Source organism: Hypomesus nipponensis, chromosome 2 (assembly GCF_054491055.1).
Source record: "Hypomesus nipponensis isolate SF chromosome 2, ASM5449105v1, whole genome shotgun sequence".
NCBI classification, from domain to species: domain Eukaryota; kingdom Metazoa; phylum Chordata; class Actinopteri; order Osmeriformes; family Osmeridae; genus Hypomesus; species Hypomesus nipponensis.
The window spans coordinates 11845080-11988127 of NC_140362.1; the positions used below are offsets into that span (position 1 = coordinate 11845080).

Below are 143048 nucleotides of genomic sequence, written 5' to 3' on the forward strand. Positions count from 1 at the left end.
AGACTGCTAAATTAAGATCGGGTAATTGATGATACCAGTACAATAGCTGGGTAAGATGCTACTAAATTCTCACTATTTATTTAATTTCACATCATACTAAATGACCCTCCATAGACATAAGTCATTTGCTAAGCATGCTAGGACAATCTTGATGAGAGGGATTCCAATGACTGTCCAATGGTGTCTGTCCACCAGGCTAGATAGCTTACCACACTAGTGAGACTTACAGTAACACCCACCAATGACATCAGAATAGGATGCTTTATTTGATTAAAAACAAAATCTACGTTTGGAGAAATTACTTATGATTTGTGAATGCCTGGAAATTCAAATCACCGCTACAACCCTAACTCTACTTATACACAAAAAATGTACAACCAGTATACATTTACTACACCTTTACACTTTTCACAAACCCTAAATTGCAGCATTAAATATATTATAATAAATTATAATGTGTATTGGTGCATTGTATTTTGGTGGAGGTTGACAGTCTGTAGTTCAGTGCCAGATGTGACCTAGGCAGGGGCATCCAGGTAGCTGATTATCCTGATTAAAACCAAACAGATGCTGTGTGTGTGTGTGTGAGAGAGAGAGAGAGAGAGAGAGAGAGAGAGAGAGAGAGAGAGAGAGAGAGAGAGAGAGAGAGAGAGAGAGAGAGAGAGAGAGAGAGAGAGAGAGAGAGAGAGAGAGAGAGAGAGAGGACCTCTCGTCACTGTAGTCTCAAGGACAATTCAATTTTCACAATCTGTTCCCACATCACTTCTCTCCACCTCACTCAAACACACATTTGTTGACTTGCCTTTTCTGCTGTTGTGGATTGGTAAACAGGGAACAAGGAAACTCCTAAAGAAAAAACTAAGACAGTAACACATGTTTCACATGTCATGTACGTGACTCAGAAGATAAAGAAATACATGAATAAGACTGCATAACAAGGTTCTTTAGCTACGTCATGTGGTCACTTGATAGCAAGTGAACCTTGAAAGTTTGTTCATAAACATAAGCTGGCAGCTCCCTTTAGCACACTTAGATTGCCAAAATAGAGGAATTGTGTCATACGAATCTCAGCAATTTAGTGCAATTTAGTCACCAATATAAGTTACTCTTAATCAACTTCTTGTATCAGCTAGGTCATCCAGAAGGGTTGTAAAAAGACAATGAATATGGGATAACAGGTGTGATTCCTAATGGCTCTATATCTGGAACACTAAGGGCATAACGTTACACAAGACCTGTTTGATCAGAACACGTTCTCGCGCCGTCGCCTATGTAAAGAATACATTTTAGCTGGATGCCAAACGTCTGAATGAATCATAGAGTAAGAGGAGACATTTATTTACCAAGACAGGGTCATTCCACTGACTGCAAAATACACGTACACATAAAACATACACACACAGTTATCAGTACGCCCTGGATGACATTTCCCAATAGCAAATAGTGCGAAATAGTCTAACAAAATAATCTTACATAACTTATAAAGTGCAAGCTCATGTCTTGCATTGATTTAAAGCACAGACTTGTGAATTGTGTATGTTTTATATTTGGCTTTAGCACTATTACAACTCAATATTAGAAACTACTCAACCTAAACTCAATTAGGACATAATGGAAAAACACAAAGGTAATGTACAAGAAAGCTTATATTCCGGGGCACTAACTTCACAGACTTCTATCAGGACAAAACAGTGTGCAACTGGGGATGTTAGTGGGGGTTCCAGAATGACACAAAGACAGCCTATGGTGGGGATTTGGGCAAGAAGGCCACCCCCCTCCAATTAGCCTTCATTACCCATGGGCAGAGGTAGGGGCATGCATTTCAAATGATGCGCCCGATGTCTTCCCAGCAACCTCTGGGGGTCGGTGACTGATGTTTGGAGCCAAAGGTCTTCTTCTTCCTCCTGTGGAGGACAAGGTAAAATAGCCCTGAGCGCCATCACACCATTCTGAGGACATGTTTACACAGTTTATAGTGGCCTAAATACCTTTTTGTATTAATTTCTCGCCCACATTGACAGATTTAAGATAAATTAAAGAAGTAAACGTATTTGTACTTAGTAGTTATTTGTACTGTCATGGAATATTGAATGTCTGCAGAACTCTGGGCCCCTGGTTTTAGGAATGTATCTCAGGCTTTCACAATCTGATATAATTTAATCTTGCTACTTCCAGTGACTCGTTATCTTATCCTGTATTCTGTTTTATGGTTTTAGTAGAACCATGGGCATCCATTTCTTAGGATGAAAAAGCCTTTGTAGGTGACTATTTTGCTTTGTGTACTTTGAACTACAAAATGTACATTTTACCTCAACATTATAAACCTCCCATTGTAAACCTCAGGTCAACTAACAACTTTTGGAAATGATCTGAGGTTTAGACTTCCAGCAGAAATAATGGCAATTTTTACTTACAAGTATTTTTATAGTGAACAGTTTTTTGTACTGCATGATTTATCTCCATCATTGATATAGATATGAGAAACAATCAACGTGGAGAGGTAAATAATTGTGTCGACAGTAGGTACACAGTGCTCACAGTGTCAGGTGCTCAGAATGATTATTTGCCGTCTCACCTAAATATGGTGGCACTCAAGGCCCAATTGGCTTTACCCTTTTTCTTCACCATGGTAACATCCAAACAGTGGAAAAGTGCTCTGTTAAGCTAATTAGACAAAGTCCTATTGATTCTCAGCAGCACGACATGGCACAGCAACCATAATTACTCTGTTGACCTATACTTTTATGGAAAGGTCAAAGGTTAACGATGCGTTAAAAAGTGGACAACCCAGTGAAGCCTCCATACACTAAATGAAAGGCCATACCTGTCGCCAAGAGGGGTGGCTTGTCAAGGACTCTGCTGTGGAAAATGTCAATGGTGGACTACTTCCACCAACTAATGACACAGGTAAACATAGTGGCAGTTTTGTCACATGTCCCGGAGATTGATATATAATCACGATTGCAAAAGCACGAATGGCCCCTTTAGTAGTACACATGCAGCCTACTGTACGATCAACTGATGAGGTAAACCTTGTTGACTTAAATAGCCTTACCATGTGTATCTTACAGAAGACGAAACACTAGAATCAGAATGAGTTTCAAAGGTTGCAGATCTGTACATTTTTTGCAGTTGTTTAATGTCATAGTAAGAATGACTTTTTGTCATATCATTAACCTATAAGGAAATGGAAAGGTATGGAGGAATGGAGCAGCCAGTACATCTTTCATTTAATTGTATTTGTTTTATTGAACCTGTATTTATTTATTCAGGCAAAATCAATTCATAACAACATTTTATTACAGTAATGTCTTGAATACAAAACCATGTAAAACAAAGAGTAAATTGGAAACAATACAAATAAAGGCGTCAACAATAGGATTTCTTCGTTTTTTTTCCTTCCTAAAAGGAAGGATACTAATTACTGGAGGATGGATTGGGAGGATGTATAGATACAAATTATTGTAAATAGAAACAATAATTGTTATTTCAACGTTGTTTGTTTGTGACTAGCTAGCTATGACATTTTGTAAACATTGCCATAGACAGTTGCCTTGTTACTGTAGAACATCAAAGAGTCTGAGTGCAAAGCTATGGCTCTCATTCACTTTTGATAAGCACAGCCTAAGAATCTTTGCCCTGATGAAAGAATCTTTGCCCGTGACCCCAAAGAAAGATCCCAGAGAACCTTTTGCAACCTTTGGATGGCCTACGGTGTCACCTGTTCAAATGATGTGAAACCACCCAATCAACACAAGCTGATTAGATGGCAGAAGGCAATTAACCTGGGCCACTTACGCACAGGGAAGAAATGTGCTCTGATGTCACTTATGTGATTGGTGACACAAAGATGGCGCTCAGCTTGAAAAGTGAAATACACAAAGAGGAAGCTTGAAGTACCCATTAGAGGTGGTTGCATCTCAAGTGAACTCAAAGTTAAGTGGGCCATTTGACTCTTCTAAAGCTCTCCAAGCCAGCTGTATAACTGGCCATTCAGTATAAACTTGTGTAAATGTATAACTTAACAATTAGTCATTAGTAGTGTAGAACTGCATAGATTTTCCAAATCTAAAGCAGCCTTCACTTTGCAAAATGTTAGTAAGATATTTATTGTTCTTTGGAATCAAATATGTCCTTGATTAAAAGGTCTGTCATGGCATGTCACTTTGCCTTTGTTTGCAGATTGCTTGGTTTCAAAGAAGCACATCTGATGAATGGGGGAGTGGATTCAATCCTTCTCTGTCCTGTAGGTTAACACAGGCAAGAAGCACATGTTACATCATTTTGACCAAACTTGTCCAATTAAATTGCTCCTTTACAGCTGTCCATTTCATTCCAGGTCAGGTCATTTATTATCCCTAGGAACCAATGAGTTAAAAAATGGATGACTGAAACTTACCATTTGTCGTGTCCTGTGGATGACAGCTAAAGTATATTGGCAGTATATAGGCAATATGTACCATACAGTGTTGCACTTAGGAAGGGTGTCTGCTCTTTTTCACTTCTTAGTAAAGCATGTTATTCTGGTGCAGAGTTCAGGACAAGGTTAGAAGCTAATTGTCCAAGCCGATTTGTTATGGTGGAGGCAGGTATTTATGTATATGGTAATGGTGGCAGGTAAAATTAACTATTGGATGGGCTCTACCATAAATCATTGTCATTGCTTACTATAGGTTTTTAGAGAGTACATTAACTAATATAACAGATGTATCCTTGATAAGACCGCTAGACACAAACGTGTGACCTGGCACAAGCTACAATCAATGGAGACAGTTCAACAACACATACTACATACAGTCCTAAGTGTTCTTCATCATCATCAGTACAAGGAATTATATGCGATATGACCACTTAACACCACTAAATATGGTCACATTAATTTAAGGCAGAACAGATATTTTCTCTCAGAACAACAGTAATTTGACTGACAGTTCATTAATCTGACACTCCTGAGTGACTGATTTTGCAATCTGAAGTGCATACTGTGCAGTCTGAAGAAGAAAGCAGCCCTAGCTGTCGGTGTCAATTTACTATTATTTGGGGAAGCACTTCAATTATGCTTTTAAAAGCAAATAATTGCTCAAGTGCCTTTTAAATGAGTAGCAAGTATCCTTTCACATGTTATTCCTTCAGAGGCATGATTGGCAAGGACAAGGTCAACAAAAATCAAAATGTAAAATGAAACACTTCATTTGAGGGTCTCCCTATAGATTTAAGTGATTTTTAAATCATCTTAAATCACACACGGTAAGTAGATGGCTAGTAATGAATGACATTTTGCAATTCGGTCATTTCACATGGTATTCCCTTGTAGGCTTGAAATATCCTACTGAAAGGGTCCTGGGACTCTTAAAATGAAGAGTTACCCGAAATCCTTAAACAACAAAACAAAATCTTTCCAATGTCATGTGTGCCCCATCTCGATAAGGTTTGTATTTTCTAATTATTGCTCACTTCATGGACGACTACTTTCTTACACACAAATATTAACAGTGGGTTGATAAATACCTCTTATTCCAATATCTCTCCCTTAATGGAAATCTGGCAGAAGTGTTTTGTACTCCGGAAGCTCGTTATTAAATATGTCAACGCATGAGAGCTTCTCTCTAATGAGCAATGTGTGCCCGTGGATCAGAGCTTGCACAAAGTTGAACACTTGCCATTTTCAATTGCAAAACTGTCAATATCTCCAGTTGTGTGTGATGTTGACAATAATGAATCAGTTCTACTGACCATGTTGCAAAGCATGCAACAATACCATAAGTCTGTTCCTCAGGAGTACATTATTTTACAGTTAGTCCACCATGTGGTGAATGGATAAACACATTACAACCCTGTTAAATCTAAAAGCACACCATGACATGTATCGCTCCAAGGACACCCAACCCTTCTTCACAAGTTATTTCAAGTTAGCATATTGTGTCACAGCCTTTGTCTCTTGTTATCACTTTGTTTTTCAGACAGGCTTTGGAGAAGGGAAATTGTGGTAAGAAAGAGTGGGCCAAGTAATGACAGACCCTAAATGATGGCGTGTTTCATAATCATTCATCAGGTGTTTCACAGATTCTCACCTCCAATCTCTCAACACAATTCACAGACCTGCTTAGTTTTCATTGGCTTGTATCATATCATATTCTGATGAGATTGGGCCTGTTTGCAGTCATACATGAAAAGATTAATCATCTTTGATTTTTGGAGCTTCGTGGGTAGATAAGGAACCCTGTAACCTATTTTCAATGGCTAGTCCTTATTAAAGAGGCGTATGCACTTGAGAGGTAGAATTCACTATCGACGAGCAGCATTACTTTATCTAATTAATATAATCAATGATTGCTTGGCCAGTCCAATGCATCAACTAGTCACTTCTAATGAGTTTCACAAGTAATTAGAGGTATTACTACCTTCACTTATGTTAACAGCACACTATCTGGAATCAACAATAAGATCAGACCTATTGATATGACTTCTATTTTTGGAGTAAATAAATATATTATCTAATTGGTCAGTAAATAGTATATAAATACTGTTCCAAAGTTGATCACTAAAGAACTGTATATCAATATGTGTTCTGTACCTAGTTGAGCTATTCTTTTTTTTGTTTTATGTGCCACATAAGTTTTGAAATAGTTAAGCTACCTGTTGGGAATACACTCCAATAGATAGCTAACCTTTGTTCTACATACTAGGTTAGGAACGGGTGTCACTAATAGTGTTTTCTTGCTAGTTTACAGTCTTTGTTGGAGGTATTAGGCTGTTTTATGTATTTTGTTTGGTGCCTTTCCTTTGTCTTCTGTGGAGTGAATGGTTGGCTTGATGCTGTTATTTTTAAATAATTCATTAATTCTATTATCTATGTATTGCTACCTCTGCTTCTTCCAAGTACGCTTGTATACCGAAACTTACTTGGATTTTAATGTAAAGTGCCATTCCAATGTTGTCTCATAGAGTTCCTGCTGTACATTGAACAATGTTTTTATAATTTTGTTTTTCTGAAACTTTTGTAGCTTACTGTTCTTCCCCAACAAATGCTCTTGCCAAAGTGCCAAACTTGTATCTAGCTTTGTTTTAAGTTCTGGACTGCTGTAAGTAGACAGGTAAAGTAGAAACACCTTTTGGTCTTTCAGATTCGTTTTTTCCATTTGCATATACTGTAGAAGTCATGTTGCATTTTTTTCATAAAGTATTCTGGAAGCTCATTACTTAGCTAAGTAAATCTGTCTCAGATTTAGATTAATTCTGCTGACACAAAAAGTGCCTTTTGCTCTTTTTTTTTTATCTGGTGTATTTTCTGAAAGTAACTCTGACTTCTAGATACCTTCCTCTTGGTTCACACCAAAATCAAATTAGTGAACAAAATGGGAGATGAACAAATTTAGGAACGTATTCGTTCTGTGGCATTTCACAAGCAGGTAAAAGTTCGTATTAATGTGTGTTGCCACTGGACTTTTACCCTTACCTAAATTGGAGTCTACCATATATTTGCATATCTTTGGAATTAATTACAGGCCCATTAGTGGGGTGACTCTTTTGGGAGAAGGTACGACAGGTATGGCCGCTTTTTGTCCTCCAAATGCCAAGTGAAATGTTTAAACCAAAGAGCTGTCGGCACTACTGCCTCTTTTCACAGGGGGATGGGCGGAGGTCAGTAGATAAATTCAAAATCAGGGGGACAGGAGGCACACAAGATCACACAGCAAGTGTGGACTCTCAGGGACTCTCAGGCTATCTTTGGCAGGAGGAGAAAATAGAGGAATATATTTACTTCCACCTCTTCCTTCCAGCTTCATCCTGCCTACTCCTTCCCAGACCCTTTGCTAGCACTATGTGACAGAATGTGTTTCATTTTGCACATAGAACGTTACAAGCTTTGACTTAGTTATCTAGTCACTGTTTATCATGCAACCGAGCTTTAACTGCGCGTGTTAAGATTAACTCGCCTAGCAAACTAAAGTTTAACGAACTATAATATTATTTTACAGTAGATAAATTAACAGCTGTTTCAGTGGAAGAAATACATTGTAGCATCGCCTCACAAATGTCCAAACATTATGTAAACATGTTAGAAACAAGAAACATTTTTTGGCCGCTTATTTTTTTGCCACAACATATCAAACATTAATACATAAATGCTTTGGATGTGATGCAGTATTCATACATCTGGTACCTGTGTTGCTCACCTCTGTCAGGCCCATGGCAGACACAGATGAATAATCAGAGGCATTGTCCTGACCATACGCTCAGAGGAATGGCTGTCAGCCACCAGTAAACAGGATGATACTTTCACACTCAAATCCAAGAAAGCTCTGTCGCTTTCAACGCAACGTGAATAATAACTGATTGCGCTGTCTTTTTCAATCAAAAAATGAATTATTTCCAAAGGGTAAAAGCTATGTTCCATATGTATATTAATGCATGGAGATATGATGTTTATGAATGCTTGATGTTGATGGTTTAGCAGATACTGCTTTGTTTTCCCCTCAAGCGCTGATTTACATGAGGCATGTATAATATCATGACTGTGTGTGTGTGTGTGTGTGTGTTGATGTGTGTGTGATTGCGTGTGCATTTTTGTGTTTGTGTGTGTGAGTGTGTTTGAGAGAGAGCGGGATATGATCAATGGCCACAACATTATTGTGACAAAAATATATTTCATTTGTTTCATGTGCTCTGTGAGAAGCTTGGTGAGATGTAGAAGGTGTCTTGTTTCACATTGGAATTCAATCCTGCCACTGACATTTTGGGTCAGACAATCTGACATCTCAACGCAATCTTTCAGATAAGAAGGGTCACACTATACAGTATGTCACAGAATTCAGTTCTTATGTTTGGTTGAAATACCTGAGGAGTGATGTACTTTATGTTGTTTATTGTGTTGGAATTCAAATAATATAATTTAGGATTACACCATGACAGTATCCAACATGTAGCTTACTTATATTAGAACATTCTGAAAAATTACTTTACAGGTGGTGATGCAGATACATAATCCATTTGATACCTTTTGACAGAGTGGGTCTGTTGTGTCAAATTTGTGGGTGCTAAACAGTTGTGCTATTCAAGTCTGATGACGAATCCTGGTTGTGACCTGCAAACTAAGAGAAGTTTCAGATCTCGGTTGGACCCTGCTGGTTTCACATGAAGTCAGCAGGCAGTCAGATAAATGAAAACCATCCTAATTAACTTTTATATTCTGAGTAATAGCATGTCTATCCTCCATCAGAACATCAAATGACAGCACACCTATTAGACTAGTCCCATTGAAAGTGGACACACCTTCCTATCCACATTCTCATTCCTCACCGGAATTACAAGAAGGCCTTCCATAGACTCGACAGTAAATGAGTGTCAACTGGGCATGTGTAAATCCCGTTATATAGCGTGTTAACGCCGCATACTGCGTCATGAGACCACGTCCAGAGCACTGGCTCCTATCAGACAGGTGGAAAGCCCGGGGTTCGGCATCGCTGGTTCCATTTCTTCCATTCTCCAGCGTTTTATAGGCCACTACATGAATGTGCGCCGTAAATCTTTAGAGATGGTAAAAACTGATAATCACTCACTGCTTTCCATCATGCTTGCCTCTCACACTCTCCCTTACCTCTCCCCCACTCTTTCTCTACCTTCTTCCCTTTGTCCCTCTCACCCTCACATCTTTAGTTTGACATTTACTCACATCGGGGAGGAAAGGAAAAACTGCAATGGGGGGAGTGACAGCAGGGTTAAACGACTTGGTAATTACCTTCTCTGTTCATTGGAAACTCACTAGAGAGAGATGAATTATTCCATATGGTTTCATTCACCAGCTTGCCTACTGTAGTGTGAATAGGAGGAAAAATTACAGATAGCTGTATATGTCTTTGACAACAGACTGACCATAATCACACAATTTTATCGCTGGCACTGGAAGTCCTGATCTCAGTATTATTTTAGGTTTTATTATGCAAATAGTGAACTTGTTTTGGTAGATTGAGTAAAAGATTATATTTTAAATTACAGTGTGTTAATGTCTCCAAACTTAGAAGCATAGCTACCACCGAAATACAATAAAAGAGCCAAAGAGACACAAAGAAAGTAAGAAAGTGGATTTTAAAATAAATAAATGGGAACTTTCTTTTCATGCCTAGTCAACTTCTGAAGCAGATTCTGCTTTAGATTCAACTTCTGTGCTCCCTCAGAGTAGTTGCATGACCACACTCCTAGAAGTAATCTGGGAGCCATCTTGGATGAGTGATCAGAGCAAGGAGCACCAACACAGGCTGTGATGTCAGTAATGGAATTGAAGTGAACCTGCACGGGAAGTTCATGTTGGGAGAGCCCCCTGACCGCTAGATTAAAGGCATCTCCCCCTAGCCTGCATCTCAGGGTGTCATGTACCAACCATTCAGTCTACATCTAAAACGCTTTTCTGGACACTCATATCACAACATTTGGTTTGCAAACCACATAAGCATAACCAAGAACAAAGTGTCACTGTATAGCATAACAGTGCAAAGTAAGCGCTACATTTGGAGCCTTGGGAAGATCTTCCTTATGTATTGACCAACCAAGGCCATAGAGTCCAATGACTAGGTCAGTCTAAGGGGATCTTAAACTCATTGCTCTTTTTAGTCAATACTGTACGGAGTCACCGCCTGGCTTGCCAACCCTGCTAGCAGGTACTTTCTAATCTTGTCTTGTCACCTGTCAAAGACAAGCCTTATCTTTTCAGTGTGGCATATTTTTGGTTGCTAAGGGAGAGTTTTCAATAAAGGTATTTGTCAAAAGGTGTCCAGATAACTTGAATCGAATACAAACACACACACACACACACACACACTCGCGCACACACACACACATACAGTAATTATACACTGTGAAATCATAGCAAGCAGCTCAAAAATAAATAAGGATACAATAGGTTTTGGTAGAACATCTGTTGTCGACCCTTGTAATTGTTAGACATTCATCATTATGTCATAATTTTAAGACAATATGTATATTTCACTTTGTTCTAATTTTGCTAGAAGGGAATGGCTTATGTGGATTTAGCATGAGAGTGGCTTGAATCCGCAACATCTGTTTGCTAGGCAGATTACTGGCATCTGTCTTTATAATTAGGTACAGCTAGATGTTGAATCTGTGACTTAAAAAAAAAAACATATTACTGTAACCTTAGATTATTATTATTTCGGTGTCTCCATCTAACTTTATAAATTAATATAGGGGAAGCAGGATATGTGCAAACATGACTACCCATCTTCATGTCAAAACAGCCATTTTCAGAACAGAATTAGTGATACCCAAAAACCTGACCGTTTAATTATCTGAACCAGATGGAGCCCTCATATACAGTAATAGGTTCATTACACTTTTAGTCTGACCAAACCAAAATGAGTCTGACATTTGAACTTGACAAAACATACATTTACAGTATATTCACAAAATAATTGAATGCACCATTTACTGTAATTGTTAGCGTACATATTTTGCATAATGACTCACAACAAAGATGGTCACAATTCCAATATCTACAGTACTCTGAGGACGTTTTTAGGGTATATTTAATCCACCTCCGAATTGGATTTGAGCTAATCCATTTTGGCCATGCAGTTGCATTAGAGAGTACACCGTCGTAGTAGGCTGGGATTATGATTTCTCTAGATTAGCACCATATTACATAATTGTATTCTGAGATAGCAATATCCTGATGATTTGTGAGATATTATGATGCTTCTATGAATGTTGCAACACGACTGAATCCTACAGAAAGGATGAATCCTCATTTCAACCCTTCAACAGAAAAAACTAAAAACTTAACCGAAGAGAAAACCCAAAATACTTTTGGGGAGTATTTTTTATGAAATTCTCATTTAGTCATGGGTTCAGGATTCTGACTTTGGTCTTTTGGACATAATCAGAGCCAAACTGAAAAGAAGATAGAGAGAGAGAGAGAGAGAGAGAGAGAGAGAGAGAGAGAGAGAGAGAGAGAGAGAGAGAGAGAGATTGGGTAAACAAGGAGGGAAAAGAGTGAGAGAATGAGAGAGAAGGTGAAATGAATGCCGATTAGAGAGCTGAGGAAGGAAAGAGAGAAGGTGTGGGAACAGAAGAGGAGGGAAACAGGGAGAGAAGAAACATCGGTTTGTACATGTCCTCTGTCCTTGAGTGGACCTTCCATTAAATCCTGAACTAATGATGACAGAGGGAACAGCTGTCTTATTGTCTGACCTCACACATTTGATTAATTTGATTTTACAGCTGGCCAAATAGAGATGTAGGACTTACTCACATACAGTCCATAGAAACCATTATTATTTCATGAGTTCAAAATGCATCGGTGTTGGAGGTAGGGGTTAGAGGTACGGGTCGAAATATTTTAAGAGCACTTCCCTACAAATTTTTATTTATAAGAATATTTATTTATTCTTATTTATTCTGTGTTGGTGTTTTTCTGTTTTGAATCTCTTCTTTCATGGAATTGCTTTCAATGTATCTACACCAGCTGATTGCTTCATTGAGCTAAGAGTTTTGTCAATGGAAAAAACGATCAATAGTGACCTGGCAACGTGACTTTTACACCTGTCCATCTCTCTGAGATTCTTCAGAAGCAAAGAGCATGGCTGGTGAGACTATCCCACCCTTTCTTTCTCTTTTCTTTTTTGTGGTCTTCCCTTCCTCCCTCTTAGTCTATAATTTTGATCTCAGATTTTCCGATGACAGCCCACTTCATTCACTAGTCCCTGTAGTCTCAAACTCTTTAAGGCCCAAGCCCTACAAGGTTATTTGAAGATCAAAAAGGCATATATAAGTTAATATATCTTGAGGCTACAATTTACCATTGTCAAGTCTAGAAATCTCTGTGTCAGCAAATTAGCTGAAGTGTACCTTGAATGCCCAAGGTTATGCCATCATACCATAATGTTTACTACTGTGACTACACAGGTAAGGAACATACATCTTATATCTTTACGAAGTGTGTTCATCATTCAAATTCTTACATTCATTTAAAACATTTAGCCAGTCATTCAACCTCAAGGCATGGTCTCCTCAGATATATTTTGCGACAGCACCCCAACATTGCTTTCAATGTAGGTGACGTGCGATGATCTGAGGTTAGATAATCAGTGAGGTATGAGCCAAGTGATTGAATAGGAGTTTGTCAGCCAGGTCATTTGCTGAGCCCAGACAAAGATGACATAAATCCAAACAGCCGATGCATCATCAGCCACTGACTCTCGTAAATCTCACCGACGTCAGATTAGCGACACTAACAATGCGAGGTGTATACCCCAACATCTTTCATCATGTCCGTTTCCATGACTTCTTAGGCAGAAACATGTCTATCCCTTATGACAGGATCGGGATGCTTCTGAAGGTGGGAGTTTGATGTCAGGTTAATCCGGGGTCACACTGATACTAGTGGGAAATTGGTTTCTCTGAGATCGGAGACACCTTTCAGGCATCACGCTGCCAAGTTTACAGTAGGCCAGTGTTACACTGTTACAGTCCGTAAACTATTATATAAACAATTTCAGATTAGGTAGCATTGTTAAACCTCAGTAAGCAGGTGAACCATTTTCTTATGAAAGTGCTATTGAAAAATTATTTGTAACTTTTTTTTTACATTTAAGACTTTTTGTCTTAAGTGGTTCATTTTCAATCCTTTGATATGAACAATTAGGTAAATTGTTGCAGGATTGTTACCTCTTTAGTTGTAAGGTATCCCTCGGCTCTCTCTCTCTCTGTCTCTCTCTCTCTCTCTCTCTCTCTCTCTCTCTCTCTCTCTCTCTCTCTCTTCCTCCCCCTCTCTCTCGACTTCTGCCACAGGCTTCTCAGGTTTCTTACTGGGGTGCCGTTACAGTGAACACCACCTCTGTGGGCTCTGGCCTTGCTTGGTGCCCACCTGGCATTTCCAGCTGCCAACACCAATGTCTGTGACGCTCACCAGATGCCCGTGTGGAGGCGATTGTCTAGCTGGAAGGCGTCTGTGATAGCACCCCCACCAATGCTCTCTGGATTAAAATAAGTGGACAACATCAAAAGATACCAATCCAGGATAAATCTTTTAATTTATCCTCACACTACATCTACAACCCCACGTAATGCATGTCTCCTTTTTTCTAATAGCTTTCACCGACGGACACATTGCCAAAGGTGATTCATCAGACGTCACACATTTGTTTTTATACTGACAGTAGCTGTTAATCTATTTGGTCTCCCACACCTGATGAAGAACTGTATGCAGTAAGTTTTTAAAATATATGTTCTCTAAGATCCACATCATCCTCCCAAGTTCCCCTGAGGGGTTAATAGCCTGGGTAAATGACTTCCCTACTGATAAATTGTTTGGTAACCCCCCGCCCCCTACTCCAAACACACACACACACGTCTAGGACAGCTTTCTGAACAGGCAGCCCAAGAACACTAGAATAGAAGATGTATCTAGTTATTTCCATCATTATGATCATTATCACAGGCTGCAATCTTCTACCTTCTAGCGCCAGGGCAAAATGGCAGCATCTCCGCGTGAGACTGTTATTACAGCCACGACGGGGACCGAACACTGATTTGATTATTTGGCTCCAGGAGGGAGACTACATGCTGTTTACCGTATACACCGTTCGCCGTTTTGCCACCCGACAAATTGCTGCCGTTTAGATTTCACCTGTTATTCAACATGACCTTTGTGCACATACTGACAACTGCACTGAAATCTCACAAAGCCTTGCTTCCTTTACAACCTTGGAAGAGTGCTGTATTCCATAATGTTTTTAGGTGCACTTTGGTAAACAAAGGGACAGAGTGACGTTTTGAACGCTTTCAACTCACACACAGACTGTGAAGGAAGCCCACAATTGCATTTTTTATGTCAACAAAAAACAAAAGCTTCATTGTAGACTGACGGTAGCTCTTTGAGGGGCGCCTGATTTCCCGCCCTTTTCTTTCCCACTTTGACCCAAAGCTGTTTTCCAGAAGGAACCTCAAAGCTCGCTTCTATGGTGCAGTCCTTCCTTTTGGTTCCTTCTGGTTGTTTCCTTCTCATCCACATTCCCCCGTACTGTCTTGTGTTGAGAATGAATGTCCCGCAGTCCCACTCATCCATCTCCCCTCCTGTATCAGAGCATCGGATCAGGTGGCGAGTGTGGAGGATAAAAGCACAATGCAAACAACGGCCCTCGCTTCGATGAATCAATGCCTTCCCTCCCTCTCCCTCTCCTGCCCCCCTTTCCCCCCACTCCCCCAAGGCAAGAAACCAATTCCGACGAGCCTTGTTGCTAAGATTTAAACAGCGCTGTGCTTTGTGTGTAAACTATTGTGTTTGTGCATGCGGGTGTGTGTGCTTATCTGTTTATGTACGTGCTAGTATACATACAGTGGGGATACAACCAGAGGGTTGTCCCTAACACAACGTGCAAATCAATCAGTGTGTAGAAATACAGAAGTGGTACCTGTGTTTGTGTGTGTGTGTATGTGTGTGTATGCTACATGTAGTTTCACGTGCCAGCTCATGTCAGTCTCCATCCCAACCCCCTTCAGACAGTGATTATAGTCCAGTCCCATCATTGATTCTCCGTCCCTGTCTCTGAAGACCAACACAAGCCAGTAGATCGACCTGTCAGTGGTCAAGAACCTGCCCCGTCTCTGCCTCTTTCTGTATGTCTCTCCGTCACACTCTCACACCCTGTCTGTCTCCCTTTCTCTCTCTCTGTTTCCTTCGCAAACAGAGTCAGATGGGTCGATACACAAGGACGGGTGGCGAGGGTGCTCATGATCATGTGAGGTGGATTAGACGCAGCGTCACAAAAGGTGTGATGTGTTGTGCTGACTGCTGACTGCGGCGTTGTACAATGAGTGTCCATGCTTGCAACTCAACGTCCATCTTGAAATATGAAGCACACTTCATGCAGATAAACAGATGACATAGTACAAGTCAGACAGATGTTACTGTAATTCTCTTCTCTGGCTCTCCCACACACACAGCCACTCAGATGAAAAGTCACTGACAAGTCATATATGCAGTATTTTATAATGGTCGAAGCCCACTGAATCAGTAAGTCAGTTTTACTGGCTCAGTATCTATTTCCGTAGTGATATATGTGATCAGTTTCCCTGTGCTTCACTTAGTGCTGTTTTATACCGGCTGTCTGCACGACTGGATAGCTCTCTCTTTATTCTCGATGGTGTTTCCCTTTCCTTCCACACACGCATACACACATAGAAAGGAGAAACTCCCCACCCAATCTGTCTTTAACACACTCCCACACACATTCTTTTGTTTTCTTATTTCCAAAGTTAGTATTTCCATATTGCTATGTCCTGCCCTTTGGCCCTGATTTCTTCCAAAAATTCATTTCCCAAAATAAACTGAGAGAAAGTGGAGAAACAGAGAAGGATTCTAGAGAGAAGGAGAGGGGGTGACAGATTCAGGGTTAGAAAGAGGGTGACAGAGGCAGGATGAGAGCGATAGAGAGGGAGAGAGAAGGGGTTGGAGAGAAAGGAAGAGAGAGAAAGAGAGAGGAAAGCAGTGGGGGGGGGGGGGGCAGTATAAGCGAGAATGAGAGAGGAATAGGTTTCTCCCAGCAAGCAAGCCTCAGTGACATGAGTTGCCTGAGGGAGAGACAGCTTGCTATGGTGAAATGGATACAGAATCGAAAAGCTACAATAACTACATTGTGGGGTTCAAAAGAACTCTGTTTTAATCACAGAGTTTCTGGGGCAGAAACAGTGATGGATATTTTTCAATTTCAACCAAAACCGCTGACCTGGGAATTCTCAAATGGAGTATTTATGCAGAAATGACACCGTTTTAAATGTGAAAGAATGAAGACTGATGGTTTCCCAGGGGTCCTATCCACAAATCTCAAACAGAGAAAACAAACAACATAGCTCAATGCAATGAGAGCACTAATACAACATAAAAGTGATCGACAGATTGCAGTGTCATTTTGATTGGGGGTGACATATATGGCCTTTGCATGTTTTATTATGCATGTGTCTGAGTCTGAATAATCAGCTTTACTTTTACATGTGTTACATGACTATATAATATCATAATATAATTACATTATTCCCAAATGTCCATATTACCAACATTTTTCTCAAATATTTAGCCTTTTCTGCCCACCTGTATGTCCAACAATTCCTTGGAAAACCAAACCACACCTACATGTGCCTGAATTTACACAGTTTCTCAAAGTCTTGTGAGTTCTCACAACATTGCACTTTTGATCAGTATATAAATATTTAACTTTGCTTTAGACGTGGTAAAAGTCAAGCAGTGTAATCCGTCCTGTTGAGTCAGATGGTGAACCAATTGTAGCGCGTCTCTAAAAGGTCAACAGACTGCAGTTGTCTGCAATGTTCCTGGCTCTAAAGACAGAACAACAGAAAACATTCAGCAAGAATCAAACCAAACACAAAAAATGTGATTAAAAAGTACCTCATCTCTAAGGTCAAGCTCCAACATTGAAAGAAATATTGTCACGTGTTACCAGACCAACACAGTAGTCCAACATCATGGGATGTTTGGGTACTAGGCCTTTTGGGTACTATGTCCAACTCTGCTTCATGTTTGCATCAGCCACATATTGTATGAAGGGTAAAGAGACACTGTTTCATATCCTAATTGTGAGGTAGCTGATAGATATCTTTTACCTTAAGTCATATTATTGGATTACTGTAATGCATTCCACATAAAAAAAACATTGATTCACTTCTGATGGGAGAACAGGAAATGCTTATGTAGGTGTTTCCTGTTTCCCTTCCTGTGAGCTTTCTGGCAGCTGCCACCAGAAGCAGAGTTTGGGTCAGAGGGTCAACCAAACTGCTGCTGATACAGACATTTTAAAAATAAAACAAAGTTTGATGCGATCGGTGAAAGGACAACAAGAAGAAGGGGCCATTTTGAATGTGCGGTGACTAAACACAAAAAAAGGAACAGAGGCAGAGGGGGATTGATTATGTAAATAAGGCAGAGCGAGGGAGGAATGATGGTGTGAAAAGGAAAAAGGAGGAGGCTACAGACATCCATTGAAGGACGAACTGGTGGCGACAGAGACATATTAGAGTAATTTGTTTCTTCATTAAGGTGCTGTCTTAGTTTACAGCACTGGTGAGGCACTGGAGCAAAGTTTTCACCATTGACATTGACCGAGAGACACAATGTACAAGTTCATTGTGAGACCTTGAAAACACTGCTCTCTGGGCGAAGTGTTGCAATGTTTTTTTAGGCAACCAAGGATTATTATTATTAATGATCCATGAATGAACAACTTGAAATTCCGTTTAGAATCAATAAAGTAAATTGAATTGAAAGTACAAACCACATTGATAAACCTAGTACAGAAGTAGGAGGTAAAGAATAGATTTGTCTGGCGAGTGTATATGGCATACATGGCATCTGTAGGTTTCAATGTACTGTACTCTTGCATGTTTCTATCTGTCAATATGAAAGCGATAAGGGAATAACTGAATGTCTTGGGCACCACTCACATATGGATCATTATCACTTGTTGATATATCATGTCTTGTTGATAATGATGTGTGCTTCGTCGGGGATTCACCCTTGAAAATAAAAGATGTAATAATTGCCATAACCAGGTTGTATTTTAATGTCTTGTGACACACCATCATTATCTGTGTGCGTCTGCATTACGGGCATGTGCTCACATACACTTCTTGATGCGTGATCACAGATGTCACCTTACATTGTCACCTGGCCTTCAAATCCCAGAACACACCTGACATTGACTGACTGGTGGGATTCTGTGTAAAACCTCTGCCTGGGAACCCAACAGTATTTTTCACACACGAACATCCCTTTTCTGTGACCACACAAGTGACAAATCATTCCTCATGTTGACAGACTGCCATCTTCCCTAATTTCCGGTTGACTGTGTCAACATATTTCGATTCGGCTTGGATTAAACAGACGAATAAAATGAGCTCCCTATCAATTTTCCAAATGAAAACGCAGGGCGGTTTTTCCCCCACCTCTCTCTGAAAGGAGATATTTCCATGTATCAAATGCAGACAGTAGTGTTATTGACAGTGTTGTTATGGAACATAACTCAAGGTACCTGACAACAATGCTTTACACACATGCCAATTGTGTTATACAACATAAACGCTCACACCCTATCCTCACACACACACAGAAAAAGACCCACAGGTTGTCTTTATTGCATCGTTGTGTCCTTACAATAACCATATCTGTTATTCAAATGATGACCAATTGATGGTTCAAACTTTGTTTTAAGGAAAAGCTCCCAAAAATATATAGTCAGCACAGGCAATCTATACCTGGTTCAAACAGATCCTCCTCCTCGTACAGTTTCCCTTCCTAAAAAACACTCACGTCAGCTGCATCGTCTGCTTGGCCGTTGATGCACATTATTGACAGCAAAGTGTTCAATGCATTTCAATGAGGAAGCATTAAAAATCTTGGGGATTATCTGTAAGAGAGAACTCCAAGACACAAGAAAAAACTGTTAAAGGAAAAGTCCAAAACATATACTTTAGGTCGCCCGTTTAATGACAATAAGATACAACTTGGCTGCGGATAGGTGGGCCTATTTGGACTCCCAACATTTGGATGCATGGCAGAGTCACATCTAATAGAATCCATGTTTGGAACTTTTATGGTGAGACTGTAAGTTGAATGCCTTCATTTCGCTAGCCGCGTGCAACCCTCTTACCATGTCACAACAACAGAATGTATGGTATTGAAGTTACTGTGGTCGAGGCAACATCCCCACACAACATCACCACCACTGTGCAAGAACTATTAGCGTTTGCAAAGCATGATGGGGAAATAAATAAACACATACGTCTTTTGCATTGTAACTGTTTATGTATAATGCTATTAAAGAACAGTGTGCAGTGTACTGTGTGCAGGATGTTTGCTTCTAACAGAATAAATGAGTTTCATTCTTCTCCAGTGGCTTCACCAGTGGGACAAGGAAAGGGTAGCCCCTAGTGGATAAATATATTATTACATTTACATTTAGTCATTTAGCAGACGCTCTTATCCAGAGCGACTTACAGTAAGTACAGGGACATTCCCCCCGAGGCAAGTAGGGTGAAGTGCCTTGCCCAAGGACACAACGTCATTTTTGGTGTGGCGGGGAATCGAACTGGCGACCTTCAGATTACTATCCCGATTCCCTAACCGCTCAGCCACCTGACTCATATTATAAAAGAGTGTCTTTGGGTTCATTTTGAGAAAAGGATGAAGATTGCCAAGAGGATTGTCTTTGGAGCTACTATTGATAAAGTTTATCCGGATAGATTTTATAGTCTATAATTGGAGACTTGCAATGTAGATCAATGATATGCAATTTGCGTCAATAACTATTTCAAACATGACGGCTTTGGATCCATTGCTTACTGATTTCTGAATATTTATCGCCATCAAGGGTAAAGGAGTTGCCACAGCACAGTGAAAACATCCCAGGATGAGGTGTAGCTCAGTGGCAGATCATTTAACAACATTAAGCCTTTAAATCCCCCCTGTACATCGCTTTGGATAAATGCACCTGCTAAAATGAAAATGAATACTGTCCTTCATCCACCACCACTGTCTTCAAAAGCAATGAAAGTTCATAGGTTTATGTTTCCCTCTGGTGGAAAGAACTGGAAATTGCCACCTTACTGTAAACCAAGAGTCCTTTGTTAAAAAGACGCACACAGCTGAACGTGCTGACTTCATTTTCTGATATAAATAAAACAGCAAACAATCTGGACAGATCACTGTCCGTGCCATTCTCCGACATGCACTCTAACAATCACGGCAGATAGACGGCATAACATTTTGTCCAGCCCTATTTCTGATTCAGTGGCGGCAGAAATGTTGCTGTGGCGGGCCGTAAAATCAACATAGCGGAAACACTGCTTTTTTAGCGTTCCTCGGCTGTTGGTGGACTGGGAGGGTTCATGGTGAAGGTGCACAGGATGCCCCAGTGGTCACTGATGAACCGGCTGCACTCCAGCCTCTCCATGCCGACCAGGACCATGTCCTCGGCCGTAGCCCTCCACCCCTTGACGGCCTGCCGCAAAAACAGGCGGTCGAAGCGGAGGCGGGCTGGGAAGGGGAGCTCCTTGTTGTTGTTGGTGAGCATGTCCCAGGTGAAGGAGCAGTCTTTCGGGCAGCCCAGGGACTCCCACACATCCCTGATACCCCAAGGTAGGCCGCCAAGCTCACTGACCTATAAACACCCAAACATAACTCAATTTCACATTTGCTACGTGCCTCCAAATACTGTAGTCTTTTGACACCAACAGTGTTCCTTTGGGCACTGGAACATGTACTGTACACCCACGTTTGAGAGTCCTAGCTGGTCTCTCGTGCTCTCTCTTCTCCTTCACTGGCATGTCTCCCTCGTGCTCTCACCTCACGGTCTCTGAGGTTGGTATCTCCTCCGAAGATGACGGTGAGGTCGCTCGGCTGCTCTTCCATGCTCCTCCACACCTGCCTCAGCTGAGAGACGCGCTCCTTGGAGTTGCCCTTCATGCTCTCCATGTGAGAGGTCATCAGACACAGGGGGCGACCAAAGAAGCTCACCTTGACACACACAAGTAAGCCAGTAGAACTATCACCACTGTGGCTTAATATACAGAACAATACATCGGTCTTTCCAGAATCCAGAAACATTCCATAGTAATGTGAAACCCTAATTATAAGTTAACTCCACCAGATAAAAACTGTATTCAAGTCTTCTATAAAAGTATGACATAGGTGCGTGTGTGTACAACGTGACAATTGCATCTGTACACATGTAGAATTGTCAATTTGAGTGTTTACATGGGCCATTAGCAAATTCCTCTGCATTTTTGTGTTGGGGTACTTGACAATGCTGGAATCCAAGAGCTGGAGTCTGGACTTCCTCAGCAGAATGGCCGTGAAGTAACCTCTGTCATCACCTGGGAGCAGGTACACAAACACAACACAGGAGAGGCACAATCATTCGCAATCACGTTGAAGTTACATAGATGGTGGAGTACAGTAGGCTACTTAACACAAAACTAGGTACTGTTTTATCCAGTTGTTTTCAAAGAACGGGATGGGATGTTATTGGTCAAGAATAATAATGGAAAGTGGACTAATGTGCACATGAAATAAAAAATGTAAGTTATGTAACATCAAACCTGGCAAAACATGATAGGGCTTCAGAACCACCTTTAAGGCCTTTACGAGGGGCGGGACCACCTCCTGCAGCAGCACCACATCTGGGTGGTATCTATAACAGTGGACAAAAAGACCAAACATCTTCCTTTTTACTCCATTTGATTTTGGACTGACTAATGGCCTGACTAAATGTAGCTTATTTACAAGAATAGACAGGTTGCTCTTCAGGTACGAACCCTGTGAATCTTCAGTAAGAGAGCCGTAACACATTCTGGTGTTACACCAATTTAACCCTTAGTGGAAAGGTAATCTGAGGACATGGCGCAGTTCCTACTTTCACCCATGCCGTTATAAAATAAGCAAATATAGACTTAGTAGAGGCAGTCTTCAGTTAATGGCGTTGTGTACTATACCACCGAAGTACTATACCACTGAAGTCATGTAATGGTGAGGATTTTGCATACGTGCAAAGAAATTACTCATTTTTGTATGAGGAAAAAAAGAAACGTCACCCCATTAGACCAGGATAGTATAAGTTGGGATTCAGTTACAATGCAACAGTGATAGTTTATGTCATGTGACTCACTCGATCAGGTGGTCTATGAGGTTGTAGAAGCGCTCTTTAATGTTCTCCAAGTCCAGGCCATCTATGTTCCAGGTCAACAGGCTCAGCTTGTTTGGATCAGCCTTTTTCTTAGGCTCCTCTTCATGAACCGGGTCACTGGATGACTGGTCTGATTGGTCAGGAGATGACTGTGGCAGATGTGACCAGTCTGGTTGGTCAGGAGATGACTGCAGATGGGGTGATTGTCTGGACAGAACCTGTTCCTGTTTTGGCTTCTTTGTTGAGGTCAGAGGAGAATTAACTGAGGTTAAACTTGTAAACTCATGTCGCTGTAGTTTAATATTATTTTGATTTGGATGAAGTTCCTTTGCGGTTGACTTCCCTGCTTGGATTTCTTTTGAGTTTCGGTGTTGGACAGGGTCAGTAGATGCTGAGGCAGATTCATTTGTTTCTCCCTCCTTTTTGTCTCTATTCTCTCCATTTCCTTCTTTCTTTCCCCTTTTCTTCTTTCTCCTTGAGGTCTGTTTTAGACAGTCACCCATCTTCTGGTCACCATTACCTGGCCTTGTCGAATTGCTGTGATTCCAGCCAATCAGAGCACACAGTCATTAACCTCCCCAAAAACATTGTCAGCTAAAATTAAGAACATTTTTTAGTATAATTTAATCTCAGCTAAACATGGATCATCTATTTTCTGTTTAATATCACTCAGTAGGCTAGAACAGTATATTAGTAGCTAAATACCATGGACAATTCAACTGTATGGTTAGATAGTAACTAAAACACCATGTAATGATGACAATTTGTAGGTACAGTGCAATATCTAAACTTGCTCAACTACGTTAAAGTAGAGGTAAACACAAAGTCACTTTCACGTGCCACACCTTTTCTCTGATACTTGCTTGTCCCCCATTTCAAAGTTTCTACCACGGCACAAAGGATATATATCAATATTATACAATATTATCCGTATTCAAACACAGATCAACGACAACAAGGCTTTAAATAAAAGAAAAGGAGCTGATTTGACAGCAGACTGCCCTACATTCTGACTTCCTGGGTTGGGTTGACACTTTTGAGCCACCAGACACACGCACGCATGTAGCCTACATAAACTTTAGCCTGCGTATAGGTTTGCTAAATAAAAACACATTTCTAGGCTTGCCATGAAGAACGCCATTATTGTCTTACAGTTAGATATTCAGACCGGTTATACCAGCTTCGTATAGTTCTGTTGTCTGCAGCTCTTGAAACTTGGTTGAAACGCTACTCCGTTCTACGTAAACCCCGCCCACTCGTCCTCAGAGGGGAAATCGAAACTGAATTTCCCGTCATCTAATATCAGATTTAATTTCATGGTAAATATTTAGTAAGTAAATTGAAAGGTGTAAGCCTACTGTCTCCTACGTTGCCCTATCTTGACCTGTGGTCTGACACTAGATTCAGGCTACATTTGAACATAATTTTTTTGCAGTTTTTACCAGAAACTATTTTTAAAATATGTAGGACGCTTGCCCACACCACAGATTAGCCTACTGCTGCACGTTACACGTATTAATGAATCCCACTTGAACGCGCATAGTGCTCGGAGACACAGCCCTAGAGATGCGCCACAAATGTACCAACGCCCAACAAGCTATAGCTACCGGTTGAAAACAGGCGACAAACGATCATGTAACCGAAACATGCAGGAGTCGACAATTCCGAAGATGCTTCGTACTAGTAGTTTGTTCTTGCAGCATGGATTGCAATAAACGTGGTTACGCGGGGATACTGTAGCCTATTGAATGATGTAGGTCTCTTGAGCATCATGAGACGCACCGTTGTATTACATGGATGTCTAGCCATTAACTGCTAATAAGATACAATTTGGACATATACCCATCAACTCATCACTGGTGAGTTGCCCACGTCAGCCGCCTTAGTGCAAGAGCAAGTAATTTTAGATGTTTTGGCTTGATAGTTTATTCTTATTTATGTTCACATCCATCAAGAACCTAACAAAATGGTAAATGGAAAAATGTCATTATTTTGTCTGCCAGTATTTGCATGCTTTCTTCCTGTTTACGACTTGTGTATGCTACTATTGATATAGGCTAGCTTTGTCAGATTTTAGGGAATAGAATACACAACTAGAATTGTGTAATTTATGTAATTGTCAACGCTTTTCGTAATTCCCACTCACACATCTTTGTCGCTGTCCCTCAAGGGTTGGGTGCTGAAATCTCCTAGCACGGAACATGCCCATGGGGCTGACATTGTTCAAAATAAGGCACTACCTTAGTCTCAAGACATCTAACTTGTAATGCCTTGAAATAGATGGTGTTAACTTTTAATGCTTTGAAATAAATGACGTTAAAATATTGACGTATTTCTCCATGCATCTAGAACTGAAAAATAATACACCGATACAATGAACACATTGCAGTAGTTTGCTAGAGCCAAACACACACACACACAAAACCGTATTTATTGGCTTGGGTATTCATCTATTTCCAGTTGCTGAAATAGAGTACTGTGTAATTCAAACAAACCAATAGCTGAAACACTGTAGATATTCAAATTGATTATAGTATTTTGCAACTGCCCAGTAGGTCTATACAGGCTGAACAGAACATAAACAACAATATCGAAGCAGTAACAAGCCCCCTCCAGCAGAGTCCTCAATGGACAGTGAGAAAGATGTGCTATGTCATCACTGCCAAGGTGGCAGTAAACTGAGTCACACACACACACATGCACGGGTGGGTGCGCACAAACCCCATGAGTCAGGGCTTGTCCTACAGAGATAGTACATGTTGCTATGGTGAGACGTATGATTTTAGACTGTTTACAAAGGGAACTGCAAGTCAATGGTGATGTTAGTGGTACACATTAAGTTCTACTTCCAATGTCTGTAAGAGAACAGATATCCACATTAGTGTTATTTTATAGTTTTGCATCAGTTTCTGGTTAGAGTTGTGTTTCTGGAGTTTTTGATCAACCTGTTTGACTGCAATATGTCTTCTGTTTCAGGTGAAGAGGGTGTCTGCTTTGAACACACAGCAGTCAGGAGCGCAATGTGGAGAAGAACTGCCCTACATCTCTGTCTCTTTCTGTGGTGTCTAGAAGGTCGGTGTGTGTGTGTGTGTGTGTGTATGTCTGTGTTTCTACTCTGTTCAGGGACACAAAAGAGAGCATCTGATCCCTATTGTCTCCCAGGTGCCGATTGACATCATTGTAATGCAGACTATAACTATATGTGAAGTGGGATTTGCATAATTCATTGCTGTTTTGCTGTGTGGAGGCTCTGGTCACCATCTCTCTCTGGTTCACGGAACCTGTAGGAATAAGCTAAAAAACACACTGTCAATTCAGGAAGTAAAGAGACACAACCACTTCAGAATAAAAGTAAATGAATGATACGGACATTTTTGAAACGTTGTATTTTGTTATCCTTTCGGACAGGTGTAGTGGCGACTCAGTGCTGGAAGGGGGAGACCTTTTCGGAGGCTGTAGTGTCCCCGGCTCTGAGGAGCAGCAGCATCCTGCGGGTGCCCAATGTGGACACCTTGGCCCATTGTGTTGGGGCCTGCTGTGACCTGCCTGGCTGTGACCTGGCCTGGCTGTTCGAGCAACGCTGCTACATCCTCAGCTGCCAGAAATGGGCCAACTGCCAGCCCAGACAGAGGCCTGGGGCAGATTCCCACCTGACATTCCTCCAGCGTGGGGAGCCCCAGACCCTGGTGCTGAAGTCGCTGGTGCGAGGTGAGCCCTACCCCAGCCGCTGGAGGCTGCCTACCAGGCCGTCTGGGGACGTGGAGGCCCTGAAGGACCTGGCCCTGTTCGACGAGGCTTCTCGCAGTTTCGGCGATCCTGGCATGATGGCGTTGGAGTATTCGGACGGGGAACTCAGTCCTGAGGATAACGGCGCTGAGCCGGATGTCACAGGAGGCGCAGGGGCAGAGGAAGTGTTTCCGGATTGGCCTGCAGAGTTGGAGGAGAGAGATGGTTTCAACCAATCAGAGATGGAGAATGGGCCAGGGGGGTGGCCGGCTGAGGCCAGCATGCCCAAATATAGTCACTCCACTGAGGCAACAGTCAATCACGCACCACCCCCTAGTGACCAGAGTCCTACATTTAGCCCCACCCCTGCAGAGAGAGTAAGTGTCAGCTGAGGTCATTTGAATAGATCAGGGCTGTCTAATCTTGTACCTGGAAAGCTAAAGTCTTGTAAGGTTTTCACCCCAAACCCTAAATTAGCACAGCTGATCCTAATTATTAGCTGGTTGACATGCGGGACTGGGTATTTTACAACTTGGGTTGGAAGGAAAGAATACAGGTTTAGAATAGATTAGATTTAAAATACAGAGCTTTTAAATACAAATTAACAGTTGGTCTGAGATTACCGTAAGAAAACGTTTAACCTCATGAAAGGGCTGTGTGTGTGCTACTTTTTGTGAAGTTGATGTCAAGACAAAGACAATTTAATATCTCTAGTTTATTTGTGTATGTGCGTTTGATTACAATCTATGAAATTGTCTGTCGCTCTACTGAAGGATAGGATGTAATCAATGTCCCTGGAATCTGCATCTTGCAGCAGGTTTCTTTAAGGTGTTTATTTGGGATCAGGACAGCCTATGCAGTTTAAATACTAATGTAACTGTATTTTGTTCATCTTTGATTTAGAATAGTGACCTACAGAATGCACCTTTAAACAACTCAGAGTCTCCAGCCCTCATGCCCTCATCACAGAACTCCACCCAACATAACCAAACAAGGCCTTCCGAAGCCACTCCCCTCATCTCCATCACAACGCCTTCCTCCCTGCCCACTCAACCAGGTAATGGATTAGGTTACATTAGATCCCACATATTTAATTAATGGACCTTTCTTCGGCTCAAGCACTATTTGTACCTCAGAAAGCAAAATGTAATGCTTATTTCTTTTTTATAACAATCTCCTGGTCACTGGAGGTATATACATGTATGGTTATGTTTTCATGGTCTTGAATGAGCTCGTGGTTTACTTTACTAATGTCAATAGTCCCCTGTCATCTCTCCTCAGTCAAAGCCCTGCTGGTGTCACTGGGAGACCCTGTAGAGGTGCTGTTTCCCATGGATACTGTTGAGCTTGTGGCCTCGGTCAGCCCAGAGCCACAAATAGGTAATGTACACACACACTCACTCATATTTATGCATGTTTTTCATGGCATGTGTGCATGACATTCTCATCCTTGATTTGTCCCTGCCTCTACATAGGATCATTCCTCAGGTACAACTGGGTTCTGGTTCATTCCACTGATGGCCACAAGGAAGTGATAGAGGGCGAACACAGCAGGGCAGTTCGACTCAGCAATGTGAGTGCTTGTCAAAATGACCTCTTGACTGTGAAACGCGACAGTGTGATTCAGTTCAACACTGAATATATACAAAACTATTGGCGTAATTGGAGTGATAATTGACCGTTTTGAGTTCTGTTAGAAAGACTGCATGTCTGCGTCTGCTCTTTTGCATCAGCTGTCGGTCGGGCGTTACGTCGTGTCAGTGGTTGTATCTGGAGAAGACGTATATGGAGAGTGTGAAGTTAACCTCACTGTGAACCAAGGTTTGTGAAAATCCAACTTGGATATAAAACACAAGGCCAATTCTAGCAGACAATGAATGGTAATTCAACAGTAATATTGACTACCGACTGAAAATGTCTTCCTCACAGCAGTGAAGTTGAGTCAGCCCCCCACGGCTATCGTCGTCCCGACGACACAAACCGTGTCGCTTCTCGCCAGCGACACCATCATCAACGGTAGCAGTAAGTACGAGCATGAGCCTCCCACTGGCCGTTGTTTAACTCTCCTTGGAAGGGTTAGATGGCTGAGCGGTTAGGAAATTGGGCTACTATTCAGAAGGTTTGATTCCTGGGCCGTGCCAAGATGTGATATTGTGTCCGTGGGCAAGGCACTTCACCCTACTTGCCCCTGTACTTACTGTAAGTCGCTCTGGATACGAGCGTCTGCTAAACGTAAGCGTTTGCACCATTTCTCTCCCGCCCCAGAAAGTCAAGACGATGGAGGGATTGTCAGCTACCGCTGGGACCAGGTGGCAGGTGCACCTGTGGAACTTGGGCCCTATTTGGACTCACAGATCCTTAGTCTTCCCACTCTGACGCCTGGAGAGTACACGTTCAAGTAAGGCTAGCAAATCAGTTACTCTGGAACAGGAAACATAGTCTATATTAATAGATGTGTCTGTTAACTATCTAACCATCGAGATTTAGCAGTTTATTCAATGTCTTTTTTGTCATGTAAGCAGTGTCAATGGTTGATAGGCAGTTGTTAAAAGTAGAGGTGGGAATGTCAATGAAATTATTCACAAATAGAGAACCATTCAGCTCTGTTCCGGTTTGTTCTGTGCTATTCTTTCATGGACAGAGCAATACAGTTATGGTTTGGTTTGCACTTGATTGCTAAGATTTCTGAGTACCAATTCAAACTAAAACAATATATTTAATCATAGCAGATTGACAAGCTGTGTACATTAAGAGTGTAGCTGTGTAAATTCCCAGATTGTTAACATCCCAGTGTGAAACAAAATGTTGTCATCTGGAGGTAGGATCCTGATTTTAGCCAATACAACCCTCTTTTGGGGAATACATTCTTTGCAAGATTTTAATAAACAAGCCTACTGTAAAAAACATCCTGAATATAAATCTACTTTTTATGTTTGTTTAAGTTATGGTTTGTAAAAAGCCTCAATTACAGTTGCACAAGGAAGGTTAATTCCAGTTCACAGCCATTAAACCAAACAGCACTGTAGCCATTATACAACACATTTCTTTACCAAAGCTAGGGTTTTGGTGTTTTTTGGGGGGGATTTTCACAAACTTACTGTGTAAAACATCGTTTTTTGTTTTTAATTGTATTCTTTATGCCCTACCTAGTCTTGTCATAGCAATTGTTTTGTTTAGTCTGGTACAATTACCAACTTTGCTACCTCTACAGTATGTGTTTCCATTGATTTGATCTGTCGTTGCCAGTCTGACGGTGACTGACTCAGACGGCTTAACAGACTCCGCCACAGCTTCAGTGAAGGTCGTCCAGCCTGAGAGGGATGACCTCTCCTTCCCCCACAGCCCTCCTGCCGTCACAACCATGAGCCCCAGCCCTGTCCTCAGCTCAACCCTCAGGGAGGGAGACACCACCCCAGCCAGATTACCTGGCCTCCCCCCTGGCACCACTACTGTCAAACCAGGTAACGTTTCTGTCTGGTTATCATGTATCGTTTGATCATTACAAACGATTGAAATGTTGATTACAGGTGTGGTCATGTACATTCTGCAGAATTGTAACATCCTTAGTTGTGTATAAGCTTTGATTCTATATACAGAATTGTGTTCTCACTGTTCAATCCCTGAGTGGACTTTTTTTCCACAAAAAAAAATGTATTCACTGTCACTAACCAAAGGAAAGGACACCTGAGTCACAATGGCGGTTCTGCTGTTCTCCTCAGAGACAGGTGACGTCCCCATAGCCGAGGTTAAGCCAGAGGCAAACCTGACCCCTAAGGCCCTAGTGGGGCCGGACAGACAGCTGACCCTCCCGGTAACCAGCATTATGCTGGACGGCAGCGGCTCCACAGATGACCATGGCATTGTCAGCTACCACTGGGACACCATCAGGTAGGCATTGCACCAGGGTCAAAGGTCATGTAGGATTATAATGGGTAGGGGTTAAAGTCTCTTAATCCTAAACTTGGGAAATCATTATCTGTAGTTATGTTAGTGACTGTAACAAGTTTTTGGTTAAGGGTGATCTATTTTTAAATGTTGGGGTTTCGTGATTCAATAAAAATATTACGGCAAATGTCGAGAAGAAAATGTATTTATTCCTATTGGATAAATGTAAAAAAAAATACCATGTGCACTATTGGATTACAGTTGTGAAATACATGTTTTGATTTGCAGCGGCCCACCTGGATTGAAAATAGAAGGTGTGGATAAAGCTGTTGCCACAGCGACGGGCCTCCGCGCAGGTCGCTACACATTCAGGCTGATCGTGAGTGACCAAGAGGGAGCCACAGACAGCGCCTCACTGACCATAAGGATCCAGGAGGGTAAGAGACTGTCGAATACTTCAATCTCGATGTATATGACGTGTCATGGGTATAGTACTTGCTCAACCTCAACCTCAAACTATCCATCTTCCCTCAGCTAGAAACGTTCCACCTGTAGCCCATGCCAGTGGCAGCCACACGCTCACTATGCCCAACAACTCCCTGGTTCTCAGGGGCTCCGTGACGAATGGTAACCCAGCTGAGGTGCGCTTCCTCTGGGTGCGGGACAGCCAGAGTCCTGCTGCTGGAGTAAGTACAAATGCGAATCGTTTTGATTTCTTGTCACACATGTAGAACTGTGATAAATTGCGTTTTTTCTCTTTCTCTGTCTACTCTCTCATCTCCTGTCTTATCTGATCATGCTTTCTCCTCTCTCCCAGGATGTTCTGTATGGGTCGGTAAACCAGGCCTCACTCTACCTCGCCAACCTTGTAGAGGGGACCTATCTGTTCCAGCTCCGTGTGACTGACTCCCAGGGACGCACCAGCACTGCCACAGCCACCGTGGAAGTGCGCCCAGGTAGGTGTGTGCGTGTGTGAGTCCATAACCCAACGCTAGCCTGCGGTGTCTTATTGTATGTGCCCTCAGTGCGCTCCATTGACCTGTTGTGCACCCCTGCTTCCCCCTCCAGACCCCGGGGGGAGTGAGGAGGTGGAGGTGGAGATGCTGGTGGCTGTGGCCCAGGTGAGCGTGGCTCAGAAGGACACGGTGCTCAGGCAGCTGGCCGCGCTGCTCCACGTGCTGGACACCGACATCCACCTCAGAGGGCTGAGAGGGCACTCTGACCTCAGGTAGCAGCCACACACACATATACAGAAATGCACACACACACACACACAGCATACACACATTCAGACACAAACGCATATAGACATGCAGGCATGTAGACGTACACGTATTCAGAAATACACACAAACACACAGACACACGCACATTCAGGCAGACAGACGGATGTGCACACAGACAGACAAACTCACAGACAGGCAGACACACATACAGACATGCATGTACACACTGATTGACACATTAGAGAACATACTGTGCAAGGTCATCTGGGACACACTTTCTGCTCAATCATGCACACACCTTTCACCGTTTGGGACTGATTTGTTTTCTGTGTGTGTGTGTATTTACAGCACAGTGTTAAGGTTCTCGGTGCAGGGCCCAGAGGGACCGGTTCCTGGTACCAAACTGGCCAGTTTGCTGCGGACTCAGCTGCTGAGAGAGAAGACTGACTATCTCCTCTTCAGAGTCCTCCGCGTGGACACAGTCTGTGAGTGGAGCAACACTGGATCTAGCATGAGACATAAGAAGACAATTGATATCTCTTAATTGATTGTTGTAATATACATTATTGTGCCAGTGTTGTTAGATTTGGTGAGGAAACTTCTTATTTTGGGGGAAATCCGATTCAAGAGAGACACGTTACTGTATCTGATTTAATTTCTTCGTTTACCGAAGACACCGATTTCTCTCCTCTTCTTCTGTCCTCCATCTCATCCTGTTCTGAGAATGTTTGCCGTGGTCTTTTGGTCCTAAACGTTCTGCTCTGGTGTGACTGCAGTGTGCTTGCTTCGTTGTTCCGGGCACGGGCAGTGTGACCCGGTCACCAAGGAGTGTGTCTGCGACCCCTTCTGGACAGAGAATCTCATTCGTCTCTTCCTCGGCGACGGAGAGAGCAATTGTGGTGAGAACTAAAATGACGTTCAGGATCACACTTGAACCTATAGGCTCCTTGATCTTTTCCTAAGTTAGCATTAGGGTAACACCCTCATGTACTTGCGTGTTTACACATTTAATGCGAATGTAAATACTAACATGGAGTAAATCATGGTACTTTTTTCTGTTGGGCAGAATGGAGAGTGCTGTATGTGGTCATCTCCTGCTTCATGGTAGTAGTTTTCATCATGTCCTTCACCTGGGCTTTCATCTGCTGCTGCAAGAGGTGACCTCTGACCTTTCACCCTCTGTACTTTACATGCAAGCAGGACATTTACTTTGTATTAAATGAATGAGCTTCACTGAAGTTCACCAACTCATTAAGCATATACTATGTGGAGTAGGACCTACATTTCTGAGTACAAAAGTACATGGCTTTCAGACAGAATTACTAGAACTAGTCGGAATTGAAGTAAAAGGGTTTGTGTCAGGAAGGTAATTATGCAATTCAGACAGATTTGTTATTTGAATGCAAAGTTTTGTATCAAAAGAGCAGTGGTTTCTTGAATATTTAGAAGAAGGCGAACCAAGATCAGAAAGAAAACCAAGTACACCATCCTTGACAACATGGATGAACAGGAGAGGATGGAGCTGCGACCCAAATACAGTGAGAAAAGTCTATTTTCATTGGCTGTGTGTCACATGAGGATACTTTTACGGGAGTCTTTCCATGAAATAAGGTGGAGTGTTAGCTAGTTATTGGCAGCTCCTTCCCAACTATGGTGCCCCCTGACATTTCATCTGACCATTTCATGTCAATCCAGACATCAAACACAGGAGCACGGAGCACAACTCCAGCTTGATGATGTCAGAGTCGGAGCTGGACAGCGACCAGGACACCATCTTCAGCCGCGACCGGCCCGTCAGGAGCAGGAATCGAGCCAGCGTTCAAGCTTCCCGAAACGGAAACGCTTTTGGGTGATCGGGAAAATAGAGGCAGACCGACAATCGTTTTTGTGAGCCCCCATTGAGACCATAGTTGGGACAAAGGATCAACTGGATTTTGTACTTGTCTTTTTCTGTGTTGGCTCACCTGGACTGGCCATGTATTTGTACTATGATATACAGTCAGTGAAGGGCCAGACCGGGGTGTAGGCCTGCAGACTTTAGGACCCTGAATCTTGACTATTGAAATGGATGAATTTACAGTCATAGAGAAGTGGTTATTTGATACAGCACTTTAAGGACCACGGTGCACTTTGCCCAGCAGCCTCATGTACTCCTACGGATATCAACCTAGCCTGTGAATGTAGATTTGTCCTGCACACTCACTACTAGCCTGTTACTGACATGTACCTTCCCTCCTCAACAATAAAGCTACTTCAAAATTTGACCAGTCTTCTATGTACATGGCTGAACTTCTCATTAAGGTACTCGATGCATTCTGTTGACATTTTGGGTTTATCTTTACACATACAAATAGTTAAATGCTGTGTCAGGTTTTTGACTGAATTGTAATTTAGATTTGTTTTCAGTGAGTATGATTTATTTCATTTATATCCTCTGTAAGACTTTTTTACCTTTTTTAAAGACACTTGGAAAATATTTATACTCCATCAAACAGAACAGTTTGTTGGATGTTGTATTCTCCTGTCAAAGCAAGAGGGATATAGGTTTGTGATCATACAACACAAAATGTTTTACAGTAATTGCTTTTTTTAATTATTTCCACAAGTAATCCATATCATATTTACAGTAGTTAGAAATATATGTTATGAAACTATGATACTATAAAACTGAATTGACAAAAAAACATTTGAATGGCACTTATGGGACAACATTTCACAGGAGACAAGATTTTTCATTGCAGGCATGTAATTAACAGTATTTAATTCAGTTTGTCTATTTCATGTATTTAAATGTTAGAGACACTCTTAAAAATGACCATGTAACATCCCAACATAATCAAGAACAATCCTAATCCAATTCGTAGGATAGGACAATTTGTTCAAAAGAAAGTGTCAATACAACAATGTTACTGTAGTATTACGCAGCACATCTGAAACATCTATATTCAAAATATATAAGTATCATGAAATTGTAATTAAATTAGATTTAGCAGATACAATTTCTAATATCACTATACCCCAGACATCAAAATACATCACAGTTATTTATAAAGATTTTTTTAAATTATAATTAAATTGAATTATTGTGCATTGGTATGAATCTCACTATCAGTGCAGTTGTGCTTATTTTCATGCTCATCTTGCTACACTTCATATTATTTGAAGGTGAAATGAACATTGATGGTATTTGCACAAATAAAGTTGCAGAACAAATAAGCAGCAAAGATCCAGTACTATCAAGGGCCAGATCCAAGAAGCACCCTCTTATGAACCCAGAATTTCTCCCTTCTGTCTATATGCTGTCCATCAACTTGGCAGTATAAGAATGTCGATACCATATTTTAATGTAGTCTAGGAGTCTTATTTTAACGTAGTCTAGGAGGATTTTCCTACTTCTTCACTTGTAATCCAAGCAATTAAGGCTCTTGTTAGGTTTCTTCCTTTATTTGCAGAGACGGGAAATTACAAAATAATACCAGTCTTGTTATACTTCTACAAGGAATCATATGTGATGATTGTCATCTACTGTTTTGGCTGTGTGAATGATTTACCTATGACATGGACCCTCAAAGAATCTCCCTTTGACCAGCACTCAACCCCACCTTGTATCAGATGGGGGTCAAAAAGCCCTTAACTACAGATTCTGGATCAGATGTTTCTCTTCCAGATTCATACTGCAGTTATTGAACCCTAAAATCCCAGATTTGTAGTTGAGGGCAACCTCTTAAGCAATCACCTTCAAAACTAGCCCATGAAGACAACTGAATCAAAGGTACTGGGAGGTCAACCGACCTCCACCTTTCAGGGGCTCAGGCCTCCGAAGCACATGTACTTGACGTCCAGATACTCCTCGATACCGTACTTGGAGCCCTCGCGGCCCAGACCCGACTGTTTGACCCCGCCGAAGGAGGCCTCCGCGGTGGAGACGAGGCCCTCGTTGACCCCCACCATGCCCACCTCCAGGTTCTCCGCCATTCGCCAGATCTGACTGACGTCCTGTGAGTAGAAATACCCTGTGGGAGAAGGGGGAGGCGGTTAGCAAACGGCAATACAAGTGAGGTGCACTGAAACCCAAGAGGGTTGGACACTGTTTGCTTTTCAATTACATTCAAATGATCCCAGAGGCCTGTCTGAATCAAAATGCTGTGAACTGTGTTAGCTTACCTGCCAACCCCACTTGAGAAGCGTTCGCGATGGCAAGTGCCTCCTCCTCTGAATCGAACCTGGGGTGGAAAAACATAAAGGATACATCCCACATCCAACACCTGAGACGAAACAGAGCAACATTTTCTAAGGATTGAGCAGGCTCTCTGGCTGACCTGATGACTGGTATGAGGGGGCCAAAGGTCTCCTCCTTGGTGCACAGCATGTCCGTGGTGACGTCAGCCAGCAGGGTGGGCTGCATGAAGGAGCCGTCCAGACGTTTGCCCCCCCTCAGCACCTTGGCCCCCAGCGACACCGCGTCAGTCACCTGGTGCTCCACCTGAGAGAAACCCATCGTTAACGGTGGCCATGACAGTTAACAACCCAAAGCCTAGGCCTGCTTTGAACTAAAAAATACATCTTCTCTCTTCCTTGTGGCAATCTAGAATCAGACAGGTCCAAGTGGGCATTTGACTACACAACGGTAATCAATGAAATCTAAACCAACTGGATCACATATCAAATATTCTTAAGTCTCAGGTTGTTGGAGACCTGACAGAAAGGATGGCCCGTTACCTTCTCAGCAGCTCGGACGTTAATGAGGGGCCCCTGGGTGGTGGTGGGGTCAGAGCCGTGGCCAGTCCTAAGCTCTGCGTCCATGGCCAGGCCTAGCTTCTCCATGAAGCGATCGTGGATGCCAGTCTGAACCAGAAAGCGGTTGGAGCACACGCACGTCTGAAGAGCGGGGAGTGTAAAGTGTATTTATTTTATTCATCTTGTGTTAAGTCTAAAACTTTATTTACGCAAATGCCTTACCGACAATTGTTAACTTTCTACCTCAGAACATGCCAAATTCTGTTAAAACAACAATCCTTTTGTTGCAGCAATAAAAATACAGGCATACACTATCCTTGCTGTGCTGTGAGTATACAACTTAATTGTAAGACCTCAGAGGGAAAAAAGCTCTCTGTACCTGTCCTGAGTTCCTGAACTTGGAGGCCATGGCTCCTGCTACAGCCTTGTCCACGTCTGCACTGTCAAACACAATGAAAGGAGCATGGCCACCCAGCTCCATGGAAACCCTTTTGACGGTGTCAGCAGCGTGTTTCAAGAGGATCTGGGGTAAAAGGTGACATTACAGAAAAAACACTACCAATTAGGTGTGTTACATTTACATGTATATGTAGCATTACACTTGTTTAGGGGTGTATTCAGAGCTGTATTAGAAGGGTGGGAGCATAGTTCATATACAGTGCAGTGCCTCCTTAGCATCCTAACATCCTATTAGCATTATTAGCTTAGCTCCAACACGATTAGCATTTCAATTCTACTCATGGCATTCAATGGCATCCACCATTAGTCTCCATCCTTGGAGGTGTTCTTGGCCTAACCATGGACAATACACTGACAATAGCTCTTCTAAGTTATAGTCTTTTGTTTGATATCAGTTTGTTAGTGGTGTGAAGAGTGACTGCACGGCCCTACCTTGCCTGTGGCCGTAGAGCCAGTAAAGGAGACCTTCCCCACCAGGGGGTCTGTGCACAAGACCTCCCCCACAGAGGGGGTCTTCTCCCTGGAGCAGGGCACCACATTGAACACCCCAGCTGGGATCCCCGCCTGGCTTGCCAGCTGCGCACACACACAGAGGATGGAATGACAGTGCATTTGCGGCAGGACGTTCTGATTGGCAGGAGGACGTTAGGTACTGACCTCGGCGAGCGCCAGGGCAGAGAGGGGCGTGTCCTCGGCAGGCTTCACCACCACCGTGCAGCCGGCCGCCAGGGCAGCGCCCACTTTCCTGGTGATCATGGCGCTGGGGAAGTTCCACTATGCAGGGGAACAACAAATTATTGTTTATTGTTGCAGGTATTGTTGCTGAGGTGACAGTTACCATCTAATATTGGGGTAAGAGGGTGACAAGTGTTCAGGAGGTGCGGTGCATCAATCAAATGTTTTTTTTAAACACATTCTACTCATCCCGTGTAGCAGTGGTTCCATGTATAGGTGGTGCATCATAGCCCACACAAAGGCCCCTTCTAGTTCTGCTCACCGGGGTGATGATGGAAGCCACACCCACTGGTTGTTTGAGCAGCAGGATCTTGCGTTCCTTGAAAGCCGAGGGGACCACGTCTCCGTAGACGCGGCGTGCCTCCTCGGAGAACCATTCCAGGAAGGCGGCAGCGTAGGCGATCTCACCCAGAGACTCCTTCATAGGCTTGCCCTGAAAGACAGACATGGGACCAACACCACATGGTGAGAGACCCACACCCATGCCCAGTTACAAAACATGCTGTTTGATACACACACTGACAGTTTTCTCTTTCAGCACAGCTGTATTCACTTACATACTGTATGTTGCCAACTAATAATACAAAAATAATAATATATTCTCTCATTTGGTGATGGATACCAAGTTAACAGATGGTACCAAGGCTGCCACATACAAATGCCTGGACTTTGACATCTCCCTCAGTCGATGATTTCTTATCATGCACCCTCGAAGGACCCAGGAAGGAGTACTCACACATTCAAACGTGATCAGCTTAGCCAGGTCCTCCTTGTGCAGTGTCATCAGGTCGTACCATTTCCGCAGGAGCACGCTTCTCTCCTGGGGACCCAACAGACCGCAGAGGGAGTTCAGTGAGGTGAAAGATCTGGGAATCTCTGGGAAAAATATTTCTATTGCCGGCCGTTCGGCTCTAGCCCTGGGTTGCATACCACTTGTCAGGACATCAACAAAGGACTGAGCAAAGAGAGCCCGCACTTGCAGATCTTCATAATAAAATTGATGTAGGTCATTTGATATAGTAGTCTATGCGTTAAACTTGTTAATGTCAAGGGGGTATTTATTGAATAGTTCTAGCTTTTACAGTCATACAAGCAGATTGTTTTGTATAAAAGGTATTGGTACAGTGAAAATAGAGAAGAGACACGAAGATAGAGACATACTGAGGAAGAAACATGATATGGATAGACCAATGAGTGAGAACTATGGGAGGGGATTGTTGTTACATTGCTGTCACTGGAGTGGAAAATAAAGCTGGCACCGCAACTATCTTGGAAGAAGACACAACTGGAAAAAACAGGATCCTCTCAAAAACACAAGATGGACCTGCATGTTCGGTCAAATTGTTGAGTGATTTATTAAATGAGAGTGTGAGCTCAAGTCCCCTAACTCCACAATCAATCTTAACCAACACACTTGTGTGATCATGCACTTCCCTGGTAAGCTGATTGCGAGATCAGTACGACTCAGGAAATGTAGTTTCATTGTACTTCTGAATACATATTGATCCTTGACTCTCCGAATTATACTAGTGTAAACAGCATGACATAGCTGCATGAGCGCAAGTATGGTAAGCCATGCCTATGCCTATGCATGCACCATGCTGACATTATACTTGTAAAGAACATTTGCTGATGGAAACGTTATTTTTTTGGTTTGACAGTGACCTCCACAAAGTCCAGCAGAATTTCAGAAAAGGTTACAGTGCGTACGTACATGGTTGGGAAGCCAAACAGTGAGACACATGGATGTAAGATGTAGTTCCTTTTGAAGCAGAGTTTTGGTGGTCATGGTTGTAAATAATGACATGAAATGACAATGCATTGTAGACAAGATAATGCAATAATGCATGTCAATGCAGACAGGGGTGATCCTGTGACAAAATAAATAGTATCGATAGCAACCGGATTGCAGTAAATAATGTTAATACCTTGGCTGTGTATTGCTTCCATGAATAGAATGCCTTGTACGCTGCATCGACCGCAGTTTTAGCTTCGGATGGACCGCAGTCTGCTACTTTTGCTATCTCTTCTCCTGTCGCTGGGTCCAACACTGAGAAGGACGAGGCAGCAGATATCCAACGCCCGTCTACATAGCCCTGACTGCGTAGCAGTTGTGCAGAAATATCGAGGCTATACTGCCGATGCATGACAGCGGGTAGGCCTGTCAAAACCTGGCGGAGAAAACAGCGAGTCTGTATTAAACAGAAGCTACCCATTGCAGTTAATGTACTTTGTCCACGAGGGTATGCAAATGGATGCTCGCGTTTTGTTTGTGGAAATCTTCTGCCGTCAGTGCTGAATTTTTATAAGAGCTATAGGCTATCCACGATTAAGTCAGTTTGAACCGGTCTCAAAGGCGGTCTTGCTAAACACGTGATCATGCACTAACACAATACTGGGCTTCTCGAGCAATTCTCATTCGGCTGTCTTCTCCCGACGATGCTAATGCTACATTATATAATATTATCAATACATTGCAACCCGTTTACAACTGGTCTTAGTTCCAACAACCGTAAGGCTGTAGATGAACAAGTCTACGCGAAGAAAATACACAAATGTCAGTATCAACTTAAATGTACATTGCAAATCATCTATTGGAAGACTCTACATCAGTCAGTTCCATCGATTGTTTCCAGCTTCTGCAGGAGCTACTTTCGCTTTAGCCTTGGACGCCATCAACAAAACAACGCCGCAATGCAACCCCGCCTCCTTGAAAACATGAACACATACCCGAAACGTGATTACATGTTTGTCCTATTCCATCATACACAATTGAATGAGAAATTCCCAATGCAATTTTTATTCAAAAAGCACGTTTAATCGGTATGCAAATCACCATGTCAATACCAAACTGTTAAATTGAAGTGCTACTTTAAAATTTACACCGACCAAAGAAACAGAACTAAACAAAGTAATAATACAAAATAAACAATTATTGTATATGGTACTTGATGAGCTAACTAATCAAAAACGTATGTACACATTTACATATAAAAACATTTAGTTCTACAAATGTTAAAGTAAACAAGTTGGCAACCCATGAACTCAACCACAACAATAAATACTCAAAACCTCTTTTCCAAATCTTGCCATTTTGACCTGCAAAACGTACTTAAAAAAATGTCATGGTATAGTCAGGTTGTTAATTCCATCTTGTTTGGAAAATGATCCCAGGATTCAATTGGCATTTGTTATCGCCAGTCTGTGCACACATTTTCCTGTGCACACAAGGAACGATGAGAAACATTCTCCTAAATAATCCATAAAATGTATTTTCTATGATTTATTGAGGTAATTCTCTAAAACAATGGTGGCCAACAAAGTAAAGATTCCGTAATAGCTGGTGAATTACATTGAAAACTGAAATAAAAGATCAGAGTCAGGAATGAAGATTACACAATGAAAACAAATGTATAAAAAAAGACAACAAAGTAAGCAGAGATAGACTGGTGGTTATACCATAGGTTCATACATTCTCTTGATATTCCATTTCCAGAACATTCATTTACACCATTGGTGCTAACTGCCCTCTGTCCAAGGTTCTTTTAAGAGATAAGCTGCAAAAAAACAAAACATAGAATATATTTGAGAGCATTTCTACTTCTATTTTATCTTGTATAACATATTTTGCTGGGATATCCATGGGTATATCAGCTGGTTTCGAAGCAGAGGCTGCTGTCATCCCTTAGATTCAATTTTGTACAATCCAAACTAAGCATTTTACATTTGCTATGTGGCATTGACTACTGATCTGAGAGCTATAACAGTTGGTCACTTATACATATGTTGCTAGGATTTAGTAAGTATGCATTTAACTAGGGCTGCACGATTAATCTAATTTTAATCACGATCACGGCTTCCCACTATCAAATTAGGAGTTATAAACGGCTCTGTAAAGTCAGATAATTTGTCATTTTATGTATTGGGCTATGATAAACTCTTTCTCCAATCTGTAGGCTGCAGCCGGCTGCGGCGCTGCATGGAGTTGAATACACCTAATGTCTGATCACGAGATGTTCCCTGCACCACACAGCTTAGTTTCTAGATGTAGACGGTAGATGACAGAGGCCCTGTCCACACTAGCCCGAGACGCGTGAAAACGCCGGGTTCGCGTAGTAGGACGGGGTCCACGGAGCTTTTCAGATACTATGTTCAGTTGCCATGGCATTGGGGGTAGCTTTCGCTCTATAGCTATAATGTCATGATGAACATGGAAGGTGAAAGAAATATGCTACTCCATCTCTATAATGTATTTACCAGTTTAGTTACTGTAGCCTACTTCAGGTACAAGTATTATCACTTAATAGAAACGCGTTTCTCCTACGCAGAAGGCGAGCGTTGTAGGCCTGCCCGGTGTGCCTGAACGATAGGGGGACAAGGCAGAGAAGACGGCGATTCTGGGTGAGACCTGGCTGAACAGCTAGCTGGTGGGACAATTTTAAAACACCACATAGTATTGCCAGAGGAGTATGTAAACAGAGCAGCGTGGCAGGAGGGAGGGACAGGAGTGGCGTAACCATGACAACAATTGTCATGTACCGTGTTGGTGTGGACGGCAAACATTTGGAAAACGATATGAAAACGCTTGTGTGGACGGAGATTGTTTGTTTTTTATTGATTGAATATTTTGAGTTGTATTCACATCCATTCTGCAAGTACAATGCATTGTGACAATCAAATTTGATTAGGTTAAAATCAACAAATAATCGTGATAATTAATTGTGATCTCAATATTGATCAAAATAATCGTGATTATCATTTTGGCCATAATCGTGCAGCCCTACATTTAACTACCAATTTGTTAAGAGGACAGAAAACTCACCAATTTAACTGTCTTCTTGATGAAGTCTTTTCTACCAGTCAGGTCATATGCAGGGTATGTGTCGTACACCTAGGGTTTTAGAAAGGTTACAGGAGATACATCCCTCAACAGAACAAGCCAATCACATCTGTTGAAGCCAATCAGGAAATTGTGGAAATGCTCCTTCAGACTGACCTTCTGGCAGATGTGCTTCATGGTCATCTCCTCCAGGTTGGCGTCTTTCAGTATGCTCTTCAACATCTCCTTCAACTGCTCGTCCGAAGGAGGCTTCTTGATCATCTTGATCAATGGCTCGTCATCGTCTGAGTTGTCATCAACGACTATTTGAAGATGGAGAAACACAAAAATGTTTAAATGACAAAAGGATGACTTTTGTGGAGAGGGATAACCTGGAGATGTTCCATTTATGTTTTTACCTGTGTCTTTGTCTGTGGTTATTTTCAGTCTGTTGCTGCTACTGTCTGCTTTCTTGGTCTTGGCTGCTGTCTTGGCCGCTGGCACTTTCTTCGCTGCTGGTTTCTTTTTAGTCTGAGAGCAAACATTAAAAAATCAAATAATACAGTGTTCAAGCCACCAGCTCCCGTTTAACCTTCCCTTCATTCCTCTGTCCCTAACAGGCTATCAGTGAATACTTGAATGATGAGTCTCTCACCTTTCTCGCTCTCTCAATTTCACTGTCGCTGTCTTTCTCGTTGTCAGATTGAGACATGGACTCCGAATCCGACACCACCTCTTTTGATTTCTTTTTCGGGGGAGCCGTCACCTTTACCTTCTTGATTGTCTTCTTGACAGGTGTGGTCTTCTTAGATGTGGCCTTCCCTTTGGCGGCTGGCTTCGACTTGGACGCCTGTTGGTAAAGAGGTTAGATTCACCTGAAACTTAAAATGCTGAAAATGTATTTTAGCCTGTCTCTTTAGCCGGGGGGGGGGGGGGGGGGGGGGGGGGGGCAGATAGCCCACCTTTTCCTCCTCTTCGACATCCATGTCATCATCAGAATCGTCTGTGTCTTCACTGGACATCTGCTCTTCCTTTTTGGCAGCTTTCCCGCCCTTCTTCTCTGTCTCTGACCCGTCCAGCTCTGCGGTGACCGCTGGCTTGTCCTCTTCCTCATCCTCGTCCTCATCTTCACTGCTGGAGTCAGTGACAATGGCTTTGGACTTGCTCTCTGCTTTGGGCTTCCTGGGACTAGCACTCTTGGGTTTGGCCTTGGTCTTGCCTGTGGAGTCTTTGGAAGAGATCTTCTTCTTGGATTTCTTTTTCTTCTTCAAAATGACGAGCTGCAGAGGGGACATGTTCCAAATTGAAGCACAGGGAATTAGAACAAAGTTTCCATGGATAGGTAATCTACCAATAAAAGACAGGAACGTCCGTGTCTGTTTCCTGCATGAAGCATGTTTGGAGAAGCGGTTTGCTGTTTGCGATAAACAAACATACAAATATACACACGTTTGACAAAACAAGCTTAATTGTTTTGCCTTCCATATTTTACAAAAAAGTGTGCCAACATGAGTGACACACAAGTGCTAGACAGCTACTTTCACCGCACCTTTCCTGTGATTTTTGGCGCCATGAGGAAAGTCAAGATTCTGTCTGCAAGAACAGACTGGGTCCCCCCCCTCTCCAGGTCCAACACCTTGCAGATTGTCCTCAATTTTGTGTTTGTTAACCTAAGTAAGGGAAGGAAGAAGTACTTTATGTGGGAGACAACATTCTCAGTTCCCACTAATCTACTGAAAGTGAAAATCACAAATAAGTTGCTGCTAAAAAGATGTCTTCAAAGGAATTCACTTAAAACTCAATGAGAGGTACCACTTACTTTAACAGCATCTTCTGTTTTTTGGCATAGAGATCACTGTCGACATCAAATAAGAAGCCATTGAAAAGTCGCATGTTCTTTCTCATATTTGAAACCTGAAGGAGAACCACATCATTACCCGATAGGTTCAGAACAGATTGTTTTAACAATCATTCAAGCGTGAGGCAACAAGTCATCAGAGAAATCTATAAATCTGATAAAAAAATATAAAAAAATGCCACAGTTGTAAAACGTCATGTAAGGGTATACTAACAGCTCCGGGTCTGTCAAAAAGAATTTTGTGGAGAGGCTTCAGATCCGGAGGTTTCATCCTTCCAATTTGGTGGTTTGCTCTTGCAATATCTCCCAGTTTATCTCCTTTGCCTTAGAGAATGGCAGATAAGAAAGTAGCATGAATCTAGACAGCTTACCTCAAAGTCAAATGATCAATGGACAAGAACAAAGTTGTGTCGTACCATTTTCAATCTTAAGACGCTCCTTAGGTTTTGCAACTTGAAAATCCAATCTCTGCACAGTCTTCTTCTCCCGCTTCCCTTTAATGATGTCGTTGAGATCTGAAAGCATGGCCGGTCACCTTCATGTGCAATAACTACCATCAACTTCATACTTAACATCCCTTGATGGCAGATACATCTTGAACATGTGCTATGGTAAACAAGAATTGTGGAAATAGTTATCAGCCCCCAAAATTAGGCGGTTTGTTGAGTAGTGCTGGCTTTGAAAATCAGTCAAATTAGTAAGTGGGCCTCTACATTATTTTGCTTAACCCACCAAACATTTGTTGTCGATTCCGTGGTTTTCTGCGACCATCCATGGAGTGCTCCTCGTCAGTTTTCTTTGGTTCCTCTTTTCCCTCCTCCATTAGCTCCACCGTTTCATCTTTATCCTCAATCATGTTCACACACTGTGCATCATTTGCGGACATGCCCTGGTTTGGAACACATACACTTCCTTTAAGTACTTATATGAAATAATGAGTTTGATGACCCTGTCAATATCACATAACATAATTCTGTAGATATCCATCATTGGGCTTTACAATGTTTATTTCCATACATTTACCGGTGCATTACGTTCCTTAACTAAAACAAATGAGGTCAGTTACATTATTTTAAAACGTTTTCAATGCCATTTAACGTTAGATATGATTGGGAACAGTAACCGGTTCAAGACCTGTACAGTAGCTTTAGGTCTTTTCAATGTTTGACCCTCACTGTATGGATGGTAGCTAATAACATAAACAGTACATCACTACCTTGCTAACATTAATTTCTAAACTACCGTCTTAGTTCTGCTTGTTTGCAAGAGTTTAGTGTGTGTAGACCGAGCATTTCCTGTTTATCTGAATTTTTTTTTGGCGCGCAGCAGTTGCTCAGCACCAGCCGTCAAACTTTTGCCATCATCACGCAGATACTAGCATCCCAGTTCAGCTAGCCAGTGACTAGGTTACTGGTTAATCTCTGTAAAACAACCAGCTGACTTAACACACAAGCTAGCAATCTATATATACAACGACTTATTAACTTTTCGATAGTTAGCTAACGTTAACTCTGTAAACACCACGTCTAAAGGTAGCTAAGGTTAGCAGGCTATAGCCAGCACTCTGTAGTTAGCAAGCTAGCGACGTTGTGCCCATCACATAACCCGTCAGCAAATTAGCTATGTTTGAAAAACACTGGTTTTAAGCATAGGTTAAAAACACGTAAATGCTTCTTTTGTAACTAATGCTGACCAACATTGAACTTAACTAGCTAGTCACGTCTACATTATTGTTATAGAAAGGCAAACATGATGTCTCTAGACACTTTACCTTGATGTAAACAATGCGCTTGTGTGCCTCCTGTTTATTTTTTCGGTTTCCAAATGGCGGTTTGTGAAGTGGGTGGGTGTAAGCTCTCAGGGAACCACATCCCATTCGACCAGAGGGGATGACGTTTTACAAAGTTGAAAAATTAACCAATCCAGATGTTCCATCGTTTCTATTTGTATTCAGTTATGCTGCTTCGACTTTCCATAGCCACTATCATGTGACAATGTACACTTTGTTCGTTGTCTGTCGCAAAGCCATGGTAGTGGTCTGTCCAACCCTGTTCCAGTGAAGAAAATTGATTTCATGGCGTCAATCTGAGTCTAGCAGCTCATTCTGAAAAATTCATGCAAACACGTGAAATGTCGCCTCAGGGGGTTGTTTTGTACGCAGCAAAATGTTAGTTGGCCCAACCAAATCTCACTCCAAGGTTTTTGAAAAGTTGTCAGCCTTGATGTGCATGCACGAATGATAAACCGTGCAGAAGTAGCCTATAAGTATAAACAACGTTTGTACAACGTGGTTTATAGCTTACAGGCAATATCTGAACCTGTGTAGGAACAGCCGTAGCCTCAGGGCTGCCTAAAGGCTACATTTCCACAGGTTCACGTAGGCCTAGTTTATGCAGCGCCGTTAGCCAATACATTTCAGCCCAGGGTGTTCTATATCTGTACCCAGATAATAGAGGAGAGCTGTAGCCTACATCTGCGTGAACAAAAGTTGAAAACCCGCAAATAAAATACATTGATATCAAATTTTACAGTCTGGTTGGATTGAGAAATAATCTTAAACTGATGTAAATTCAACGTTTCAAGCGGATTATGCATGCAGTTTAACTGTAGGCCTACATGTGCACATACCACCACTAAACAGCAGATGGTGCCATTTTTGTTGTGTTCATCGAGAAAATCTGATAACACCTCAGAGGGATGTTTTAGGCTATGTAGGCCAATAGCCTATGCGTATGTTTTGGAGAGTTGATTTACTTTTAAATGAGAAACATTCAGTAACCTAGCTACATATATCGCATAGTCCCCTTACGTGAGTCGACATAGGCTTTTCTGGATAGCTTAATAATTGCATGTGGGGTGAGCTGCATGTCAGACCTGTCGGCCAACTCTCATAATTGCCGTGGGAAATGGGGACAAGCCACCCTACAGACCACCAGAATAGTTGTAACAAGTGCATGTTGTGCGCTAGCCTATGGTTTATTCTTAGCGCTTCATCTTCCATAATTAAGAAAGCAGAATAGTCGGATTATCATTATAATGGCAGGTGACAATCCATGGGTGTTTGTTTTTGTGTAGCCTGCCCTACAAATGCTCAAGCCAAAATTCTAGAACATTAAAAAGCACCCGAAACCTCTTGATGTCATTTTCTCTTAAGCATGGCATGCATTGACTAGTATATGATAAGCTTAATTGGTGTAGCTATATAGGCCTACTTAAACTCACTGACGCCGTATAGGCTACCATATTCATTAGACCATTTAAAAGTGACTGCATAGAGTCCCATGCGTATAGGATGAACCTTGATTTAATGTAAAAATTATCTGCCATTTAAAACCTCAAAAACATTTGACTGTTTGAAGGACACGTGGTTGCGCTTTACAGAAAAGTGGAACAGCTGTTAATTTCCATGAGGTTTGATTCAGAAAACCACAGTTCGTTGCCTAGCAGCTGCAGTCTGCTGCTGATTCGCTCTCTCCTTGACTGGTCTTGCTACACTATATTTTAAACACCACAAGAAGCTGTGTTGACTTTGCTGTCTGCCTTCTTCTTTTACTGCGCAAGATTGTGAAGTTTTGTGTTTTCTTGATTGAATTGAAAATGCAATAATATTAGAAGTAAAATATTCTACTGCTGAAGATTGAACCATGGCAATTTCCAAAATACATTTGGTGTTTGTAATATGAGCTGTAAACGGTTAAACGAATTAATGCACAGGTGAAGGACTTCTCACCAATAATGACAAGGACGATTCTCAGTTTATAGGTGAGATTGTTTTATTTTCTGTAGGAACAATTATTATGAAAGTAATCTGATGGATTTTCAGATTAAGTCAGGCTGTGCTTTCTGCTGGTTGTATGTTACATTTTACATCCTTATGAATTAACAATCCCACACGGTAAGCGTTAGCGTGATGTACTACTCTTGGTGACATTACAAGATAAAATGTATTCGTCAAATTCCAATGTAAATATGAATTTACTAGAGAGCATAGTAGCCTATTTTGTTCATAATTAAAAACATTGCATGTTTGTACTTTGATGTGCTTGCGTGTCTTGCATGTCAGTCGTCTGTCACCCATGTGATGTGCTGGTGTTATTTTAGTAAGCCACCAATCCATACCTTCTTGGCCAGTTCATTTCAAGTTTTTCATCAGTGAGCATACATTCATAAGTTTGATTGCCCAGGTAAACATCCAATGTGGATTTCGTGGTTGCATACTTTTTTGTATTTTTCTTAGGTAACCTTGGTCTATGCTGCAAATTTGATGTTAGTGGAAGAAAAATTAATAATGTAGTTGTAGAATTAGAGCACGGGGTGTCCTAGATAATTTTTAAACTTTTTTTGGAGCCATTTGGGGTGGAACTAGACATTGCTCTTCAAATCAACATTTAAACTTGGAAATATGCAAAACGGTTGGTTTGCATTTTGCTTACACACAGGTCGTGGGCATCCACACACTTACATAATGGGGAACATACTCCAAACTATATGTATTGTATGCATGTTTATGCTGGTGTTGCATTATTTCAGTGACGTATACCGTATGCACCAAAAATAAATCTGTGTTAAAACTGCTCAGCTTTTGAGACCCTCTCAGTATCTCATCAAATAGCCTTATGAAATATGCAGGGTATTACATTACCACCATGACAGTGTTAGACAGTGGGACCTAACAAAGATGAATTAATGATTACAGGAATAGTAGCATTAGTTCTATTAATTGGGTAGGCCAGCTAAAATATTTAAATATCCACATAGAGCTTTTGAAGAAGTAGGACACAGCCAGAGGCTCCCTCTCTTTTTCTTCATGCGATGCCTGATATGTCTTCATTTGCAGGAACTGACAAGGAGGCTTTATAACCATTCAGGGAATGTATTCCTCAAAACCTCTGGGCATTTAAGTGGATACTCCAAAAAGAAAGTATTAGCAACTGCTTCTAGACAAGCAGCAGCAGCGTGACCATGCCTTTTATAGTGAACGGATTACATAAAGTGGGACAGCTAACTTTGAAAGAGTGCTCACTGTTTTTTGTGGGAACTGTAAACTGCTCCTATTAGGCTGTCCAGTGCTGATAGCAAGCTTTTGTTGATAGTAGGCTACTAAGAGCAAGAGTAATTTAACTTGTAAAAAAACGATATCAACTTGCAAACACTTGGTCTCTTTTAGTACCTGTCCTACAACGTGCTCCCGTCATGAAGACAAGCTGTCCATCCAGCCCAGCGGAGTTCTATGGGGACTGTTCCTCCCTTTTGTCCCTTGACTCCAGCGTCTTCTACAGTGAGGCCCTTCCGGTGTGCGATGACCCCCTAGACTTCCTCATTATTAATGTAGGTGGCAGCCGCTATGTGCTGTCCCAGGAGCTGTTGGCATCCTACCCGGAGACGCGCTTGGGCAAGCTGGCTCTGTCCACGCGGGACTCAGCCCTGGAGCTGTGTGACGATGCAGACTTCCTGGAGAATGAGTTCTTCTTCGATCGCAACTCGCAGACATTCCAGTATGTGATTTTTTTGGTTTAACAAATACATTTCATGTAACTTCTATTCTATTCAACCTTAATTTTCTGGTTTCAGTGGAACTGGATACCCCCTGAAGGCAATTTTTTGTAGCTCCTTGAGCTGCCACAGGAGATATGAAGTAGCCTATGCCATTATGGCCAGAACATTCTATGCCTGTTATATAGGTGCATCTGACAACTTTATGTTCTAACAACAGGTATGTGATGAATTACTACCGAACAGGCCATCTGCATGTGAGGGAGGAGCTGTGTGTGGTCTCCTTTCTGCAGGAGATTGAGTACTGGGGCATTGATGAAGTTGAAATTCACCCCTGCTGCCGTGACCGCTACTACCGCCGCAAGGAGCTCAAGGTGAGCATGGACGTCCACCGCGAGGCCAAGGCTGACGACAGCGAGGATGAGGACTTCTCGGGCGCCGCCTGCCCAGCTTATCGCCGCCAGCTGTGGGACCTGCTGGAGAAGCCAGAATCGTCACGCGCGGCCCGCACCTTTGGCATGCTCTCCATCTTCTTCGTGGTGGCGTCCATCATCAACATGGCACTCATCTCGCTGGACCTCGGACACCCCGAGGGCAGGGACTTCAACACAGCGGGGAATCCAACTGGTCCGCCGCTGATCTTGGACGTGTTGGAATACGCATGCGTGGTCTGGTTCACGGGCGAGCTGGGGCTGCGCTTCTTGTGCGTGCGCGACAAGTGTCGCTTTAGCCGAAGCGTGCCCAACGTGATCGACCTGCTGGCCATCCTCCCCTTCTATGTGACGCTGGCCGTGGAGAGCCTCCACGGGGGCTCCAGTGAGCTGGAGAACATGGGCCGCGTGGTGCAGGTGCTGCGCCTCATGCGGGCCCTCCGCATGCTGAAGCTGGGACGACACTCCACAGGTACAGTGGTCGTTCGAGTGTATGACTAGAGATGACAACCAGGACTATTTCTATGTCTCCTTTTTATTTGGCATTGTTGTCATTGGACATTGCAGGATGAATTAATTACACTCTGTGCTGGATTGGCCTTGCTTGGCCCAGAGGACTGTCAGTCTCACTTCCAAAACTCATGCAAAGTTTTGGAAAATACTGTTTGACCCAGGTCCTGCTGTTGCAGCCTGTCTCTGCTCCTCTACTACCATGTAACACAAGGTCTAGGTAGAATCTATGGGAGATGGAAAAAGCCCACAATATAATCAAAGTAATGGATACTGGCAACAACATTTCTGAGGTAACAGATGATGTATTTAGAGCAAAGGGTGAATGTAGGATCTTGCTGGGATAAAAGTGTGACACCTTGTCCAGCATATACTCACAACACACACACACAAATTAAACACAAACATTATCACCCTCACAGTATGTTCCAAGCTGGACTCTTCACTCTTCCATTCTTCTCTGTGAACAGTGGAATATTGACAGTTCCATTCTACCGAGACCGATAAGACGTTCATAACACAACGAGGAAAGTAATTTGAGAACAGAGAACCACAATAACTGGAGAATGAAATCTCCAAGATGTTATCAGGTCACCAGCACTATCCACAGGTAGCACAGACAATCTTTTTTAGCACAGTATACTTTTGAATATATATATTGCCCGCATATGTTTGTCCCATTTTAATAAGGCACTTGCCACTGCTCCGGATGTGTGTGTTTGTGTGTGTGTTCAGGCTTACACTCCTATATTTGTGTGCATGTGCAGGCATGTGGTTGTCTGTGTACTTCTTCATGACTTGATCAGATCAAGGTTGGACAAACAAAAGCCAGACGAATACAGAAACCAATACTTTATAAGTTCTGATGGAATCCCAATCTCTCAAGTATACAGGTCTGAACTAATAAACATCTGTAGTCTTACCGATTCTTCCTTATTGGAAATCATCATTATAAGTTCCCATCAAATAAAATGAAGGGCATTTGGGAATTCAGTACCTTGAGTTTTGATTGATAGTATAGCTAAAGAAAGATTTGTATGCTGTTGAAATGATCTGTCTAGCACTCCCAGTATATTGGTTCTGACTTAATTAACAAACAAGTGAGCTTCTTAACTTAGCTGGGAAACACTGTACTGTGTTGTTTAGAAACTCATTCTTCACCTACTGCCTGCAACAATGCCAAAGAAATGAGAGAAGCCAAGTTCAGGCATGGAACTCGAACAGCGCGCCTCATTATTCTCATTAACTACACCTGTGTAAGCCTGCTTCAAGCCCATTGGTCCACGTCCGATAAGGTGGCATTATAAGGCTGCACGGAATCTTGCACAATCACTTCCGTTGTTGTATTAGTGCCACTGCAACCCTCCCCCATCCCCATCTCCCCTGTGTTGTCTGTATGTTACTGTATATCAGGGGGGATTATTATTCTATTTGCTCCCTGCCTCATAATGTGTGCTGCTTGCTAATGCTAGAGGCAGGGAGTGCTTCCCTCCCCCCTAGATATATCTATTCTGCCAAAGTCAATCATATTTCCATGCATATGGTTATCAAAAATGCTCAAATCAAATAACGTGTCTTGAGTGAACTGTAGATATTGGTGTCTGTGCAGAATCACAAACTCTACTCTTGTTTCCATAAATGTACTTACTCAGTATGATAAGATACTTGAGCGATGAAGAAATAACTTGCATTTCCAGGGTGTGAATATATTCCTACCGTCTGCTCAGAGGTGTGTATGTGTGAATGTATGTTTGTCTACATTTTTGCCTGGTGCTAGATTGCATTTTTCTTTTCATAACTGTGACAGTCACAAGCTTCACACATCACTGCATTTATAACACTGTGTGATGTAGTTGTCCCTTAAAAAAAAATGAAAAATTGCATACTTGTTCATTTAGGAATGTTGTTCATACAATAATAAGAGCAGTAATGTATTTTAGACTGAGTGTGGTTGACCATTGTAAAATGAATTGTGAAACTGAGTCCACTCATCAGGTGTGTTCGTTTTTCAGACTGCATCATGAACAATTTGACAGTTGCTTTGGCAGGTTTTCTTAATCGAACCCAACACCTCCTTGTCTCCCACCCTTCAGGCCTCAAGTCCCTGGGCATGACCATCGCCCAGTGCTATGAGGAGGTGGGCCTGCTCATCCTTTTCCTCTCCGTGGGCATCTCCATCTTTGCCACCGTCGAGTTCGCTCTGGAGCATGACCTGCCGGGCACCACCTTCTCCAGCGTGCCCTGCGCCTGGTGGTGGGCCACTACCTCCATGACCACGGTGGGCTACGGAGACATCCGGCCCGAAACCACCCCGGGCAAGGTGCTGGCCTTCCTCTGCATCCTGTCGGGCATCCTCATCCTGGCACTGCCCATCGCCATCATCAACGACCGCTTCTCCGCCTGCTACTTCACCCTCAAGATGAAGGAGGCGGCGCTGCGCCACGGCGAGGCACTCAAGAGGCTGGCGAGGGGCTCGGTAGGGGACGTGGACGCCAACGGGGCGGACGGCAAGGGGGTGAACCTGAGGGACGCGTATGCCCGCAGCATGATGGAGATGCTGAGGTTGCAGGGCAGGGAAAGGGCCAGCACCAAGAGCAGTGGTGGGGAGGAGCTCTGGTGGTAGTACCCCCTCCAAGGGGGGGGGGGGGCCCTGCTTGAGTGGTGGTCAGGTAGAAAGAAGGGTCGGGTCGGAAGAGGTTCAGTGTTGGTTCAGTGCGTGTCACAGAGCTCTGTCAGGACGATAAGAGGCTGTGCCAATTTGAGTGTGAAAACGTCAATGTTCCAAATCACTGAGGTTTTCACCCAACTCGCTGCAAAGTCCTCTTTTAGTCACACAGTGACACAAAAAAACAACACTGTCCAAAACTCTTATAAATATAGAAGTAACTTGGCTTCCTCAAACAAATCACATTTTTCTCATTTTGTAAAGAACTTTTGTGATGATGCCCTAGTTCAGTCAGACCTACTCTCGCCAACCACCCAAAGAAGGTAGAGGCTGAGTGTTAGAATCTAAGATATGAATATGAATTGGACCAATGGACTTGACATTCATTCCATCCATGTTCAACTCGTGGTAGACTCGCTGACTCAACATGGAACGTTACTACCAGGAGAACCAGCTAGAACTGAACAGGTTCCCAGCCCACTGCCTAAACTTGCCTAAAATGTAGAAAAGCCTGATATACTCCTGGGTGTGCTTTTTGAGCTGTATATTTGTCCAGGATTTGTAAGTGAACAGCTCACGTGTAACAGGCAACCTTCAGTATGGTTCAAGTATTGAAGATCCTTCTGTGGCTTGATAAAAGGAAAATGTATGACTATGGCTGACAGAAGATGTATTTTTCAGAACAAAAGGGTATGAGTGAACTGCAACTGATAGGTGAGTGAAATATCACAAGTTTGGGTGCAAATGGTACATTTCATCAGTCTGACAATGGAAAATCAATTTGAGCGTTTGAAAAGTGTTGCATTGCATCTCTTAAGTGTGTAAAACAAATGTGTGACATGGAAAAAGCCCACAATATAATCAAAGTAATTGATACTGGTTCCATAATTCTTTACAAAAAACCTCTTTAGCAATGATTTTTATGAAGTAATCACATTAGCAGTAATCACTTTTTTAGATGCAAATTCAAGACATTCAGGAGTTTCATTTGACAGAAGACACTACATTATTGACAGAGACTAGTTGCAACAAGGTACAATTGTTGTCTCTTTGGAGAGATCACAGCATGATATTTCTGTCTGTGAGAAAAGTTTTTCATGGTGCAACAGAAAGCCCTGGAGAGAGAATAAAAAAGTGTGTGAGAAGACAGGAACAAGACAGGCAGCTGGCATTGACACAGATTGTATACATTGAAGATAAATATTGTAAAAAAAAAGTATGTTTCTGTGATAGAACTTTTATAGAACTACAAAACGTTTTTGACATTTTATCATCTGTCCCTGGGACCACTGTGTCCATGGTCAAGAACCATCACAAAATCAAACCGATGTAGACCCTGTCTCTCTCGCACTGCTGAGGGTATGATTGGTATTCTGTAGTGAAATTACTTTGGTATTGGTGTGTGTGTGTGTAGGGGGGGCTGATGACCTGATGCCAGTCCAGACTAGGGTGGAACGAAAGGAATGCATCTAACTGTTTGGAACAGTTACCAAGAGTACCTGAGCAATAGACTGGTTTTATGAGAAGTGATGGCTTACACACACGCACACACATTTCACAATTATAACCCGCCCACACCCTCCTGGTCTCTCTCAGGATCTCTCTTTTTCACTGTCTCTCCCGCACACATACCGACTTGATCTCTTTTTTGTACATACATTTTCACAGGCTCAGTACCTCCTGAATGTTCTCTCTTACTGCCTTTATTTGTGTCAAAAGTGGAGAGATGATCCAGGCCATATTTATCCATGGTAAATTCACTTGAGATCTGAAGTTGTGCTTGAAATAGCTAATGCGGCATTTGAATGTGTTACATCAGGTACAGGGTGTTCTTGATGTATGTGATTCTGTTGCAGATCTCCTTTGTTGGTAAAGAGTGTGTGTAGGAAGAGCATAATCAGTTTCTTATTTCAGCTTCTGCCTTTTGTCTGGATTTTTTATATAGTATAATTTGTTCTGTGAATAATCAGAATTTTTTTCTGACACACACATGATCAAATCTAAGAAAAGATGTCCATAAAATTTTTTGTTAAAAAGTGGTTTCCGACCTGAAAGGCCCATAGTACTTTACTTTTACCTTGCTGTAAAACCCTGGGTTGTAATCTTGGGTATGGAAGAGGAAGTGGATATGGAAGGCTGCCTCAGTGATCTCCATTGTCTATCCCTTGACAACACAGGCAACCTGACCTGATAGCAAAGCATCATGGTCTTTCTTTAACTTCCTTAGGAAAATGCTAATAAGTAATTTGAGGCTATGGCTGAATTGCACTGAGATAGATCTTTTCTTGGATTGAAACAGAATTGCAGGAATTGGATTTACTTCAACATGTATGTGTTTACATAGGTTTACATGGGTGTTTTGATGGACTGTATTGTAAGGTATATAAGTGCAAGTAACCCCATGCATCATCACAATATACTATACAGTAAACACTTGTTCTGGATCCAATTTGTGAGGAAATTAATTGAATAATTGTCAAAATGGTTTTCTCCAACAAGTAAATGGGATCTCTGTATCGATTTTTTGTTCTTCATGTTTCTTCATGGCCTACTAAAAACATTATGGAACCAATTTGGGAATCGAAAGGCCATGTTTCCTCTCAAAATAAAGCACAAAATCAAATCAAATTTGGACTTAAAAATACTGCCAACTCTAAACACTTAGTGACATCTCGCCATCCAAAAATACTAAAACCAGCAGCCTACTTTATAGTCTAGACAGATAAACTAACTGAGAAATGCGAACATCTTTTTCTGAGAGTGCACATGAGTGCATTTGTTTAGTGTTAATGGCTGTTTGATGTCATTCAGATTCAGTTTGTGTCTCAGTAAATAGGTTTCAGGACATAGAAGACGAATGAAGTAATTGGTTGTCGTCGGCATGAGGAGGACAATGTTCTTTTGGACCAGTCATCAAAGCTATTTCATTTGAACAAGCCTCCACATGTTCTTATGAACACAAATAGTGAGGTAGTTGATTTGATCGGGAACACCAGTCCACACATCTTACTCTCAGATGGGGCTATAGAAATAGACTTCTTTAGACCTGTATGTATTATATTCACAGTGCTGTTGATAACCCAACAGGTCCCAAACCTCTTTACAGTAAAATACATTTACATTGGCATGCATGCACGCAGGGATGCACAGACAAGCACACTAATTAGCAGGGATGTGGAAAAAGAGAGAGAACGAGAGAGAGAGAGAGAGAGAGAGAAAGAGAGAGAGAGAAAGACAGAGAACGAGAGAGAGAGAGAGAGAGAGAGAGAGAGAGAGAGAGAGACAGAGAACGAGAGAACGAGAGAGAGAGAGAGAGAGAGAGAGAGAGAGAGAGAGAGAGAGAGAGAGAGACAGAGAACGAGAGAACGAGAGAGAGAGAGAGAGAGAGAGAGAGAGCGAGAGAGAGAGAGAGAGTAAGACAGAAAACGAGAGAACGAGAGAGAGAGAGAGATGAAAAGATCAGACCATGAGGGAAAGAAAGATTTCTCTCTCCAGGGAAATGGAGAGACTGCATTTTAAGTGATCAGACACAGTCTAGGCTTGTCATAAGAGTAGGGGGGTATGAAAAGATCAGAGACCAGAGAGAGTGGAGAGACAGAGCGAGAGAAAGAGAGAGAGAGAGAGAGACAGAGAGAGAGAGAGAGAGAGAGAGAGAGAGAGAGAGAGAGAGAGAGAGAGAGAGAGAGAGAGAGAGAGAGAGGGAGATAACAAGAGAGATGTGATCAGGAACTGTCTAGGCTCACCAAGAAAGAAATGGAGGGAAAAAAGATTTGAAACCAGAGAGAGAAAGAGAGAGACAGTGTTTTAACAGGCAGCAATCAGGCATCGTCTACACTTGGCGTGATGTCACAGTTTTCACCTCAGCTGTTTTCAGAATCAGAATCAGAATTGGTGTTTATTCGCCATGAAAGTTTACACAAACAAGGAATTTACTTTGGTAGGAGAGCCTACCTAGGCAGCCATTAGCGGCGCCAATTAGAAAGGTTACAAAGCATAACATGAGGAGAGAGGAGGAGAGAAAAATGCAACCCCCAGACAATGCTCCTACAGGAGTACAGTGTGGGAACAGGCAAAAACCTCAGCACATAAGCCCACAAACATTGAATTGTTTCTTCAACCACCTCCTCTCACCGGATTCTTGTCAAATGAATGTGGACATCTGGAAAGAATCCCCTCGACATCTCAAACCCCTGTGGAGATCTCTGCCTGTAAACTTAAGTTACCTTTTCCAAAGCTCAAATCCATCATGTGATGTAGCAGTGCCAATGTTTTTCTTTCTCCAACAAGATAAGACTGTTGAGTGGTAAAATGTAAACGGTATGCAAGTACTAGGACTTTGAACATAAATCCCTTTTTAGTGAGTTTTAGGTGAGTTGATTCATAACATGTCTTGTCCTGTTCCTGAGGTGAATATTGCTGGCATGGCTGGGAATGTTATTCTTGTAATATGTGTGTGTGTTCACCATCAGATGTTATGACAAAAAACATGGTTCTACTCAGCTGCAATTGAGCCATTTCAAACACTAAAGAAAAATATAGCTTTACACTGTAATTGTGAACATATCTATAATATTATAATAATATCGATATAATAATGCTAGGGTGTTTGAGACCTGTAAACAGGGTGCAAACTGTGCAGACCCATTGAAAAACGCAGACTGACCTGTTGTTGGCCTCTGGATTCAAGCAGAGTATGAGAAATAGGTCAGAATGGAGGAGGACTTGGGAGTCTGTGTGTGTGGGTTGCTGGCATGAGCATTTCATAATTCATTCATAAATAGAAATTAATCTATGTATGTTTATCCATGAGTTCAGGTGGGAGTAAAGATGGCTGGGCGGTTAGGGAATCGGGCTAGTAATCAGAAGTTTGCAAAATTACGTTGTGTCCTTGGGCAAGGCACTTCACCCTACTTGCCTCGGGGGGAATGTCCCTGTACTTACTGTAAGTCGCTCTGGATAAGACCGTCTGCTAAATGATTAAATGTAAATGTAGTTCACCCAATACAGTATTGTGTGCTTTCAGCACCCATTGGTCCTATGCCAGCTCATAGGTTCTAATGTGGTTCTCAAAGTCACCAACACACTGTAGGAAAAGAGGCCAGGTGTTCCCTTGGGGAAGAAGAAGAGGACAGCACCTGCCAGGGGGCAACTTCACTGCTGGGAGAGAACTTATATTATAAGACTGAGGCAGAGACCCACTGCAGAGAGCCCAAGCAACTTTCCCAAGTACATCTCCAAAGTTTGGAATGGCCTCTTCACGCTTATTGTGAAATATAAATGCACTCATGTGAATTGCTCTCTGTTGAACTGAACTTAATTCCAGAAATGTAGACTAACCTAGCCTTAGAAACATCATGACTGCTTGAGGGGAAAGTTGAACAACTGTCCCTCCCCAGTTGAGATCCTTGGCACAAACCTTTCATCCCAAACATCAAACATTGCTTCATTAAATCCCAATGCTCTCCTCAAAGAGACATATTATACTCCGGCATATCCCAGGGTCCAATTTATTATGGGCTAGTTTTCCCGGTTCCTGAGATACTTGGATTAATCCTAGATCAGAATAATGTTTTTTTTTTCTTTCTGAACAGGCCATATTCTAGACTAAGGTTGGTATGTTCATAAAACATGTACAGCCCTTTATGGCATTCAATTTTGAATGATTAGTATTTATTCCTTATCAAGTTCAAGCAAGCAGTAGAAAACAACACTTCCATTATCCCACAGAATAGCACCACAAAGTTCATGCTCATGTTGCCATGTTATTAAATATAAGTAGCCCAGCAAAAGTGTTTCACTGGTACAACCTCTGTCCTCTCCTCCTGTTATGCATACCTCCCTGACCTTTGAACCCAGTAGGGACGACCCCCCAGCTTCGTCCTTGTAAGAATTCCCCTCTCTCTGCCTACATGCAGGATGTAAGTGGGCTAATGAGGCATCCCAAAAAGGGAATACTGAAACCTGGTATCCTATCCATCCTCCCTTTAATACAGCGCAGCTTAATCCATCCATCTGGGAAGTATCTATTAGGTTTATGGGCAGATTATCAGATCTGTCCCTGCAAACCTTTCAACATTTCATGTTGTAATTCAACAATGGTTAAAAGTCTAGGGGTGAGGCAAAATCAACGAGACACTATGACAAGTTATGGGCGATTAAAGCTTTTGAGCACAGAACTCTCTGACAAGCAGAAGTATGTGGTGCAAAAAAAAAAGACAGCATGAGTACCACCTGGAATAGAGAACGTTTTGGGTGCTTTGACATATTTTCCGTTGGAGTAGGTGGAATATGTAAGCAAATTTCTGGAATCATGTCAATGTAAATCTTTGAGAATTATAGAATAGGTGGGTGTCCCTATTTCCAATGTGTTGTTGTGCTCCTCGCCTTTCAGTGGGTTTCCCTGTTCTCTGACCATGTTTTGTCCACTTGTTTATTTAAACATGTCGCCTGCATTTGTTAAGTAAAGTATTGGTAACTGAGTCCGGTATAACTATACCAATTTGTAACCAGAATATAAAGTGGCATTCTAAGATTCTAGTATCCTCTGAATGAAGTGACAGTTTACTCAGTAAGTGTCAGCATTAGATAAGCCCACTTCCACCCAAAAAGACAGCAATTAGTAAGCATGTAAAGCGCTGGATTATAACAGAGAAAGAGAGAGAGAGAGAGAGAGAGAGAGAGAGAGAGAGAGAGAGAGAGAGAGAGAGAGAGAGAGAGAGAGAGTTAACTGTCTTTACTTGCATCAATGTCTAAAGCAGACTCACAATTTGGATCTAATCCAGTTCAAGCATTACAGACCTAATAGTTCTGAACACTTGGAAGTCTGAAATACAGGCAGCTCAACGGTTCTTGTTTGTGTTTTTCTTAAGGTTAAATATTTAACCATAATTCCAGATATCTCGGTATGTGTGTGCATCTGTGACTGGATATTCTTGTAAAGAAGATAAACAGCATTGGATATTCATAGAAAAGTTGGAGAGAGAAGAGAGAGATGAGACCCAGAAAACAGAAAGAAAGGAACTACACTATTTATACGCAATTTATACTGAAATGACCCCAGTGTCTGCAAACATTCCAACCCAATAAAATATAAATATAGTATATTATATTTTGTTTGGATGTAGTTTTTTTTAGGTGGTACATTGAGTATTTAGGTTATTGAGTCTGTTGTTTTCCTACAGTATAGTAGTTCCTACTATCAACTCTGACTATAGCGGCTTATCCTGGTTCTACAGTGTATGCAGGCAGGTGTACAGTACACTAAAGGGCTTGCTTCCCAGACTGAGGTGGTATCTGATCAGAAGATGGCAGATGGATGTTGCAATACAATAGCTACTGATTGGGTAGCTTGTGTGCAAAGGTCTGTGAGAGAGATAAACATTAAACTCATTACCAACTAACTTCCACTACAAATAATCCTCCTTGAACATGGAGACTACAAGGACAGCTGACTCCAGCACTGAAGGCCCTCAAGGAAAATATAAATATCATCCTCTGAATGTGATAAGCAAATCAACTATCATGTACCATTTTATGAAAATATGAGTATTTTTAAATTGCAAATTAGTTATGGTTTAATATATAAAATAAATAAATGTACATGACCAGAAATATTTTTACCTCCAAAGATGTGTATGCCCCTTGGGTGATGCCTCTGATCCAATCAAACATTGTCTTTGATCCACCCTCTGATCCATCCAAATGCTTTGGATCTGACAGGGAGCAGTCATTTCCCCATGCAAAAATGCTACTTAAAAATGACAGAAAACTTATGTCTAAGTCTAAAATGTATGAAAAGACTGTAAAAGATTAGTTGTGATGCATATTTTCAACCTAGAGTATTTAGATGTGATTCCAAACCTGAATGTGTAGGGCATGGGATGACAAGAGCAGACACATCATAGGCTATAATGATAAGGAATTAAACTTTTGTGACAGCAGTAAAATATGTAATAGCTGTGTAAAAATGTAAGTCTTTCTTTCAGCCCCAGGCAGAATTATCTGAAGCACCTCTCATTATTTTTCCAAGGCTCTTTTATATTCTATTCACAGTTTTATTCTAGAAAATGTCTCCTTTGCACAAAAATAAGTATTTTAGTCCCAGGCAAACTGAAGCTACAGCCTGCTCCTAATGATTGAAATATTTTCCACCAAGACATGGTGACTTACCCATGGAACATTGTTCGACATTATCTTTACATTTAGTTATTAAACAGATGCTTTTATCCAAAGAAACGTACAAATAGTGCATGTAGCAAATGCAGCAGATTTCAAGACAGTGGTTCCTAACAAATAGGTATTCAAAAATGTTCTGTTCCAATTACATTTGCATTTTTTCATTTAGCAGACGCTTTTATCCAAAGCGACTTCCAAGAGAGAGCTTTACAAAAGTGCATAGGTGAATGATCATAAACAATGAGATAGCCCCCAAAACATTGTGGTTTGCCAAAACATGAAGCATACATTGCGAAAAGCAAATAAGTGCCAATTGGAAGAAACATAAGAGCATGTAGTTAAACAAATTACAAATTAAACAACATGAACCTCAAATGCGCAAGAGTTTAACTGTAGGAAAGCAAGCAACAATAATATAATTTACAATGAGTACAAGTAGTTAAATCAGTTAAAAACTAACAAACAAGTGCAACAAGTCCCTCAATAAGTGTCATTGTGTTCCTGGAGAAAATAAACTAACATCGGATCCAACAAATCTTTCTTAAGTACTGTTGTACTTCTGGGACAAGTGCGTCTTAAGCCTTTTCTTGGCAGGTACATTCCCGTTCACCGCTTTGGAAGGTCAGTACCAGTTGTTGGCCATGAGGGAGAGCTTACGTACTTGTACACACAACCTAATTTACATCAACTTAATATACAGATGTATAGACAGTTTATGTTTAAAAACTGGTGGGATTCTGACTCGGCTCAGTTACCTTCTGCTGTCACCTAGTGGAAATATCCCAGAGGTGAGCTGAATGGTGTATAAAAAGCTCAGCAGCAGAAAACGTTTTTTCTTCCGCTGTGAAGACAACCCTTAGTCTGATCTAAGGGGTAGTTTCCCCATGACAAACTACTAATATATGTCCGATTTACCTCATTTTCTAAACAGGAATGGAACACTTGTTTAAGCTGGGATTCAGTACACCTCTGGTATGTAATTTATTAAATGTTAGCAATTATTCTTTAAGGTGTTAAAAAGGGTTGATCTGGGTAGTTTTTAATTAGGTTAAAAAGAGACAAGCCATATTGTAAAAAGGTTTCATAGGACCCCTGCAGCCTTACACCCCCACCCGCCACCTACGGTCTTCTTCAGACAACCGCCTGGTGGTCCCACCGCTCAAGACTGCCCGGTCCCAACACAAGCTCTTCTCCTGTCTGGCCCCCCAGTGGTGGAATCTACTCCCCAACTCCATCAAAGACACTGACTGTTTCCCCACCTTCAAGAAAAGGCTCAAGACACACTTGTTCCGGGAGTAAAACAGTACTTAGGAATGTTTGATGGTCCCAATGTTTCCTCAAGTTTCCTCAAGGATCACAATGACTCTTGCTTGGAGACTTGTTCCTGTTGTTGGTTAGTGGTAACTGATTTAAATTGTTGAACTCGCTGTGAAATATGTTTTACTGTTGCTTGCTTTTCTACAGGTACACTTGCACTTATAGCGATTCGAACTTGTTTAACTACATGCTCTTGTGGTTCTTCCCTTTGGTACTTATTTTGGTTGTTCACAATATGTGCTTCATGTTTTGGCTAGCCGAAATGTTTTGGGGGCTATCTTGTTATTATCAGTGCCCTATGCAGTTTGTAATGCTCTCTCTTGGAAGTCGCTTTGAATAAAAGTGTCTGCTAAATGAATGAAGGAAATGTAAATTGAAACCATCAGAAATGGTCCAATAGTGGACATAAGTCCCCCCATAAACGTTTTATATTGTATATTTAATTGATTACAAGTGAGGTAACAAACCAGAAGTATCTCTGGATGTGAGTGAAATCAGAGTAGCTAAATTTCACTCCATTTTAAGGCCAAAACATGAGCACAAAAACATTCTGTAAATTGAATAGATATGTCATGTTATTTACTTGTGGAGGAAAGACTTGTAGTCTTTTGTCCACAGTTAGTCTTTCCACTAACTAGGGTTGACGAGGCTGCTGATGAGCCACTAGGGGTATTAGCAAAAGAAAAATGAGCATGTGCCATGTGTCGAGCACGTTGCTGTCAGAAGAGGAAGTTTATGGGCCTCCACACCCAAGACCCCCCCATTTCCTGGACAAAACTTTCAGAAAAGTTTGGTTGAATTAAATGTAGATCTAAAAGTGTGATAAGGAAGAATTGTGTACAGATGACATTGAGCTAGGCCTTTAGGCAGATAAAATAACCAGAAATCAACACTGTACCCAATTTAACCACTAATCTAGTAAGGTCAACTAATTAAATGAAGCCAAAAATGTTTTGAAAAAAAACACCATGTTTATTAAGACACCAAAAGTCCTGAATACTCAGGCACAATATTAAATACTTCGTTACGAAGTGGTCATGGTAAATTACTTTACAGTGGAAAAATGAAAATAACAGAACTCCCCGTCGGAATTCATAGGTAAAGCACCACAAAGTGTCTCAAGTGTGGCTGACCATCCCCCCATTATAAACAAAAGCTAGTCCGTTTCAAAACACCCAAGATGGTTCATGTGGACAACGTGGCTCTCGATGCAGCTCGGTACACAATGTTTATCCAGTTCCTTTTGAAGAAAATGTCAAGCTGCCGTAGACGCTGTCACAGTGTGAGGCCAGAGAGATTTGAAAATCCATCATGACATGTAGACTACAGTTGTAGCAAGCTTATGTCCAATGTACCAAACCAATCTTGGCGTCTAGATAGTAAACAAGGTTCAAATAGCTTGACAGATAGCAATGATGCACTCACAGGCATAGCCAGGGCATGGGGTAGTAAATGGTCAAATGAAAGGGGAGCACTAGCCCACCTCATGAGCAAAAACAATGTTCAATCAGACGTTCAAACATAAACATACGGTCAACTAGACTGAAACCTTATGGGAAATGTTTGCTAGCTAGCAAGCCAGCTAAACAAGGATGTACAGAAATTAGAAAAGCTAGCTAATTATATTTCATAAGTATTAACATTTATAACAGTTGCCAGTGGGTGGTTCTGTCCCCGCTACAGAACAGCCGGTTGTTCATACTGACTACTAATCGTGGTAACAGTTTCAGCACTGCAGAGTCTCTGTCATTTTCGAATGGTCCCCACATTCGGTAGTAGAAAACTGCAGTCGCCTCACGGCTTCTTTGATTAAATTCCCAGACAATATTAATTCCTGAAGTAATTGATGTGGGTCGTCCTCTTCGGCATTGACTCTCTTTCTGTTCCACGGTTTGAAATGGTCCCACTCTTGGTCACTTGACCCTGGGATACTGTAGGGACTGGCTCGGCTGCTACGTTGCCCTCGTTTTCGAAGCCGCATGCAGCAACCGGTGCGTTTTTGAAGGATCGGCGCACCATTGTTGTTGTTCGGCTGTTTGACGTTGCTACTGCCGTTGAGACCGTGGATACATGACATCGTCTTCTGATTAGCACTATTGTTGTGAAGCTGTAATGCTTCGCCAATTTTTGTGACCAAAGCATCCACTTCTTTAGAATCGACGGTAACAGACTGCTCCAGAAGGATGTAATTTTCTTTTAGACAAGGCATTTTCTTGTATTTGTGTTTTTCCTGGCAATTTTGTCGAAATGAATGAGCTTCGAACAACTCCCTGTGCTCGCCACGCTGCCCGACAGTAAGCAAAGCCTGCGGTTCATTTGTAAACAATGGATGACGTATGATCCGGAATATACCATTTTGGATGGGGGTGACATTATTTCTCAAACAAAAAGAAATATCTACATTTATAAAACATATGGTTCTCTGTTAAATATAATTTACAATATTCCTTTACGTCAGACACGTTAATAAATAATCACTTGTTTTTATTATATTTGAATCTTCTTTATGCACAATCCTTTGGATTACCCTAATTTTTTTTTTTATCTTGGAACATTCAGCCAACTGGACATTACATAACACGTAACTGAAATGTCTTCCAGTGTAAAACAACTAGACGTAAACATACATATATTTTTACATTTAATCATCTACATGCAGTCCCATTGTATGACAAATCCATCCATGACATTCAATTACATCAAACAGTTTTGAATGTTTTGGACCTAAATGTTTTATGTTGTCATGCAGTACTAATTTATTAGTATCACAGGTTAATAATCTTCATCTATATTGTTTGTGCATTTACCACACTGTGCAAACTAGGTTCTGTATGAAGTAGAATGAGGGAATTGAAATGAATAGAACATGGAGTTCATTTCTGATTTCTCAGAACCCTGCACTGAAGCCCCAGGCTCCATTCAAAGAGCGCCCTCATGACCAAATAAGGAACTACTATCATGACCACGTGGTGCCTAGCCTGTTTTGAAAAGCCAGCCAGCGGTAGGGCTCATTTGCCCTTCACTACTCTAATAACACCCATCACTCTCTACAAGAAACAGCATGTGTGGTTTTGAAAACACAAACCATTTAGCCAGTTATTCTAGATTAATTATTCAAATGAGAAAGCTACAAGTTTTACTTTAACTTAATGTAAGGAGGGCCCCTACAATAACAATAGTAGAATGTTTCCTCATCTCTTCCCCAGTCAGACGTGTGATAAACAGCTGCCACTGTTCAACAACAAATACTGTTTGTCTCAACAGGCAGCTGGTTGTTCAGACTTCCCTGAAGATTGCTTCAGGAATGTTCCCATTACTAATGTGTGATTCTACCCTTGTACGCGAGAACGGGGAGGGTAAAACTGGAGGGAGCAGAATAGCCAACATGCCTATTCATCTGTGGAATCAACTTTGATAGGAGTAGGAGCTCTGCCATAGGCGGAGTTCAGCGGGTTTATTTCCTCCATTCACAGTTACCGGGCCAGCCGTAGCCTGTCATCAAACGTCTCTCTGGAATGTGAAGAGGCTGCATTCTCTGAGGGACAATAACAAAGAAATTGTTCGTTTTTTCCCGTAATCGAAAAACCCAGAGAGTCAAATCAGCCATTTAATTTAAAGAGGCTAATAGTGGGATCACACACACAGCTGTTCCCGTGATTAAATTCAAAACCAGATAGACCCTTTAGGACAGACTCAGAACCTGTAATAGAACAATGTATCTTTATCAAATCTATCTATTCAGTTCATACAAGGAGGATCCTAAACCCGTTTTTTTATGAGAACATTTTTCAGAACTACTGTCACCCCTCTAATGGAAAAATAATAATCTTACATAAAAATAATCACTGACATATGCCATTCACATAATGACAAGACACAGAGTTACTTTAGGCATTAGAATGCAAATTTTTTTGTTAACTCAATATCACATTTCCTTGTTTGCCCATGGACATGCTACAAAACATTGGCTCTAAACCTAGTTTGGCAACAGCCTAAGCAAATCATAAACTTATATGACCACATGGAATACATACACAAAGATTACGTGATGACAGTTTAAAGTTTCTTCAAGAGACCAGTGGGACCTATCGTTTTACTTCACCTTATGTTCCCCAAACTGAGGGGCTGTCCATCTTGATTCAGTGTCAAGAGTTATGCAACACAGTTGTTCCATGGGCATAGGAGTTTGTGAATGGGCTTTACTCCCTGTAAACCTTTGCACCCCCAACCATGTTCCATACAGCTGATTGTGTACATTTGTACACGGAACACAAAATCTGAAGTATTAATCTCTCTGGTAATTGAGGTTCCTTGAATGTTAAATCCCTCCCTGTCAGGAGAGAAAGCAGAAGAGAAGTCTTTAGCCTTGTAAGACCCCTTGTTGTAAAATAACTACGTCACCTTTAGCTCTTTAATTGCTTTTTTTTTTTTGAAAGACCAAATGTATCCAATGCCATTGCAAGGCAAGACAATTGGACCCATTGGTTTACGTAAATGTGTAACAGACGTGGTCTTGCAAGTTCTCTCAGAGGCACTGTCCGCTCCAACCAGGAGTCGAACTCACCACCTCTGACTACCAACTATGCCAACGAAAAGCTAGCAATTCCTTGACGCGGGTGGCCTGTTACATACTCTAGGAGTGAGTTTCACCACACACCGGCTACAAATGTAGTTGTTCCAAAAATTCTTATTTGCAAATGTGTTCTTTGGAGAGCTAAAGGTGATGTTGAAATTTTAAGTCGGGTCTTACAGGGTTAGAGAATCTTGTGGCCAGACAATGAGACGTTTGCCTGCCCTGTCGTCGCTTTGTGGTGTAACCATGACATGCATCCCTGGAGGGAGGTTGTAGAACCAGTGTGGGATAAACAATCAGAACCCATTTGTATATACTATACTATACTATACTATACTATACTATACTATACTATACTATACTATACTATACTATACTATACTATACTATACTATACTATACTATACTATACTATACTATACTATACTAGATGTGTGCACTGAAAACAAATGTAAGTTCCTGTAAGCACAGAAGAACCTTCCGGATTCAGAGCCAGTAATGTATGTAAATTGCAATGATCATGTAGGTTTACATTTTGTATGTGCCAAAGAAGACTTAATGTGAAAAGCATTGAAAACGAACTGAAATCACATTAAGTGAAAACGAACACTCAAAATTGCCTACTGAGAAAGACATGGAGTGTTAGGAGAAAGCTATGAAAAGGCTAACCATCTGACCCCCATTGCATTTCAATACTGGCCAGGTTCATGTTCTCATAAGGCTAAAGTTAGTCATTGCTGGCACATACTTTCTCAACTACAGGTTGCACTCAGTGCACACCGTTTAAGAACTTAAGGTTAATGTGGTGAACCTTATCTTACCACTCCAAAATTACACACGTCCAAATACAGTCACACGTTTTACATGTATAGTATGGACACACATTCAACTCATAAAACAAGTCATAGTGGATTTAATTATTTTTTGGACCAATTATACAAATACAACTGAAAAGGAAATCCTGTTGTGCACAGTGGTTTCAACCTTTGCACATAGCAGATTCTATCGTTAAACACGAAACATTGTTGAGGCTTGTCGTTGTCACATTATATAACTTCCTTCATGCACAAACACAGCAGCACCTTTTTTGACCCCATGCTGATAGTAACTACATTCTGTACCTCCCAGAGCTGTTCAACCTGTCTGTCTCTCCATTTCCTGCTGCTTATGTAATGTACAAGACAGCAAGCAAGTTACTGTTGTATCTGAATACACTCTCTTGTAATGTGAGGGCAAAGTTTGGCATGAAAGTGCTTCTGTTTGTATTCAAATCAAATCAAATCAAATGTATTTGTATAGCCCTTTTGACACGCAAGCATGTCACAGAGGGCTTCACATATGCCCATAGAACTGCCCCTCAACCAACCTAAACCCTCAAGGAAGACAATGAAAAACTCTCAGAAAAACTCCCAACGGGAGAAAAAATGGAAGAAACCTTGGGAGGAGCAATTCAGAGAGGGATCCCCTCCTCCAGAGACGGTTGGTAAGAGAGAGGAGCAGAACACAAGCTAAACATAGTCATACAGTGTCAATGGCTTTTGTAATGCTTGTATGCTAGTGCTGCATCCAACAGCTAGGATTCATACTTGCGTCCACTTTCATGCAACTACACTAATGCAATTGTTTCTGCTCCTACAGCTTTTATGATTAATACACACAATTTCTACTCCTGCTAGTTCCACTAAGTGGCCCAGGCTGGAGGGATTGTGATAAGATCCTTCAAAGTGCAATCAAAGGACCTGGAAAGGTATGGGTTAGACGTGTTATTGTTTGAAGTTAAGGAGCCAACATTATACACCCAGGCACGCACACACACACACACACACACACACACACACACACACACACACACACACTCATGCATACACACTAACATGCATATGTCCTAATGTAATGTACTTTTTTTTGCTTTTATTGATGTCAAAACACAAAGTGGACTAGAGCTGGGTAACCTTGGAGATAATCCTTGTGCTAGTAAGTAAGCTTGAAAAACAAAGCAGTAGAGCGTGAATAGCTGTTAGTATAGAGACTGTAGTTCTCTATCCTACTTAGATCAAGATAGCCCAGATTAGTTGGCTATTTACCCTTACTTCCTGATAATATTAATGAGGCATATTGTGGGCCTCACACCACAAGAAAATACAATGAACAAACTCCCGTAAAAAGGAGCCTCGGGTCTTCAAACTCTCATTGTAACCCACTGTACCAGCAGTCAAGTTGTTGTTGTTCTGGTTGGTGTAATTGTTCTTCGATGCAAAGAAGGCATTCAGCAAAATGGATGAATTGGGTGCCAGCCTTCTTTCTCTATTTCAAAGTCTTGATTTTACAATTCAAGATATTTTGGCAGGCCCTATGTCACATTAGATTGTATGTGCTGTATGTTCTCCTCCCACCCTCAGCTAGCATGGAGCTAAGCCTTAGCAACCCAATCTCTCCAGCCCGTCACAACAAAACCCAGCGGGAGCCTGGGAAACAAACGGATGAGGGGGAGGGGAAAAGGGGGGAAGGGAGAAGAGGTGGATGGATTAGTTGCAGACACACATTAGGAAGTGTGTGTATGTGTGTGTGAGAGAGAATTAGTGAGAAAGAGAGACAGGGTGTATGAGAGAGAATGTGTGTTTTGTGAGATTCCACCTCTCTTTGAGTTCATAGACTTAAAACTGCCTTTAGCTGATAGGTTTGGTAGATGTATGTGTGCATGTGAGAGACATTGCAGGCACTCAAGTGAGGACAGAGACTTGTGTATATATACAAGACGGCCTCTGCTCTGTGAATTGTGAGAGCGTCTGTGCTGTTTGCTTGTCTGTTGGTCTGTCTTTGTCAGCTCAAATTCAGTCTGTGTATTTTGCAAAAAAATATTCCAAAAAACACCATAACAAGTCTGTAGTTTGTGACTCTGCAAATGTGCCACACCACTGCAAAGACACTAATTATAGAAAAATAATTCATTAAACCTGTCAAACAAAATCCAACATGACTATCAATAGCTAGTCTTTAACTCCTCACCTGAGTTGATTGTGGTTGGTGTCATATAATGCCAACCCTGAGTTCTGCTAACTCTTATTGAGGTAATGGGCCTTGCTTTGTTTTGCACAGTTGTTTTTGGTCAGGGCCACACTTGTCACAGTCAGTTACTATTTCCAAGAATCCTTCTTGCCCCCCTCCTCCTCCCTTACTCTGTGGCCTTTCCTGGCTTCTAATCGAGTGGTGGGGGCCAAGTTTTTTGTTGTCCTGCCGTTGCATGGGCGGGGAGCACGTGTTTTGTAGCGGCCGGCGATATGCACTCGTTGCCCTTAGATAATTGGCCGCCTGCCAGCTACGGCAGGCAATCTGCTGTGTTTACCCTGCGGAGAGCTCTGCTCTCTCCCTTCCTCCACTCCTCCCCACTGTGCTGCTCCCTTTCTCTCCCTCTTTCTGTCTCACTCACTTACTCGTTTTCTCACCTCACTTGTTTTCTCACCTCACTTGTTTTCTTCCTTACTCTGTGATGATTTCTCCTTCTCTTTGACTTTCACCTGGTCTCTCTTAACCAACTACTCTCCTCTCTCTTTTTCATCTGTAGCCACTTTTGTTCTCTCCACACTCTCTCTCTCTCTCTCCACACTATCTCTCTCTCTCTCTCTCTCTCTCTCTCTCTCTCTCTCTCTCTCTCTCTCTCTCTCTCTCTCTCTCCTTCTCTGGCATGAGTCCAGTTCAAAGGGCAGCAGTCACAATAGCTGTGAGGGAAGAGCAACACGTTAAGGCTGTCATCTCTCCATCTATCTATCTTCCAGTTCCGAGGCCACTCTTGACACCCAGAGGACATCAATGATTCGTTTTTGGCCACACTTCAGAACCCATTATCCAATACAACACCCAGTGGATTATGTTGCAATTTTTGACGGAGCTGTCTTCCCACCTTCCGAGACGAAACATAAAATGTTATGCCTGCTTCCTGGATACTGGAAACTGGACAGTTTTCTGTTTCCCTTTTGTGGATTATAGAATCTAAGCCTAAAAATTAGACCTTACAAATTCATAGACAACGAGAAAACCAACCACAATGTGGATGCAGGCAGGGTATTTTCGGGAGACACCGGAGACCCTGTCTGATCCCATCCAAACAAAGCATGTTGTGTGATTGAAATATAATTCTCATCCCCTTTTCAAATGCAAATTCAAAGTATTCCACATGAATGCGATGTCTGCTAACACTGAGCCTGACATATATGCTTGTGGTGACTGATGAGTCTGAATAGGAGAATCGGACCCAACTCCCAAACAGACATGGTCAAGTGAAGCAACAGTCAGAGAAACAACCCAGCAAACAAATCGATACATTGACTCAGACAACCTATTTCAAAACGGCAGTCTCCGATACGAAAGCTAGTTAGCCAGTAGCGGCCTTGTTTTCTAAGAATATCGTTGGTACACAGCTAGCCTTCGTTCAACATTGTCACCGTGGGACATTACAAAAGTCGACCAGTTGTATATTTAGGAGCAAGGCCAGTTATGACAGAGCTTGTTGGTACATGAGACTGGCATGGCTACCACATTGCATACAAGTGTACCTTTGACACAGATTGTGAGGCTTGACCCATGAATTGGCCAGACAGAATTGGTCTGACATTGAGACTGGTGTTGTAATAAAGGAGAATGTTTTATACCTTGGGCCTAGCAATGTCAAGGGCATAAGTCTCTCTCTCTCTCTCTCTCTCTCTCTCTCTCTCTCTCTCTCTCTCTCTCTCTCTCTCTCTCTCATTCCCTCGCTTTGGAAATTCATCTTAAAATCCATCTCCCCTTGACTTGCGCCCTTCTCTTTCTCCCTTTCCCTCCCACTCCCCCCCTCTCTCACATTTTTGTCTAAACTCTCCAAGAGGCACTCCCTTTTTCAGTGTTTTCTCTGTGGGCCATAGACCACAATGCATAGAGTGCCTAAGCGTAAATGTCTTTAAAGACAATCAAATAATAATACAAACATGTCATTTGTACAACACAACCTCTAACAGTGCACACAGCAAACATACCAGTTCTGAAAGACTAATACGATTCATAAAAAGCTTTGACAAACATAGCTGAATGGATTTATAAACACACATCATCAGAAATGACATTACCGTTGTCAGGATCAAATAACATTGTATTTGTATAGCCCTGTTTACAAGCAATGTCACAGAGGGCTTCAAATATGCTCTCAGAACTGCACAACAACCAACCAAAAACAAAGAGTTCTTCTGTGTAAGACCCCTGTTTGTATTTTGTATCAACCAGTAAATTTTAAGTTTGACACTCAAATTAATGAAACCCCAAACCCACATATATTGAATATTGTTAAATACTGTAACAGTACTACTAAGTAAGGTGTGCCCTTGAAAATGCATAGTCATGGGAAGGTGTATCGACTTCATGCTCTCAAGCTCAGACATAGTGAAACACATGGAGCAAACACGTGTGCTATGCTTGGTATGTGCTTGAAATTCTGCATGCAGTCATACGACATGTATCAGTGACAGTGCATGCGCGCAAAGAGAACTCCATGGCCTCCTTGTGGTACACCCACAAGTGTTTATGTATAAACAATGAAGTCTGATAGACTTCACGTTGAAAGACATGCACAAATACTCACACACAGTCTGATTTTCTGTTTATCACCTTTTAAGCAAGGCAGATCAACAATGTCATAAATGTTTATCCGTCTCATTTCCTGTGTATCATAACAATATAAATACTCTCATACGGTATATGATATACAGTCTTAGCAGCTAACGTTTCATACAATACGTAAAACCACAACATGCATTGTAAATACTCTCCGGATTATTATTTTTCCTTCCCCTACTTTGAGATAACAACGTACTCTGTGCTGTGAAGCGCTGTGCTGTGTGGTATAAATGGAATTCATTCTTTTGACCTTTCAAACTTTTTTATTTTAGCAAAAAGGTTTTCTTTTTAGTAGTTCTACAAACGGAAGCAACTGGTATTTTACCGCTTTGGGTTCATGCAGTTTATAACAACTTTACACTCCTGACTTCTCTTTTCTCTTTAGCTTTAAAACATGACTTAATTGTGAACTTTGACAGCATAGGACTTTGTTCACGCCCTCCCCACCAGAAGGATAGGGTGGTGTGACCCTCCCCACTCTCTCTCTCCCCTGTTTTGTCCACGTGCCTGTGTAGGTCCAGAGGCAGGCCAGTCTATGGGTGAGCGAGGTTGTTTTGGTCATATGATCCTAAGTTTCTAGACAGGCTAGTCTAGCTGGCTGTAATCAGATAGAGATACCATGACACCAGTGTTTATAAAAAGGAAAGCTACAACACACCCTTCTCCTTCTCTTGCCCTGCCTCCTTAACCACTCCTGCCTGTTTTGATAGCTTTTCACTGCGCTTTCCCTCAGGGTGTCAGGTTTCTTGCCTGTACACAAGCACATGTACCTACAGCTTCTACGCGTGCACACAAAAACATACACCCACCCACTCAGATAGAGTGCAGACTCACATTCTTGCACACATGTACTCACACACACCTATACACCACACACACTAAAACACTCACTGATTTATTTACTCCCTCACTAAATACACATGTGCGTACACACACATACATACAAAAACACTCACTCACTCGCACACACATACATACAAAAACACTCACTCACTCGCACACACATACATACAAAAACACTCACTCACTCGCACACACATACATACAAAAACACTCACTCACTCGCACACACATACATACAAAAACACTCACTCACTCGCACACACATACATACACCCACTCAGATATGGTGCAAAGTCACACATTGAAATTCATGTTGAGCTGTAGTAAACATTGCCACGTTTCTTGGCTCCACCCCTTCTCACAGAGAAATCCTGTTTGCTTGTGATTGGCAACTTCTCCTCTTTTTTTCTATTGGCTGAGTCTTTTCTTCCTGCAGAAATTCCAGGTGCCTCAGACACACAACACATGTTCAAGGGGTGCTCGGAGTCACGCTTTAGGAGCACATAAAAAATACGCATACACATTAGGACAATTTTTGTGCACGAGTCTGTACATTTGCTGTAATTTGGAGTATGAATTATGAGAGTTCTACCATAATTTCAGAAACCTTTACTCATTCACACACACAAAAAATGCACTGATCTGTATGGATTTCTAGTATATTGTATATAGAGTCCAATAAAAATGACAAAAGTAAAGAAACTGTTTGTTAGTTTTTGTTGTTGTTTTATTCACATGAATTTGAAGATTTCAGTTTTGGCACAAAGAGTGGGATCTTGGCACACAATTATTTTCTAATACATTTTGCCACTAGAGAGCAGTATATCCTTAATCAAGTTACATATTAGTTTCACTGTGCAACCTGACCTCACAATCCGTTCCTAACACAATAAACTTGATTCTGAATTCCTAGATTTCATATAATGTTTAACATACACTACACTACAACAAAAACAGACACTAGTCACCATATTCCCTCACAACGACATGTCATCTTTATTCACTATCTATAGAAATGATTAAATCATTTGAATAAAAGGATAACTTGCAGATTTTGTAAGGGGAAGTGGTCTTTGTTGCATCATGCTAATGACATGCTGGATCCAATGTGGCTCAAGAGGGGTTGTTTTTGCAATCCCGGCTCTGAAGTCGAAGTAAAGCTTAAAATGCCCTTCACTCAGAGAAGAGGATAGGTGATGGGATCCTGCACTGGATGCAAGGCAGGGGCTAGGAGCCAGGGGCTAGCTGAGGCCAGTGCAGGGCTGGAGGGGCTGGGACCAGTGCAGGGCTGGAGGGGCTGGGACCAGTGCAGGGCTGGAGGGTGCTGGGACCATTGCAGGGCTGGAGGGTACTGGGACCAGTGCAGGGCTGGAGGGTGCTGGGACCATTGCAGGGCTGGAGAGTTCTAGGACCAGTGCAGGGCTGGAGGATGCTGAGGCCAGTGCAGGGCTGGAGAGTTCTAGGACCAGTGCAGGGCTGGAGGATGCTGAGGCCAGTGCAGGGCTGGAGGGGATGGGACCAGTGCAGGGCTGCAGGGGCTGGGACCAGTGAGGGCTGGAGGGTCCTGGCACCAGGGCAGAGCTGGAGGGTGCTGGGACCAGTGCATGGCTGCAGGGGCTTGGACCAGTGCAGGGTAGAAACGGCTGGGACCGTTGGGGACTGTTGAATATTTCACTTTTTTATTGTAAATTAAAAAATCTTCTGGGGGAACACGCCCCCAGACCCACTTAGTTTTGCTGGGTCACAGGAAAAATAATAGGTTTTATTATTTTCCTCAAAAGTGGGAACCTAAATTTGTATCCCTACGTATCCCTCCATTGCCCTTTTGACGGCTAAAACTAGTCTTCGATACCTTGTCCGAGTTAGCAACAGTAACTAAGGGGGGCGGGGCTTAGCAATAGGTGAATTCCTACAATGCCATTGCTAAACATCAGGGAGGGGATAGGCCAGAGAGTGAAAGTGAAACTATCTAACTCTAAACAGGCTGATTCACAAGAAATGAAAATATGCAAACAAGTTGAACGGCTTCAGTTAGATATGTACTGGCAACTGTTCTACAATTACTTACATTTCGAGCATCAGTGTTAGCCTACTTAAACCGTACCGTACCTGAACATCACACTCACCTGGACAACTGTAAGTGTAAACAATGTTGTTATTTAACACATTTTATAACTTTACATATTCTCTTAGGTGATAAGCAGGAGATCCATGTTTTTTTCCTAACATGATGGCATTCAGTCTGTTTACATGTTAATCACTATACATCCAATATGAGCACTGTACGGACATCATCAGCTCCAGTGTGTAAATGAGCTAGCTGTGTAAGGACAGATTAGTAAAAGCAGTGTTGAGGCCATCCCTCCCAATCACAGTACTTTATGTTCTGTTCCTCCTTTTTGTGGCCCACATGGGCATTGAATTCCTGGGCAGTTCCTGATGATTACATGTTAATCATCGTAGATATGAGCACCGTAGGGACATCTTTAGGTTCAGTGTGTAAATGAGCTAGCTGTGTTAGGGCAATATCAGCCTGCAACTTTCTCTTATCTTTTTGGTATCAAAACTTGCTCTCAAACATGTAGCCTATGTACTGTGTGTATGTTTGTATGTACGGTTGTTTCATGTAATTTTATGAATACATAATCTACACTTGACTAAAATACAGTTATAAACAAATATAACACCGTGACAGGTACCTTCATCTCAGAAAGGTAGACATGGCATCTGCTTTTCGAAATTATTTATTTCCTTCAGTGCCATCTGCAGGTAAGAGACGATTACAGTCCTTATTTACCACATAGGGAGAATACAGTGGGACACTTTCAGAAAAATGGCTTTGTACGTCACTTTTGCCGTATAATCAAACATAATACCTTTATGAAAAGTCTTCCTTAAACTAGTCATAAAGAAAAACCCTGAAAGACCAAACACAGGAAGCATGATCTTCTTTGAACCTCTACTGACCAAACCCCACATTTGATCATGTGACATTGGTAAAATGAGACAGCTATACAGTCAAAGTGGGACAGATTTACTAAGTATTCAACTGAAGTATTTTTTAAATATTTTATTATAGCATCATTCAGTCGGGTAGAAACTCAAACATTTTTGCATTACATCTGGTTGTTTTAACCAAGATTATGCTGCAAGATGTTTTTTCAACAACATACAAGTTCCATGTTCCAGTGATAACCTGCAGTTTTGCAAACTCACCATTTATTCCCATTAAGTCCCACATTCCCCACAGCACTGCAATACGCAAAAAGAATTGAACTAATGAAGTGTTCGCTTTATAAAAGTGTTTCTGATGTATGCTGATACATTGGTAAACCCCAAAGCAATATGCTATTCAACTATTAATTCTACCTTTTTTTTTTACAACACAGTTTTTGAAAAACCTTGGAGGGAAACGGTCTGGACGTGAGGACTGATAAAAATACATATATATATACATGGGCAAGAACTGTATTGTACTTGCACAAACTGTGTCACATTCTTAAATAAATATTACATAGCATATTAATTTGTTAAACAATGCATTTTTCTTACAGTGATAAAGACCAGATGGTGGAGAAACTAAGAACATTCCCGCTGAATGATCCTGAATTGGGCATGATCAGAATCCTGCTGCATGGACCTATTGGGGCAGGAAAGTCCAGCTTCATCAACTCAGTCAAAAGTGTATTTGCTGGCCGTGTGGTCACGAGTGTGCTGGTAGATGCTGTTTCCTGTTACAGCTTTACCAAGAAAGTAAGTAAACCTGAATGACAAACATAATTGTATATATTAATATACATTACATTTTACATTTAGTCATTTAGCAGACACTGTTATCCAGAGCGACTTACAGTAAGTACAGGGAAATTCAAGTGCCTTGCCCAAGGTCACAACGTCATTTGGCATGGCCGGAAATCAAACTGGTAACCTTCAGATAACAAGCCCCGTCCCTAACCGCTCAGCCACCTGACTCCCTATATATAATACTGTATGATAAACGCAATCACACTTTAGTAAATCATGCATTTAAACAATGAATACAAATAATCTGAAAGGAGTTTGTTTGCTGTTGTAGTATGAAACACATTATATTAAAGAGGGAGAAGGACGTTCCCCTTTCGTGTTCAACGATATCATGGGTCTGGAGCCACAGGAATCCAGAGGGGTGCACATTGACGACATAATCAGTGCACTCAAAGGTCATATCCCAGAAGGCTATGAGGTACACCAAACCTGAACACATAAAAACATGCACTAAAATTAGCATTGTTATTCATGGGCTACCTTGGATCATGGAATTCACTGTATGTTGACTGATAGGGGGATAGCGAGTTTGCCGCGTGTTCCACATACCTTTACATTTATTCATTTAGCAGATGCTTTTATCCAAAGCAACTTCCAAGAGAGGTCACTGATCATAACACTGAGATATCCCCAAACATTTTTTGGTTTTCCATTGTGCCACCATGGAACCTAGTATCTGGTACTTTTCTTCGGGGTTGCAAGCGATCTGAAGGGATAACCAAACGTGCCATGAGAACACTGAAGAATACTGATTTGTCAGAAAAAATTGCAGCATGGGACACAGGCCTACTGCACAAACCTGACATTCTTAAATAGCCAGATTAGCTACTATTATAGCAACATATGCAAATGCTTACAGCTTTTCACGGTATCACCAGTTGACATTGTCAAAAACTAGTCAAGCACATCTGGTTGACCCCACCAATATGCCTACAACTTGGTATACTGCCACCCACAGTAGGCCTTCACAAAAGGAAATGGCTCTTACGAGGCGTGTGCTTTGACTTTTTCAGTCAGTAAAAAACAATTTTTTCAGATACTTTCCTGTTAATACCTAACCCCATTTGCAATTTCACAAACTGCAATTTCCCTACTGCGGGACAAAAAAAGGATTATCTTATCTTATTTCTTCTATTTTGTTTTTACAGTTTAACCCCAATGCATTTTTGACAAATTCAAAGCCAGAATACGTCAAGGATCCTAAACTAAGTGACAAAGTTCACTGTCTGGTGAGTGTTGTGTCTGCAGACAAAATGTCTCTGATGTCAAAGGAGACTACAGACAAGATGAGAAATGTCAGGGAAAAGGCCAGCCTTTTGGGTACGTGAACATCAGAAAATCTTTATGATTCTCTGGATGCCGAACACGGCTGTTTGTAACATCAAACACTCATCTAATTATAGGAATTCCTCAAATTGTTGTCCTGACCATGGTAGACACTGCTTGTTCAGAAGTGGCACGTGATCTGAGAAATATCTACCGAAGCAAGGAGATAAAATCTAAGGTACAACAAATTAAATGACAAACAAATAAAATAAATAAACAAAATATAAATATGTAACTACTTTGGTCATTGCCAAGCCCCTTTGCTATTCATTTCCTTCCAGATGGAGACCTGCAGCAATATGCTGGGTGTTCCAATGACCTGTATCCTGCCAGTGAAGAACTACCATGAAGAGACACAGCCGAACAATGACATGGATGTCCTGGTGTTGGAGGCTATGACTAAGATTGTAGAGGTTGCCAATGACTACATATGGCAACATCAGCAGAAGAAAAAACACCTCTCATGAGGCATTACTGCACTCATACATCCACTGAAGCCTCTGGAGGGTTTTGTAAGTTAGAAGTTACAACAGAGTTTTAACCATTTTTAATCACTTTTTGCACTTCAATTTGACCAGCTACTGAGGTGAAATTGAATTATATCTGACCATAGTCATTTGATATTAAAATATTATTATTATTATTAAAATGTTTACTGTTTTTACATTCATGTACAAACATGTGATAAACAACAAACTACCAATGTAGTCATTTAATTGCATACTGGTCTAGATCAAAATGTTTGAAACTTTGGTAGACAGTACCTAAGTTTCCAACAACAGTACAACAACAGACCCACAGTTGTCTGGCGATGACAAACTACATACACCCATGGATCCACCCACACACACCCTCACACACTGTATACATACAAACACACACAATGCACAGTTTGGATACAGTGACTGTTGTTGACTGCTGATTTCTTTGACATCCAATACGAGAATCCTGACAAGATTTAAAAACGTTTTTTCTTTCCTGCACAAACACAAACACTTGATTGATTCTGGTAACTTCTTTCACATGTGTTCACTGAAACTCTACTCTTTTGTACCTTGTAATGATGACCCCCACTTACATTTGATGGAAACGTCTTATAGCCTATATGGTTCTGTAAATATGCCCCTTTCAAAGGTAAATGTTCAATGAAGTATATTTTAGACAGAGTTCTCAAGATTTTTGTCACGGCTGTACTGAGGACCCAAACGCACGACACACAAGGTTCTAGATGTGCGCAGACTTTTATTGAGAGAGAGATGGGGAGGACTGTTGAGGGTAACTGGTGGATGGTGGAGCAGGGTACCGGTAGGACTGGAGGACTAGAAGCGGTGATCTGGTGTTGGAACAAGAACAAAGGTCAGCACAAAAAAACGGCATCGACCGGTCCAAAAACACGGAAAGCCAGGAATAAAGACGTGGGGTCGGTGATTCAACAAACTGGCGAGTAGTGGGTGACAATCCGGGGTTTAAGGCTTGTGGTGTTGATGAGGGAATGAGCAAGTGAGGTGAGTTACCGGGAGGGAGTGAAGAAGTGGAATGGATACATGGACCTGGAAGAACAGACAAAAACCCGTTCTGGCCGAGGCCGGGGACATGACACTTTTATTTATTACATTATTACTAAGTCTTGTTTGATCACGTTATATCCATTAATAGGCGTTTGGTCTTGTAGGATGAACATATAAAACACAGGCCACATTTCTACGCCGATGATAAATTGATGGCAGTGTGAATTTCATGGCATTTTGTTTGAATATAAAGTTGACAGTAAGCTATATGTAGCCTGCCGAACTGAGACCGACACAGGACACAATTACTTTTCCCGGGTTTGTTTATTCACTGTTACTTTCGCAGAAAGCACACCCCAAGACATTATTTAAAACTAAATAATGAAAAACAATTCGGCAGTGGACTTGGGAACGCTGACAAAGAAAAGAAAACAATATAAATATACAGTCAAGGAAACACTGGCGTTAGCTGCCACATACGAATCCATTGACATCTATCCAAAAATATATAATAAACACAAAACATCATCCAGTAAAAGATGAACATGTATAATTCAAACCTTTTAACATACATATTTTAAACAGTATTACAACGTTTACCTAGATGTTTACACGGTTTACTCCGGCAGTTTCCAAGGGTGCTGCTTTCATGTTCAGACAAAAAAGAAAAAGAAAGAACGACCAAGATGCACCGCGTAAACACCTGGTTTGCGACACCACCCCCCAGTGGCCGAAACAAACAACCCAAAATGTACCCCTCAGGTCCACAACAAAAAATATATACATACATTGGTCACATTTTAGTCATTTACATACACATGCATTCACCCAGAAACTAAAATGACGGGGGTACTATAACTAATTCACCACCCGGCTACATATAGTAAGTCTGCATTATGGAAGATTTCGTCTACCAAAATAACTATTAAGCTTTCTTTGCCTGGACAAGAACAACGACGGAGCTGTTCATGTTAACAGTTTATTTAATCCGATACAATGCATTGAAAATCATACTCATATTACGAAGAAAAAAAGCAACATATGTGATGAGTTCCATTTAGAATAGCCTTATATTTAGCCCTATTGCCTATTTCTAAAAAACAAGTGAAAGGAATACTATACAGTGACAGAATACATTTCGGTTAAGTTTGCATCATGTCTCTGATTCTTATCGGACCCATTCTGTCCATAGATTCTGCCACTGCAATGCCTTAGCACAAACGCTCGTAACCATATAAATCTATGCTCGCAACTAGTTGTCGCAAAGTATGACGTGTACAGCTAGTTGCAAGCGTGCACGAGGTCTCGGAGCTAGGGAAAAAAAGAGCCACTGTTTAAAGCTGGACCGGAGGAGTCGGAAGTGGAAAGATGGCCGCGTCCAGTCTCACGCTCTCGCTTGCCTCACTGCGCCACTGAGCACTTTTCATATTATATACCACAGAAAATCGATTTGGTTTTAAGTCTAAGCACAGTACAGATCTCTGTATCTATGACTGAAATAAGCTGTTGAATTCTACTGAAGGCAGTATAGGGCTGTCCCTGACTAAGATTTTCTATCGACTTATCGAAATTTGAAAAGTTTTTTTCTATAAATGTCACAATATTTTTCATCAAACCATTTTGTCTGATGTTTTACTTTACTGTTTGAAGAGATAATATGAAATAAATACATACGTAACAGGGTTCCAGACTGCGACCAAATGGTCGCATTTTGCAAGCAGATTTTGAGACTGCAAGCATTTTTTACAAGTACTCGCTGCAACCTACACATTTTGATTTTTTTAAAAGCTGTTTTTTCATGTTGAAAGACGAGAAGATCACGAGGCCACCAGTGTAGGCCTGTGTGTGTGAGAGGGGGAGGCTCCGGAAGTGATTAGTCAACTGCGCGGGTCACGTGTCACTAGGTGTATTCGACTTGCGGCGCCGACAGCCGGCTGACTTGAAGCTGAGAATGCCATAGGCTTTGTGCACAATCGTACTGACGAACTTCCGCTGTAGCCAAAATTCGGTAAATCAGTTTCCGGTTTACTGGAGACAATCACCCGAGTTTCCAAAATGCTCAGCTTTAGTAGATGTCTCCAAGACCTGAATAAAATAAGTGTCAGTGACGTCCATCGCATCGTAAATGCTTTTTCCCCTGCTCCAACAAGCAAGCGGGACAAAGGATTCAAACTGTACATATCCAGTTATCTGCACAACTATGAGGGTAAGTAGTTTAATGTGGTGTTCCGGTCAGCTAGCGGCTAAGCTAGTTAGCGATGTGTTCATTTTTAGTGTAGTACAGAAGCTTGTTTTTCTTTATTTTAAACGCTAACTGTCCGTTTTTATGTATTATCATTTGTATTTCTGCCCCTCTCAGTTTCTAATAAAGATCAGGACACAGGGAGAGTCGTGGTCATGGCATTGCGCTACAGGTCCATGAGGAAAGCTGAGAAACCTCTGTCTGAGTGTATGGTGAAGTTGGGATTGATAAATTCAAGTTCAGGTTCAGCCAACTTTTACATTTTATTAATTTCCTCTCTCTGTTAACACTATTAAGCTTGTTACTTTAATAACCCAGCGTTCCTAATGTTCCTGGAGATTTAGCTAAAGTCATTTACGTTTATTATAACTCCCAAATATAATGATCTTCATTAGGCAGGTAAGTTTACTTAGCTGATCCCCTCTGGGTTAAATGCATTCTTATTCAAGTTTTCCCCAACTCAGTCATTCATTTAAGATGCAATCTTGTGTTTAAGGTATTAGGCTATCATGTTTCAAAGAAAAGCGATTATGGATCTTGATTTAATGCAATTGGCAATGGCATACTATACAACATACTGTAATCCAACATATAGAAATAAATGACATTTAATCCAAATATGACACTTTAATAAAACACAAGAGTCGCCTCTTCCAACTGCATTCCACAGACAAGATGCTAGCATTCAGTCAGCGGATGAAGCTGAAATGGTAGTCAAGTTTAACACTGCATACTTCATCGCACAGGAGGAACTACCATTGACCAAATTCAAGAGGGAAGTTGAATTATTGAAAAAGAATGACGTAAAATTAAACCCTACATACTGCAACGACACAGTGTGCGCAGCTCATCGGCGCTATTGCAGATTCACTTAAACAGAAGACTCGGGAGAAGATTAAGGACGCCACTTATCTCTCATTCATGATTGATGGTGACACAGATGTTTCAACTAAAGAGTGTGAAATAGTGTATGCAAGGGTCCTGCAACAAGGTAAACCAACGAATATCTTGATTGGCCATGTGGAAGTCCAGCATGCAAATGCACAAGGTAGGCCTATGTTAATAACTATAAATGAATTTGACTTCAGTTTAGTGCTTACTCAGAACACATCAGTTAGAAATGTATGCCATGAATGATTGACAAAGTGAAACAGTTTCTATGGTCTTAACCTTTTTAAGCCTAAACATGTTATTTGTGGGTGCCACAGTGATTTAACTGTTCAGTGTGATGACAGGGGAAATAAACTATTACTGTTTGCTGGTGGTTTTGGTATATAGTGAATATCCTTCCAAATTGTACAGAACAATTACAGCTAACATATCATTCATTTAAAGGAGTCTATAATGCCACCATAGAGGCCTTTCATCAACTAGGGACAGAAACAGGGTGGTTAGAGAAGACAGTTGCTATGGGAGCCGATGATGCTGCAGTCAATCTTGGACATAAGGGAGGTGTAATAGCCCTCCTCCAAGCTGAGGCAGGGGCTTTCATTGTCCCATTTCATTGCTTGCCACATAGGTAGGTTATGTAGACAATTAGGTTAAAGTCAGGGGTAGCAAACAATGTATGTATTTGTATAAGAAGGTATGTATGTAATGTATTCACTTTAATTGTAGACTGGAGCTGGCAATGCTGTCTGGGCAAAGAAAAGTTCCCATGATGGACCATAACATATCTCCTTAACATGGTGTGGAAGACATACCACTACAGTCCCAAGTCAGAGAGCTCAGAGCACTTGGACAAGAGCTGGATGTGCATGTCAACGTCCCATGGCGTGTCAGTGGCACACGCTGGCTCCCACATATAACCCGGGCCTTACATACCTTACTGAAACCTGGTGAAAAGGACCGGAACCTGCGGAGCTCAGGGCAGTTCACAGCACTTAACTTCCACATGGAACATTTGACCGCATCATCAAGCAATGCAGATATTGATGGGAGAGCAAGGAAGGTCTGTATTTAACTTTTAAATCATTTAATATTTTGGATCCGTAAACATTACTTATATATTGGTTCTGTCCTGCATATCAAAAAGATGATGGAAGCTGGAACCTTTGTTGCTTCTGTCACTTCTTGGCTGATTTGTCATCTTGCCTCAGGTAAGGCTCAAGTGACAGCTAAATTAGAGTATGGTTAATTATAATCTCACCAGGTTTAGGTTTTTACATTTCTAAAATGTTTCACAGGCTGTCAATGGGATTGAAAATCTTCTTGTGACTGTTGAGGCCATGGCAGTCAGATGCAAGCCAGGTGGTAAACTAACAGAGCTACAGGTAGACCTTCAGGCCCAGAAACAAAGGCAGGAGTATGAAGATGGAGAGAATTGCCCTGTCTACAAGTATGAGGTAAGGAATTCAGATTTAGTTGCTGAGTTGAATCTTTATTTTATATCCTTGTCTCAAGCTATCCCCAAAATATTTTCACTCAGGGGGTCACCATCAAAGGAGAAGCTGCTGAACTAGCAGAGGATGGACTCTCCACAGTGAGCACACCAAAGCTGCAGTAACCAGTGAAAGCAACAGTTGACTGTACTGCGCTGCACTTGAAACAAAGATTCAGCAGTCAACTTGGCAAGTGAAAGGACAAAATTGTAACATATTTACTGTAAATATAAAATAAGCAATCATTATCACACATTCATCTTTGGTGTTATTTTTTTCTTTCTCTCATTCTCTTTTAATAGATGAAAACTTAGATTAAAAAGCAACAGCAAAGGCAGTGAGATCATTCAAGATCTTCAGTCATGATTCCTGGACAGAGCAGAGAGACCGGCTAATAGACTATGGCACAGAGGAGCTGGACTTCCTGCTAGACCACTTCTCCACTGTGTTAACAAGGTCACTGACTCTTTAAATGATCATGGCAGAGCATAAAAAAGTATCCAAAAGAACATAATTTCACACACTTGATCCTGAAACATTTTTTTCTTTGAAACTTTTTCTTCACTCATTTTAGAAATGGCTGTGACACTAATCCGGCTAGAGAGGAGAATCAGTCCATGAAGATGTTAATCTCTAGAAACTACATGGACAAATCTTACCACGCCCTATGGGAAATGATGCAAACAAAGTTGCCATTCCGCTCTGACTACAAGATATGATATAGGCACTATTCGAGCTGTCATTAATATGTATTTGTAAATCATGAATTCTTGATTAAATCAAAAACTAATCTTTTCTTTGTAGAACATCCTACATCTCGTGCACATTATGCTGGTCCTCCCAGTCTCCTCTGCTGTGTGTGAAAGGGGATTTTCAGCACAGAAGAGGATAAAATCTGATGTCAGAGGGTCCCTGCATGAAGACACAGTTGAGGACCTGATTAGAATTAGTATGGGGGGGACCTAGCTTGGAAGAGTTTGATGCCAAAGAAACTGTTCAAATGTGGTTCAATCAGGGTAAAAGATCCAGGAGGCCCAACTACAAGTGTTGGCCGTTAGAGGCTCCAGGTGGCCCACAAGGGGATGTGCTCTAAAGGAGAGGCATGAGACATTACTTGTTCATCTAATGGACCCCTCTTACCTCATGTTTACATTTAATGTATTTGTTTAATCGTTGTTTTGTACTGGCCACATTCTTTCTTGGCGTCTATGAATATGTTCTTGTACTGTTTAGCATCTGCTAAATTAATAAATATAATGAGTAATGTCATATCCCTGTGAAATTAAAATAAAACTGCACATGAGTTAAGTCTATCAAAGCATTTGTTAATAATTGCATTGCAGGTCGATTTAAGGTGTGCCCCTAAATCTTTTGCTTGCGCTCCTAACATTTTCAGTCAGGGGCTACTGCGCTCCTAGTAAAAAAAGTTAGTCTGGAGCCCTGCGTAAGAAGGGATATTGACAATTCGACAAACATAAATGAACAAACTGATCCCGATCTGACTCAATGTAGCTGCTGCACATTCCAGATTCAGCCGCTATAAAATAAGTTATTTCTAATAATAAGCTTCATGTCACCAGTCCTGTTGTTACCGAATGCCGATATAATACAAAATGGCTGGTTGGTTATCATTTATTATCTATTAAATTATTATTGGATGACAATATTATTATTGTGATTCTTATAATAGGCATATTAAACATTTTATCTCCCTTCAACAAAAATGTCAACATACACTACTGTAGCAGAGAGTCCACAGACAAAGCATGGTACCATCCACACCTTCCCCTACCCCCGACAAGGGAAGGGTCCTTCCCCTTTTGTCCTTATCTCCCAGAGTAGGAGCTTCAAATTCCTGACCCAGCATGGGGTCAGGAACAGAGACCATGGTCTCACATTGTCAGAACGAAAGGAATTACTTGAAGGAACTTACTTGTGTGGACTTACAAACATTTTCTAAAGGACTACATGGCTCATGGACACTAATTCAAGGACAGTAGTCGATGTGTTAGAATGTGTTTGTCTCATTTACCTAGAACGTTGTTAATTGATGTTTGATTATAACTTCCCTTCAGGTATAGTTAAATCAGTCAATTTTGGTATCAAAATAATTGTATCATACTAACAAAACCAGTTATGAACGTTGTATTGTTATATTCTGAAGTTTGAGCATTCCATGGACATTTGAGATAATGGAACTCAAAACTATCAGCCACTTCACACCTCTGGGCAGGTCCCAGGACAACGCCCAGGTGGAAGTAACTGACCAATGAGAGAGGTCACCTTCACAGGGATGACCCCCTGTTCTTTGGGGTATTTAACCCCCAAACGTACAATCACCCCCGCTTGTTCGTAGGATAAACTTGTGGGTGAACGCGTCACTCTCTAACCTATTCCTCTTAACCTGCACCTTCACTGAGCGCCCGGAACTTTGACGAGAGATTCCGATTCTGTTCGTTGGACATAACGAACCATTTGACTCCGTTCTTCAAACCGACAAAAGTAACTGCGATTTGCAATATTTCTTACTTGTGACATATTGGCATGTTGTGATTGAATTGTTGATGTTTGATTGTATTCTACAAATGATTTGACTTAATCATCGTTAGGTCAGTTTCCATTGATCGTCCATTGTTACTATAGAAGCCTCTTCCTATCTCTACCTCTTCCTCAACTTCTCCCCTCCCCTCCACACGCGCTTTACGCAACCATTGTGTAGCGCGCTCTCATTAGAATTTAGGCCTACTGTACTGCTTTAGCCCAACTAACCCATAACTTGTCTGGTATGTGTTCACTATAATTACATTCTCTTAAATAAATAATTGTGTATAATACTCGCTTATCTCTCACGTTATATGATCTGCTCTACTTTCATAGAATTTACTACTTAAGATTAGACTGATTATTACGAGTGCTATTATTCGATACTATTAAACAAGGTTTCCTCTGTCCCTTTCACGAATCAGAGGTGGTGCCCCCAAGAACTACTATACTTTATTAGAAATTAAGTATTACTAATCTTAAACGAGCAAACCACGCTACACTACATACACAAAGCACATAACTGTACAATCTTATGTCGGAGTGACAGTTTAACACAGTGTGGGCTAAACTATTTCTTCATGTGTGCCGATAACCCCTTGCATTTTGTAAAACCAGTTTATAGGACAAATGACTTAAATAATCAATTAAACTAAAATGATTTACATCAAAATGTCGCCTTGTATTTCCACCTGTGTCCTGAGATACCGTGAAGGTAACAATGACATTGTAAGGGCGAACTTAGGTCACAGTACCTGATACAAAAAAAGTAACAGCAGTATTTTGATGAATGCAGCATCGCGTAGCGTCAAGTGGAAATTAATAATGATGCATGTCTTATTTATTTGAAGACTCCAAATGTTGACTTCCGTTCCGGTGTGTTGTCGATAAATCTCTTCCTCAGTGGCTGAATGTCCATCCGATCAAGAACGTCACTGTGGACATGCAGTAAAGTCAGGTGTGTCAGTAGTCTCTGGGTCATATTGTTCCATAGCCACGTTTTGAGGCGAAGAGTGGAGAACGACCGCTCAGAGGAAGCGGCGGAGACAGGTAGACATAGACAAAGTTTAATAAACTTGTCCACCTCTTTCAGTAGTTCCTTTTTTTGAGGATGCAGTGTTCGGATGAATCCAGCAACATCTTGAGCTGAATTCAGGCCTTTTGTCTTGGAGAGGTCACCCAGCAATGTAAGCTGCATATGTAGACGAGATTTAACAATCTGATCTGGGAGCTGTGCAGCAGTGATCTCATTCAACCCTTAGTAGTCTCCATTTGCGGCATCGATAAGTTTGCTCTCTCATGGCAGCGACTTGCAGTCCTTCTGGGTCGAATCGGCGATCTAACTCGCTAGTGACAAAATCCAAGGCCTCATAGAACTCACGCCGCCACTGCTGCTCTCCGACATCAGTCACGATGGCCTCGGTCTCTGCTGTATCCCTTAAACGGGCAGGGGTTGTGTTGGTTTGTGAAGGAAGGGGCATTTAAGCTTGTTTCTTTGTGCACAAGTGGTCACTTTGGAAGTCAATTCCTTGACAAATCAATTTTCTCTGCGTGCATGCATGCGCTGTCGTAGCGCATGTTGTGGAAAAAAACATCACACTGCTGTAATTATGATGGAGAAATGGTTATAGATTATATGATTGAGAATGAACCTCTTGATCGCCTTTTTACTTTTATATGCTATATTGTTGAAAACCAGATGCAAAGCTGTTGACTGATTAATATTACCACCAAAACATAGAAGACATAGAGGCCAAATGTGGAAGACCAGATAGAGTTTGAGAGCAACAAAGAGAAGTTTGTGTGTAGGCCTCTCCCATGAAAGACTACAAGGCCCAGATATTGAGAACTACAGACATCAGGGGACAGATTTGTGTCCTTAAACTTTGTATAGCCTTTGCAGCTGGGCTGCAAGGCCTCACGTGGGCCCTGGAAGGAGAAAGTTAGGGAAAGTCCAGGCTATGCAAATTCTGTGACAATGGACCAACCGAGTGTGAAATGCGTATTTGATTCTGTGACTACATGTAATGTACCAATGGTAAAATAGCAAAAATACTGGAGAAAAAATATAAAAGCATATTTCCGGAGAAAAATTGCAGTCAGACTCCGGGGTCTACTCACGTTTGTTGGAATCAATCCTTTGTGTTATATTCAACACTTTGCATCATACTTTGCTGACGTTTCCGTGCTGTTTTAAACTTTGATATTGGTTAAAAACGTAGACTATTTTTTTGACTACAATTTGGCGAGCCAGCCAGGAGAATGATGAGACCAGCCTGGATCCGTGGGGGACAAGCAGTCGGACTATGCTTTGGCCACAAAACTTATAAGTGCGGCAGAACCTTTTCATCTGCTAATTTTATGCGCTTTCCGATTGTTGATGTTCATCCACGGACCAGTTTCCGGTAAGTCTCTCCTTCAAAAGAACCTATTTCTTTTAATTAGATTTATACATTCGTAGAGCACTGAAAATCAGAGTGTGATGCAAAATATTGTATATTATATGTACTCTGTGTGTCCTGCCTGCTAACAACTATGGTGCGGAAAGTCTGAATGATTAACATGTCACGTTCAGCTATAATTTGCTGGCTTCTATTCTGCTTAACATTCGCTATAATTATTATCTGGATCGCCCGATTGACCCTTAAGGATTGAGTATTAGTGTGGCAATATTCAAACCGCAAAATAAATGCAAACGAAAAAACTTGTGTAATTTTATCTGTCACTAAAAGAGCAAAAAAAGTGTAAAAAACCATAAGCTGAGCAGCTTATTTTCGGACATAGGCTAGGCAAAATATTACCAGGCTACTTCACATGAGAATACTTTAACTATAAAACTGAGAAAATTAGGCTGACACACTTCTCCAACTTATAACGTTTAAATAACATCCCCGACCCGCAAAATATTAGTTTTAATCACAAGCCGCCCCGTAAATAGAAATAGTTGTTCCCTTAACCCGAAGAAGTGTATTTTAGAGAGAAACGCCTGTAAATCTCTGGAGTTGAGTCCGTTCGGCTTGAAAAAGAGCAGACCGCTAACCATCAGAGCACTCAGGAGACAGAGTCGGGCTGTTAGGGAGAGAAGTCTGAAAGATCTGTAAAAAGCCCCACTTTCTCTGCCCCAGACAGAAAACTACAAAGCTATAGATAAATACAGGGAATAGTTTGTGTGAGCTTATGGAAAGCTCAATTCCAATGTTTCTTGGGTCCTAAGTTGTGAGGCATAGGCTATACAAGTCTAAAGCCTTTGGATGGGTGATTGAACAAAACTCGGACTGGGAGCAAAGACAGCTTGTTTGGGGAGGTCGTATGAGCGTTTTCTCTTTACCAACTTATTTCTCTGAGCTCTGGGACCCCTCACTCTCTCCCACTCACTCAGCTCAAAGCTTCGCCCAGCTGATGACTCAAAACTGGAGTTGCTACACTCCCTTTTTGCCCCCACTCTCTCACTCTCTCTCTCTCAGAACTCTCAAACTCTATCTAAACTCTATCTTATCTAGACTCTATCTAAACTCTCAACTCTCTCTCTCATCCACACCTCACACACACACACACACGATACAACCATGTAAGTGTTGCATGTCTGCGCCAAACATTTCAGCCACCACTGTTTCCTTAACTTCAGCTAATACAAAGTTGGCCTTGCTGACCGTCTGAAATTAAATTCTGGATCAGTACTCCTTGGTCCAGCTACAAACCTCGGACAAGTAAATCAACTAACGCTATATCGTTTTGTTGCTTACTATATGGTTACCTAGCTTGCTACCCTTAGAATCTGGCAGTAACATTAGCTCTGCAGCTATCAGGTGAGGTACTGTCGCTAATGTAAAGGTAGATAGCATCAAGTCTGTGTGTGAATACACATTCTGTAACGCAGTGTTGTACGCTTCGTTGTTATGTGGATAACGTTCTGCTGTTGGTGTTATGGCGCGCGCGATATACGCCTTTCCCCACATTGAAATGACTGAGTGTGCAGCTCTGCAAACCAGGGTTATCAGATGAAACTGGGCAAATTAGAAGCACCTTACAGCAACGGGTCTACAAGCCATTGCGATACATCCACCGTAAACATTAGCGCATGGTGCCGCCTCTCTACTCCTCATTTAGCATTTAAAGCTACAGACACAGAAACAGTGCGTTCTGAGGAAAGCTCATTGTGGGACTACTCGTAGTGGCTATAATTCTGCACCAAGGTTGAAAGAGACTTCAGATACAGTATTAGGGGACCACTAAGGCCTATATAAAAGCATCCAAAAACAGCATTTAATGTGACCTTTAAAGCAGGTCACATGACCCTAATGCTCTAAATAACACATTTAAGTCAGGATGAATATGGTGGTTTATTCAATAGCGGTCTAATCCATTAGGTGGGCTACAACAGACTGATTGTTGAAATCAGCCTAAACTACATTTGGGTTAGAGACTGGCGGGTGTGAGCAGGTGGCATAAGTGATACCAGCGTAGATTCTCTGGACCTTTCTTGATACAAGTTGTCAGGCTGGAGAGTCAGGGCCAGTCAGGAACTTCACAGGAATTTAATGCCCACGTGGGCCACGAAAAGGAGGAACAACACCTGAAGAAGGATAATTGGGAGGAATGGCCTCAACACTGCTTTCACAAATCTGCCCTTACACAGCTAGCTCATTTACAAACTGGACCTGATGATGTTCTACAGTGCTCATACTGTATGTATAGGGATTAACATGTAAATACACTGAATGCCATCATGTTTGCCTAAATGGATCTCTTGCTTGCCACCTAAGAAAATGTGGACAATTGTAGTCTGGAAAGTTATTATTTGTTATCTAATAACATTGTTCACATGTACCGTTTGCCCAAGTGAGTATGCCGTTCAGGTATTATATGGTTGAATTAATACAGATGCTAGGGATGAATTGACCAATTGAATGTCTCCATTGAGCCACATTCACTTTCCTGTCATAGATACAAGTAATAGTACAACAGATGCCAGAACATATCTAATTGAAGTTGTTCTGCTGGTTTGTATTTCTTCATTACTCATTTGTTCCCCCCCTCTTCCTCGCCTGTCTCTCATTCAGGCATCTTGCGAAGGACATCTCAAGGTCTAGGTGGGCCAGTCGTGTACCTAAGGACTCAACTGTCACATTAATAGCTGTATGTATGGATAGATAGACAGAGGGACATTTCAGAGAACACACCACACACGCCCTGAGACACACCCATGGGGGAGAGGGAAAAGTGATTTAAATGTCACCAATAAGCTACATTAACCTATGTGTCACAGATATAAATAATTGTAGAACATATACCAGTACATATTGTGACATTAACAGGGGACAGGTAGTCAGAGAGGTGGCAATGGCCAACACTACATCTCCCAGAATCCCTCACCAAGTGGACAGGTGTAGATGTGTGAGCCACCTAATTTAGTTAGGACTAGAAAAGGGGGGTAGGGGAAAGAGCAGGGGGAGAGACTAGAGAGACAAAGGGCACATGGTTAGTTAGTTTGGACCAGAGAGAAGCAGGTGGAATACTAAGCCCTGTTGGGTGAGTGAAGGACGACTTTTGAAGGGGAAAGTCATTTTTGTTTAACTTTTGTGGATTTTTGTTGGACTGTGGAAGTTTTGAAGAAGGAACCTGCCTGAGTTTGATTTTTTTGTCTGCTCCTGGTAAATAAAGTGCCCTCTTCTTGTGGAACCTGTTTTTGCATGGTCCTTCCCACCCTGTTGCACTGCCTCACTCTTGCCTGCCCTAGTCAGTTCTTCTTGTGACGCTATTTAACTTAAGGCGTTCTGGTTGTTTGTACATCTTTATTACTTAGTTCATGTAAATCCTGTTTACTTTACATCAAGTTTACCTCTTTTACTTATTTTTTTAAAAACATATTCCCCCTCCCTGATGTTAATCAACAGTGGCATTCTAGAAATTGACAGAACAAAACAGTTCATGTCCGTACTTTAATTATGCAGTGCCTACCGAGATGGCAATCTGATCATACTTAAAGGTTTGTACCCTGTCCAACATGAGAATCGGATTCTTGTTAGCTTGGGGCCCAAGGCAATTACAAGTTTGACCAAAAGTAAGTCCGCCCCTGCCTCAGACAACGTGACGTACTGGTATGCTTACCTGTGGCACGCGGGGAAAGTGAAAGTAACTGGTATCTGCATATATATCATGTCCAGTCACACCCTTGCTTATCTGTTAGACATCCAAGAGGGTAAGTCTTTTCTGCTTCTGCTGATATTGAAATATCTTCTGTAAACTCTTTCTCCATAATACATGGACTTGGTACATGGTACATTAGACTGCTAAAACTGCTACATTAGATGTTCCAACATTTACAAAAGTAGATTTGTGTTCTTTATTGAATAGAAATAGATTTTATGTAATGATGTGCAAAATAAAAAAATCACAGTTGGTAGACAAAAGCAAGCTCTGAGACTACAGTGTTGGATGCCTGTATATTAGAAAGTGCAGTGCAGATGAAATGTTTTTATTATTCTTGAATTATGTTGCTTTTGACAAGCGTCTGCTAAGTACATTTCTTAAAGACATGCCATATGTTGAAGTTGTTGTATTGACCTCCCCTGCTAAACAGTCAACATGGGAGGTAACCAGTCAACACCACCACCACCACCATCACTAGGTTAGTCACTTTTTAACTATCCATATTGTTATACCCATGTAAGCCTTCAGGTCAGTCCTCTCCGCCCCATTTTAAACTTCTTCAAATGCCCCTGACAAATTAATTTCACGAAATCCACGTAACATTTTACTTATGTTACATTATTTACAATAGTTTATTTGTGTTTACAGTTTATGATGAAGCTTGGAGGGAGGCTGACTGGAAGTAAGTACTGTCCTGACCAAGCAAAAATACCTAGAAAAATATATAGAGACAGTGACATTTGTAGCATCTCTTGAAAATATTGTAACATTACCTTGCCCAGCAGTCCTTTGAATAACTTTAGTAAATCATGAATAAAAATGTATATTTTTTGTTTACGCAAATCTCTGGACAGACAGAAAGATACTATGATTGAAAAACTGAAGCAGTTGCGTTTGAATGATCCTGATCCTATGGGCCAGCTCAGGTTCTTGCTACTTGGACCAATTGGCGCAGGAAAGTCCAGCTTTGTTGACTCATTAAAAAGTGCTTTTGCTGGACGTATTATGACAACTGCACTGGCAGATACTACCACTGGCACAAGCTTCACCAAGAAGGCAAGTACTGAATAAAGAACTATTATATACTGTTTTGTAAATGTAAAAGTGTGAAAAAATGAAGCTAATATTTTAAATGACATTTATTGTTTTCCCATTGTAGTATGAAACACATTACATTAGAGATGGAACAAAACGCTTGCCTTTGGCGTTCAATGATGTCATGGGTTTGGAGCCTGAAGAATCAAGGGGGGTGCACACTGATGACATCATCAGTATTCTTGGAGGCCATGTCCCAGAAGGTTATCAGGTAGGATATTCTGAACCGTAACATAGACCTATAAGAACACATGCCCATTATAAGAAGTTGTTCCATGGACTCTGTAACTTGTATTCACCAGAATGGGCTCTCTATCAGACCTGGCTCAGATACCTAAGCAGGCATGTGTTTTCTGAAATGAGTTCCGGTGCAATACTATTGTTTGTAGCGTAATACGATCCATAATAGACAAGTAAATCTAGACTAAATCTAAATAACTTATTAAAATGTACATTTTCAGACTAATGACCCATTGGTCTAAAATACATTTTTAATTACTGTAGCCTATAACTTAAGTAAATACCCAGGTACTTTTTATGCATTGTTTTCAGGTTGTCCGTTGTTGTGACTTAATATGTTTAAGTTACATTTCTTGAGTTGATTAATAACTAAGTGGAAATAATCTTAAGTGTATTTGACTGTAGAACTAATGACTTGTTTGTCAAAGGGGGCTTTGCCTAGAGATGTTATAGTCGTCCGGAGTGTTTATTGGTTTGACAAGTATAGGGGGTACTTGGATTCAGAAATCAGGAAAGGGGGTACTGAAGCCAAAAAAGTATGAGAACAACTTGTACCACATGCTGTTGTTATCCTTGTCTTTACCTGGAAGAGACTCTTGCAACTATTTGGCATGCTTTCTTTGACAAAAACGTCTAATAATAAAAGTCTTTATTTTTAAATGTGACTTTGATCTTTGAGTAAGTTAAAAGCTTCAAATGTGAAGCAAGCCTACCATAGTAAAGCTTGGCATATTTGGAGTTTATCCACGTCTCATTCAAATAAAAAATTATGTAACAAAAGACATACGCACCTCAAACACATATGCTGTGAACAAGTTTGGCTAGAAGCTTCAAGCTTCAAGTGTGTATTAACATCAGTTCGATAATGTATTTGTTGAGAGCAACTACGTGGAATATCTGAACGCCAGCTGTCGCAGACACTTATCTGTACAATGTTCAAACTAATTCTAACCGCCTCTTCTCGCATCAGTGTGGTCATATAGGACACCACAATTTCCCTTGGCTTCTCCATAGTTGGCACCCTGGCCATGGCAGACGTACTCTCTAACCCTCCATCACTCTCTGTAATTTTTACTTGATACAGTTTAACCCCTGTTCTCCCTTGGAAGAAAAAAACCCATGCTACAATCACAGTCCTAAGTCAGGAGACAAAGTCCACTGTTTAGTGGGTGTCATGTCTGCAAATGCCGTATTTGGAATGTCAGATGGACTCAAATGCAAGCTGAGAACAATAAGGGAGAAGGCTAGCAGTCTGGGTAAGTGTTCTCCACAAACCTAATTAACAACTGGTGGCACTGATTACTGAAAACAGTGGTTTGTCATCATTGTATGAGACCTACCAAGTACATTTCATCCCATGAAATTCTAGGAATTCCACAGTTTCTTGTCATGACACAAGTAGACGCTGCTTGTCCAGAAGTGAAGAGGAATCTGGGAAATATCTACAAAAGCAAGGCAATTAAAAAGCAGGTAAGCTCTATAATTACTCTGCTGTGGTCTTTGCTGAGCCTTTGGTCATTATAAAACCCTGTATGGTTCTAATTGCTCTCAGATGGAGACCTGCAGCAATGAGCTGGGGATCCCCATGAACTGCATCCTGCCAGTGAAGAACTACCATGAAGAGATAAAGACAAACAATGAAGCAGATGTACTGGTGTTGGAGGCTATGACTCAGATTGTGCACGCAGCCAATGATTACATATGGACACTCCAACAAAAATAGTAAGCCACCATGATAACCATAGAGAATGGATTTACTTAGGCTGTCCTCTGTACCACAGACAGACAGAATAAACTAATGTTATCTCCAAAAAGGAAAATACTCTGTATATATAACCTATGTACTTGTGTGCTTTGTGACTTTGTTGATGTTGGGGGGTTAGATGGCTGAGCGGTTAGGGAGTCGCATCTATTAATCAGAAAGTTGTTGGTTCGATTCCCGGCCGTGCAAAATGACGTTGTGTTCTTGGGCAAGGCACTTCACCCTACTTGCCTCAGGGAGAATGTCCTTGTACTTACTGTAAGTCGCTCTGGATGAGAGCGTCTGCTAAATGACTAAATATAAATGTTGACAAGTGTATTGTGTTATGCAGTGGCTTGAAGCCAAGACAAGTATCCCTACGGGATCATAAATAAATAAAACTTATACCTTAACATAACCGTACCTGCAATAGATCAATATAAACATCAAAAGTATGCACAGTATTGTAACATCCTGCCCTGCTCCCTGGGTTATGTTTTATTTGTCATGGCTTATTTTCATTCCTGTTGTATGTTGATGTACTCATCTGTCCTCTTGTTTCAGAGTCTCCTTTATTTATTTATAGTAGGTGTGCAAATGATTAAGCAATGATAATGTTGATAGTATTGGCAGCCTGACGTGGTGGTGGGCCCCAAAATAAGATGTTGCTTAGGGCCTCTCAAAGGCCTGGGCCGGGTCTGCATTGACTAAAAGTCAGGTCAGAAAAAGGGTTCCTATGCTCAACTATAATGTTGTGAAGTGGGTGTGAGGTGTTGTCCATAACTGTCAATTATTTGGCCACAATCATCCTATCTGCCACACAGTCAGGGCTGGCCCCTTAAATAGAGCCTTCCTTCCTTATAAAGTTGTTCAGTCTGATGCAATCTGCCGCTCTGATGCTGCTACCCCAGCAGCCAATCGCATAGAAGATAACATCTGCCACAACTGACTGGTTGAACAGGTTCAGCAGAAACCCAAAAGGTCCACTCACCAAATTTTCATTCAGTGAACGATGATGGTTTTTTTTCTGGCCCTTACCTCAGAGTTCTCGGGGTAAATTTGTTAAAAGTGTCTATGCTTTGTGTAATAGTGTAATTTCACGTTACCACTTTTGACAAGGGCAACCGTCTCATTGCAGATTTAACACAGTTTTGTTTGTACGGTTTTGTGTTTTTTTTGTCCGTTTTGTGCATACTTGTTAGCCCACTCTGTCTGAAATTTATGATTTTCGAAATTAACTTTTTGTCGCTTTTTGTCGGGTTTTGTCTCGCCATGGTTTTTGCTAAGGAAGAATATGTTTGCTAAGGATATATTCAAGACTGCTACCAATAGTCTTGATGAGCTCACAGAGGCTGTGACATCATACATCAGCCTCTGTGAGGACAGCTGTATACCAACATGCACCTGGGTGAGCTACAACAACAACAAACCCTGGTTTACAGTAAAAATCAGAAGGCTGAGGTTGGACAAGGAGGAAGCGTTTAGGAGTGGGGATAGATCCAGATTCAAGGAGTGGAAGGTTTAGCAAGATGGTGAGCACAGCTAAACAACTGTACTCTGAGAGACTACAACACCAGTTCTCAGCTAATGACTGCTTCTTGATCACCAACTACAAGCCCAATGCCCCCCACTCCGTTAACGACCCTCGCCTGGCAAACGGCCTGAACGAGTTCTACTGTCGTTTTGAAGGACAATTGGATTGTCCTTTCCCCTCTACTCTTCTTCCTGTACATCAACAGCCGCACCTCCAGTCATCAGTCCGTCAAAATCCGGAAGTTTGCAGACAACACCATCCTCATTGGGCTCATCTCTGACAGGGATGAGTTTGACTACAGGTGGGAAGCTGACAACATGGTCACATGGTGCAGCCAGAACAACTTGGAGCTCAATGCTCTTAACACATTGGAAATGGTTTTGGACTTAAGTAAGTATCCAGACCCACTCAACCTCATCACCTTGTGCAACTCCCCAATCAACACTGTGGAGTCCTTCTGCTTCCTGGGCACTATCCTCTCCCAGGACCTCAAGTGGGAACTGAATATCAGCTCCCTCCCCAAGGAAGCACAACAGAGGATGTACTTCCTTCGGCAGCTGAAGAAATTCAACCTGCCAAAGACAATGATGGTGCACTTCTACACAGCCATCATTGATTCCATCCTCACCTCCTCCATCACAATCGCATATCATCCGAGATGCTGAGTAGGTGAATGGGTGCAATCTGCCTTCCTTCAAGGACTTGTTCACCACTAGGACCCTGAGGCGAGCAAGAAAGATTGTGGCCGACTCTTCCCGCCCTGGACAATCTCTGTTCCAGCCACTCCCTTCCGGCCGGAGGCTGCGGTCCATCAGGACCAAAACCTCACGCCTCAAAAACAGTTTCTTTCCATACATGGCTGGCCTCTCCAACAAGTCTAAGGACTTCCACTGTCATTAATACATTCATTTATTTTATTCATTTTATTCAAGTCCATCCATCACTATTGCACATTGCACAATGTCATCTGGTGACATTGTGCTACCAGTCACATTGCACTATCTGATCTTATATCTTATTTTATATTACATTGTATAGTGTTGTTTAGAATTGTTTATTTCGACTATTGAACATTCTCAAAAAAAAAAATTAAGATCAGTATATGTTTACTGTATGCACCTTCCTGCTTAAATTCCTTGTTTGTGTGAAGTTACATGGCGTTTAAAGCTCAATCTGATTCTGATTTGAAAACAGAAAACGTGAAACTATCCACTTGAAAATAAAGTCAGTAGGTTGTTTAAAGCAGGTCACATGACCCTAATCCTGACCCTAAATCAGGATGAAAACGGTTCTTTATTCAATCTAGCGGTCTGATCCATTAAGTGGGCTACAACAGACTGATTGTTGAAATCAGCCTAAACTACATTTGGGTTAGAGCCTGGCGGTTGGACGGAACCTTCAGTGGTCAGTTACTCACCTTGTGAGCAGGTGGCATAAGTGATACCAGCGTAGATTCTCTGGAACTTTCTTGCTTCAAGTTGTCAGGCTGGAGAGTCAGGCCAAGTCAGGAACTGCCCAGGAGTTCAATGCCCACGTGGGCCACGAATAGGAGGAACAACACTTGAAGAAGGGTGATTGGTCGGAATGGCCTCAACACTGCTTTTAATCTGTCCTTGCAGCTAGCTAATGGTGATGTCCCTACAGTGCTCATACTGTTTGTATAGGGATTAACATGTTGTAGCGTGGTTTCACGTCTAAGATTAGCAATACTTAATTTATAATAAAGTATAGTAGTTCTTGGGGGCACCACCTCTGATTCGTGAAAGGGACAGAGGAAACCTTGTTTAATAATATTGAATAATAGCACTCGTAATAATCAGTCTAATCTTAAGTAGTGAATTATATGAAAGTAGAGCAGATCATATAACGAGAGATGGGCGAGTAATATACACAATGATTTATTTAGGAGAATGTAATTATAGTGAACACATACCAGATACGTTATGGGTTAGTTGGGCTAAAGCAGTACAGTAGGCCTAAATTCTAATGAGAGCGCACTACACAATGGCTGCGTAGAGCGCGTGTGGAGAGGGAGGGGGAAGAAGGTGAGGAAGAGGTAGAGAGGAAGAGGCCTCTATAGTAACAATGGACGATCGATGGCAACTGACCTAACGATGGTTAGGTTAAATCATTTGTAAAATACAATCAAACATCAACAATTAAATCACGTCATGCCAATATGTCACAAGTAAGAAATATTGCAAATCGCAGTTACTTTTGTCGGTTTGAAGAACTGAGTCAATGGTTCGTTATGTCCAACGAATAGAGAATCTCTCGTCAAAGTTCCGGGCGCTCAGTGAATGTGCAGGTTATGAGGAATAGACTAGAGAGTGCACCTCCAGTTAATCCTACGAACAAGCAGGGGTGATTGTACGTTTGGGGGTTTTATACTCCAAAGAACAGGGGGTTATCCATGTGAAGGTGACCTCTCTCATTGGTCAGTTACTTCCACCTGAGCGTCGTCCTGGGATCTGCCCAGAGGTATGAAGTGGCTTTTAGTCTTGAGTTCCGTTATCTCAAATGTCCATGGAATGCTTAAAACTTCAGAATATAACAAAACAACGTTCATAACTGGTTTTGTTAGTATGATACAATTATTTTGATACCAAGATTGACTGACTTAACTATACCAGAAGGGGAGTTATAATCAAACATCAATTAAACAACGTTCTAGGTAAATGAGAAAAACACACATGATAACACATCGACTACTGTCATTGAATTAGTGTCCATGAGCCATGTAGTCCTTGAGAATGTTTGTCAATCCACACAAGAAAGTTCCTCCTTATAATTCTTTGTCTGATACTGTGAGACCATGTGGGCTCTGTTCCTGACCCCATGCTGGGTCAGGACCTTTGAAGTTCCTGCTCTGGGAGATAAGGACAAAGGGGGAAAGACCCTTCCCTTGTTGGGGGTAGGAGCAAGGTGTGGATGGTAGTGTGGATGGTACCATGCTTTGTCTGTTGACTCTCTGCTACAATGTCAATAGACTGAATGCCATCATGTTTGCCTAAATGGATCTCTTGCTTGCCACCTAAGAACATGTGGACAACTGTAGTCTGGAAAGTTATTATTTGTTATCTAATAACATTGTTCACACGTACCGTTTGCCCAAGTGAGTATGCCGTTCAGGTATTATATGGTTGAATTAATACAAATGCTAGGGATGAATTGACCAATTGAATGTCTCCATTGAGCCACATTCACTTTCCTGTCATAAATACAAGTAATAGTACAACAGATTCCAGAACATATCTAATTGAAGTTGTTCTGCTGGTTTGTATATCTTCATGACCCATTTGTTCCCCCCCTCTTCCTCGCCTGTCTCTCATTCAGGTTACTTGTGAAAGACATCTCAAACTCTGGGTGGGACAGTCGTGTACCTAAGGACTCAACTGTCACATTGATAGCTGTATGTACGTATGGACATACAGAGGGACATTTCAGCATACACACCACACATGCCCTCAGACACACCCATGGGGGAGAGGGAAAAGTGATATAAATGTCACCAATAAGCTACATTCACTTCCGTGTCATAGATATAAATAATTTTAGAAGAGATACTAGTACATATTTAACTTAAGGCGTTCTTGTTGTTTGTACATCTTCATTACCTAGTTCATGTAAATCAGCCTATTTACTTTACATCAAGTTGACCTCTTTTACTTTCACCTATCTTCCCCCTCCCTGGTGTTTAACAACAGTGGCATTCTAGAAATGGACAGAACAAAACAGTTAATTGTCCATACGGTAATTATGCAGTGCCTACCGAGATGGCAATCTGATCATACTTAAAGGTTTGTACCCTGCCCAACACGAAAATCGGGTTCTTGTTAGCTTGGGGCCCAAGGCAATGACAAGTTTGACTAAATGTAAATCCGCCCCTGCCTCAGACAACGTGACGTACTGCTGGCATGCTCACCTGTGGCATACCGGTGGCACACGGGGAAAGTGAAAGTAACTGGTATCTGGGTTGGGTATCTGCATATATATCATGTCCAGTCACACCCCTGCTTATCTGTTAGACATCCAAGAGGGTAAGTCTTTTCTGCTTCTACTGTTATTGAAATCTCTTCTGTAAACTCTTTCTCCATAATACATGGACTTGTACATTAGGTAGACTGCTTAAACTGCTACATTAGATGTTTCAACATTTAGAAAAGTTGATATGTGTTCTTTATTGAATAGACATAGATTGTATGTAATGCTGTGCAAAATTAAAAAAAACTAAGTTGGTAGACAAAAGCAAGCTCTGAGACTACAGTGTTGAATGCCTGTATATTCGAAAGTGCAGTGGAAGTGCAGTGCAGGTGAAATGTTTTTATTATTCATGAATGATATGTTTCTTTGAATATGTGGCTTTTGACATAAATAAATTCCACATGCCATATGTTGAAGTTGTTGTATTAACCTCCCCTGCAATACAGTCAACATGGGAAGTAAAGGGTCAACACCCCCACCACCCCCATCACAACGATAGATGCTTTTTAATTTGTCAAACTGTTGTACCCATAAATAGGTAGACATGGCATCTGCTTTGAATTATTGGTTTCCTTCCTCTGCAGGTAAGAGACGATTACAGTTGTTATTTACCATTTAGGGAGAATACAGGTTAAGTGGGATACTTTCAGAAAAATAGCTTTGTACGTCAGTTATTTGCCATGAACACGTTGCCATTTAAAGAAAAGCTTAAAGGCTCCTTTAAACTATTAATAAGGAAAAAACCTGAAAGACCAAACACAGGAAGCACGACCTTCTTTGAATCTTGGACCAAACCCCACATTTGATTATGTGACATTGGTAAAGTGAGAAACGTTTACTGTCAAAGTGGGACAGCTTTACTGTGTTTTTAAGTATTCAATTCAAGTGTTTAAAAATATGTTTTCCATTATATTATAGTACCGTATTTCTTTGATTAAACACTACAGTATTTATTACAAAAATAAAACATTTTGGTTCAGCGTTTATTCAAGGGCGGCATTTATTTGAGGGCGGCGTTTCATCGAAGAAATACGGTATATAGTATACTATACTAAGTATAACATTTCTGTTCTCTAAATAAAACAGCTTTAATGCACTGTACTCACTCTACTTATTCAACATTCTCTTTCTCCCTCGTCTTCTTCCCTGTCTGTTTAATAGTTCTATCCTAAAATACATTGTTAGCAGTTTTACTTTATACTGAAAAGGAGTCAGTTATAGCCTATCCCTTTTTTAAAGCTTTAACAAAATGTGTTTAATATTGCCATGTCACGTAATATCATAGATTTTTAAGATCCAGGTGTTGAAAAGACGCATGCCTTTCAGTTCACATTCAGTTGGGTCCAGGGCTGCCAACTTTCAAAAAACCTTGGAGTGAGATTTGGTGGGGCCAAAAATGTTGCTGTGTACAAAGCCCCCCCCCCCCATTACTGTTTAGAACGTTAGCAGGACCACTTGGTTGGTGTTGACTTCTCAGCGTGAGAAATACAAGGTGTGGAATACCTGCAATCATGGAAGGATTAAGAAACCACGGGCCCCTAGGCCCGGATGTGTCAATTTCATGTCATTTAAAATGTTAACACAATAGTAAATATTTTACCATTAACTTTTTGAAATGTTAGGGGAAGCTGAGCTTTCCTTGCAGTCTTAAAGAAATCGCTACTGGTGCTTAGACACAGCTCTAATGCTATTGTTTTACAATTGCTTCTCTAAAGTCCCCTCTAAAGTCCTATAGATAAACTGAGGGGATAAACACTCACTTCAAAGGTATCGTGATGGTTTCTTTCTTGTGACATCTTCAAAGTGAATGTTTGGGCTATTTTTTAGTTTAATCAGTAGGACTTTTGGGGCCCTGTTAAAGACATTAATGACTTAAGTCTAGCATATACCGGCTATGGCGCATTGTGTCTTATCATATCAATACACTAGTACATATCAGGTTAATAACAGCGACGTCACGCAGAGGCTCTGGGTTAGGGAGCCCCTGAACTCATGGGCCCCTGTGCCTGGGCCCGGTAGGCCTGCAATATGCAAAAGAAAATTCCTGGTAACTGTTTCTGTGTTTGCCTTATAAAAGAGTTTCTTATATATACTGATACCTTGGTAAACCCCAAACCATCCACATGACAGCCAATATATTCTATTCAACTAATAATTCTACTGTTTTTTTACAACACAGCTCTTCAAAAATTTTGGAGAGAAACGGTCTGGACGTGAGCACTGATAAAAATACATATATATACATGGGCAAGAAACTGTATTGTACTTGCACAAACTGTGTCAAATTCTGAAATAAATATTACATAGCATATTGATTTGTGAAACAAATCTTTTTCTTACAGTAATAGAGACCAGATGGTGGAGAAACTAAAAACATTCTCGCTGAATGATCCTGAATTGGGGATCAGAATCCTGCTGTGTGGACCTATTGGGGCAGGAAAGTCCAGCTTCATCAACTCAGTCAAAAGTGTCTTTGCTGGCCGTGTGGTCACGAGTGTGCTGGTAGATGCTCTTTCCAGGTTCAGCTTTACCAATAAAGTAAGTAATCCTGAATGTATATATTAATATAATACTCTATGATGAACGCAATTACAGTTTAGTAAATTATTAATCTAAACCATGAATACAAGTAATCTGAAAGGAGTTTATTTGCTGTTGTAGTATGAAACACATTACATTAAAGAGGGAGAAGGACGTTTACCTTTCGTATTCAACGATATCATGGGTCTGGAGCCAGAGGAATCCAGAGGGGTGCACATTGACGACATCATCAGTGCACTCAAAGGTCATATCCCAGAAGGCTATGAGGTAGCATACACCAAACCTGAGCGCATAAAAACATGCACTATATTAGCATTGTTATTCATAGGCAACCTGGGACCATGGTACTCACTCTATGTTGACTAGTGCACTGCCCATTTTGCAGCTTGTGAGATCCATTGCTTTACGTTTCTCAATTAGTGCTATCCTCATCCCCTGCTTTGTTCCTCTTCTCGCCCCCATAAGTTTGTCCTAACCACCGCCGCATTAAGTTAACTTTTTACTTTACTACTCTCTAGCTAGCTCTTATTACCTCCTATGATCCTCTATGCTTCGTTTGACTTCTTCCTTGTGTTTTCTGGTGGACGCTCCGTTCGTTTTCCAGGGTTTCTCGTGCTGGTTTCACTTCAAACTGCGAGCAGCCAGTGGGCGTACAAAATGTTATCACGTAGCATTACGGCACACTGTTCCTGGGAAACTTAGAAAGTACTGCCAGGGGGATAAATGACCGAGAACCATGCCGAGAACAGAGCCTTATGTATCATTCATGTAATGTCTCATGTATCACCGGCCAAACAGGCTAGTGAGTTTTTATTAACACCCGCCAAAATGAATTTAACCCGCATTTGGCAGTTAGAAATACATTGGCCTATTCATACATAATTTTTTTATATATCTTTGGAGTTTCAAAGCTGTTCACTAATCATAATCAGTATAGGCAAATTCTTACAGCTTTTCATGGTATCATACGGTTGACATTGTCAAAAACTACAGTAGTACGCTTCCCCAATCAAGCACATCTGGTTGACCCCACCAATATGCCTACAACTTGCTATACTGCCACCCACAGTAGGCCTTCATAAAAGGAAATGGCTCTCACGAGGCGTTTACTTTAATTTACTTTTTCATTCAGTAAAAATTCCTGTTAATACCTAACTCAATTTCTTCTATTTTGTTGTTACAGTTTAACCCCAATGTATTTTTGACAAATTCAAAGCCAGAATACATCAAGGATCCAAAACTAAGTGACAAAGTTCACTGTCTGGTGAGTGTTGTGTCTGCAGACAAAATGTCTCTGATGTCAAAGGAGACTACAGACAAGATGAGAAATGTCAGGGAAAAGGCCAGCCTTTTGGGTAAGTGAACATCAGAAACTCTTTATGATTCTCTGGATGCCGAACACGGCTGTTTGTAACATCAAACACTCATCTAATTATAGGAATTCCTCAAATTGTTGTCCTGACCATGGTAGACACTGCTTGTCCAGAAGTGGCAAGTGATTTGAAAAATATCTACCGAAGCAAGCATATCAAACATACGGTACACCAAATTTAAATGACTGTGACGTTTTCCTCTGTGTGGACTCACAAACTAAATATAAATAGGTAACTACTTTGGTCATTGCCAAGCCCTTTCTGGTTTATTTCCTTCCAGATGGAGACCTGCAGCAATATGCTGGGTGTTCCAATGACCTGCATCCTGCCAGTGAAGAACTACCATGAAGAGACACAGCCGAACAATGACATGGATGTCCTGGTGTTGGAGGCTATGACTAAGATTGTAGAGGTTGCCAATGACTACATATGGCACCTTCAGCAGAAGAAAAAACACCTCTCATGAGGCATTACTGCACTCATACATCCACTGAAAGTAGAAAGAGCCTCTGGAGGTTTCAGTACGTTAGGAGTTATAACAGAGTTTTAACTCTTTTTAATCCCTTTTTGCACTTAAATTTGACCAGCCACTGAGGTGAAATTGACTTGTGTCTGACCATAGTCATTTAATGTAAAAAATATTATTAAAGGTTTAATGTGTTTACATTCATGTACGAACATGCGATATACGTAAAAACAATGTAGTTATTTAATTGTCTGCTTAAAATACAGTTTTTGTTTTTATAGTAGCTTGAAACACATTACATACATTACACACATTCAAAATGAAAATGAATGCTTGTATTTCAAATTCAATAGTCAAAGGGGGGTGTGCACAAATGACATAATCCGTTCTCCATCACAGGCTTTATTCTAGAAGGTCATGAGGTACACAGTCATTAAACAGATGACAACTTGCTTTAGTTGTAACATAATTGTATGCAGTGTGTGGCTTTCACTAAAATGGACATCCTGTCAGATCTGATTCAAATGCATGAATGCAATCCTCACAATACGAAGACCTGAATAAGTTTAGATCTGAATAAGATTTCTTTCACTTTTTTAATACAGTTGTTTTTTTGACCGAGACAGTTGGCGGTAGACAGCAAATATATGGGAGAGACCGATTGAGATGCACAGAGTGAGATGCTCACCCACCATCAGATAACTTAATTTATTTTCACATTACACATACAATCCAGCAAGTTCCGCAACATAGGCTGCTCCAGCTACTGTAGAGGGAAAAACAGCTTCTATTCGGAAATGGTAGAGAACTCAGGCGAAGACCAGGTTGTTCAGTAGCTCAACGTAGCTTGGATGGTTTATTAGCAAGGCACAATGCATTCACAAGACACATACGACGGAAGACACTTCACAATGCCCCAAAATCTGCCTTAATAGTCTGAAATGAGGATATCTCCCACCCCCGCCCTGGGTGAGAGTATTTCACAACCTTCTAGAACCTTTTAGAAGGTTTTGAAGAGCCTACGTAACTCGCTGGCTCCAAAATGTTGACAACTTATCTCTTCTACTGGAAGGCCCAAACCTCTGCCTCCCTGCTAAATGTTCAGACAAAGGTCCCGTCAACAACTCCTTATACTGGCTTAAAGTGAGAATTATTTTCAACAACGGGAAGCATTGCGACAACAGATCCAGATTTCTATCTCATCGTAATCTTGCCAACCTTCACTTTCTGCATAATTTCACATGTTCTGGCTAAAACCAGTTTAAAAGAGGAGTCTTATTAACTGCGCCACAACAGTTTAGTAACTGCGTAGTCTGGTCTGCCATACAGTATTAGGCCTTAACTTCCTGACCTTGGTGACCTAGCCTACACCATAATCAAATCCCACAACACTACTTATCTAAAAATATATACAATAACACAGTGCACAGCTCAAATATAAAAAATTCAAGTGATTTCTTTTTACAGGCTAGTTGTCTTTATCAGTTAATGATAATATGTCAAAACTAAACGCAGAATTAACATTAACGCTGCTTTTCCACGCTTGAGGCAACTGCGGAGACTCAAAGGTCTGATAATTGATTTGTATTGTTAATGTAATGAATTATATGGCTTGTGTAGTTTGTGTACTTTTACATATGAACTCAACACTAACGGCAACAACGGTCATTATAAAACCCTGTATGGTTCTGATTGCTCTCAGATGGAGACCTGCAGCAATGAGCTGGGGATCCCCATGAACTGCATCCTGCCAGTGAATAACTACCATGAAGAGATAAAGACAAACAATGAAGCAGATGTACAAGTGTTGGAGGCTGTTACTCAAATTGTGCAGGCAGCTGATGATTACATATCATCTCCAACAAAAAAGTAAGGCACCACGGAAACTGTAGAGAATTAATCTACTCAGGCTCTGGAGCGTTGTGACCGACAGAACACAACTTAATCGCAGAAAGGAAATTATGTTATCTATTTATTAGTTTATTTGACAGGGACAATGCAGTTAAACATAGCTACAGAGCAAAGTTTGCAGCTGATGTGATGCACATAGAGTATGTAGCAAGTGCTAATTTTCAACTCCTGTCCCTGGATGGGCCTTTCTACAAGCACATAATAAAAACAATATACAATTTTAAAAATACAGAATAGAAAAATACACATATTCAGAACACACTCATTCTAAAAACAAATTCGAAAGGTACACAATGCAATTGTACTGATTGAAAACTCATTCACGCTCAGACATTTACAGGGTACAGTTTTGGTTTGCTTTCAGCCATGCCTTACATGACTTTGTATGTATAATATATGTACTTGTGTGCATTGTGACATTGTTGATCAGTGTATAATGTGATGTGGTGGCTTGGAGCCAAGATAGGTTTCCCTACGTGTCCATAATGTATACATTATACCTTACTGTTACACCCGTTTCTGTATGTACTTATGCCTGTCCGTATCTGTATGGTTCTGTGCTGTGGTCTTGTCTCCCTTCTCTTCTCCTGTCACTCATTCAAAATTCACAAAAATGTAAAACCACTATATTGTATTCTGTCATGTTCCCTGTCGTTGCCCTGCCAAACAGTTAAGCCAGAGGGCCGTAACACATTTGGGGGCTTGTCCTTTGTGTTTTGGTTGTTGTACTGTGTTTGGTGAGATGGCGATGTTTGTTTTGGGGGTGTTTTGTGCTGATCCGTCTGTGGAGGGGCTGGGAGGCTATGGCTAGGTCGACTTGTATGGGGTTGCCGAGCACTAACCTTATCTTAAATTTTGATAATAATAATAAAAATTTCACAGGTATGCACAGTATTCACAGTATTGGCTTCAACTGTATTCAAAGAGCATGGCACCTGTATATCCTCTTTAGAATGTCTGCTTCTAAAAGTCAGATCAGAACTAAGTGTAACTGTAACTGAAAAGTGCTCCTATGTTCTGATAAAATGTTTAGTGTAGTGGGTGTGAGGCGTTGTTCATAATCGTTTGGCCAACATTCTCCTCTCTGCCACCTCTTTGACAGTCAGGGCTGGCCTCTTAAACAGAGCCTGCTCTTCTTATAAAGTTGTTCAGTCTGTTGCAATCTGCCAGTCTGATGCTGCTACCCCAGCAGACAACCGCATAAAAGATAACACCTGCCACAACTGACTGGTAGAACAGGTTCAGCATTGACCTGCCAGGTTCAGCAGGAGCTGGTGCCACAAGCAGCCAACATAGTCATTGCCAAGGTGAAAGTAATAATATAATCTTGCAAAATTGTACACAGATTATAAACAAAGGATATGATATTGCCTCCTCAGTTTTCAACATGTAATGGATTTTATTTGAAATCCAGTCCAGAGTAATGGCTATTTTAGTACTACTGATTACTATATTTAAACCGTCCAAGTTTATGTCTTAAATGATGAAGTGAAGTTTCTTTCACTTTCAATTCTGAAGTGATAAGAACTAATGATAAGACACTATCCATCCACCTTTATGTGGTCATCGGATGTGGTCAACAGTTGGTGTGTAGCAGAGAGGATAGAGAGACTGACTTGTAACCTTTTGTATCTTGTACATTTGTACTTTTTGTAATATTTGTATTTTTATATTGTAATATGGCAACTTATATTTTATTTGATTGTACATTTAAATTTATTTATTTTATTTAAATTTAATTCCACTTAGTACTGCTAGTTTATGTACCCTTAGTATAGATAGTCCACATATTTAAATTTTAGGTTCCTATAGGTTTATTGTATGCACCTTCCTGACAAAGTAAATTCCTTGTCTGTGCAAACTTTCATGGCGAATAAATCCCATTCCGATTCTGATTCTGGATTATCTGACCATTAATGTAACACCTTGACAGAAGGTGTCCAAATGATGAACAACTTACAGTTGTATGTATGTTTATTATACATGTTGTTGGAAGTATTACTAGGGATGGGTGAACTATGTGTGGTAGGGCTGACTTGCAGCGCGTTGGGCACACGCCCTATCACTAACAACCCAATACAAGTGATCTGTATAGTAATCCCTCTGGTAACAAACCAGATAAAATAGAACTTTACCAGTGTTCCTCCAGCGACAGACCATAGATACATATAAACACTAGATGTCTCGTCCGCGTTGCCGGACAACGGAGTCGATATCCGTACATGGCGGCCATCTTGCTACAGTCAACTCGCTCACCTATAACGTTGTGTTGATGCTACATGTACTTTTTAAATGACCATAACTTGCTCAATTTCCAACCGATTTTTAAACGGTTTGGTTTGTTATCAACGTCAGAAATGTTGTTATGCCACTGCATACTTAAGTCATTATATATATCTATGGTCATATCTCTTTGTTCCAAATACAGTGTTCTAGATCTCTGTTCCAGTCCTTCTCAAACTCTGAAACACATATACACCAACACAGGCATAAACAGAACACAACAATGAAAAACAAATCACAGTTTCCTTAATTCCTTGCAGAACCCCAAAGCAACCATGTCCTTCTCTCCTGAACCCAAACACAGTAACAGATGAAGGACTTACAGCCAGTGTGTCGTAGTCAGAAGACCTGGGACCTCATGTCCAGAGAAGAGTATGCATCGCTGGAGGAGTCTCTCACATTCTGGCGCACGCACACGCACACACACACACACACCACACACAAACACCATACACACACACACACACACACACACACACACAGGTAACAGGCCCTCCCACTGAGGTGCTACTGTAGAACACAGGGAATTTTGATCTCAGCTCAACCTAAAGAGTGTGTGATGACAGGAGACTCACAGGAAGTGTGTCATAGTCGGGTGACATGTTCTTCAAGTTCAGAGCTGTGTATGTGTCACTGCTCGGGTCAGCTTGGACTGTCTGAGGAGAGAGAGGGATCTGGTGGAGATGCAGTCAGCAGTTAATACAGCTGGAGACATCCTGATAGACAATATGAGGACCGAACAGCCCTTGTTACCTTCACAACTCACCTGACCAGCCCTTGTGACATCAGTTCCTGTGTTGGATCTCCTGGAGAGAGGATCAGAGTGAATTTAGCTGTCTAGGGACCTCTAGTGGTCTGGTCACGACACTGACTGCTTTTACACATACTGTGTCACCAAGACAAGACCCTCGCTACATGAACTACATGGTACTACATCCATGATGTCTTCCTGTCTAGTGTGACCTGTGCCTGTGATGCCAGGAGATGCTGACCTCTTCAGTGTGCAGCAGAGGAGGACTAAAATACCTCCACCAGCCAGGCCAGACACCAGCAGTAGCAGCACAGGAGACCAAGGAGACACTGCTGCAGAGACAATAACACCAGCTCAGACTGCTGCAGAGACAATAACACCAGCTCAGACACCAGCTCATACAATAAAAACAAACACATTAAATTTCATTCATTGACATTTTTGTTTCCTAGAATGATTTAACCTATATATTGTACTGAACTCTTTTTCTCACGTTAGATTAAGTAAAGTTTGATTACGTCTAAAGAGTATGTATAAAACAGCATTAAAGATCATGCCTACTGTATTCCCAGCCTGACAGTAGTATCCTCCACTGTCCTCAGATCTGATGTTAGTGATGGTGTAGCTCTGTCCAGATAACTTAGATGAGGTGATATTCTCCTTGTGCCAGGTATATGTCTGCACTGGTGGGTTAGCATCACTGCTGCAGGTCAGAGTCACTGAACTGCCCTCCACTACTTCACCAGAGGGACTGACTGACACTGATAGATTCCTTGGTTTATCTGGGGCAATGTAGAGTAGAACAGCTGGAAGTAGAAGACAGGGTTGACTGAGGTCATTTATAAACTGTGGGGGTCTGAGTCTTACACGTGACATTGAGAGTCTCTTCAGGAGAGTGGAAATGCTGGTGTTCTGTCACAGCACAGGAGTATCTGCCTGCATCCTCACTGCTGACTGGGTCCAGGTACAGGAGCTTCTGTTGGGTATTTCTGTTGGTCACCAGTTGTCCGTTCCTGAACCAGGAAGCGTTGAGACTCACCGAACACTTGGTCTTGCATGTCAGTAAGACTTTATCTCCCTCAGTTACAGATCTCTGTTCAATATCCACCTTGATGTCTGATGATAACAAGACAGATACATGTTCTGCTGGAAGGTGCTGTTTGTGGTGCTAATCTGATGTGTTTGTGTAGAATTACCTGTGACAGTCAGCTGCACTCCAGGAGAGCCAGAATACCTCCCATCTTTATCTGTTATCATTTTGAACTTGTACTCAGCTGAGTCAGTCTCTTTCAGGTCTGAGATTCTCAGGATGTGGTGGTTGTCTTTGTTTCCATAATATTTAACACGATCTGTGTACTCAGAATCTTCTTCCAGGTCACTGACTGTTTTCTTTTTAAACCAGAATGTATTGGTGATCTTATGGTCATTAGGGTGTGTGTAGGTGATGGAGATGTCCACTGATGAGCCACTCACGACACACACCCTCCTGGTGGAGTAATTCACGCTCCAGCAGTTCTGACCTGAAACACCTGAAACACAGAGACACAAAGCTTCTAAGAAGGATGCTATGTTTTTTATTCTGACACTTTCATTTCAACAATATTAATTCTTAAAGACGCTGTAAAGCAAAGTCCATGATTTGCTTCTCAGTACTTTATATACGTGTGAAATGATTTGCCGAAAGCCTGTGAAAACCGCAAAAACGTCACACTGAAATGTGGAGTTAGACCGTTGAACAGTTTCTCACCCGTTTTCGCCCCGTAGCTCAGGTTTTGTATAGGCAGAGCCAAAACCCGACCTATCGACGTCACAGCCACCTATCTACGTCAGATCCTAGACAGTTTATATAACTTGCATTCTGTTACTCAGCTGGCAACATGCCCAACCAGTATCAAGCAGAGAAGACTGCTGATTTTCTCACAATTTCAAAGCCTAATTTAACATACTTGTCAGAGTTTTTTTTCATTCTAATTTGGATGGGTGGTTAACAACACATTCTTCTGTGGTGTGATGAACTTAAAACTCATTTTCAGTTCTGCTTTACAGCATCTTAAAGTATCAAAGTGCAACCAAGTGAAAAGGTATACTATTTGGAGGTGCTGTGAAACGTAAACACTGTATTAAGAGTTGTTATTATGGTAGTGATGTGTGGTAACACAGCAGTTTGACCCAAACTCACACACTGTAGTAGAGGGGAGATCCTCATGGCCTTTTACAGCACATCAGTAACTGTCCTGAGAGTTACTGGAGACAGAGAGCTGTTGTGATGAAGCCTGTTGTACATGTTGTCCATTCTTGTACAAGATGTAGGAGGGGTTACCAGGCAGAGGACAGGTGGAGCTACAGGTCAGGGTCTTCCATCTCAAGGGAAGAGGAGGCACCTCCACCTGAAGACCTTGGGTCAGAAACAACAGCAGTCATCTAACAGTGATACAAGCCCTGTTCTCAGGTCACAAGGTTGAAGTCTCAGTACAGAACAATGTTCAGCACCACCCCTGTCAGTGACAACAGAGACTAGTGAGTGACACACTCCAGCTACTGTTGGCTTGTGAGCTCCACACTTAGAGATGCAGTTAGACCACATCAGGAACAAAGTTGTTGTAGACAGCTGGGATAGACTGTAGGAGGTTGATAAAGGTTCTATATTAATGTTTTAAAATAACTAAACAGTAACATTCAGAATAAACAGAGACAGTAGAGTAACACATATAGTATACCTGTAGTAGTACCTGTAACAGAGAGAGTGACTCCTGGTTCACCAGTATATTTCCCTCCTTGTTGGTTTGTTATAATCATAAACATGTATACAGCAGCGTCTCTCTCTCTCAGGTCTGTGATCGTCAGGGTTGCTTCACTCTTCTTATCCCCACGGTACTGCACACGACCTGCATACTCTGGGTCCAGACTCAGGTCCTAAGTATTAGACTTGGTAAACCAGAATGTTGCAGTGACTGTGTGACCACTGGGGTAAGTATAGGAGCAGGACAGGTCCACTGATGAGCCTCTCAAGGCACAGACACTATGGAGGGTGTAAGTCACTCCCCAATCCTGACCCAGCACCACTGCAACACAGTCACACATCACCAGGGGTCTCATTTATAAAGCTTGCGTACGCACAAAACGGGGCTGAAAATGTGCGTACGCCCCTTTCCACGCAAAGGCTGTGATTTGTAAAAAACAAACTTGACGGGAGAATGTGCGGTCCCCCACGCAAACTCTGACCCTCCCGTAGGCCTACGCACATTTTGGAGACAGTTGGAATTGGCAACGCAGATGACCATACTGTAGTCAGACTGCAGAAAATAAGGTAACACTTTAGAATAATGGTCCGTTGTTAATGAGTAGCTATGCAGGAAGTAATAGGTAGTTCTACATTAACACTGAATTTAATACTATTAACTAATATGGAACCAAGATTAACTAAGCAGTAAGTAATAGCGAATTTAGTAGGAGGTAGTTCCTTGGTAGGTATTTGATTATTACTAAATAAATATATCCTCATTGAGAACTACTTGTGAACTATGACCAATTAAGAAAGAATAACCAATGAATTACTAATCACAAAAGTAATGTCTAAAAAGTGAACAATTGTGTTTTTTTTACTCTTAACATGTTCATAACATTTCAAAAGCTTGTGCCTGAAATGAGTTCTTTGTGGAAACCAGTTTATGAATATTAACGTTATAACACGCCCTGTATGATTATGGGACACGTCCCCCCCAATATTTGATCATACTGTATGATTATGGGACATGTCCTCCCCAATATTTGATCATACTGTATCATTATGCGGGCAATTTCGATGTGTCTGCTATTAGGTCTTTCTGCAGCTCAGAAAATATCAAATCACGGCCGGTCCATTTTCCAAATCCAGTCGATTTGGCTTACCGAAACCTATTTGTCTTGAATCCATGTCATGTTTTCCCTAAACCTTTTCTGGTGCAACGTAAATGAGTGAGTTGGGAGCGTGAAATCATTTGGCAGTGGCACATTTTTATGGGTGGTAAATATCCAGTATTTGGCTAACATACGACAACAACGACTAGGTGAATTTCACTAGAATTTCGAATTGTAGAATTCGTGCAAATTTTGAATTGTACAATTGGTGCGAATTTCGATTGCAAAACTATGAGGGACTTTTTACAAGCTAGCCGACAGCTATATGTCTTTACAGCTTGCAACAACTGTAGCTAGCGTTTTGGGCCATGTTCCTGTTCTCTGAATTGGGTTATCTAGCAAGTTATTTTACAGTCCTGCCATTTGTTCTTTCTTGCTTCATCATTTTTATCCCTTTGGAATTGCGTTGCTGTTGTATTTCGCAGTAGTGGTCAATGCTAGACTCGTGAGTAGTGAATAGGCTTATACGTTGATTTGGGTTAGGGTTAGCCATGCACTTACTTATTACTTATTTAGCCATTATGTTTGACTCAGTTTATCATCACAGTTTGTTGAGTGTGTTGAATGTTTCATTCCAAAGTACAGAATTTTTGTTTAAATGCTAGGTTTCATCATTGTGCCAAACAAAGAATGTTTAATTCAGACATATTTTACAAAATGCTTTATTCTTGCATGCCCATGTGCATTTTTGCATTATGTATGATTTCTTTTACGATTTCATGGAAATCTTCCAGTGCATATAATAAAAAAAAATGTTATCCAATCACTGCAGTTGTTTTATGTTGTAGATCTTGTGAGGTGACATGTTAGTGAGGAGTTAACATGTTTTTCACTTTTAAATAATGGTCCACATCACAAGTACTTACTGCAGGATTACAAGGTAACGCTTGAATAATTAGTGAGGAGTTAACATGTTTGTCACTTTAAAATAATGGTCCACATCACAAGTAGTTCCGGCAGGATGACAATGTAACACTTGAGTAATTAATGAGGAGTTAACATGTTTGTCACTTTAAAATAATGGTCCACATCACAAGTAGTTCCTGCAGGATAACAAGGTAACGCTTGAGTAATTAGTGAGGAGTCAACATGTTTTTCACTTTAAAATAATGGTCCATATCACAAGTAGTTCCTGCAGGATAACAAGGTAATGCTTGAGTAATTAGTGAGGAGTTATACTGGGTTTCACAAGTAATAGAGATAAACAGGGAGAAATAACGAGAGAGGGAGAAACAGAGAGACAGGAAAGAGAGGTTTGGTCAGTTATGAGGTTGTGGTCTTGTGGCTAAAACACAGAGAGCAGAGACAAGCCCCCAGACTGCTGTCTAACCAGAAGGATGCTGTTTTGCCCCCTGTAGGCCACTTCCAACACTCCATGTGTGTGTGAGAGAAAGGGAACTAGAGGGAAAGAGAGATAAAGAGAGAGAAAAAGAGATGTGAAGAGAGGTAGAGAGTTATTTAAAGTGTGTCAGACAGCCAGTGTGTGGCTGCCCCGCCTCCTGTGGAGTCACTGAGATGATAAACTCAACACGTGGTTCATGTTGTCAAACATTTTGGCAATGTGTCAAAACCCAGAAATGTGTACGTTCATACCAACCACTCCTTCAGTGTGTGTGCATTTACGTTTGTCGTCTCAAGTTACACACAAACTATGAATTTAAAAACATGGAATTTATTCATGAAATCCAGGATACAAAACATATCACAAACTGTGATCATGGCAGTTTAAGACAAACGTGTCATTTTGGTAAAACGGGCAAAACTATATGGAAATATGAAACGTCTAAAAATATTTTAGGTGCTGCAGGTGGCAAACTTATGTATCATTTCTTTCAGTGTAGCAGGTGAAATGAGTCATGAAACTCTACTATTTTGTAGCTTGTAATGATGAAGATCGATGATCAAATGGTAATATCCATGACAAGAGTTCCTTTGTCTTACATGCCAAACTCTGAAACATGTCTAAAACAGACTGCATTTTGTGTTGATAAGTTGGAAGATGTAGTGTATTATAAAGGTAGTCTTAAAAAAGACAGTTAATCAGTGCGTTAAAAACATTCAAATCTAATGGTAATGTGATGGGTAAGGTGATAATAATGATAGTGGTTTATGGGGGGTCTAAGTGTTACTACAGATATCCTAACAGAGGAAATTCATTCAAGATGACAGAGAAAAGAGACAACCTGATCACTCTTGACCCCTGCAAGTGCGCAACAACTGAATTTGAGTACATCTCACAGATAACTGCTTTGGACAAGCAAATACTTTTAACACTTTTGGGGTACTCTAGAAATACAATTATAAAACACATTTAGATTGTGCTGTGTGTGTAAAATACTGTTTTTGTTTTTATTGTTGCTTGAAACACATTACACACACACATTACACACATTCAAAATATAAATGAATGCTTGCATTTTAAATTCAATAGTCAAAGGGGGGTGGGCACAAATGACATAATATCTCCATCAAAGGCTTTATTCTAGAAGGTCATGAGGGACACAGTCATTAAACAGATGACAACTTCCTTTAGTTGTAACACTATTTCATGCAATGTGTGGCTTTCATTAAAATGGAAATCCTTTCAGATCTGGTTCAAATGCATGAACGCAATTCTCACAGTACGAAGAGTGTTTTAGATCTGAATAAGATACTTTTTTTGTACAGTTGTTTTTTTTGGGACCGAGAGTAGACAGCAAATATATGGGAGAGACTGATTGAGATGTTCAGAGTGAGATCACCCACTGTCAGATAACTTTATTTCTTTTCACTTCTGTTACACATATAATCCAGCAAGTTCCACAACGTAGGCTACTCTAGCTACTTATTTGAAAATACGTACAATAACACAGTGCACAGCTCAAATTCAAGTGATTTTTTTTACAGGCTAGTTGCCTGCAGTTAATGATATTTCAAAACTAAAAGCAGAATTAACATTTGCGTTGCTTTTCCACGCTTGAAGCCAATGCAGGACTCAAAGGTCTGACAAAGGATGCCATGGTTGCGGCTTTTCTTTTGGATAGGTAATTACATGGTTTGATTTGTTTTGTTAATGTAATGAAATATATGGCTTGTGTTGTTTGTGTACTTTTACGAATCATCTCAACACTAACACAACAACGGTGTAACATTAAACAACATGTTTTCAGTGTATGACCAAGCTTGGAGGCAGGTTGACTGGATGTAACTAGCGGTCAGGGCCACCAGGGTCACATTCAAACACCCTGGTCTCCTTCTGCCCGTGCTCCTCTTCACGCCTTATTATCCTGGAAGTCTCAATCTCATTCCGTCACAGTTATTATTGACTCAGGGGCTGACTAAAACTTAATCCACCGGGACCTGGTCGGGCTTCTTGGGATTCCCACGCACCCTCTCTCTACACCTGTGGTGGCCAGGGTGCTGGATGGGTGCTCAATTGCCACATCACCCAGTTCACTTTCCCGGTGGGGCTAGGGGTCTCTAGCAATCACTGTTACTACCTGCAATTATTCCCGGTGTCTTCTCCTGGTGTTCCTGTTGTTCTTGGGTTGTCATGACTCCAACATCATAATACAACTATTGACTAATAATGCAAATTGAAAAAGCCTGGTGTATTCCTGGCTTTAGACAAGACCACAACCTGTCACAAGTTGATATGCAGGACTCTAAGCTGAACATAGTTTCCAGGCATCTTCAGGGACTGACACAACATGGTCTGGTTAATTAAATATCCGTATACATATTTTCATTAAAAAACTATTCAACTTACTACGACCCTTATCCATTAGTTTATACTATTAAGAGTATGTTAACTGAATAATCTTTAAATGTTGCATTAAAGATACATGCCCATGGATATTTTGAACTACTGAACGTTATCAAATGACTCGCCATTGAAATCGTTGCCATTCTAGTTTTGTTCTTATTCGCTGACGTTCTTTGATAGACAGACGAAAATGTCCAATGATATTAGACACAGAAATGGCTATATTTGATTGGCTTAGATGGTTTTGGGAGCAGTGTTCCTGCCTTCTTCTACGGAGACACAAAACTTTTTTTTACAAGTACACAAATCTTTTTCTTTTACGGAGACACAAAACTTTTTTTGCAAGTACACGAATCATTTTCTACAGAGACACAAATCTTTTTTGCAAGTTACAAATCTTTTTACAGAGCTAGCTCTCCTGGCACTAATTTCACGCCATAAGTGACTTGCCGGCTGGTTGGTCAACGAAGCAGGTGGGCGCATGGAAAGACCACAACTGACTCTGATAGGCTATACCTGGCATTTATTCAGTTAATTTCTCTTGTCAATGCGCCAGATTGGTGCCAATCATTTGTCATGTCTGCATTGTAATGCACAACTTTGCCTCCTTGTTATAAAACAAAGTGCATCCAAACAACTTTAGCCAATGCAACCTCTTATGTCAGTGCTGCTTACGAATACTAGCAGATTTTTGCCGCGCCCCCCCAGATTTCTGCCGCCAAGCTGCTTGTTTCTGCTTCCAGAATGATAAAGACATCACCTTCATAGACAAGTTTTTTTACCAATTGGAAAACGGCGGCGGTTTATTTTACATAGAGCTCAAAAAAACTATTTTGCGCTCAAATTAATGCCCAAAAATTTCGCTCGCGCGCTGCGCGCGCCCGCACCGTGGAAGATCCTATCCAGCATCGCATCAAACCCAGAATATGTCATGGGTTTGGGTCAAGCCCCGAATGTGTATAACGTCCGGCTCCATGCCTGATTAACACTCGGATCGTTAAGCAGACTCAAATGATAACAATGGTTATATAAAAAATTATACGACCCCCTTCCATAATCATGATGCCCCCCCAGAAATGCTCACTGCCCCCCCAGTCAAAGTAGGCTGCATCCGGCCCTGGTACACTCGTACCTACTCTCCTCCACAGCGTTTAATTGAAGAATCAAGGTACATCAAACTGTAATTTCATGTGCTCTTGGGAGCCCTCTGGTGGCCATGGGGCCCCTAAGCAGCCACATTACCTCAATATCTTTGAGTCAATAAATCAAATGTCATTTTGACTGATAGTTTTTCAAACCTTATTGGCTTTGAGATGACATCATTCTGAAGTAGTACCATTTGCAATTTCATGCAATTTGACACTGAAATGTAGACAGTTTCTTAACCTTTGTCCCAAAGGTAACCAAAGGTAATACTCTGCCCTTTCTATTCATAAAATCTCAACAGTTGGTGTGTAGCAGAGAAGATAGAGAGATTGACTTGTAACCTTATGCTCATGAGTTCAAATCCCCATTCAGCCTATTGTTGTTGGCCAAACATGAAGTCGTTTTGCTTCTACATTGTACATTTTTATAATATTTTGCAATTTTGCGGAGGAACCCGCATTGCTGCTTGCAGCTATATGATTTGATTTTTTTTCTTCTAATTTTACAAAACAGTATATAATACATTTAGTCATTTAGCAGACACTCTTATCCAGAGCGTCCTAGTTCCTTATTCGGTACTTGCTTTCTTGGTGAAGCTTATGCCAGTTCGAGTACAGTCGGTAAGTCCAGTGGTTTGGTGTAGCCGGTTGATGAATATGCCATGATCCACAGTGTCGAACGCAGCAGACAGGTCGAGGAGTATGAGGAGAGAAGGTGAGCCAGCATCGCCTGTCATTTGTACATAGTTTGTTGATCGCACATGGGGGAAATTCAACAGCGTTACGTTACATACCAGTTCGTCATGTGGTCGGTGGTGAAGATGCACACCGGTGCCCAACAGCTTTTGAGGTAGTTTAACCGCGTTTAGTGGGTGTGCCAGAGGTGATACCCAATCACCATCTAAGTGTTTACATTGTGACTCTGGTGACTGTCCACCCTAGCCACCTCGCAAGCAGACTGGCCTTCTCAGCCTCACCGCTCAAATGAGGCAACAGGGTGTTTAACTCCAAGGAGTTTATTGCAATCGCAATGCTTTTTCCTCCAGAAATGCAAATTTGAAGTTAAAGTATCAGGAGGGGATTCAGCTTTACTACACCCTGAAAAAAATGCTTTCACATTCACAAGAGCACTCATGATTCTGAAATGTAATTTTTCACAATGATTATTGTGTTTACCATGAAAATAACCTGGGTTAGAAGGGTACTCAGTGCTGGCCTTAACTTAACTGCCATCTCGGATTTTTGATTTTAGGTTGTGAAAGTCTTTGTAATTTGAGAGAGTGCGGGTCGCCCGTGAGACTGCCTTGTCTCTTAGGCGGCAGCCATGCTAGAAAGCGTCATAGCAGTATTTTCGTTATTTTATAGTTTGGTCAATTCGACACCAAAAAACAGAAGGAGGGCCATGTAATGACGCCAATATGACTATTGTGAAGACAGCCAGGTGGTGAGATTTTAATGTATGTTGCTGTAAGTTGTGTAAGTGAGAGCCCCGCCAGCCTCCATGAGATGGGTATGGCTGCAGCCTGCAGCCATTCTCGTCTCATGCCCTCTTGTCTCATGCCCTCCCGTCTCATGCCCAAGCTGTCCAACGGTAAAATCAAATGGTCAAAAATACTAAACCGTGAATTATTTTACGGATGGAGTTAAAGGTAAGTTTGTGAGCATGTTTGTGGAAATTAATTGAAAAACTTGAAATAGATTTTTTTTTATCCATATAGTTTGCTGATTTCTGGATGTTATTGTTCTGTACCTTATGTTAACGTATATTTGATGAAACCTGCGATAACCTTCATTTAAAACTGCATCAGCGTTATGTTGACATTTGTTAGCGAATATTAACTAACGTTACCTAGAGCAATTTATGGTTGCAGACTTTGATGGTTTCTTTTTGTGATTTTCCTTAAGGTACACATTAGTGTCTTTAAAAAAAAGAACACACCGCAGGTGACAAAATGCACAGTGTGCTGTACCGACCATCATTGTCCCCCAACCGTTGAGGTTGTGCCTGACCTTAACCTCGACCTCTGATACGACTCCTGGCCTTAAACTAATCCTAACCTCAACTGTCGTTGTGACGCCTAAACTCAACCGGGCCTCCCAGGCTGCAGCCGTAGAATGGATTTTTAGTTTGTAGTCTAGCAAAAAAAAAACACACACACCAAAGTAGGAAGGAGAAATAGCGGACCAGACAAGCTTTTATTTCGAAAAGTAGAAGCATGAGACGGGAGGGCATGAGGCGGGAAGCTGCAGGCTGAAGCCATTCACGCTTGCCTTTAAGCCCCATTGTACCGAATTTGGTTGCAGTTCCAGACTTCCACTGGGGGAGATCGCGAGCGAGTGCATGTTGAATGGGAGTCTATGGAGCTAAACGGCTAAATTTGTCTCTTTCGCATGATTGTCGTTGAGAAATCTCCAATTTGATTGTAGTTTTTGCATGTTCAACATGGATTATAGGTCGAAAGAGTACTTATGTCCTTTAGATTTCTTACAGGGTGAGTCGTTGTTGCCCATAACACACTAGCATTCTGCTAATGAATGCTGATTGGTTAGTGAAGGACTGATATGACCAGAGCTCCCGCTTGATGGCATCCGAAGCGGAATCAGAATGTCATGGCATTAACAACATTAGCAACAACATTAGCTAGCCAAAACTCTTTCTAGCATGTGTATTGACAGGGAGAGCATTGTCAGCTGTGTTGTCGATGCCTTGAGAGAAGAAAGGAAGTGACCAGAGCTTTCCGTAAAGCAGTAGCTCTGGTCGTATGATGTGTATGACGTCAATGACATTTTCAAAGGCTTTTTAGAACAGAAAGGTGACTTTAAAAAAATCCAACAGCCAGCAGTGTGTATTGTTTTTGGCTCCTCTTTTGAATTCAAATTACGAAACAAAATATTATTTCCAGAGAAAAGTGGATTTTGAGGGGTATAGCTCCATAGACCTCCATTCATTCTGCACTCGCTTGTTAGCGCCCTCACATGGAACTGCAACCAGTTCAGAACCCGGAAGTTTCCCTATATTAGACATTCTCTGCTAACAGTAAACAGAGCCTCCTCACTAGAGCAATACCCTATTCTTCGTGTTGAGGACCTGTTCAATACACTGGCAAGAGGGACACGTTTCTCGAAGCTCGATTTAAGCCATGCTTATCAGCAGATCGTGATGGATGATGCACTTTTCACAATGTATGCTTCATGTTTTGGCTATCTCGTTGTTATGATCAATGACCTATGCACTTTTGTAAAGCTCTCTCTTGGAAGTCGCTTTGGATAAAAACGCCTGCTAAATGCATAAATGTAAATATAAATGGATGGTAAATGGACTGCATTTATATATCACATTTTTATACCTTCGCGGCACCCAAAGCGCTTTACAATTGCGACTGTTTGGGTTCATTCGAGATGTGGTGGTGTGGAAAATAAACAAGGACATAAGACCATCAATGCCTGGACCAAGATGGCGCAGCACGTCTTCCTTTATTCTTCTCTCACTCTTCCAACGTCAGAACCACAACCCCGCCCTTGTCACAATTAGAATCCCACAAGAAAATGCCTTACATACCTCCCTTCCTCTGAAAAGAAACGTCCCCGTTTCCAAAGGACAGACAAACCCGGCACAAAACCCAGGAACATATGCAGCAGCATGCTGAGAATTTTTTGTTTTTAACAGAACCAGACACCCAAGGCCACCCCAACGCACACAAAGGACAACCCACGCTCCCCCAAATACACCAGAGATCACCGACAAAACAAACAAAGGGCAGGCGGCCCACAAACAGAAAACACAGCCACTCCCCCAAATATACTAGATAGACCAATACATGTATCAGAGATCAAGTGGCCCACAAACAGAAAACACACATACTCCCCCAAATATACTAGATAGTCTAATACATGTATCAGAGAGTACATGAGAATAAATGATATGGACTCATTAAACACAAGTTCTGGAGATCTCCGGTGAGGCAGACGTCTTGTAGGTGAAGCAGATGCCTCAGTTGAGGAGGCAGGAACGGGAGAGGTGCTCAGTCACCGACAGCAGGTACACCAAACCCAGGGCCGGCGTGTGGAGGCTCGAGGTGTTCCCGTGCTTCGTCGCACCACTGCAGGGCTTCCTCCAGCTTCACATCGATCTTCGGGAAGAACCTGTACTGCAGCTGGAGGTGGCACTGCATCTGAGCCTGGTAGGTCTGGTGGAAGTGTTGGAAATCAGCCCGCATGGCGAAGGAGGTGATGGAGCAGCGCTCACTGACGTCCTCCGCTTGGGGCTGTCCATCTTTCCCTCCTCCACGTGCTTCTGGCTCTCCTTCAATTTGCACATTGTGTCATTTCTTCTTATTTTCCTCTCTAACTTGAACTAAAACAAGAAAACTCCCTAGGCACAACAAGCAGAATCAACACTCTTATGTTACAATAACTGTAAAAAAAAACGAAACCAGCGTGGAGCTAGCAACGGCTAACGTCAACCGACTGCACCCGACAACGGCCCATCGACATAGCGTAGCTAGCAGAGCCACAACAGGCCCCAACAAGATCAAATAAAATAATAAAATCCATCCCACCGCTGTCACCCAGGGGCGAATCTAGGTTCCCACTTTTGGGGGGGCTAAGCCCCTAGATAAAACCTATTATTTTTCCTGTGACCCAGCAAAACTAGGGGGGTCTGGAGGCGTGTTCCCCCAGAATACATTTTTTAAATTATCCTTTTAAATAGTGTCCTCTAGTGGGTTTTATGAAGAGAAATTAACAAATTTATATTTAAAATATGATGATTTTTTTTTTTTTTTATGAAATAAATTTGGGGGGGGCTAATGAAACTTTAAAGGGGCAATTGACTGCAAAACCAATTTTACCTTGTCATAGTTGAATAACGACAGTTCGGTGGGTAAAATGAACATACCGTGAATATCAAAGTCCATTGACATCTCTTTCCTAATCTCAAAAAGAAAAGATTTGGCTGTAAAACGTTAGCTTTTTTAACAAAGCTACCGGTCCTACGTAGGACCGGTGATCGCCCTCTTATTGGCTCTGGTCTGTATCTTTGTCACGCCACAGAATTTACATCCAGACCAGCCCGAGGTAGCTCTATCTCCGATACTAGTTTAGCTGCGTGCTGCTCTGTGTAAGCTACTTAAGGAATTACAAAGAAGAACGTTTTGAATTATAACAAGGTTATTGAAAATGGACCACGGTCGTAAATGCTGTGTTGCAGGCTGTACAGGGAAGGCTAACACTCACAGTCTTCCCAAGACAGTTTTGACAACCTTGGACAATTGCAAGCAGGATTTGCTAGGAAGCTGAACCTGGAAAGAGGTGCTGTTCCGATCGTATGCTCATTGCAACCGCCTATAAGGACAGTATGATGTTGTGCTAACAGTTATTAGCAATGCTAACGTTTCCTGTATAATATAGCATACCAGGTAGAATGCTAAATAAGTTTCTACACACATCAAATGACTTTAGCTAGACTAGCTGTAGTCGGCATTAGAAGGGAAGCTTCTGAAAAATAGCCAGAAAACGAACAGCAGTCTGTCTTATTGCTAACGCCTGTATAGATAATCTATTAGAAAGAACTGGAGAAAGGCAGGTGCTTGATACAGGATACGGTAGCATTGCTAGTAACTGTTACTAGTAGTAACACCTAGGCTCTGTTCGAAAACTCTTAAAATGCGTCCTTCCTTCCTTTTAAGACAGCGAGGTCTGTTCGAAATATCTTAAATGTTCTCTTCCTGTCTAATAAGATACCTTGAAATACGTCACATAACGGTCATTTTTTAAGAGAGCATATGAGCTGCCTTGCTGTCTTAACGGCGGCACGTATTACCCATAACTCTGTGCGCGGGATTACCGTGAGCAACAAGTTAAACAGAATCCTTTGACCGCCATTGCTCTACGTTTTTACAATTCATATTTCAGCTAAACGGTACTTGTAAATCAGCATCTGAATAAAAATGTATCGAGAAGTGGGCAGTGTAGTTGCTGAAAATGTACTTATTTTATTGATGACACTCCTAATTTGTAAATTTGCTCCGACTTTTCGATAACGCACAGTAGCTAGCATCGCCGTGCAGTGCAGACACTAGCTAGTTGCTGCGTTTTATCATAATCCTATCAAATGAGTGAAATACAAACACAAATGTTATGAGCTATTGAGCCTATATCTAACACAAGTTTAAATACAGCTTAACTTGACTTAGTGTGACAATAAACTCAATGCAATTGACTGCCGTCTGACAAAGCGCGCTAGTGCGAGCACATAAGTACACGCAGCGCGATGACGTACATCCTGTCTTAATAGGCCGTTCGAAAACAACGGTTTTTAAGATACCTTACCCCGAAGAGAGCTGTCTCGTTAGACACCTGTCTAAGTTTTTGAACAGAGCCCTAGACTGCATGTAAACAAGTTTAGCTTGCTAACGCAAGAGCATAGGTAGAATGTGTAATAATTTAGCCTAGTTTATTGGCAATGGGGCTAACGTTAATTCATGTTCCTGACTGTGTTTCATTCAAATAAATAACCTGTGTAATGTAAATCTACAATTCACGATGCGTGTTTGTCCAGATCTTTGTCATGTTATTTGTCAGCAAGATATCTAGAGCTAGCTAGCTAACTGAAGCTGAGTAGAATCAGGATATGGTTTGGTTGCTAAGCTGTAGCCTAACGTTCTACCCACCCAAGTCAATCCAGTTTGCTTCAACAACAAAAGTGGAAACAAGTAATGTTTTCATTTCAAATGATATATAGTCAATCTGTTGAAAACAGTGTTGTGTAGACACAATAGATTTATTTGCACGTTTTTATTTCAAGTCTCCAACTTCGGTGTTTCAGCGAGTGCTGCTGTTGGCTGTGTTGCGTTTTTGCTCCCCAGCTTCACTCGTTGAAAACCAACCAATCAGCGCCCAGCTCATCTAAATATTAATGAGCATACCATAAAAGAGAAAAGCTAGTGTTTTTTCCCAGGAACATTTCAGAGGATCTGTCAGTGGGCATAGAACAGCACCCGGGCCATTTTCAACCCAACCAATGTTACATACCCTATTTGGAGACCTTTAGGAACAGTGTGAAATACCCCCAAAAAACAGTCAATTGCCCCTTTAAATAGGGCTAGATACGCCTATGCTTTGGGTTAATTCGAGATGTGGTCGTGTGGACAATAAACAAGGACACGGGACCATCAATGCCTGGACCAAGACGGCGTGGCACGTCTTCCTTTATTCTCCTCTCACTCTTCCAACGTCAGAACTACAATCCCCCCCCCCCCCTTGTCACAATAAAAGCCCACAAGAAAACTATCTAAGCTTGTTGGATACATTTCTTCCAAATGTATAGTTATTGTAAAGATGCTCTGGCCCATATTTGAATGTATGTGCTGACAAAACACTTCATAACATGTCCAACAGTCAATTATCTACTCAGTCATACTCACCTGGAAAGTGAAAGTAACTGGTATCTGTAACTGGTATCTATATCATGTACATAGTGTTGTGCAAGTTTATACCCCTCATGAACTAGTTCATAGTCCAGTTCATACAAGTAAACATGAATAGTTCACATGCATAGTTGACCATTTAAATTCTGAACTAGTTCATAGTTCAGTTAATGTAATAGTTTTAAGGTGGAAAGAGAGAATGAAAGGCTTCCTGGCGGCACACACTCATACTGGTGTCCCTTTTAGTGTCCCAGAGCGAGATGCCAAGAAGTTCTTGGGTGTTGTGGCAGATACTGGACTCTGCTGGACTGCTTGCAGTGAAAACACAATGTCTGGAAGAAATTGAGTGGCACTGCCAAGTTTGACATTAAGTGTCGTAACTAACATCGGCTACAGGAATAAATGTGCAACATAGCTGCGGGAACATATTTTTTCAAGGGGGTGCTAGGGGGGGGCTTAATGTTGCGGGGCGGCAGGGACGTACTGGGAGTAAAAATAGGCCCTGAAGTTTGATCCAGACCGGCCCACCAGAACTGGACCCCATATACGCCACCACAGCTGCCCTGCAAATGAAAGCATATTCTGTGTTCGATGTGATGCAAGTTTGGGAGTTCTATCATTAATGCGCGCGCGCGTAGCGTGCAAGCCAACATTTTTGGCCTTTATTTGAGCGCAAAATAGTTGAACTGTATGTAAAATAAACATAACCGTTTTTCAATTGGTAAAACCTTGTCTAGTGAAGGTGATTTCTTTGTCTCTTCATTTTTCAGTCCCACCCTATGTTTCTTAGCCTGGTTTTCAATCATTATTCTTCTCCCGGTGCTCGCAATGGCCAGTCCGCTTCTGCAGAGCTGTGCCACGGTGGTGGATTTTTAAGTCATATCAATTTAAATGCTCGTGCTGTCAAGGGGTGCTGCAGCACCCTCAGCACCCCTTGTTTCCGCGGACATGATGTGCAATCGCATAATGGATGACTAATAGATAAACAAGGAAGTTGTCTGCTACTGCATGAACGCACAATGCTATTGATGTATGTTGAAGATTTGTGTGTTTTTTTTATTATTGCAGGAATAACCAAGCAACTGCAAAAAGGGGAAAAAGGTAATGATTGTCTAAAATTGCATAAGGAAGAAAGGACTGAGAGAATGACTTTGAAAAGAAACCATGTATGCTACTGACCATGCATGAGGAGTGAATTAAGGTAACCTTAAGAACAGGTATAGCATTAAGGCTGTAAATTAGTGATAGTGTAAGGGAAGAAATGTCAACACATTATAGAATAGTAAGAGGACAATGGGGATTGCACTGGAAGGTACTGAACTAAGCGCTGAGGGAGGAACCCGATAGGGCGGTTCAATGTGTGAACTTCAAAAATAATGTGTTGATTTTAAAATAGGTTAGATAACCGCAGGGCTTCCTCCAGCTTCCCATCGATCTTCGGGAAGAACCTGTACTGCAGCTGGAGGTGGCACTGCACCTGGAAAGTGAAAGTAACTGATATCTGTAACTGTCTGTAAATCTATATCATGTACACAGTGTTGTGCAAGTTTATACCCCTGATGAACTAGTTCATAGTCCAGTTCATACACGTAAACATGAATATTTTACATGCATAGTTGACCGTTTAAATTCTGAACTAGTTCATAGTTCAGTTAATTTAATAGTTTGAAGGTGGAAAGAGAGAATGAAAGGCTTCCTGGCGGCACACACTCATACTGGTGTCCGATCTTATGAGCTTGATTCGATATTGGATAGTAGGCTATTGCGCTGCTAAATTTCGGTTCTTGGGTCAGATGATTGGTAAAGGCCAGTTTTGGCAACAAAAGCGATGTTCATTTTAAGAATTACAATCCCGGGTAATTGACATTTTTACAAAGTGTATCTGAGTTCAAATGGAAATATCTGTTTATTTGTGATAATGACAATGTTTTTTACCATGTCTTTGACAAAAGAGGTGTGATTTGGAAAAATAGAGGAATCTGAAACAATATAGCCTAGGTCTTAATAAACTGTTTTTAAAAAGAAAGAAAAGTCAGAGGCACTAAAGTAAAGGAACTTGTTCGAGAGACTGAACTGCGATTGTTGTTTACGGCGGGTACAGGCTAGTAAAGGAAAAACCCAACTTCACCCCCCTCCTCTTCCACAGGCCACAGAAGCATGTCTGCCGTTCCTCACGTCCTCATTGTTGGAGGCTGAGAACAGGCTGCCGCTGTTCGGAGTGAGAGAAGAGAGAGAGAAAGAGATTTTAACATGCAAAATGTGTAACAGTCATTACTGTTTGATCACTGGATATGCTGTGTTGCCTGACAGACTGCTTTAGAAGTGACACCCTCTTAAGTCAAGGCCCATGAAACTTCATGAGTAACTGTATGATGCATGCGCAGACGTAAATTAAGACATTGACAAAAACGCAAATTTAGAGTAATAGATGCATTTGGAGCGAGTTTTACATACTGATTTGGTTGCTTTTGGAAAATGTTACGTGATGAGTATTTTGATACATTTGTTAACAAGGTTTTTGTTTGTTTGAGTACATTTTAGGCCAACATGAGTTTCAGAAATTCAGAGGAAAGGGGGGCTACAAGAGTCCCGTTACGTTGAAGTTTTACTAAGGTGATCCCAGAGGGTGTAATTCTGCATAATTATGTGAGTATTAAGGGTGAGAGATGTGTTCGTTTGGATGAATTCGACGTTTGGTGGTTAACAAATGCGTGATCAACATTTGTTGTAATTCCTAGCCAAACAGGGAGGCTTTTTGAAGCCTTTCCGACCAGAACTTGTATTTACAAGCGGCATATCTGTGATGTGTGATAGTATTCAATAAAAATACAGAAGTTGAACCCCTGGCTTATAAATTGTTTCTAATACAATTGAAAGAGTTATACTAGAGCGAAAATAAGTGAATAAAAGGTTAACACCATCCATCTGTGTTGTAAAAAAAAAAAAGTTTTGCAGAGTTTTGCTCTGTCCCAGAGCGTGTTGTTTGATTTGAGTGTAAAACGCGACCTGATAGATAGGATTTGTTTATTTGAGTAGATTCATTGAGTAAAAAACGTAAAAGTGAGAAGTGTTACATTAAACCATATACAAACTACAAAATAGTCAAGTTAAATATTTTCATTTTGGGGTTTTTGGTCCGCCAATTTGAAATTTGAGATCCGTGCATTACGCATGCTATGGGCTTATGTTACTTTTGTTAAATTGTGAATTTAAAGGTTTCAAAAGAAAAAGGAACTATGCATATGCTTTGAAGAGGTATATGGGCACATATTTTAAGTCAAAATAGTAAAATCTAAGGGTTTTAAGGTTTTGATAGAGGTATTGGATGTCATTTGGTTATGAAATGAGAAAATAACTAAAATATACTTTGGAGTTTGATTGTCATTTTGATTTTAAGTTTATATGGATTTTTTATCAGGAGCCTGATACAATGTTTGGGATGAACAGTTAGGCTGTGATGAGGATGTTTTATTATGATATTGGTGCATAAAGAGGGTTATTATAACTTTTGGGTTTGAAATGATTTGGGAAGACTCGTTATGTCTGATAAATTGTGGTTATGGTTTGTGCTAATTAGCCTGTTTTGGACTGCAGCCTGTGAGGTAGTGTGGCTCAAACGTCCAGAAAATGTGGGAGGCAAGCAGACTGTGGACTCAGGAGATTTGCAGGAATTGAGCATTTAATAACGAGATTCTTCACTCCTCGAACCATCAAAACAAAAGCAAAAAAACAAAAATACTTAGCAGGTTCAAATCATAATTAACCAACACAAAATTACCTCGTCGTGGCAGCACCACCCTTCCCCCCATCAAGCAACCCTTCACTGAATTTATAGGGTGGGTCCCCTACCCCGAGCCCTCTTCAGACTGCCCAAACCAAGATGCGGGTGATCTCAGCCATCCGACGCAACAGACACATACATGAATACACACAGTACCCCCCTCCACTTGGTTCAACCCATGATGTCATCTCTGACATCACCTCCACCATAAAATCAGGAAGTGCTGGGCGGCCCCCTCCCACCGGAGTCCTGAATGGTGGATCTGAACAAAGAACTGTGAGTGTGCAGAAATGAAACAACATTTGTTCTGTCTATCCTGCAACATAAATAAAAGGTATCATTACTAAACAAAGATTGTAACTGTGTTTGACAATAACTGAAACCAAATACTCCCACCTAAACCAAGTAGAGTATGTACAAATGTAACTGGTAAGACTCACCAGACCTCATGGCCCCAACGTGACATGTGGTGAGTCCAGGCATGTTCTCACCCACTTTGTCACACAGCCAAAGCAAGTTATGAAGTTCTACCTATCTAACCTATATAGAAATATAGATGGGGTATAACTTTGGCTAATGGCTACATTACATTTTATGGTCTATGTTTCATTTTGGAATCATACAGATTAAATTCTGATTTGGGGTCGTGGATGGTTTTCCTCATGTGTTGGACAAAGAGAGATTTGATGAATTTAATTTTTGTGATTAAATTTGATTTAATATGAGAGTGGTGGACCAACACATTGTCCCAGATGATGATGAAGAGTGGTATGCCAGGCCTCAACAGCCCTCTCTCCTCAGGTGGGATCAGCCTGTCAAGAAGTGCATCCAGGAATGTTATGAGCCGCTCGGTGTTGTATGGGCCAATGTGGGAATATTGCATAGGACACCATCATTGGAGATGGCAGCACACATGGTTATGTTAGCGCCCCTCTGTCCTGGAACTGCTATAGTGGCCCTGTGCCCAATGAGGTTCCTTCCACGTCGCCTCACTTTGCAGAGGTTGAAGCTGGCTTCAACATAAATGAAGACATGTCAGCTTCAAGCTCCATTTTTCTCTAAGTAAAAAAAGGCAAAATTACAATGAAAAGTGACTCCAGTTGACTCTAACTGCATGACATGACAAGGAATTACAGTATACTGTAGTAATGTTTCCTTACCTCCACATATTGGCATCTGGCCTCCTTCACAACGTCAGAGTTCCTTTGATCTTCTTCATTGTCATTCTTTCTTATGATGCGGTCAATGGTGGACACACTCATGTTGTTGATGTTCCTAAACATGCCCTGATCTTCAATCACTGCTGTCCTGATTTCACGCAGCCTTATGGTTGTTTGCCACAACCATGTTCACAATGGCTGCCTACTGCTCAGCACTAAACATTCTCCCTCTACCACCAGAGAATGGCAGCCTTTGGATTCAATAAAGAATGCATGTAATGGGAATGATGGAACAATTACATAAAGTATATCACTGAAGATGTTTCTGTATATACTGTACAGCAACATTACCTGTTTTCCTGTCGAAAAATTCTGACAATGGATGCGACAGTGCTTCTGTTCAGAACAGGTTGGACTCTTTGTCCAGCCTCTCTAAGTGAAAGGCCATGATTGATAATGTGATCAATAACAGTTGCCCGAATGTCATCAGAAACCTGAGCCCTTCCAACTATACCTTCGCCTCGCACTCGGACTCCTTTTCTTCTGACCCCTCTACCTCTCACTCTCACCTGCCTTAAACCTCTTCCATCCATGTTGGCAAAGAACAACACAAGACGTTACACCTTTTAAGGCCTACAGACTGATTGCTAAATGAAGATTTGTGTGAAGTAGTGTCAAACAGGTGCTTCAGTGCTTTCATACTGATGTGGATAGTTTCCAAAAGTTAGGAACAGCTGGTTTCTGTTTGGTTGCCATAGCTAAAACAATGGAGTTTGGACTGCTTGAATGACATCCGTGTTAACTGTTTTGCAAAAGGGTGGCGAAAATGTGTCAATCCAATGAGAAACTGTTAACACATTTGCAAGAGGTGTCCTTTGCTCTGCTGAGACAGTGATTATGAAAACCGAGTGAATCCCAGTTTCTTTAAACAGGTCAAAGCAATCAAGAAAAACTGTAATACTCCATTGGTATGAATTTGGGAAAGGTATGGAAACAGGGAGTTTCTTATTTTCACCTGTAGAACAACTTTCACAGAGAAATGCTAGTGCTGAAACTAGCTGTTTTCTAGATTGCCTGCAAGCAATGATGAACTAATTGGAATATGTTTTTGATGTTGACATATGTTTACAGGAAGTGATGAGATGGTGTTGCCATGTCCTGATAAGCTAACTTAACAAATTTGGGTTTACAGGAGTCTTTCGAGGAAAATTGTTGTGTGACATTGATTCAATATTTGTCACAGATTCTTTAAGGGAAGTGCAGGCTTCTTAGAGAGGAAGAGTTGACATTTAGGAATGTATGACTGACTAATCCAAACAGAACATGACTATTGGGATTTTAATAGTTTTATGACTTTAGCTTCAGCAGTTTGACTTTATGGTAGGACTGTGAGAGTTTGATGTAATACTGCTAATTTGAAAATATGTATTTTACTGTATTTAACCCAGAGTGAGTATTTTGTTTTTGCCTGAGTATATTTTACAATAATTACAGAATGCAACTGACAGATGGAGAAAGGAATGGTGGAATGGAGATTTGGACTAAACCACAAGAAAATGCATTTTGGAAAAAGGAAGGATATGAGAATGAATTGGAAGTTGTATGGTCTGCATTACACATTTATCTTGAGATTTTGCTCAGTTAAAACATGGAAAGATCATGCCTCTACAGTTTGTGTGATATATTAATGTGAACATACAAGGGGATTTGTAATGATTGCATATTCATTATGTTAGACGCATATGTGGAACAAGTAATATGGGAAAAGGAAATAAACACGTTAAGCTTCAAGTTAAGGTTTGAGAAACTATTTGAGTATTGATAGATGGATTTTTTTTTTTTTTGAGTTACATTTTGGAGATGTGATATTGTAATGGTTGTTGATGGTTGTTAGATGGTAAGTTTAGACTTCTCTAGCAGATTTTGGCTCAGTGGTCAAGCTTTGGTGAATTTAGATTATTCTTCAATGAGATCTGTCTTTGAGGATAATGAGAATGGGTTACACTTGGTTAAGGAAGTTATTTTGGTGTTGATAGGAGTCAACATTGGGTGAATTACTTCAGTTGAATGAGAAAATGGGATCTTGAAGATGAAGTCAGACGACAAGAAGTCAGTTACCTATTAACTGACCTTTGTGAGAATGTGCTTGTTTATTACTGTGCAACCCTTTGTAGTCTTTGTGTGACATCCACAGACAGGTGAAGACTATTCCTCATCCGGTGACTGGACCGCTGCATAATTTGACACAGTGCCACTCAAATTCTTCCATATCAAAAGATTGAAATGTGTTCAAATGTTTTTGTTTCCCTGATATTCTTGATCAGACTGTGCCAACTGAGGGGGACTAATACATTGCACGCATACTGATAAATTGAGCAATCAGTCCAAACCCTTCAGCAGTTTGACTTTATGGTAGGACTCAACTGAAGTGATCAGATAGGACACCAAGATAGGACCACAGTACGGTCCGCAGATGGTCGCACGAGGGCGAGAGCCAAGAGTCGTCAAGTTCAGTGGGTCTGCCAACGCTGAACCTGGTCGCCAAACGGAAACCAGTCTCCATGACGGCCAAAAGCGAGTTTCCCGGTCCCGTCCTACATCTAAGCTGAACAATGGATTTTGGTGTTTCAAAACCCATTGACACTGTATGACTATGTTCATGGGCGGCGCTAGGGAGGGGCTAGCAGGTGCTTCAGCACCCCCAAGAAAGACCAAAGCACCCCGATAGCACCCCCCAAAATAATGTTTGTTTATTAATAGTTTTTAGGCCATCGGGAGAATCTGGGGAAATTACAATGGGCCGCTATGCCCGCTTATAAAATCGCCTGCTTTCTCTTTGTTTTTTCAGACACCAAATAAAAGTATATGTGTTAAGTTTGTTAAGTTACTTTGTGACCGATAAGTAAGCTAATAGGCTACACTAGGTTTTAATCTAAATAGGTGCATGATCAGAACGAGTATTAAAAAGTGCCGTTTTCAGTTGTCGCGCATGCTCTCTTTCTCAAACACAAGTACGTGTACCAAGGTTGTTGCCATGGCAACAATCCTAAACCATCATTGTTGTGGAGGGATTTAGCAAGATTAAGCTGATGCTAGAATAATCAAATGGAAGGGAAAAAGAAGCCAGGAGGAACTGAAAAAGCCAGGTAAAAAAAGAAAGATCTGTCACTTCATAAATCTAGGTTCCCGCAAGGGTGGAAAAAATATGTTCTCAAAAGCCCTGAATCTTTCAGGTAAACGTTTGGGTTGAAACGGAAAATATAAGAATATGAGTCCAACTTAATGTTCATATTAGGCTAGGCTTCATAAAGCAAGAAAAAAATATTTTGCACTGAAATTAATGCAAACATTTTTGCTTGGGCGCCATGCGCGCTCGCATTCATGTGAAATTCCGATTTCACCTCGCATCAAAAGGGTTAAGCCCCAAATGTTGTAGCCTATGGCTCGGCCCCTGGTGGGGATGGGCCGGTTAGAAACTCCCGGGCTGAAAATGGTTCCACTCCGGCCCCGATAGTATTTATTTTATATATATATTAAATTGCGCAGCTCCCCCTGTCAATGATCTAGCACCCCCTCAGCACCTGCATTAAAAATTATCTGGCGCCGCCCCTGCCTATGTTTAGCCTGTGTTCTGCTCCTCTCTCTCACCAACCGTCTCTGGAGGAGGGGATCCCTCACTGAATTGCTCCTCCCAAAGTATCTTCAATTTTTTCTCCTGTTGGGAGTTTTTCTGGGAGTTTTCCCTTGTCTTCCTTGAGGGTTAAGGTTGGTTGAGGGGCAGTTCTATGGGCGTATGTGAAGCCCTCTGTGACATGCTTGCGTGTAAAAAGGGCTATACAAATACATTAGATTTGATTCAGTGGCCAGGTCAGAGAAATTGCTGACTGGGGAGATGAGGGAGATGCTTGAGGGGAGCCCACTCCTCCCGTTGACCCTCACACAGTCACGGGATGGGGATCTGTTCAACACCTACCCCTCCAGGACTGTGGCAACATCTTGGGAACTAATTCCCCACTCAGGTGAAACTTGAGCTCCTCACAGGAGAGCTCCTGGGAGACTCAGCTCACATTGCTAAAACCCTGAAGATATGGAGGACTGAACTGGGAGACAGCCCGGAGAAGGATGCACTCCAGAGAGCCATGTTTAGGCAGAGTGTGATCAACAAGCTCCCAGCCCAGGGAGCTTCTTAATATCTTCTACATATTAGTGGCAATACTAATCAGTCAAAAGCTTTCCATCTGGTTTTCAGTAATATAGCATATAAAGGTAAAAAAGTGATTAAGAGATTCATTTTCTATGATATAATCCATAATCATCATTACCCATGTTCATAATTACAAGCGTGTGATGTTTTTCTACAACAATATATCACAATTTTCTTTTGTACCTCTTCATGTACAACTTAGTTTAAATTTGTCATTTTCTATATTCAGCTATATTCACTTATAATCCCAAAACAAGCTCTTCTCCTGTCTGGCCCCCCAATGGTGGAATCAGCTCCCCACCTCCATCAGAGACACTGACTCTCTCCCCACGTTCAAGAAAAGGCTCAAGACGCACTTATTCCGGGAGTACAACGATACTTTGGAATGATTGGCTGGACCTGACGTTAGTTTCCTCCAGGATCACAATGACTCTTATTGAGAGACATGTTGCTCTTGTTGGTTTGTTGTAACTGACTTAAAATCATTGTACTCGCAGCGAATTATATTATTGTTGCTTGCTTTTTCTACAGGTACACTCTTGCACTTCTGAGGTTCATGTTGTTTAATTGTAACTTGTCTTACTTTAGCTGTTTTTAGCTGTCTAGCTAATCTTGGTATTTTTATCTTTGCCAATAATCACTCCACTTGGTTGTGTGCGAGTTGTCTTGATTATTGGGCAGGGTGGCGGCCAGTGGGGTACGCAGAGGACAGGTCATGGGCCCAAGATTGAGAGTCTAAGCCTACGCAGGATGACTTGCATCATAAGAGCAGGCTCAAACCAGTGTGAGAGATGGGGTCTTGTGGGAGGCTGGTTTGGCAGTCCGAAGTTATTATGTATGTGCGTATCTCAAATAGTGAAGTTCAATCAGGAGAGACCTTGATGAGTGAAGTGATGTTTATTTACAGATTGATAAAAGTACTACAAGTGTTTGGAGCTTAGACGCCATGGGGAATTAAATGATCAAAGGGCATCTGCCCCGTATCCAAAGAGGAATCCCCCACGGAGTCCAGACACTGGTGGTGGTGGCGGCAGCCGACGAGGAGGGAGTAAATAGTGAAACATTACCGTGTGTGCCCGAGTGCAGGGTTCGGTCTTGCCTGACTGAGTAAGAGTTATATAACAAAGACTCACTAGACAGTCAACAAGGTTGTTGGTCTAGATAGTTAACAGCTGGTACCGATCAGAAAGCTAGAACTTGCAAGAAACTGTATTGTACTTGCACAAACTGTGTCAAATACTTAAATAAATATTACATAGCATATTGATTTGTGAAACCATGCATTTCTCTTACAGTAATAGAGACCAGATGGTGGAGAAACTAAAAACATTCTCGCTGAATGATCCTGAATTGGGCATGATCAGAATCCTGCTGCATGGACCTATTGGGTCAGGAAAGTCCAGCTACATCAACTCAGTCAAAAGTGTCTTTCTGGCCGTGTGGTCTTGAATGTGCTAGTTGCGGCTCTTTCCGACTTCAGCTTTACAAGTAAAGTAAGTGATCTTGAGCTAAGAGTAACCCCAAGGGCCGGAGTCATGTCTCAGAAGTGGCCGGCAAGGCTCCCTAGAACAGTGAGGAGAAAGGGGGGCCAGGGTGAGTCAGCGTTAGGGGAGACTACTACTTATCTACTCAGTCATACTCACCTGGAAAGTGAAAGTAACTGGTATCTGCTTATATATAATGTCCAGTCACACCCCTGCTTATTTGTTAGACATCCAAGAGGGTAAGTCTTTTCCGCTTCTGATGTTATTGGAATCTCCTCTATAAACTCTTTCTCCATAATACATGGACTTGTACATTTGGTAGAGTGCTAAAATTGCTACATTAGATGTTCCAACATTTAGAAAAGTTGATTTGTGTTTATTAAATAGACATTGATTTTATGTAATGCTGTGCAAAATACAAAATCTAAGTTGGTAGACAAAAGCAAACTCTGAGACTACAGTGTTGAATGCCTGTATATTAGAAAGTGCAGTGCAAGTGAAATGTTTTTATTATTCATGATGAATGATATGTTTCTTTGAACATGTTGCATTTGACAAGCGTCTGCTAAATACATTCCTTAAAAACAAGCCATATGTTGAAGTTGTTGTATTGACCTCCCCTGCAATGTAGTCAACATGGGACATGAACAGACAAAACCACCAGCACCATCACCACGTAAGTTAATTTTTAATTTCTCAAATTGTTGTACCCATGAATAGATAGACATGGCATCTGCTTTGCAAGATTATTTGTTTCCTTCAGTGCTATCTGCAGGTAAGAGACGATTACAATTGTTATTCACCATATAGGGAGAATACAGGTTAAGTGGCACACTTTCCGAAAAATAGCTTTGTACGTCACTTATTTGCCATGAACGCATTGCCATATAATCAAACATATTCCCTTCATGAAAAGCTTAAGCATGCTTAAGCATACATACATAATCTACACTCGACTAAAATACAGTTATAAACAAATATAACACCATGACAGGTACCTTAATCTCAGAAAGGTACACATGGCATCTCCTTTTTGAAATTATTGTTTTCCTTCAGTGCCATCTGCAGGTAAGAGACAAGTACAGTCATTAATTACCATATAGGGAGTTGGTTAAGTGGGACACTTTCAGAAAAATAGCTTTGTACGTCACTTTTACCATATAATCAAACATGATACCTTTATGAAGTCTCCCTTAAACTAGTCATAAGGAAAAACCCTGAAAGACCAAACACAGGAAGCATGACCTTCGAACCTCTGCTGACCAAACCCCACATTTGATCATGTGACATTGGTGAAATGAGACACCTAAACTGTCAAAGTGGGACAGCTTTACTGTCTATATAAGTATTCAGTTTAAGTATTTTAAAATATCTAGTATGTAGTATACTATTAAGTATAACATTACATTTCTTTAATTTTTCTAAAATCTGCACTCTACTACCTCTACTTATTCAACATTCTCTTGCTCCCTGCTCTTCTCTTTCTCCTTCATCTTCCTCCCTGTCTGTTTAACAGTTCTATCCTGAAATATATTTGTTACAGTTTTACATTAAACTGAAAATAAGTCAGTTTCAGTTCTATCCTTTTGTATAGCTTTAACAAAATGTTCTTCGTATTGCTGTCATTTTACTTTTCATAGATTTTTTGGATCCTGTTGTTGAAAAGACGCATGCCACTCAGTTCAAATTCAATTGGGTAGAAACTCAACAAAATTTGCATTAAATTTAAAAAGAATTCAACTACATTTAAGTTCCACGTCTTAAGATAACCTGCAGTATTGCAAACTTCCCCATCATCCCCATTAATTCCCATATTGCCAAAGGCACTGCAATACGCAAAAAAATCCCTGATAACTGTTTCTGTGTTCGCCTTATAAAAGTGTTTCTCATGTATGCTGATACCTTGGTAAACCCCAAAGCATCCACCTGACAACCGATATATTCTATTCAACTATTAATTCTACTGTTTTTTTACAACACAGTTATTCCAAAACCTTGGAGGGAAACCGCCTGGACGTGAGGACTGATTAAAAATATATATATATACACATGGTCAAGAAACTGTATTGTACTTGCACAAACTGTGTCAAATTCTGAAATAAATATTACACAGCATATTAATTTGTGGAACAATGCATTTCTCTTACAGTAATAGAGACCAGATGGTGGAGAAACTAAAAAAATTCTCACTGAATGATTCTGAAATGGGCATGATCAGAATCCTGCTGCATGGACCTATTGGGGCAGGAAAGTCCAGCTTCATCAACTCAGTCAAAAGTGTCTTTTCTGGCCGTGTGGTCACGAATGTGCTAGTTGCGGCACTTTCCGACTTTAGCTTTACAAGTAAAGTAAGTGATCTTGAATGACAAATATAATGATATATTATAATATAATACTGTATGATGAACTCAGTTCAGTTCAGAACTCATTCAGTTCAGAACTCATTACAGTTTATTAAATTATGCATCTAAATCATGAATAATAATAATCTGAAAGGAGTTTATTTGCTGTTGTAGTATGAAACACATTATATTAAAGAGGGAAAAGGATGTTTACCTTTCGTGTTTAACGACATCATGGGTCTGGAGCCAGAGGAATCCAGAGGGGTGCACATTGACGACATCATCAGTGCACTCAAAGGTCATGTCCCAGAAGGCTATGAGGTACACCAAACTTAAACACAACAACATGCACTAATATTAACATTATAATTCATGGGCTACCTGGGACCATGGTACTCACTGTTGACTGATCGGGGGATAGCGAGTGTGCCACGTGTTCCACATAGTGCAGTGTACATTGCCAGCTAGCAAGATCCAAAGCTACATAACTTATGATGCTTTTCCACTGCGTGGTTCCGGCTCAACTCAACCTTTTTGTTTTTCCATTGTGCCAACATGGCACCTAGTATCTGGTACTTTTCTTGGAACCACTCCGTTGGGGTTTCAAGCGATCTGAAGCAATACCAAAAGGTGCCATGAGAACAGTAAAGACAACTGATCTGTCAGAAAGAATTGCAGCATGGGACATAGGCCTACTGCACAAACCTGCCATTCTTAAAAAGCCAAATTAGCTACTATTATAGCGGCATGAAATAGCAACCACTGTCTATAGCGGCCGCCATTGTTCTCTTAAGTCACTGGACTCCATTGTCAATGGAGGAGGTGTAGACGTACCAGTGGTGGCCGACAGAAGGATCCAGTGAGAGTGGTGTGTTCCATTGAAGACGATGTCACGGCAGTTTTATGCAGTTTTGCTATACAAGTGTGAAGGCGGTGCACGCAAGTGTTACCCCATGGCGGCAAATACCTACTAGTGCACTTCCCATTTGCAGCTTGTGAGATCCATTGCTTCACGTGTAAAAGCTTACAGCTTTTACATTTACATTTATTCATTTAGCAGACGCTTTTATCCAAAGCGACTTCCAAGAGAGAGCTTTACAAAGTGCATATGTCACTGATAATAACAACAAGATAGCCCCAAAGCATTGCGGGTAGCCAAAAACAAGAAGCACACATTGTGAACAACCAAAAAATAAGTGCTAAAGGGAAGAAACCATAAGAGGATGTAGTTAAACAAGTTGCAATTAAACAACATGAATCTCTAAGTGCAAGTGTACCTGTAGGAAAGCAAGCAACAGTAAAATAAAATAAAAATAGGATTAAGTAAAATAGAATACAACAATTTAAATCCGCTACCACTAACCAACAAGAGCAACAGTCTAAGCAAGAGTCATTGTGATCCTTGAGGAAACTAGCATTGGGTTCAGCAAACCATTCCTAAGTACCGTTGTACTCCCGGAACAAGTGCGTCTTGAGCCTTCTCTTGAAGGTGGAGAGACAGTCTGTGTCTTTTCAAGGTATCACATGGTTGACATGGTCAAAAAGTAAACTTCCCTAATCAAGCACATCTGGTTGACCCCACCAGTATGTGGATATGGCTTCAACTTGCTATACTGCCACACACACTACACAAAAGGAAATGGCTCTTACGAGGTGTGTGCATAATTTACCCTATTTCCAATTAGCAAAAAAAAATGTTTGATACTTTCCTGTTAATACCTAACCCCATTTCTTCTATTTTGTTGATACAGTTTAACCCCAAAGTCTATTTCACAAATTCAAAGCCAGAATATGTCAAGGATTCCAAACTAAATGATAAAGTTCACTGTGCAAAGGTCACTGATCATAACACCGAGATATCCCCAAACATTGCGGTAGCCAAACATGAAGCATACATTGTGAAAAAACTCAAATAAGTGCCAAAGGGAAGAACCATAAGAGCCACATAGTGCAGTGTCCAGGGCCGGATTAACGTATGGGCAACCGGGGCAGTTGCCCAGGGGCCCCCAGCCACCAGGGGGCCCCCGACGACATGTCGGGTAACGTGCACTAAAATAAATTACAATGAGCAAGTCAACTGTCCAGTATTTACATACTCACTGTTTAAGCGCAACAAATTGACCAATTAAATTATGTGAATATTTTCTACCAGAAGACATAGTTACCCTTTGTAACTATGTAATCGTAATTGTACG

At 41.3% G+C, this 143048-nt stretch overlaps 10 protein-coding genes, 2 long non-coding RNA genes and 1 pseudogene across 17 annotated transcripts in view; 7 read left to right on the forward strand and 6 right to left on the reverse strand.

The window, feature by feature from the left end:
• Nucleotides 1-19492: 19492 nt before the first annotated feature.
• tdp2a (tyrosyl-DNA phosphodiesterase 2a) lies at nt 19493-23958 on the reverse strand. 4 transcript variants are annotated; one of them, XM_084706377.1, is made up of 7 exons: nt 23859-23934; nt 23552-23590; nt 22689-23243; nt 22123-22214; nt 21779-21897; nt 21368-21538; nt 19493-21182 (listed from the first exon to the last, which is right to left on the reverse strand). In XM_084706377.1, exons 2-7 carry the CDS (start codon nt 23578-23580, stop codon nt 20874-20876), a joined length of 1275 nt encoding a protein of 424 aa, XP_084562503.1. In that variant the 5' UTR covers nt 23581-23590; nt 23859-23934; the 3' UTR covers nt 19493-20873. The 4 variants fall into 4 exon arrangements, with proteins under 4 accessions (XP_084562503.1, XP_084562510.1, XP_084562496.1 ...); XM_084706384.1 differs by lacking the exon at nt 23552-23590 and having other exon boundaries at nt 23859-23958; XM_084706370.1 differs by lacking the exon at nt 23859-23934 and having other exon boundaries at nt 23552-23852.
• A 146-nt stretch (nt 23959-24104) lies between these two features.
• On the forward strand, nt 24105-33806 carry kiaa0319 (KIAA0319 ortholog). Its single transcript, XM_084706357.1, has 20 exons — nt 24105-24565; nt 25683-25778; nt 26115-26809; nt 27336-27489; nt 27714-27812; nt 27908-28005; nt 28166-28253; nt 28362-28454; nt 28698-28830; nt 29679-29893; nt 30152-30320; nt 30606-30754; nt 30852-31003; nt 31135-31273; nt 31386-31545; nt 31891-32027; nt 32319-32441; nt 32609-32699; nt 32989-33080; nt 33238-33806. Exons 2-20 carry the CDS (start codon nt 25727-25729, stop codon nt 33393-33395), a joined length of 2997 nt encoding a protein of 998 aa, XP_084562483.1. The 5' UTR covers nt 24105-24565; nt 25683-25726; the 3' UTR covers nt 33396-33806.
• Nucleotides 33807-33993: 187 nt separating this feature from the next.
• On the reverse strand, nt 33994-40169 carry aldh5a1 (aldehyde dehydrogenase 5 family, member A1 (succinate-semialdehyde dehydrogenase)). Its single transcript, XM_084706399.1, has 10 exons — nt 39402-40169; nt 38210-38293; nt 37736-37906; nt 37396-37512; nt 37171-37314; nt 36659-36802; nt 36262-36420; nt 35862-36025; nt 35707-35765; nt 33994-35555 (listed from the first exon to the last, which is right to left on the reverse strand). Exons 1-10 carry the CDS (start codon nt 39687-39689, stop codon nt 35344-35346), a joined length of 1542 nt encoding a protein of 513 aa, XP_084562525.1. The 5' UTR covers nt 39690-40169; the 3' UTR covers nt 33994-35343.
• Nucleotides 40170-40269: 100 nt separating this feature from the next.
• dek (DEK proto-oncogene) lies at nt 40270-46077 on the reverse strand. Its single transcript, XM_084706410.1, has 12 exons — nt 45922-46077; nt 44883-45039; nt 44567-44665; nt 44365-44474; nt 44112-44206; nt 43842-43962; nt 43255-43572; nt 42948-43142; nt 42712-42823; nt 42470-42615; nt 42296-42364; nt 40270-41030 (listed from the first exon to the last, which is right to left on the reverse strand). The coding sequence occupies exons 1-12, from the start codon at nt 46024-46026 to the stop codon at nt 41019-41021; spliced, it is 1539 nt and encodes a 512-aa protein (XP_084562536.1). The 5' UTR covers nt 46027-46077; the 3' UTR covers nt 40270-41018.
• Nucleotides 46078-47667: 1590 nt separating this feature from the next.
• kcnv1 (potassium voltage-gated channel modifier subfamily V member 1) lies at nt 47668-53207 on the forward strand. Its single transcript, XM_084706422.1, has 4 exons — nt 47668-47912; nt 49318-49645; nt 49864-50546; nt 52678-53207. Exons 2-4 carry the CDS (start codon nt 49344-49346, stop codon nt 53205-53207), a joined length of 1515 nt encoding a protein of 504 aa, XP_084562548.1. The 5' UTR covers nt 47668-47912; nt 49318-49343.
• A 10485-nt stretch (nt 53208-63692) lies between these two features.
• Nucleotides 63693-65046, reverse strand: gbp (glycogen synthase kinase binding protein). Its single transcript, XM_084706434.1, has one exon. It carries the CDS (start codon nt 64948-64950, stop codon nt 64468-64470), a length of 483 nt encoding a protein of 160 aa, XP_084562560.1. The 5' UTR covers nt 64951-65046; the 3' UTR covers nt 63693-64467.
• A 10766-nt stretch (nt 65047-75812) lies between these two features.
• Nucleotides 75813-79559, forward strand: LOC146300807 (interferon-induced protein 44-like). Of its 3 annotated transcripts, XM_084706455.1 has the most exons (8): nt 75813-75933; nt 76493-76566; nt 77187-77220; nt 77352-77550; nt 77873-78019; nt 78750-78921; nt 79005-79105; nt 79209-79559. In XM_084706455.1, exons 2-8 carry the CDS (start codon nt 76518-76520, stop codon nt 79392-79394), a joined length of 888 nt encoding a protein of 295 aa, XP_084562581.1. In that variant the 5' UTR covers nt 75813-75933; nt 76493-76517; the 3' UTR covers nt 79395-79559. The 3 variants fall into 3 exon arrangements, with proteins under 3 accessions (XP_084562581.1, XP_084562586.1, XP_084562574.1); XM_084706460.1 differs by lacking the exon at nt 75813-75933 and having other exon boundaries at nt 76147-76566; XM_084706448.1 differs by lacking the exon at nt 75813-75933 and having other exon boundaries at nt 76150-77220.
• Nucleotides 79560-79631: 72 nt separating this feature from the next.
• LOC146300808 (uncharacterized) lies at nt 79632-81085 on the reverse strand. Its single transcript, XR_014766789.1, has 3 exons — nt 81036-81085; nt 80442-80502; nt 79632-80260 (listed from the first exon to the last, which is right to left on the reverse strand). It is a non-coding gene; the product is annotated as an uncharacterized LOC146300808 (long non-coding RNA).
• A 795-nt stretch (nt 81086-81880) lies between these two features.
• LOC146300809 (uncharacterized) lies at nt 81881-85241 on the forward strand. The gene is made up of 6 exons (XR_014729489.1): nt 81881-82641; nt 82795-84196; nt 84295-84628; nt 84713-84776; nt 84864-85022; nt 85106-85241. It is a non-coding gene; the product is annotated as an uncharacterized LOC146300809 (long non-coding RNA).
• A 9678-nt stretch (nt 85242-94919) lies between these two features.
• LOC146300810 (interferon-induced protein 44-like) lies at nt 94920-97243 on the forward strand. The gene is made up of 4 exons (XM_084669706.1): nt 94920-95055; nt 96169-96340; nt 96454-96554; nt 96637-97243. Exons 1-4 carry the CDS (start codon nt 94969-94971, stop codon nt 96805-96807), a joined length of 531 nt encoding a protein of 176 aa, XP_084525832.1. The 5' UTR covers nt 94920-94968; the 3' UTR covers nt 96808-97243.
• Nucleotides 97244-102668: 5425 nt separating this feature from the next.
• Nucleotides 102669-107262, forward strand: LOC146300811 (interferon-induced protein 44-like). The gene is made up of 7 exons (XM_084706461.1): nt 102669-102927; nt 104523-104556; nt 104686-104881; nt 105005-105151; nt 106068-106239; nt 106323-106423; nt 106538-107262. The coding sequence occupies exons 1-7, from the start codon at nt 102888-102890 to the stop codon at nt 106721-106723; spliced, it is 876 nt and encodes a 291-aa protein (XP_084562587.1). The 5' UTR covers nt 102669-102887; the 3' UTR covers nt 106724-107262.
• Nucleotides 107263-111066: 3804 nt separating this feature from the next.
• Nucleotides 111067-114764, reverse strand: LOC146300812 (sialoadhesin-like; annotated as a pseudogene).
• A 23195-nt stretch (nt 114765-137959) lies between these two features.
• The window catches only part of LOC146300813 (interferon-induced protein 44-like), an 8719-nt gene continuing 3630 nt past the window's right edge, over nt 137960-143048 (forward strand). The window contains exons 1-5 of the mRNA XM_084669720.1: nt 137960-138134; nt 138323-139187; nt 140494-140527; nt 140661-140859; nt 141028-141174. Of these exons, the coding sequence (XP_084525846.1) occupies nt 139148-139187; nt 140494-140527; nt 140661-140859; nt 141028-141174 (420 nt within the window). The 5' untranslated portion in view covers nt 137960-138134; nt 138323-139147. The remainder of the gene's footprint in view (nt 138135-138322; nt 139188-140493; nt 140528-140660; nt 140860-141027; nt 141175-143048) is intronic.

Coding starts and splice junctions, on each gene's coding strand:
- tdp2a (XM_084706377.1), bottom strand. CDS start 23,580: ATGGGGGACAAGCAAGTATCAGAGAAAAG. Junction 22,215..22,688: donor CTCATAGACCACCTGATCGA/GTGAGTCACATG, acceptor CCACTGTTATAG/ATACCACCCAGATGTGGTGC. Junction 21,898..22,122: donor GCCCTATCATGTTTTGCCAG/GTTTGATGTTAC, acceptor ACCTGCTCCCAG/GTGATGACAGAGGTTACTTC.
- kiaa0319 (XM_084706357.1), top strand. CDS start 25,727: ATGTGGAGAAGAACTGCCCTACATCTCTGTCTCTTTCTGTGGTGTCTA. Junction 31,274..31,385: donor CACCGTGGAAGTGCGCCCAG/GTAGGTGTGTGC, acceptor TTCCCCCTCCAG/ACCCCGGGGGGAGTGAGGAG. Junction 32,028..32,318: donor CCTCCGCGTGGACACAGTCT/GTGAGTGGAGCA, acceptor GTGTGACTGCAG/TGTGCTTGCTTCGTTGTTCC.
- aldh5a1 (XM_084706399.1), bottom strand. CDS start 39,689: ATGGGTAGCTTCTGTTTAATACAGACTCGCTGTTTTCTCCGCCAGGTT. Junction 36,421..36,658: donor AGTTCAGGAACTCAGGACAG/GTACAGAGAGCT, acceptor CCCGCTCTTCAG/ACGTGCGTGTGCTCCAACCG. Junction 35,766..35,861: donor CCCCTCATACCAGTCATCAG/GTCAGCCAGAGA, acceptor TTTCCACCCCAG/GTTCGATTCAGAGGAGGAGG.
- dek (XM_084706410.1), bottom strand. CDS start 46,026: ATGGGATGTGGTTCCCTGAGAGCTTACACCCACCCACTTCACAAACCG. Junction 44,666..44,882: donor GAATCGACAACAAATGTTTG/GTGGGTTAAGCA, acceptor CCATGCTTTCAG/ATCTCAACGACATCATTAAA. Junction 42,824..42,947: donor AAATTGAGAGAGCGAGAAAG/GTGAGAGACTCA, acceptor GTTTGCTCTCAG/ACTAAAAAGAAACCAGCAGC.
- kcnv1 (XM_084706422.1), top strand. CDS start 49,344: ATGAAGACAAGCTGTCCATCCAGCCCAGCGGAGTTCTATGGGGACTGT. Junction 49,646..49,863: donor CGCAACTCGCAGACATTCCA/GTATGTGATTTT, acceptor TTCTAACAACAG/GTATGTGATGAATTACTACC. Junction 50,547..52,677: donor GCTGGGACGACACTCCACAG/GTACAGTGGTCG, acceptor CCCACCCTTCAG/GCCTCAAGTCCCTGGGCATG.
- gbp (XM_084706434.1), bottom strand. CDS start 64,950: ATGCCTTGTCTAAAAGAAAATTACATCCTTCTGGAGCAGTCTGTTACC.
- LOC146300807 (XM_084706448.1), top strand. CDS start 77,108: ATGTATGCTGATACATTGGTAAACCCCAAAGCAATATGCTATTCAACT. Junction 77,551..77,872: donor GTTACAGCTTTACCAAGAAA/GTAAGTAAACCT, acceptor TTGCTGTTGTAG/TATGAAACACATTATATTAA. Junction 79,106..79,208: donor GCAAGGAGATAAAATCTAAG/GTACAACAAATT, acceptor ATTTCCTTCCAG/ATGGAGACCTGCAGCAATAT.
- LOC146300810 (XM_084669706.1), top strand. CDS start 94,969: ATGGGTTTGGAGCCTGAAGAATCAAGGGGGGTGCACACTGATGACATC. Junction 95,056..96,168: donor ATGTCCCAGAAGGTTATCAG/GTAGGATATTCT, acceptor TACTTGATACAG/TTTAACCCCTGTTCTCCCTT. Junction 96,555..96,636: donor GCAAGGCAATTAAAAAGCAG/GTAAGCTCTATA, acceptor AATTGCTCTCAG/ATGGAGACCTGCAGCAATGA.
- LOC146300811 (XM_084706461.1), top strand. CDS start 102,888: ATGGCATCTGCTTTGAATTATTGGTTTCCTTCCTCTGCAG. Junction 106,240..106,322: donor GGAAAAGGCCAGCCTTTTGG/GTAAGTGAACAT, acceptor ATCTAATTATAG/GAATTCCTCAAATTGTTGTC. Junction 106,424..106,537: donor GCAAGCATATCAAACATACG/GTACACCAAATT, acceptor ATTTCCTTCCAG/ATGGAGACCTGCAGCAATAT.